General features: G+C 46.8%; 1 protein-coding gene across 2 annotated transcripts; it reads right to left on the bottom strand.

The window, feature by feature from the left end:
* Positions 1 to 21,983: 21,983 nt before the first annotated feature.
* Positions 21,984 to 117,011, bottom strand: orai2 (ORAI calcium release-activated calcium modulator 2). 2 transcript variants are annotated; one of them, XM_072469250.1, is made up of 3 exons: positions 116,696 to 117,011; positions 34,769 to 35,158; positions 21,984 to 26,687 (listed from the first exon to the last, which is right to left on the bottom strand). In XM_072469250.1, exons 1-3 carry the CDS (start codon positions 116,918 to 116,920, stop codon positions 26,580 to 26,582), a joined length of 723 nt encoding a protein of 240 aa, XP_072325351.1. In that variant the 5' UTR covers positions 116,921 to 117,011; the 3' UTR covers positions 21,984 to 26,579. The 2 variants fall into 2 exon arrangements, with proteins under 2 accessions (XP_072325351.1, XP_072325350.1); XM_072469249.1 differs by lacking the exon at positions 21,984 to 26,687 and having other exon boundaries at positions 30,458 to 35,158; positions 116,696 to 117,010.
* Positions 117,012 to 131,154: the final 14,143 nt, after the last annotated feature.

The following is a 131,154-nucleotide window of genomic DNA, read 5'->3' on the forward strand; positions in this document are numbered from 1 at the left end:
CACCTCAGATATCGCTCTCGCCGCCACCCCCAACCAAGCAGGCAGACCGGTAGCGTTCTTTTCGCGCACCCTCACCTCCTCTGAAATTCGATACTCCTCAGTTGAAAAAGAAGCCCAAGCCATCGTGGAAGCCGTGCGGCACTGGAGGCACTACCTCGCTCGTAGGAGGTTTACCCTCGTCACCGACCAACGATCGGTAGCCTTCATGTTCGACAATACGCAGCAGGGCAAAATCAAGGACGATAAGATCTTGAGGTGGAGGATCGAACTTTCCACCTATAACTACGATATAGTATATCGTCCTGGGAAGCTCAACGAGCCCCCAGATACCCTGTCCCGCGGCACATGTGCCAGCACGCAAGATGACCGACTATGGGCTATCCACGATGACCTCTGCCACCCGGAGGTCACCCGGCTCGCCCATTACATCAAGGCCCGCAACCTGCCCTACTCCACCGAGGAGGTCAGAGCTATGACCAGTGACTGCCAAATCTGTGCGGAGTGTAGACCGCACTTCTGTCGACCGGATAAGGCCCACCTGGTAAAGGCATCCTGACCCTTTGAACACCTCAGTATCGATTTCAAAGTACCCTCCCCTCCAATAACCACAATACATATTTCCTCAACATCATAGATGAGTTCTCCCGCTTCCCATTTGCAATCCCCTGCCCCGATATGACCATGTCCACTGTCATTAGAGCCCTGCATAGTGTCTTCACCCTGTTTGGTTTTCCCAGTTATGTCCACAGCGATCAGAGTTCGTCGTTCATGAGCGACGAACTGCGTCAGTACCTGCTCAGTAAGGGCATCGCCTCGAACAGGACGACCAGTTATCACCCCAGGGGAATCGGGCAGGTGGAGAGGGAGAACGCGGCGGTCTGGAAGACCTTCCTACTGACTCTGCGGTCCAGGAACCTCCCAGTTTCTCACTGGCAGGAGGTCCTCCCCGATGCGCTCCACTCTATCAGGTCCCTCCTTTGCACGGCCACAAACGAGACTCCTCATGACCGCTTGTTTGTTTTCTCTAGGGGAGCTACCTCAGGGGCCTCGCTTCTGCCCTGGCTGAAGACACTGAACAAACAAAGAACAAAGAACAAAGAAATGTACAGCACAGGAACAGGCCCTTCGGCCCTCCAAGCCCGTGCCGACCATACTGCCCGACTAAACTACAATCTTCTACACTTCCTGGGTCCGTATCCTTCTATTCCCATCCTATTCATATATTTGTCAAAATGCCCCTTAAATGTCCCTATCGTCCCTGCCTCCACTACCTCCTCCGGTAGTGAGTTCCAGGCACCCACTACCCTCTGCGTAAAAAACTTGCCTCGTACATCTACTCTAAACTTTGCCCCTCTCACCTTAAACCTATGCCCCCTAGTAATTGACCCCTCTACCCTGGGGAAAAGCCTCTGACTATCCACTCTGTCTATGCCCCTCATAATTTTGTATACCTCTATCAGGTCGCCCCTCAACCTCCTTCGTTCCAGTGAGAACAAACCGAGTTTATTCAATCGCTCCTCATAGCTTATGCCCTCCATACCAGGCAACATTCTGGTAAATCTCTTCTGCACCCTCTCTAAAGCCTCCACATCCTTCTGGTAGTGTGGCGACCAGAATTGAACACTATACTCCAAGTGTGGCCTAACTAAGGTTCTATACAGCTGCAACATGACTTGCCAATTCTTATACTCAATGCCCCGGCCAATGAAGGCAAGCATGCCGTATGCCTTCTTGACTACCTTCTCCACCTGTGTAGCCCCTTTCAGTGATCTGTGGACCTGTACTCCTAGATCTCTTTGACTTTCAATACTCTTGAGAGTTCTACCATTCACTGTATATTCCCTACCTGCATTAGCCCTTCCAAAATGCATTACCTCACATTTGTCCAGGTTAAACTCCATCTGCCATCTCTCCGCCCAAGTCTCCAGACAATCTAAATCCTGCTGTATCCTCAGACAGTCCTCATCGCTATCCGCAATTCCACCAACCTTTGTGTCGTCTGCAAACTTACTAATCAGACCAGTTACATTTTCCTCCAAATCATTTATATATACTACAAAGAGCAAAGGTCCCAGCACTGATCCCTGTGGAACACCACTGGTCACAGCCCTCCAATTAGAAAAGCATCCCTCCATTGCTACCCTCTGCCTTCTATAGCCTAGCCAGTTCTGTATCCACCTTGCCAGTTCACCCCTGATCCCGTGTGACTTCACCTTTTGTACTAGTCTACCATGAGGGACCTTGTCAAAGGCCTTACTGAAGTCCATATAGACAACATCTACTGCCCTACCTGCATCAATCATCTTAGTGACCTCCTCGAAAAACTCTATCAAGTTAGTGAGACACGACCTCCCCTTCACAAAACCGTGCTGCCTCTCACTAATACGTCCATTTGCTTCCAAATGGGAGTAGATCCTGTCTCGAAGAATTCTCTCCAGTAATTTCCCTACCACTGAAGTAAGGCTCACCGGCCTGTAGTTCCCGGGATTATCCCTGCCACCCTTCTTAAACAGAGGAACAACATTGGCTATTCTCCAGTCCTCCGGGACATCCCCTGAAGACAGCGAGGATCCAAAGATTTCTGTCAAGGCCTCAGCAATTTCCTCTCCAGCCTCCTTCAGTATTCTGGGGTAGATCCCATCCGGCCCTGGGGACTTATCTACCTTAATATTTTTTAAGACACCCAACACCTCGTCTTTTTGGATCACAATGTGACCCAGGCTATCTACACCCCCTTCTCCAGACTCAACATCTACCAATTCCTTCTCTTTGGTGAATACTGATGCAAAGTATTCATTTAGTACCTCGCCCATTTCCTCTGGCCTCTCCTCAGAAAACACGTCAGGAGCCATTAGACCGACCCTCTGGTAGAGAGGGTCCAGCTCCTACACTCCAACCCCCCAGTATGCGTATTTCGAACACCCCGATGGCCGACAAGATACTATCTCCCCCCGGGACCTGGCGCCCGCAGGCTCCACCACCACCACCGCAGCCTTCCCACTATATCCCGCCCAACCTACCATGTCCAGCGCTCCCACCCCTATATGGATCCCATGCTCCCTCCCGCCCGCCACACCGGTCCACAGGAATGAAGCTCCAGAAGAGCCGCTCCCGGAGTCCACGCCTGTGCCCGCACCGGCCCCACTTCCGCTGTCAGCACGAATGAGCCCGACACCCAGACCAGCAGCAACACCAGTGCTTCGGCGATCGCAGCGCACAATCCGTGCGCCGGACCGGCTGAACTTATGAGCCCGTCACCCCCGCCGGACTTCATTTTTTAAAACAGGGGGTGAATGTGGTGAATGTATAGTGCCAGTAATTCACCAGTGTATTAGTATCATGTTCTGCCATTGTGTTACAGCTATGTTATGTTGTTGACCTTGTGGGCTCCATCTAAGGGCCATTGTGTGGCTTCACCCACAGGGGGATATGTTGGGGCATGTACGGGCTCTGCCCATGGCTCCTCCCCTTGAAAGGAAGTATAAACAGCAGTTGACCTGTAGGGGTTCACAGTATTGTACCAGTTGCAGGCAGGCACTGTTCTAAGCTGCTTAAAATCACGGTTTACTTCTACTCATGTCTTTGAGTGAATTGATGGTCGCATCAAATAATAATCTTTATTACTGTCACAAGTAGGCTTACATTAATACTGCAATGAAGTTACTGTGAAAATCCCCGATCACCACACTACTTAGACGTAAAGACTTTAATGTTTCCTTTCTTGGCTACTCATCTATTCTTATCCACTCTTTGTCCCTCTTATAACTGTTACGATTGTCTCTTTTCTTTCTATCTTTAGCTTGGTTCTTTACTGTATTTTGCACCTTTCATTTGTTCTAATTACGATTGAGGAAGTTCTCATTTTAAAATCAAGACACAGTTACCTATTGCAGGCCAATGGCTGCAGGTATATCAGATCTTATAACCAACCACATCTCGGTTGTGAAAGGCGTTATATAAATGCAGGTTTTTCTTTCTATAAGTACACAGGTCTAACCGGTTATGCTTCCCTTCACTGTTCCTGTATTTATTCAATCTTTTTTTTAATCTGCCTGCATAATCTAATTCTAAATATTCACATAATTTCTGCCTCAACTACCAGTCCAGAAATCCACTGCCTCGACTTCCTGTGTGAAGAATTCTCTCCTGTCCCCTGGTTCTAATACTCTTACATTTAGTTTTGTACCTTCAGCCCCTCAATTACTGGGAATAGTCTGCTTTTATCTACTCTTAATCATTAAAGTCTATTGTATTGCAATCTAAATAATGTTTTCAAGTCTTGTTTGTATTACATCATATCAGGCAACATCCTAATAAACGTGCATTGTGCCCTCTCAAAAACATTAATCTTCTTTCTTCAGTATGGGGCCCAGAACTGCTGACGATACTCTCATTAAAGTCTTCGGATTTTACATGGTTTTATTACTTGTCCAGTATCTTATCAATTTACACACATTGTTGCATGCTGATTAAGATGTTGCTGCACCCCTACAGAAACCATCCGTGCGGAGGCAGAGGGTGATTCACCTTGCTAGATCAGATAGGGACATACATGATCTGACAGAGGCCACAATCTGAAAATAATCATTAAGGAGCAATAAAGCGAGGATTAATTATTCACAATGTGGATGGATTCAGCTATTAGGGAAACCGGCTTGTGATGGCATCTCCAAAATTGTTTTAACTTTGGATCAGTACAAAGTCCCCTATAACAGTGTGACCAATAAAAGGTATTTCTGGCCCATGACGTTTCAGTGTGTCCATATTTAACGCAAAACCACATTGATTCTATCAGTGAGGAAAAGCTTCCAGGTGTGTGTCATGGTCTTAATTTACTTTTTCAAGGGTCTCTCCTTAACCAACTGTTCAGAAATCATCTGCAATGACCTCCACCATTTGCAGTCCTGCTATCAGCTCATGTTTTTTTTTAAACAAAAACAAACTTTATATATAACATATTTAAAAAACAAATACCATTGAATTATCATCTTCCAGAACTATTAATTCTTTATGTGGGTATTCTGGGGTCATAGGCAGCTAGCGAATTGGCACTACGGAATACATAGCTAGTTTCATTAAGGCTGAACATGGAAGACAGAATTAGTTTGCGTCAGCGGTGGAAAATTTTGAAAGCTGAATTGATTCCAAAAAGCACCAAAAGGTGTGTGAAATGATGATTGTTCTTCGAGACATACGTGCCTAAAACCTATTGCGAACTATGGTGAAAGTGTCCTATTGAGGCCTATCCACACATAGCACAGCAGGATCAGAAGAAACTGCTTGGTTTAGGGACATGGTATTCATTAAATAACTGTCCCAGGCCCAACCATCTTCAACTGCTTCATAAATGACCCCCCATCATAAGGTCAGAAGTGAGAATGTTTACTGATGACTGCACTCTGTTCAGCAACATTCGCGACTCCTCAGATACTAAAGGAGCACATGTCCAAATGCAGCAAGACCTGGACAATGTCGAGGCTTGAGCTGATAAGTGGCAAGTAACTTGCATATAGTAGTGGGAAGATGCGCTCTAACACATCTGCGAAGACTCATCTGTGGTACACTTGCCAAACTGAATGGGGTATGCATGCACTACAACCGGAGGGAGCCCATTGATGTGGATCTCTTTCTAAAGGCCTTTCTCCCCCATAGTCTGAGGAATCAGGAAATCACTGGATGACCATGGAGAGCCCAGCTATTCAAGAGGCAGATCAGCACCCCAAGAGACCAATCAAATCATGCTTGTATCAAATGGACAAACTAAGTTCCTATTTAAGAAGGAACATCACTCATGTACTGCTCACAACCGATGCATAATGATGAAAGCACCTTTAGCGCAGTGGTTAGCATTGTTGCTTCACAGTGCCAGGGACCAGAGTTCGATTCCCGGCTTGGGCTTTGCGGAGTCCGCACGTTCTCCCCGTGCCTGCGCGGGTTTCCCCCGGGCGCTCCGGTTTCCTCCCACAAGTCCCGAAAGACGTGCTTGTTAGGTGAATTGGACATTCTGAATTCTCCTTCTGTGTACCCGAGCAGGCGCCGGAATGTGGCAACTAGGGACTTTTCACAGTAACTTCATTGCAGTGTTATGTAAGCCTGCTTGTGACAATAAAGATTATTATTATAAAGGGAAGCAGGCCCTCTGGGTTTTGGATAAAATCGGCAAGCAACAGTGTATCTCCCTATAACCAATAATAGTGTATCTCCCTAGATTATCATTTATATATGTTAGCTGTACTGCCCAAGAAATTAGTGTTGAACGGCAAAGCATGTTGCTAGCGCCACCTGTGGACAGCGGTGAAACTTCAGGTGCAGTTCTCCCACATAACCAGTAAGAGGCGTAAAAAGGCCAAACTAAACTGACCAGGCTGATGGGTGGAGTGGAGTTTAATTTTACTTTTGCTCTGAAACTATTGGCATTTTTTGAGTTGAGAGCCCCTTTTTAGTAATGCGTTTGAATAAAAATTTCACAATACCGTGAGGTTAGGTATAGTTACGGAACAATCAAACAGGATTAATATTAAAATTGGGGGGTGGGGAGGGTGGGGCGCAATTTAGCAAGTGAGTCAAAAGAGGATCTGGACCAGGTGGAACGGAATCAAAGTTTGGCAGGTAAAACTGTAAATAGGTACTGGGAGCAATAAAGGGGGTATGGTAGAGGTACAGATCTGACATAATCCCAAAAGGCAAAGGGTATCCCAAGCTAGATCTTCCTGGTGACAAAAGATAAGAGGAATTGAAGTACACCAGAAAAAGGAAGCTTATGATAAATCTCAGGCCTAATAATGCAGAAACAAACTGCTTACAAAGAGAACTAAAATAAATCTGGATTTTAAAAAAAGGTTAGAAGGATACATTAGCCGTTATCATAAAACGGAGCCCAAAATGTCTTTATAAACAGATAAACCGTAAAAGGCAAGTCAAAGGAAGTGTGGGACGAGTTAGGGAATGAAAGGGATACATTCTTGAGTCAGGGCATAGCAGAATACTAAATGTATCTGCCTTCCCTGAAGAGGAGGATGCTGCAAATATAGCTGGAGAGGAGAGGGTAGTAGTGATATTGGATGGGATAAAAATAGATAGAGGCACTTAAAAGGTTTGCAGTGCTAGAAGTATTCAGGTCAGGTCACCCAGACCGGATGGGATACATACCAGGTTACTGAGAGTAAGGGGTGGAATTGCGGAGGATGTGGCCACAATTTTCCAGTCCTCCTTGTGTATAGCTACAGTATCAGAGGGCTGGAGATTTGCAAATGTTACACCCTTGTTTATATAAGGGGAGAAGAATTTTTAAAAATTAATTTATGGGATGTGAGCATCACTGGTTGGGCCAGCATGTATTGCCCATCCGTAGTTGCTTTTGAGAAGGTGGTAGTGAGCTGCCTTCTTGAACCGCCGCAGTCCTTGTGGTGTAGGTATACCTACAGTGCTGTTAGAGAGGAACTTCCAGGATTGTGACCCAACGACAGCGAAGGAACGGCGATATATTTCCAAGTCAGGGTGATGACTAGTTTGGAGGGGAACTTCAGGTTGTGGGATTCCCAGGTATCTGCTGCACTTGTCCTTCTAGTTGGTAGTGGTCATGAGTTTGGAACATGCTGCCTAAGGAACCTTGTTAAGTTCCTGCAGTGCATCTTGTAGATAGTACACACTGTCGGTGCTGGAGGGAGTAAATGTTTATGGATGGGGTGCCAATTAAACAAGCTGCTTTGTCCTGGATGGTGCCGAGTTCGGGCTGCACTCATCCAGGCAAGTGGAAAGTGTTCCATTACACTCCTGATTTGTGCCTTGTGATGGTGGATTTTGGGGAGTCAGGGGATGAGTTACTCACCGCAGGGTTCCTAACCTCTGACCTGCTCTTGTAACTGCAGTGTTTATATGGCTAGTCCAGTTCAGTTTCTGGTCAATGGAAACCCCAAAGTTAACCCAATAACTACAGGTTAAGCAGCTGGTGGGAAAACATTTAAAGACAATAATTGGGATTGAAAGTCATTGTCACTTTGAAAAACATAGTTTAAGAAATGACAGCCAATATGGGTTTATTAAAGGTAAATTGTGTTTGACTTGATTAAGTACATCGGGAGGGAGGTGCAGTGGGGGTGGTTTGGTGTTGGTGCAGAATGTATGGAAAGAAATGAACTAAAAAGTCTTGAAAAAGAGATAATTCAGAGAGATTGACGTTGCCGTTGCTGGGGGAAGAGATATGGAGTCTGTGACAAGACTGAATTGTGGTTATACTTAGCAAATCGGAGGATTGCAGCAATTAACGTGCACTTGGGAAATATGCCAATGCAGTGGTTAGCACTGCTGCCTCACAACGCCAGGGACCCGGGTTCGATTCCGGCCTTGGATGATTGTCTGTTTGGAGTTCTCCTCGTGTCTGCATGGGTTTCATCCCACAGTCCAAAGGTGCAGGTTAGATGGATTGGCCATGCTAAATTTCCCCGTAGGTTAGGTGGGATTCCAGGATAGGGCCCAGGTAGGGTGTTTTTTTCTTTCGGAGGGTCAGTGGCCGAATGGCCTCCTTCTGCACTATGAAAACAGTTTGCAAGTCATGCCATAAAGAATGTGTGTGAAGAAATATTCCTTCATGAAAAATTAAATGGCATCATTGCTCAGGATGCACTTCCCTCTTTTTTACATCCTGCACATCCTCCCAAGAGCACATGCTTCTGTGTCCTTTTTTGCCATCCAAAACTGAGAGCATTTGTATATTGCCCAATTTAGTGATCGAGAAGCTGCAGTATAACAAACTGTAGATGATGTTGTTAAGCATATGGGAAATGTTTTTCTTAATAAATTTAGAGTAGCCAATTATTTATTTTTCAATTAAGGGGCAATTTAGCATGGCCATTCCACCTAACCTGCACATACCTACGCAGACATGGGGAGAATGTGCAACTCCACATGGACAGTGAACCGGGGCCGGGATCGAACCCGTGTCCGGGATCGAACCCGTGTCTTTGGCGCCGTGAGACAGTAGTGCTAACCACTGCACCACCGTGCTACCCTGTGTGTGGGAAATATTAACTACAATCTGTGGGACTCCCGGTTGCAGCTCTGCCTAGGTAGGTCGTGCGTTCGGCGGCTCCCGCCGGGAACGGACGTTTGGGCTCTCTGGAGGGGCCCCAATGGCAATTGTTTGACGGCTTCCAGTGTGGGAAGGTGACAGAAAGGTCCCTTCGACACCAGGAGTGGAGCAGTGAAAAAAGTGATCTTGGAGCAGCGAAAAGTGAGGGGGAGAAAAAACAAGATGGCGGCGGGTGGAGACCAAGCAGCATGGGCGCAGTGGTCGCAGGAACAGCAGGGGTTTCTTAGATGCTGCTTTGAGGAGCTGAAAACCGAAATGCTGGCGCCAATGAAGGCGCCGATTGAGAAGCTAGTGGAGACCCAGAAGGCCCAAGAGGCGGCGATCCGGGAGGTGCGGCAAAAAGCCTCGGAGAACGAGGGCGAGATCTTGGGCCTGGCGGTGAAGGTGGAGGCGCATGAGGCGCTGCACAAGAGGTGGGTGGAAAGATTTGAGGACCTGGAGAATAGATCGAGGAGGAAGAATCTTCAGATTCTCGGTCTCCCCGAAGGAGTGGAGGGGCCCGATGCCCGGGCATATATGAGCACAATGCTCAATTCACTGATGGGCGCGGGAGCCTTCCCGAGGCCTCTGGAGCTAGATGGGGCTCACCGGGTCCTAGCAAGGAGACCCAAGGCCAACGAGCCGCTAAGGGCTATAGTGGTGAGGTTTCACCACTTTATGGACAGAGAGTGTGTCCTGAGATGGGCCGGGAAAGAGCGGAGCAGCAGGTGGGGGAACACGGAAATCCGAATCTATCGGGACTGGAGTTCAGAGGTGGCTAAGAAGAGAGTGGGTTTTAATCGGGCTAAGGCGGTGCTCCATCGAAAGGGGGTGAAGTTCGGTATGCTGCAGCCAGCGCGATTGTGGGTCACGTTCCAGGATCGGCACCACTATTTCGAAACGCCCTGATGAGGCATGGAGCTTTATACGGACAGAAAAGTTGGACTCAAATTGAGGGTTTGTTGTGGGGGGATGTTTACTGTGTATATAGTGTTTATTACGTTTTGGGAATGTTCCTCTGGTTTGGGTGCTGGATGAGGATGGGTGAAGGGATTGAATGGGGAGACCGTGGGAGAGTGTGGGCGTCGGTGTTGGAGGGGCAGACCCCCACGAAGGAAGAGGGGGAGTGGAGGCCCGGGGATGGGGAATTGGGGTAAGGCCACAAAAGGAGCTGCGGCAGAGGGGGCGGGGCTGGCTCAGGAAAGCGCAGGCTTTTTCCCGCGCTAGGGAAGGACGGGGGTGGGGGCCGGGGGATGGGCGGTGCTGGAGAGGGTCGCACACTGACTGCCAGGGAGGGGGGGATTCTCACATTGGAAGGCGTAGATGGAATGGCGTGAGACAGCTGACTTACGGGAGTGTTATGGGGGGAGCAAAAGGGCTAGATGTGGATCTAGCGGGGGGAGGGGGGGGAAGAGGGGGGTGTATAGGGTTGCTGCTGCATTGGCCAAAGGAGAGCTGGAAGTAGGAGAGGTGGTCGGGTCGGGGGTCCGCCGTCTGGGGGACTGGAGGGCGCGGGCACGTGGTTGGCCTAGAAAAGGAGATGGCTAGTCGGCGGGGGTGGTGAGCAGCCCCCCAATCCGGCTGATAACATGGAATGTGAGGGTCCTGAACGGGCCGGTCAAGAGGGCCCGGGTGTTCGTGCACTTAAAGGGACTGAAGGCAGACGTGGTTATGCTCCAGGAGACACATTTGAAGGTGGCAGATCAGGTTAGGCTGAGAAAGGGATGGGTAGGACAGGTATTCCATTCGGGGTTGGATGCGAAGAACAGAGAGGTGGCAATACTGGTGGCGAAGCGGGTGTCGTTTGAGGCAATGACTATTGTAGTAGATAATGGAGGTCGATATGTGATGGTGAGCGGTAGGTTGCAGGGGGTGTGGGTGGTACTGGTGAACGTATATGCCCCGAACTGGGATGCTGCCGGATTTATGAAGCGCATGCCGGGTCGGATACCGGACCTGGAGGACCGAAGCTTGATAATGGGGGCGGATTTCAACACGGTGCTGGACCCAGCACAGGACCGTTCTAGGTCCAGGACGGGTAAGAGGCCAGCTGCGACCAAGGAGCTTCGGGGGTTTATGGACCAGATGGGGGGAGTGGATCCATGGAGGTTTGTCAGGCCCCAGGCCAGGGAATTTTCATTCATTTCCCACGTCCACAGAGCCTACTCCCGGATAGATTTCTTTATTTTGAGTAGGGCGCTAATCCCGAAAGTGGAGGGAACGGAGTATTCGGCCATAGCCATCTCAGACCACGCCCTGCAGTGGGTGGAGGTGGAGTTAGGAGAGGAGAGGGATCTAGCGCTGTGGCGTCTAGATGTGGGATTATTGGCGTATGAGGAGGTGTGCGGGCGGGTGCGGGGTGCATTGAAAGATATTTGGAGGCCAATGACAACGGGGAGGTGCAGGTGGGGGTAGTCTGGGAGGTACTGAAAGCGGTGGTCAGGGGAGAGTTAATTTCCATCAGGGCTCACAGGGAGAAGAGAGAGCAGGGAGAGGGAGAGGTAGGTGGGGGAGATCTTAAGGGCGGACAGGAGATATGTAGAGGCCCCCGAGGAGGGACTACTCAGGGAGCGGCGGAACCTCCAGACGGAGTTCGACCTGTTGACCACAGGGAAAGCAGAGGCACAGTGGAGGAAAGTGCAGGGGCGATGTATGAGTATGGGGAGAAGGCGAAGTCGGATGCTGGCACACCAGCTTCATAAGAGGGAGGCAGCGAGGGAGGTAGGTGGAGTTAAGGATGGCGGCGGGAATACGGTGCGGAGTGCGGTGAGAATAAATGAGGTATTTAGGGACTTCTATGGGGATCTGTACAGATCTAAGCCCCCAGCGGGGGAAGAGGGGATGTGACGATTTTTGGATCAGCTGAGGTTCCCGAGGGTGGAGGAGCAGGAGGTGGCTGGTTTAGGGGCGCCAATTGGGCTGGAGGAGCTGGTTAAACGATTGGGGAGCATGCAGGCGGGGAAGGCCCCGGAGCCAGATGGGTTCACGGTCGAGTTCTACAGGAAATACGTGGACCTGCTAGGCCCATTGCTAGTGAGGACTTTCAATAAGGCAAGGGAGGGGGGGACCTTGCCCCCGACAATGTCCGAGGCGCTGATCTCTCTGATCCTGAAGCGGGACAAGGACCCACTGCAGTGTGGGTCGTATAGACCGATCTCGCTCCTCAATGTGGATGCTAAGTTGCTGGCAAAAGTGCTGGCTACGAGAATTGAGGACTGTGTCCCGGGGGTGATTCATGAGGACCAGACAGGATTTATAAGGGGCAGGCAGCTAAACACTAATGTGCGGAGCCTCCTCAATGTGATTATGATGCCCTCAGTGGAGGAAGAAGCGGAGGTAGTGGCAGCTATGGACACGGAGAAGGCCTTCGACCGGGTGGAGTGGGAGTATCTTTGGGAAGTGTTGCGGAGGTTTGGGTTCAGGGAGGGGTTCATTGGCTGGGTCAGGCTGCTATATAGAGCCCCGGTGGCGAGTGTGGCTACGAATCGGCGGAGGTCGGAGTACTTTCGGCTGTACCGAGGGACGGGGCAGGGGTGCCCCCTGTCCCCCTTGCTGTTTGCATTGGCAATTGAGCCTCTGGCCATGGCACGAAGGGAGTCCAGGAAATGGAGGGGACTGGTCCGAGGGGGAGAGGAGCATCGGGTGTCGCTGTATGCCGACGACCTGTTGCTGTATGTGGCAGATCCAGTGGAGGGGATGGCGGAGGTCATGCGGATCTTAAGGGGGTTTGGGGACTTCTCGGGGTATAAGCTTAATGTAGGGAAAAGTGAGCTCTTTGTGGTGCATCGAGGGGACCAGGGAAGGGGGATAGACGACCTGCCATTGAAGAGGGCGGCAAGGAGCTTTCAGTACTTAGGGATCCAGGTGGCTGGCAGTTGGGGGACCCTGCACAAACTCAATTTGACGCGGTTGGTGGAGCAGATGGAGGAGGATTTCAAAAGATGGGATGTGCTGCCACTCTCGCTAGCGGGTAGGGTGCAGTCGGTTAAAATGATGGTCCTCCCGAAGTTTCTCTTTGTGTTCCAGTGGCTTCCCATTATGATTCCCAAGGCCTTTTTTAAACGGGTAGGTAGGATTATCATGGGTTTTGTGTGGGCAAATAAGACCCCGAGGGTAAAGAGGGTGGTTTTGGAGCGTAGTAGGGACAGGGGAGGGCTGGCTCTGCCAAATTTGTGCGGATACTATTGGGCAGCCAATGTGGTGATGTTCCATAAATGGGTAATGGAGGGAGAGGAGGCGGCGTGGAAGAGGTTAGAGATGACGTCCTGTGTGGGCACAAGCCTGAGGGCGCTGGCGACGGCACCGCTGCCGCTCTCGCCGACAAGGTACACCACGGGTCCGGTGGTGGCGGCGACGTTGAAGATCTGGGGGCAGGGAACTTCCGGTTGCGGCGATGACCAGCTGAGTCGCACGTTTCGGCACCTCCCGTTTTAACGGACTTTTGGGCTCTTATCGGGAGCCCCAACGGAAATTTTTCACGGCCAAACTCAGTGTGAGGCGATAAAGGAAGGAGTCCCCCCCGGGTGTGGATGGAAAGAAGCGATAGTAGTGGCCAGATTGCGGAGGATCCTCTGGAGCAGCGGCAGAGAAGAGAAGGGAGTAGCAAGATGGCGGCTGAGGGAGCCCAGATGGTATGGGGCCCGGAACAGCAGGAGTTCCTCCGGCGATGTGTGGAGGAGCTCAAGAAGGAGGTGCTGGCGCTGATGTTGCTGGTGATTGAGGGATTGAAGGACACGCAAAAGACCCAGGCGATGGAGCTCCGTGGAGTGAAGGCAAAGCCAGCCGAGAATGAAGACGAGATACAGGGCTTGGTGGTGAAGACGGAGACGCATGAGACACTACATAAGAGGTGCATAGAAAGGCTGGAAGCCCTGGAAAATAGCTCGAGGAGGAAGAATTTAAGGATTTGGGGTCTTCCCGAAGCCTCAGAGGGAGCGGATGTTGGGGCGTATGTGAGTACGATGCTCCATACTTTAATGGGAGCTGAGGCCCCGACGGGCCCCCTGGAAGTCGAGGGAGCATACCGGATCCTAGTGAGAAGACCGAAGGCAGGGGAAATACCGAGAGCAATAGTGGTGAGGTTCCACCGCTACCAAGACAGAGGGATGGTCCTGAGATGGGCTAAGAAGACACGGAGTAGCAGGTGGGGGAACGCGGAGATCCGCTTGTATCAGGATTGGAGTGCGGAGATGGTGAGAAGGAGGGCGAGTTTCAATCGGGCCAAGGCGGTGCTCCACAGGAAAAAAGTGAAATTTGGAATGTTGCAGCCGGCAAGACTGTGGGTTACACACCAGGGCAAACACCACTACTTTGAGACGGCGGAGGAGGCGTGGGCATTTATTCAAGAAGAGAAGTTAGACTAGATTTGAGGAATGGATGTTTGGAAAGAAGTAGCGAGGTGGTGGCAAGGAATTGTAAAGGGGGGAGAGGGGGAGGGCTTATCTGTAAAAATGTTGGACGGGAGAATTTTTTCTCCCCCACCCCCAGAGGGGGACACACGAAGAAATGTGGGCGCCGGTGGGGAAGGGGACAGGGAAGGGGAGAGGGAACTGCGCCATTGGGGGCGGGGCCGAGAGGGCAGCGCGGGCTTTTCTCCCGCGCAACGGAAATTGTGGCGGGAAACGTGGGCGCAGGAAGGAAGGGGGCCCCACACGCAGGGAGGCCAAGGGTAAACGGGGGAAGCCGAGGTCAGCCAGAGTTTGCTGACTCCCGAAAGCAATATGGGGGAGCAATCAAGCTAGAAGGGAATCTAGCGGGGGGGGGGGGGGATTAACTGGGTTGCTGCTGCTGAGGGTAAGGGGGAGCTGATATGGGATGGGATGGTCGGGACGGGACGGCGCCGTCTCGGGGACAAATGGGTGCGTGGGACCCGGGTGAGGAGCTGGTTTAAAAAAGGGGATGGCTAGTCGACGATGGGGGTGGGGTAAAGGGCCCCCCAACCCGGTTGATCACGTGGAACGTGAGAGGGTTGAACGGGCCGATTAAGAGGGCAAGGGTACTTGTGCACCTCAAGAGGCTGAAGCCGGATGTGGTTATGCTTCAAGAGACGCACCTGAAAGTGGCGGATCAGGTCAGATTAAGGAAAGGATGGGTGGGACAGGTTTTCCACTCAGGATTAGATGCGAAAAATAGGGGGGTGGCAATACTGGTGGGGAAACGGGTACTGTTTGAGGCTAAGACCATAGTGGCGGACAGTGGGGGCAGGTACGTGATGGTGAGTGGCAGATTGCAAGGTGAGGCGGTGGTGCTGGTGAACGTTTCTGCCCCGAACTGGGATGACGCGGGTTTTATGAAGCGCATGTTGGGGCGCATCCCGGACCTAGAGATGGGAAATTTGGTATTGGGGGGGGGGGGGGGGGGGGGGACTTCAACACGGTGCTGGACCCAGGGCTGGATCGGTCCAGATCTAGGCCAAGGTGCTTAAGGGGTTTATGGAGCAGATGGGAGGAGTAGATCCCTGGAGATTTGCTCTACCGAGGAGTAAGGAGTTTTCCTTCTTCTCCCATGTCCATAAAGTATACTCCCGGATATACTTTTTTGTCCTGGGAAGGGCGATGATCCCGAAAGTGGCAGGAACGGAATATTCGGCTATAGCCGTTTCAGATCACGCCCCACACTGGGTGGATCTGGATTAAGGAGAGGAGAAGGAGCAGCACCCACTTTGGAGATTAGACATGGGACTGTTGGCAGATGAGGGGGTATGTGGAAGGGTGAGGGGATGTATTGAAAGGTACCTAGAGGTCAACGATGATGGAGAGGTCCAGGTGGGAGTAGTATGGGAGGCGCTGAAAGCGGTGGTTAGGGGGGGAGCTGATTTCCATAAGAGCCCACAAGGGGAAAGAAGAGGGGAAAGAAAGGGAGAGACTGATCGGGGAGATTCTGAGGGTGGATAGGCAATATGCGGAGGCCCCGGATGAAGGGTTATACAGGGAAAGACGGAGACTACAGACGGAGTTTGACCTGCTGAACACGGGTAAGGCGGAGACGCAGTGGAGGAAGGCACAGGGAATACAATACGAGTATGGGGAAAAGGCGAGTCGACTGCTGGCCCAACAACTTAGGAAGAGGGGGGCGGCGAGAGTGATCGGAGGAATTAGGGACGGGGAGGGAAGGACGGAACAGAGGGCGGAGAGGGTGAACGGTGTGTTTAAGTCATTCTATGAGAGGCTGTATAAGTCCCAACACCCGGAGGGGAAAGAGGGAATGATGCACTTCTTGGACCAGTTGGAGTTCCCGATGGTTGAGGAGCAGGAGGTGACAGGTCTGGGAGCGCAGATTGAGGTGGAGGAGGTGGTAAAAAGAATCAGGAACATGCAGGCAGGAAAGGCCCCGGGACCAGATGGGTTCCCGGTGGAATTTTACAGGAAATATGTGGACCTACTGGCCCCACTCCTGGCGAGAACCTTCAATGAGGCTAAGGAAAGGGGGACACTATCCCCGACGATGTCGGAGGCGACGATATCGTTGATCCTGAAACGAGACAGTGCGGGTCATACAGGCCCATCTCCCTCCTAAATGTAGACGCCAAGTTACTGGCCAAGGTGATGGCGACTAGGATAGAGGACTGTGTCCCAGGGGTGGTACATGGCGACCAGACATGGTTTGCTAAAGGGAGGCAATTGAATGCTAACATACAAAGGTTGCTGGGGGTAATGATGATACCCCCACCGGAGGGGGAGGCGGAGATAGTGGTGGCGATGGATGCAGAGAAGGCATTCGATAGAGTGGAGTGGGACTATCTGTGGGAGGTACTGAAGAGATTTGGATTTGGAGAGGGATTCATCAGATGGGTTCAGCTCCTGTACGGGGCCCCGGTGGCAAGCGTGGTTACAAACAGGCAACGATCCGACTATTTCCGATTACATAGGGGCACAAGACAGGGGTGACCCTTGTTCCCGTTACTGTTCGCGTTGGCAATCGAGCCATTGGCCATAGCGCTGAGGGGCTCTAGGAAGTGGAGAGGGGTATTTAGAGGAGGAGAGGAACATCGGGTGTCACTATATGCAGATGATCTGCTGCTCTATGTGGCGGACCCAGTGGAGGGGATGCCTGAGATAATGCAGACACTCAGGGAGTTTGGAGAGTTCTCGGGATACAAATTGAACATGGGAAAGAGTGAACTATTTGTGATGCACCCCGGGGAACAGGGCAGGGGAATAGACGATCTGCCGCTGAGGAGAGTAGCAAGGGACTTTCAATATAGGACTTTAAAAGATGGGACATGGTGCCCCCGTCATTGACGGGTAGAGTACAGGCGGTCAAAATGGTGGTCCTCCCGAGGTTTCTTTTCGTGTTTCAGTGCCTCCCCATACTGATTACAAAGGCCTTCTTCAAGAATGTGGATAGGGGTATTATGAGCTTTGTGTGGGCAGGAAAGACCCCAAGGGTAAAGAGGGGGTTCCTGCAGTGTAGGAGGGACAGAGGGGGACTGGCACTGCCGAGCCTGAGTGATTACTATTGGGCCGCCAACGTGTCTATGACATGTAAGTGGATGAGGGAAGAAGAAGGAGCGGCGTGGAAAAGGCTGGAGATGGCGTCCTGTAGGGGAACAAGTTTAAATGCACTAGCGACGGCACCGTTACTGTTTTCCCTGAAAAAATACACCACAAACCCAGTGGTGGTGGCGACTTTGAAGATTTGGGGGCAGTGGAGACGACATGGTGGGTGACGGTTGCCTCGGTGTGGTCCCCGATAAGGAACAACCACAGGTTCGTCCCGGGAAGGATAGATGGGGGATTCCAACCTTGGCAACGAGCAGGAATTGTGAAATTGAAGGACTTGTTCTTGGACGGGACGTTCGCGAGTCTGGGAGCACTGGTAGAAAAATACGAGTTGCCACCTGGGAATGCCTTCAGATATATGCAAGTGAGGGCATTTGCAAGGCAACAGGTGAGGGAATTTCCGCAGCTCCCGGCGCAGGGGGTCCAGGACAGAATGATCTCGGGGGCATAGGTCGGTGATGGTAAAGTGTCCGATATATACAGGGAAATGAGAGACGAGGGGGAGACGATGGTAGAGGAGCTAAAGGGTAAATGGGAGGAGGAGCTGAGGGAAGAGATTGAGGAGGGGCTGTGGGCACATGCCCTAAGTAGGGTAAATTCCTCGTCCTCGTGTGCCAGGCTCAGCCTGATCCAATTCAAGGTTCTACACAGGGCACATATGACGGGAGCAAGGCTGAGTAGATTTTTTGGAGTGGAGGATAGGTGCGGGAGGTGCGCGGGAAGCCCGGCGAACCACACCCACATGTTTTGGTCATGTCCGGTATTGCATGGGTTCTGGGTGGGTGTGGCAAGAGTGATCTCAAAGGTGGTGGGGGTCCGGGTCGAACCAAGCTGGGAGTTGGCTATATTTGGGGTTGCAGAAGAGCCGGGAGTGCAGGAGGCGAGAGAGGCCGATGTTTTGGCCTTTGCGTCCCTAGTAGCCCGGCGAAGGATTCTACTAATGTGGAAAGAAGCTAAACCCCTGGGCGTGGAGGCCTGGATAAACAACATGGCAGGGTTTATAAAATTGGAGCGAATAAAATACGCACTAAGAGGTTCGGCTCAGGGGCTCACCAGGCGGTGGCAACCGTTCCTTGACTATCTCGCAGAGCGAAAAGGAAAGACAGCAGCAGCAACCCCGGGGGGGGGGGGGTACATGCGGATCCTTGGGGTTTTTTTTTTGTTCTTTTCCATGCTAGTTGTTTATAATTATATTTATTTTTTCAATGTTACTATTTCTTTTTCTGCACTTGTTGTTAGTTAATATATTGTTTAAATAACGGTCAATGTACATTTTGTTACAAAGTTGTAAAAATGGAAAATTATTTTTGATCGAAAAACTTTAATAAAATATATATATTTTTAAAAAGATCTGGGGGCAGTGGAGACGACACAAGGGCGATGTGGGAGCCTCGGTTTGGTCCCCGATTCGGGAGAACCATCGGTTTGTCCCGGGAAGGATGGATGGGGGATTTCGGAGCTGGTATCGGGCAGGGATTAGAAGAATGGGGGACCTGTTTATAGATGGGACGTTTGCGAGCCTGGGGGCGCTGGAGGAGAAGTTTGGGTTACCCCCGGGAAATGCTTTCAGGTATATGCAAGTGAGGGCGTTTGTGAGGCGGCAGGTGAGGGAACTCCCGCTACTCCCGGCACAGGGGGCTCAGGACAGGGTGATTTCGGGTGTATGGGTTGGAGAAGGCAGGGTTTCGGCGATCTACCAGGAGCTGAAAGAAGAGGAGGCCTCGGTAGAGGAGTTAAAGGGCAAGTGGGAGGAGGAGCTTGGGGAGGAGATAGATGAGGGTCTGTGGGCTAATGCCCTGAGTAGGGTTAATTCTTCCTCCTCTTGCGCCAGGCTCATTCTTATACAATTCAAGGTTATTCACAGAGCGCATATGACAGGGGCGAGGTTGAGTAGGTTCTTTGGGGTGGAGGATAGATGTGGGAGGTGCTCGGGAAGCCCGGCGAATCACGTCCACATGTTCTGGTCGTGCCTGGCATTGGATGGGTTTTGGAGGGGTTTCGCGAGGACTATGTCCAAGGTGGTGAAAGTCCAGGTCAAGCCGAGTTGGGGGTTGGCACTATTTGGGTAACGGACGAGCAGGGAGTGCAGGAGGTGAAAGAGGCCGGTATCCTGGCCTTTGCGTCCCTGGTAGCCCGGCGGAGGATCTTGCTATTATGGAAGGATGCAAAGCCCCCCAGTGTGGAAGCCTGGATAAATGACATGGCAGAGTTCATTAAGCTGGAGAGGATAAAGTTTGCCTTACGAGGGTCTGTGCAGGGGTTCTTCTGGCGGTGGCAACCGTTCCTAGACTCTCTCGCGGAGCGTTAGGAGGAGGTCAGCAACAGCAGCAACCCAAGGGTGGGGGGGGGTTTCTTTCGGGGGGAATTCGGGTGGGTGGGAGGGGGGGGGGGCTTCCCTACGGGTATCTTTGAATGTCATGTGGGGGGGTTACTGTATACAGGGAAACCCATTGTAAAGGTTTTGTATAATTTTTGACTGTTGTGTTTGCGTTTCTTTCTTTTTGTTATGGGGTGTGGGGGGGGGGGGGTTGTTAAAAATTGTGTTGGAAAATTTGAATAAACACATTTTTAAAAAAACTACAATCTGTGCGATATATAATCCTAAAGGTTTGGTGCCCTCTAAATGAAGTCAAAGGATTTATTTGGAAAATTATAATGGGTTGGTACCGGCAGCCAGTTTTTGTTCCTCAATTGATCAAAGTTTTATTGAAGGACGGGAGTTAACTTGTACAGATTCCAGTCCAGCAATTTAGGAGCAGTTGCTTTCTCCCACGGAGGTCAAATCTCTGGAAAGTCTCAGATTGCATTGGGTCTAGTGTTAAAATAATAAGCAGTTTAAGGAAAGACCAAGTTCTTCCCAGAGGAAAATATATCTTCAGAGAATGTAAATCAGAATTTTGGGATAAATTTCCTCCTACAATTATCATTTAATATTGTTACAAAGAACTTACTGAAAAGGCTTGTATTTACATCGTACTTTTCACGACTGTCAGTTGTCTCAAAGTGTTTTACAAATAATGAAGCAGTCCTGAAGTGTCCTTGGCCTCCTTTCATTTGTGTAAGATGATATACATGCAGAATATCAAATACAGTGGGGATGGGCTAACTCCGTGTGGTGCACTTTTACTGGCTGAAGAGACCAATCCTTGAGAGGCAGCTTCTGCCATAAGGGCCAACGAACTGGTTATCTAGTGTCGCTTGAAGCCTGTTGATTTCAGTGTTGATGCTTGTTGCCAAGATACCGTAGCTGCTGCTCATCATGGTGGCACACTGCAGCCCACAGGCGATGTCACCATTTTTCTCTGCCGTCAGCTAGTCTCTCCCAGGTGCGAGGGTCAATCTTTGAGCCTTCCATTGTCCTTATGCAGGATACAGGGTAACCAATTTGCGTACAGCAAACACCCAAATATCAATGTGACATGGAATCAGCTACTTGTGATTGTTGAGGGATAAATCTTTGTCGGGACATCGAGGGTAACACCCGTTTTTCTTCAAAATAGTGCCATGGGATCTTTTACATCCACCAAGGGGGCAGAAGGGATCTCAATTTCATCTGAAAGGCAGCTCCTGAAAGCAGTACAGCACTCCCTCTGTACCCTACTGGAGTGTCAGCCTTGATTTTTGTGCTCAAACTCTGAAGTGGGAATGAACTTGGAACTTTGTAACTTGACTTGATCCATGGCGGCTCCCTCAAACTACAAGGATTCCAGATATTGTCTTTTTATGCTGTTTTAAAGTAATGGATCAGTTTACATAACAGGTAATGTTATCACCTTTGGCATCACGGAATAAAGTCATTGTAGGCTTCACTGCCACTGTGTGAGACTGGCTGTTGAGTTATTAATGTTTAAAGTTTTTTTTTTAGAAAATATTTTATTAAGGCATTTATAATTTTAACATTTTAAACAAAGGGATCCGAGACTCCGAGTCCCTCTATACCAACAGGATCCGTCTCCGGGCCACCAGGGAGGCAAAACATCGGCCTCTCTCCCTCTTGGGCTCCCGGATCTTCCGATACTCCAAATATTGCCACCTCTGGACTCAGAGTCACCCTCCCTTCCAGGATCTGACATGACATCCGAAAATCCCTGCCAAAATCCCCTCGGCCTCGGACATGCCCAAAACATATGCACATGGTTCGCAGGACCACCCACACCTGTCCTCTACCTCCTCAAAGAACCTGCTCATCCGGGCCACAGTCAAATGGAGCCCTGTGGACCACCTTGAACTGGATCAGACTAAGCCTGGCACACGACGAGGACGCATTGACTCTCCTCAGGGCCTCCTCCCATAACCGATTTCCAGCTCCCCTCCCAACTCTTCCTTCCACTTTCTCTTCACCTGCCCTATTGGAACCCCTTCCCCTCCATCAGCTCCTTATATATTTCCGAGACCCTCCCCTCCCCAACCCGTTTTTGACATCACCTTATCCTGTAGTTGTAGTTATCCCCCTTAGTTGGAGGCGAGGGAAGTCCGGAACCTGCCTCCGGACAAAATCCCGCACTTGTAAATACCAGAACCCATTCCCCCCTGGCAACTCAAACTCCTCCTCTAGCTCCTCTAAACATGGGAAACCCTCCTCAATGAAAAAATCTCCAACTCTCTTGATCGCTGCCATCTCCTAAAGCCCCCGTACAGCCCCTCTGGAGCGAACTGGTGGTTGTCACAGATCGGTGACCACATCTACTGTCCCCACACCCTCAGGGCTGCCAATATCACTGGGCTTGTGGAGTATCGAGCCGGCGAGAATGTCAGAGGTGCCGTTAACAAAGCCTTCAGACTCGTGCCCTTACAAGATGCCGCCTCTACCCGCTCCCACACTGACCCTCCCCCACTACCGACTTCTCCCCCACTAATTAATGTGTAAAGTTAGCCATTGCCTTGTGCATCAGTGGGTGAGACTCACACCATTCTCATGGTGTAAAGCGAATCATCGGACCCTTTGTTATAATAAGCAAGGTTGATGTTTGAACCTTTTGGTGTTCCACTGTATACTCTTGTTTCTGTAAATTATTTCACTTGTTAATGAATTTGGCATATTAATTTGGAGGGATGTGTTTTCCATCTAGATTAGAGGTTGACGATCATTTCAGTAAAAGTAACAATTAAATTGATGAATTGTTCTGGAAAAAAAAAAACTTACAACCAGTTGGGAAAAAAAAATGGGACCAAATAATATGCAACAACCGAGGGTGATAAGGTCATGATGCTTCTTTATCGTCAGGATTGAGACCAGCACTGTGGGTGCACCTACCCAACATGGACTACAGTGGTTCAAGAAGGCAGCTCATCACCACCTTCTCAAAGCCAATGGCCTTGCCAGGCATGCCCATATCCAGAGAAATAAGGACATCTTCAACTTGTATCTCAATTTGCACCAAGTCCTGTTCTATTCCATCATGTCTTCACTGACAATAGCTTCCACACCAGCAACAATTTTGAAATTCATATCCATATTGATGGACACCCTCTGCTCTTCCTAATCTCCTCCAGCCCTAGAAACTGAGATCTCTGCATTCCTCCAATTCCAGCTCCTGCGCATCCCACATTTTAACCGCTTCACCATTGTCTTCTGTGTCATCAACTGGCATGACCCCAAGCTTCTGAAGTCCCTCCCTAAACCCCTCTAACTTCCTACTTCCTTCACCTCCTTTAAAGACTACCTCTTTAACCAGGCTTTTGGTCACTTGTCCGAATAGCTCCCACGGAGCTGTGTATCAAACATTGCTTGATAACGCTCCTGTGAAGCGTTTTGGAATGTTTTTCAACATTCAAGATGCAATATAAATGCAAGTCGTTATTGATTGAGAGACTGGCTAAAAGCTAAAAAAAAAAAAAAGGAACAAAATGAGATTGCAGGAAATTATGAATTGCAGAAGTGAATTGTGAAATGTTTTCATATATTCAAATTGAATAAGTAAGTCAGGGTAACAGTAGGATTTCTGATGAAATCCCGAAGAAAACAAACATGTGGCAAGGCATGGCAGAAACTTTAGTTAAATTCTTGCTATCATACTTCATGAAGGAAGCTGAAGGTTTGGTATTATTTACAGGAAAGAGGAAGTATCAAGATTGTTGAAAATAACAAAGAGGGAATTGGAAAGTGAATGGCATAAGGCTTCTGGTCTAGATGGACTGCACTCAATAGCACCAGAGAACTTAAGATAGTGTTTAAAACATAAGTCAGGTATCATGAGAGAGGAATAGTAGCAAAAACTAAACTCTGATTTTGTATTACATCAGTGAGGGGAAGCATGTAGATGAAAATAGAAGGGGGAGGGGCAAGGATGGACCCTCGAGCACACTCAAGGTGACCATATGGGAGCAAAAGAAGAGCTTTTGCAAGTGATACTCTGGTTACGATTGGATAAGAAATGGATCCAGATGGCTGCAGTCCCACCCAACGCTTTGCAGGTTAGGTGGATTGGCCATGCTAAATTGTCCCTCAGTGTCCAACGGTTAGGCAGGGTTATGAGGATAGGACAAGAGATTGGACCTAGGTAGGGTACTTTTTCAGAGGGTTGGCGCAGGCTCGATGCCGTATGGCCTCAGTCGAAGGGCACTGGAGGACGGTGTAGTCAATCATGCCAAAGTCAGCAGACAAGTCGAGAAGGATGAGGCCTGAAAGCTTGCCTTCGTCATAATCACATGTGGTGTAATTTGTAACTTTGATAAGAACCATTCCAGTTCTGTGGCAGGGGCAGGACTTCAATTGGAGGGAATCAAATATGGAGTTCTGGGAAAGATGGTCGCAGTTTTGGAAGGCATGTTCTGGGACTCGAGACAACGGAGGTTGGAGATAGGGCAGGAGCATCAGATCAAGGGTTGGTCTTCGAGAGAGGTGATGACGCAGTTTTCAAAGGAGGGAGGGGGCAACACTGATGAGAGAGAACGTTGGTGAACATGGCCTTGATCTTTAAGTCACCTTTGTCTGCAGGAATAGTGCCAGAAGACTGGAGGATAGCAAATGTTGTCCCCTTGTTCAAGAAGGGGAGTACAGATAACCCCGGTAACTATAGACCAGTGAGCCTTACTTCTGTTGTGGGAAAAATCTTGGAAAGGTTTATAAGAGATAGGATGTATAATCATCTGGAAAGGAATAATTTGATTAGAGATAGTCAACACGATTTTGTGAAGGGTAGGTCGTGCCTCACAAACCTTATAGAGTTCTTTGAGAAGGTGACCAAACAGGTGGATGAGGGTAAAGCAGTTGATGTGGTGTATATGGATTTCAGTAAAGCGTTTGATAAGGTTCCCCACAGTAGGCTACTGCAGAGAATACGGAGGCATGGGATTCAGGGTGATTTAGCAGTTTGGATCAGAAATTGGCTAGCTGGAAGAAGACAAAGGGTGGTAGTTGATGGGAAATGTTCAGACTGGAGTCCAGTTACTAGTGGTGTACCACAAGGATCTGTTTTGGGGCCACTGCTGTTTGTCATTTTTATAAATGACCTGGAGGAGGGCGTAGAAGGATGGGTGAGTAAATTTGCAGATGACACTAAAGTCGGTGGAGTTGTGGACAGTGCAGAAGGATGTTACAAGTTACAGAGGGACATAGATAAGCTGCAGAACTAGGCTGAGAGGTGGCAAATGGAGTTTAATGCAGAAAAGTGTGAGGTGATTCATTTTGGAATGAATAACAGGAAGACAGAGTACTGGGCTAATGGTAAGATTCTTGGCAGTGTGGATGAGCAGAGAGATCTCGGTGTCCATATACATAGATCCCTGAAAGTTGCCACCCAGGTTGAGACGGTTGTTAAGAAGGCGTACGGTGTGTTAGCTTTTATTGGTAGAGGGATTGCGTTTAGGAGCCATGAGGTCATGTTGCAGCTATACAACACTCTGGTGCGGCCGCATTTGGAGTATTGCGTGCAATTCTGGTGCGCATTATAGGAAGGATGTGGAAACATTGGAAAGGGTGCAGAGGAGATTTACCAGAATGTTGCCTGGTATGGAGGGAAGATCTTATGAGGAAAGGCTGAGGGACTTGAGGCTGTTTTCGTTAGAGAGAAGGCTAAGAGGTGACTTAATTGAGGCATACAAGATGATCAGAGGATTGGATAGGGTGGACAGTGAGAGCCTTTTTCCTTGGATGGTGATGTCTAGCACGAGGGGACATACCTTTAAATTGAGGGTAGATATAAGACAGATGTCAGAGGTAGGTTCTTTACTCAGAGACTAGTAAGGGCGTGGAATGCCCTGCCTGCAACAGTAGTGGACTCGCCAACACTAAGGGCATTCAAATGGTCATTGGATAGACATATGGACAATAAAGGAATAGTGTAGATGGGCTTTAGAGTGGTTTCACAGGTCGGCGCAACATCGAGGGCCGAATGGCCTGTACTGCGCTGTAATGTTCTATGTTCTATGAGGGCTAGGAAGACAAACACCACAGTGAGATTTTATGATATGTAGCTAGGGAGACAGAATGCCAGGAAAGTACAAGGACATTATGTTCCAAATCTTGAGCATACTCTGTGAGAGTGCTATTGTGATAGAAGATGGCTGTAACTCCCAATCTCACTGGTCCCAATTCTCTGACCTGCACTCCCATTTTGGATTGGATTGGATTTGTTTATTGTCACGTGTACCGAGGTACAGTGAAAAGTATTTTTCTGCAAGCAGCTCAACAGATCATTAAGTACATGGGAAGAAAAGGGAATAAAAGAAAATACATAATAGGGCAACACAACATATACAATGTAACAACAAAAGCACTGGCACAGGATGAAGCATACAGGGTGTAGTGTTAATGAAATCAGTCCATAAGAGGGTCATTTAGGAGTCTGGTGACAGTGGGGAAGAAGCTGTTTTTGAGTCTGTTCGTGCGTGTTCTCAGGCTTCTGTATCCCTCCTGTATTTGGACTCATCGTTATTAAAGAACGTTCACAGTTTGGGTTCTTACCAGTCATTCAGACAGAGAATTTAAAGAATCATAGACCGGTTGAGAAACTGCTTGTAATGTTCCACTCCAGACGTTTCCCTTCACAGTTCGGACTGCTGTCTGCCTTTTAAACAGGATTGCCTTCACGGATCCGACGAGGAGGTTTTAAAATCGCCTGGCAAAGAGAGTGAGAGCGAGCAGGGTGTCTTCCAGCTGCTTCCAGGCTGAACTCTTCCTAGAATTGAGGACAAATGGAGCTCTCCAGATGATGATGATAATGATAATAATAATAATGATAATAATAATAATGATAATAATAATAATAATAATAATAATAATAATAATAATAATAATAATCGCTTGTTGTCATAAGAAGGCTTCAATGAAGTTACTGTGAAATTACCCGCCTTTCTTACAGAAGATTCTGAATGGCTCCACCAATCGGAAGCAACAACAGGAGATAGTCCAGGATTTGAGATTCACCGATTGACTGCTTGCCAAGTCTACCAAACTGGCATCACGGGCTCTGCCACAGAACCTAAAAAGGAAGTCCTGGGCAAGTCCATTAAACCAGGGATGTTTCAAGTTTCCCTAAAGTCTGTAGTTTAAGCAAAAATCTGAGTGTTATAGCCAGTAGCAAGAAGATTGTAAATTAAAGGCAGTCAGCATGGCAGGGGTTAAGGAAGCACAGAACAGACAGGGTTGGCAACAGCATCTTAACACTTGTTCATAACTCAAAAATGAAAATCCTACATAAGAGAAGGTTGATGTGGGCTGAATTCTGCAATACATCCTTGTGACAAGGTTCAAATACAGTCCAGCCAAAGTCAACGCCGCCTACAGGTTGCAAGGGCACCTCATTAAAATCCAATCAGCTCACACTAAATTGCCACTGGTTTGGCCAACTTACCCAGAGATGGGAAATGGACAAGTCATACTGATGCAGCAGGAGGACCATTAAAGACAAAGAGGAGGCAGCGATATTATGAATCCAATGATACTGTACAAAACACTAGCTGCCCGAGATAGAATTTCTCCTGCTCCTCAGTGATAAAATTTTTTACTTGACAAGAAAAGTAAAAAATGACTTGCCAAAATCAAATTGGATTTAAGCCTTTGGAATAATGAAATAAGTAGAATCAGTATAGACAGGTTACAAATCTGAAGAAATACAGATTGTATTTATATTGTTTCATTGTAATTAACATTTACCTTCCTTCTGTATAGGGAGGAAAGTGTTAATTACAAATAGGCCAAGCTTTTAAAAACCAAAAAGAATGTCAGAACTATACAGCAAGCCCATCAGCATTTGAAATAGGAAAGCACACAAATAGAAACGTCTCTGCAGTCTATCTGGCAATTCCAACAGCTAATTTAATCAATAAGTCACTTCCTCAGATGTGGAACCAATTATCCCAGCTATCTCTGCAATTCTCTCAGGCATCCAACCAATCCCTCCCCACCCAACCCGCGAAGGTCCTTCCAATCCTTCCTTCTCCTGCAAGTGCCCTTCCTGTCATTTAATTTGTTCCCATTCGTTTTATTTTTATTATTTTGGTCCATGGACTGATAATTGGGATGTGCCTTTTAGCAGAAGATTCAAAGTTGAAGCAGCCTGTTTGCCAGGACATTGTGTTCCCAAGCTTTGTACTTTGGAGAGGAGAAACCAGACTCCTTGGCACCAAGTGGATCTTAGGAAACAGCTTTGCAGGGACTCGGTTAGACTGGTTAACTGCCAGCCGGTGGGTTGGCCAGGAACAGTGTTCTGCCTGACAACATTAAAGTGGTAGGTTTCTGCCTGCTGCTTTCTGAGAAATGAGAAGTGTTTAGACCTTGGAAGTGAAAGACACTCTCTCTCTCTCCTGCTTACTGAAGTGAAAGAATTGCTGTATTGTTCTGAAAGCAGCGAGTACCTGGCACATGCTTTGCTGTGAACCTGAAATGATGCTGCGTCTGCAGAGAAAGTAGACAACCTTCCAAAGGAAAACCATCTCAAGCCTAGAAGGAAGAAGTATCAAAATTAAAACTTGAACCGCATAAAAATGTTGATTCGGTGGGTGTCATTCCAGTTCAAAGATCCTTTATCAATTTATTGATTTTTATTTCCTTTCCACAACCCTTTCCCCTGTGTTGTTTCTGTGTGTGTGAGCGAGTATATACAGAGAGGTGGGCGAGTTAGGGGGGGGGGGGGGGGGGTTAGAGAGGAGCAGAAGAGAGTCAGTTACATTTTCTGTTGTTTAATTATAATGCTGTACATAATAAAAGGTTACTTGTGTTTTAAAGTTACAAACCTGGTGACTGCAGTTTATTTGGCTCAACCAAGGATCTCAGTATTTTAAATAAAATCCAATTTCACTAGTGTTGCGACTCCAGGTCAAGTGTGGCTGGAATTGACTGCATACCAACCCAGGGTGTCATGACATTCCTTCTAGCCAATCCTCCCCCCATCCATCAGTCCTCCTTTCTCCCCTCCCACCTCCATCCAATTTCACACCCCCACCACATATTTTTATGCACTCTGAGCTACACATTCACCATAACCATCTGAGTCAAGTCTGTGCACCTTGTCAATTTTGCGATGTAAATGCTCTTTTGGAACTGGTCTAAAATATGAACCCATTTTTGTTACCCTCAGCTGCCGAGAGCTCACTGTATATTTCCAGCATTTTGTGTTTTGATATAAAATTGCCGACATACTTACCCATTTATATTCTGGACCTGGCATAGTACAACACATTTTTCTCATTCATTAAAATACCAGATGTGGACCAATTGCCTCAGCGCCATTTCACTGAGCTGCAATACACTGCTGCCAGACTTTATCTAGCTATTGGGAAGCAAATGAGTGGGAATCAAATAAATCCATGTGAAGCAAACTGGGCTGCCAGTGTTAAATTAGAGCCATGACCTTTGCATAGCTTTCAGTTTGTTAATGAGAAAAAAAAGCACAGTTCATTCTTTTACCAAAAAAGGTATTGCCAGGATGTACAGACTGAACCGATACCGCAGCATTTAGGACACCAGTAATCAGAGACAATCTCAAATATGACAAACCTCTTCAGAAACAACTGAAGAATTTAAAGCATCAGGAATGACAAATAGTAACCTTTAGCTTTTACTTTCTGGTGGAAACAAATTTTTTTTAAAAATCTGACCGAGTCAAGCTCGTTAGCCATTGCTCTGGTGATTACAGCGTCTATGGCCATCACCTAAAATAATCCATAGAGGCATTAGTTACTGAAAGTTACCAACAACCATGTATCATGCCTTGCACAACTTTCACTTGTGAATTTTGTGTACAACCCCCCCCCCGTATAGCACTGGGGAAAGAAGCATTTTCCCTTTCAGGTTACCCATCGTCTTCATCGAGCATGTCCTGGAGAAGTGGAGCTCCTGCTATTGCACCAATCCAACACTACTCTACTTCTGACATTAGTTATGCTGTGACTGTGCTAGGATGGCCACATTAAGGAACAGCTAAAGACTTTGTCCACTGGATTGGGTTGCAAACTAATTTCACAAAGACCCTGGCGAACATTCTAGGCTTATTGCACTGCTCAGAACTTAAACTGAATCCATACGGACAGATTTTATGCCCCATCAGTATCTTCGAGACAGAGGACTATTTGGAAGGCATCAACACTTTCGGAAAGAAAGTACACTACCATTTGTTCATGTATTTCTGCCAGTGCAAGTCGTATACCTTTTGTTAGGGAAGTAGCTTTCTTCCAGGCACGAAGGCACGTTTTCTTGGCTGGAGCCAGAAATTCCACACTGGGGGAAGAATCGGCGAGGCCTCACCATTCTGTGACACGTGAGCTGGTAAATTACCTACCCTGACTAATTGCAATCATCTGAGCTGACCAATGGCAATCAATTTTTTGGGGGAAATGCGCAACATGATAGCAGAGAAAAACCTTAGGTAGAATGTGAGGTCGTGAAGCAGCGTGTTCGTGTAATATCAATGCACAAAAATTGAAGTCAAAAACCACAGTTCTCGTGCTCTGTGTTACAAAAACTATTTTGCAATACTTTATTTCAAATGTAACTTCCATTTCTCCAATAGCTACAGGACAAATCTCCATGCAGCCACCAAGGTAGCAAAATGATAAATTGCACCACATACAAGGTATGTACAAGGCTTGCAAGCAGAAAATAGTAGTCAAAGTACTAGAGAATGTTCTTTTTAAAAAAAGGCAACATTTTTTTTGTCCAGGAATTTGGTTTATAAAAATTGGAGAAAAGAAAGCAGGATGCCAACTGTTGCCCGTCTTGCAAGTTCCTGTAACTATAAGCTTCGCAATGAAGCACCTGGTACCAAACTTCACAACTACACTTCTTCAGACCCAGGTCACAGAAGCTTTTGACCTCAAAGATTAAGACAATTAAGTGCTCACTTATGAAGCACAAAAGGTTGGCATGTACTGCACATGGGAAGCTAAAGACTACACACTGCCTGGTCCAAGGAACAGTCAGGTCACAATAATGTTATTAAAAAGTAAACACCAATAATTGCATATCAAAGCAGTTGTAGGTCACTGATTTCAGTAAAAGGCCACAATTGTAGTTAAGCATGTATAAGCTGGTACAAGAAAAAGGCAAAACACCAAACATGCAACAATTGGTCTCTTTTTTGATATAAATGTGTGCAATCTTACAATGTGTACACTCAATGTGACTAATTCCCATCTCCCCCAATCCCTGACTTGGGAGCATGGATGCAGCAGCCCAATTTCGTCTCCACCGACCAATATCTCCAAGAATTCTTAGATACATTTTCTCACACACATCACTCTCCCCCCCCCCACCCCCCCCCCCCCCCACTCCTTCCAGAAACAATTGTTCATCAGGGATTAAACATTGCAATAAGATTAGGTGCTGGTTTATTCAACAGCATATTATGCACAAACTAGCCGTAAAGTCACTACGAAACACAAGGAGGCCATTCTACCCAAGTACATGTCACCTTCAATCATTAAAATCCACCAATTTTCACAATTGTCCCCTCCTATCCTCTGGTAAAGGTGGATAGGGTCCAAATGGGAAACATTTTTGTTTCTGTTCTTACGGAGATGTGGTTGATGTCAAATTTCAATTTGATCTGTAAGACTCAAATTACAGATGAAACCTATGCAACTTTTTTTTTTTAAAAAAAGGACTATTCAACTATTAAAACAAAGACACTGACTTAAAATGGCTGCAGGGGTCATCTGTCATGTCTGCAACTGCAAATTGGTCCAGTTTCTGGAAGTTTCCAAAGTGGATTACAATTAGGACATGTCCAGGCAGTCCTCTAGTAGAATTTATCAGCTAATGTCAAGGGATAGTTCAAAGATGGACTGAAATTTAAAATGACTGCCACCATTTGCATCACTATAATGGTTACATTCCATGTCCATCAGGCTAAAGACAGAGTCTACAGACACAATGGCCACATTGGAAGTGTTGACATGTTCTTCTTTGATCATTACATGGAAGAATGGGTCACTCAAGTGATGGCTAGGATATAAAAAATTAATCACCTAGGCCATAAAACAATAGTCCAGGTCTGTCTGGACAGGAGCTAGTCAATTGTCTACTGTGCAATACTCAACAGTTAGAGAGAGATGTCATGTTATTGAGATCACCATATTTTGAAATGCATTTTTAAAAATGAAACCCTGCTTTGCTTTCAAGCAGTCTGGAAAAAGTAACATCTGAAAGCAGGTGATACCAGGAGCCAAAGGTTCTCTGCCTGCTAATATACCATGGAAAGCAGAAAGAGAAATTCTGAAGACGACTTCAAAATCCAAAACATTGTTTCCAGGAGAAAACCAAATACAGCTCAAGAACTGCCGCAGCCGCAAACATGGTAAAAAAAAAATTACAATCAGTGATCTCTTTATTTACTGTCCTTTTCGTTGAATTGTAATTTTGCCAAAATTTAACCTTGGCTATTTTGTAGCTTGTATTTTTGCTTGCTTGTGTGTGCATTTCAACAAGCTGGATGTTGGTTAACCGTACCAATATTTAAATATCTTTACCCGGGTGGGTTTTTACACGTTTAAACTCAAAAAAGCCTGCTGGACTGAGTTCTTCGCAATCAGCACTGTTAGGGAAACAAAGATAGTTTTAAAGGATTTATATTTCTCATGTCTACCAATACAAATAAGGTACAGTTTTAAGTGGATTTAATTTATTGTTTCTGTGCCTGGAAGGGTAAACCCTATATTATATTCATGCTGGACAAAGGTGTTTTGTATGCGTGGTATCGGAGGGGACTTTGAGGAGAAAACCACAAACACTAATGTGGATTCAGAGCAGTGTGTGTGTATTTGACCACAAGCAATCTGTGTGCTTAAAGGGACTTTGCATTATTGAGACCACTGTAGCTCAAGATGTACTCTGCAATCGTATTAATCATAAAATCTGGGTGTATTTGTTAAGCTAAGGGAGGGTGGCAAAGTAAAGGAGTATTGTCTAATAATCCAACTTTTCATGTTTAATAAGTGTTTTTGTCTTGGTGTTAAAATTAATTAGTGGTCCTGTGACTTTGTTCCTTCACGTCTTATAAAGTAAAAGTTATGGTCTTTTGAGCGTTTCATTCTGGAATCTTCCCATCCAGCTATATCAACAGGGATTGTAACAGCACGTAAATAATTAAGAACATGAATTGAATTGGCATATTCATCGTTACAAGTTTTTAAAAAACCCTGTTACGATCAACTGAGGAGTGGGGGGAAGAAAAGAGGGAGGGAGTCCTTGCATCCCGCCTCACCTGGTCGCAGCATTATAATCATAATTGAAGTTGGCTCAATTCGAATCACTCCCAATTTACTCCAAATTCAAAACAAAAAATGTTGCATCATTTCTTGTAACTTATAATTTAAGTAGTTCCTAAAATTTAGCAAATGAGCAATTAGTGCTGTGCCAATTGGTTGCTCTGCTATTATGACTCAATCATCAAAATCCTGAAACTTTAACCGAATACAATGAAGGGCCAGGCTCCCCCCCAGTCAGGATGTACCCTGGTTAAAAAGGAGTGGGGAAGAAGTGAGCACAATATAAATCAAGTAAGCAGTGTTCAGATGGCACAAAGACATCCAAATATTTTAAAGTTACATCAGAATATATTTCTTCCTCCTTTTACATGAGCAGTACCCCTTTCTGTCTGACGCTGCCTGTTGAGATCGGAACAGTTCACGATCCTGAACAACATATAAGTCAGGATCTAGGGCGTTGTGATCAATAAGATTATCCATATTAGGGTTTAAATAGCTTATTATTTATATTATGGAGGTACAGCAGTACATTGCATTGTGCATCAGTACTTGTTGCCATGGAGTAGAGGGGCACAGGTGGAACACCCACCCCACTGAGCTCCTGATAGTATTAGCCCATAGCAGTAATGCTGCAAAGCAAAGTGGGTAGCCTCACTGGATTATAATACACCCCTTTGACCAGCTGGGAGCAGCATTGGATATCTAGTCCTGCAAGGACTCAGTGAAAGAAAGCAGGTTTTGTTTTTATAAACCTGCTTTTAAGAATTTCAGTGTAGGGTTGGGGGAGGAAGAATCCATTGTAAAAATCTGTGACATTCCAGAAACAATCCAAACCAACACCACATATCCTCAGACCGCCTGGTCAGTAGCAGCTTTTCACTGCTGCCGAACCCATCACTTTCTCAGCAAGCATGCCAGATTCCTGACTCAGGTTTACTCCTGTACTGGAAAAAACAAAATGGCGGCTTGGAGAGAAATTAGGATTGGTCTACGTCTGGTCATTCAGTTTAATCTGGAATAGGTCCTCTAGAGTTTTCGGCCCTGTAAGGAGTTACGTTTTTTTTTAAAAAAAGGCAGCATCCTTTTTGTTCAAATCAGTTGCTCAGCAGTCGGCATGACATCCGCCTAACCTGAAGCACTTTTGGATAAGCTTAGAATTCCAGTTTACACCTTCAGCTCTGTGATAAAGGGAAAGAGTTGCGTACGCCTTGATATGTTTCTTTTCGAGACAATGCCGTAAGTACTGTAACCACAAAGACAATGAAAAGCCACAGCTGTAAACCTGGATTCCTGAATAAACAGGAGAGCCCGTATGGCACTTGCAACTGAGATCATATGGGCTTCAAAAGCCCAGAATCCCAGGGTGGGCGAGTAAATCTTTTTTTTGCCATTTTCTACTTTTTCAAACCATTTGCAAGGCCCGGTCATGGCCGTCCAGCTGCACTTTCAGCTTATGCAGCTCTTCAATCTCCTGATTGTGGCGCTCGGTTTTGTGCCCTACCAGCGAACGGTAAAAGTGTATGGTGAAAATCACAAAAATAAGGCCCACTGGTACCATGATAATAGTGGATGCCAAAGCTGCGTTCCACCCAGTGTGCCCCTCTGCTTGATCAGTCTGCTCGTCATTCTTCCCAATTTTGTCCACCGGTAGGAACTTGATCCAGCATAGCAGGACCACCTCTGTGAGGAACAGGAGGATGCCGAGCGCAGTCGAGAAACCCCAAGCTAGCTCGATGTAGTAATGCATGCGCTCGTGGGGCGATTCATTGACAGAGTTGAGATTATGGATGTTGCTGACAGCTTCCACGTTAGGGAGGATGCACGTGCTGATCAGGAGGGCAAAGAGGTGGACAGCAACCAGCACGGTTGTGCAGGCACTGAAGGCGATGAGCAGGAACTTGGGATAATTGTACTCCATCTCCAGCTGTACTTCAACCATGGCAACCTGCAAGAAAAGAAAAGAAAGGAAAACCTCATTGAACATTCTGGCACTCCAATGGCAATTTCACATGGAAACCGCCACAAGATTAATAGAGGCAATGTCATACCGGTGAGATAGAAGATACATTTCTGCACTGGGCTGGCTGGGCAGTGCAGAAGGAGGTACCCTCTCTGCATTCAAGTATGCTACATCGGTTTTAGATATGTCACCGTGCGCTTCATATTGTGTGTGTGTGGGGGGGGGGCTTCCATTCCCCAACACCAGTTACATCGATTAACATAAAAATACATTAAAAAAATATGTTTTATTAGATAAAACAATTTTCCATTTCACTCAAATGGAAATTTACAATTGTGTGTGAATTGATATAAGCAGTATTGATATACACAGTAATAATGAGCAATGAATGTAGTTTATTAACTGGGTAAAAAAATACAACACAAACAAGGGAACATGATAAATAGAAGGCTTCTGTTCAGATAATGATTGCTGCAGTCCTATTGCAGAAGTCTGGAGCAGCAGGATCACGATGCCCTGTGCTCAGAGCATTGTACAGGAATCAGAATGAGACATGTGGCCTGGCACTATGTGAACCGATACGGACTGTTGAGTCTATTGAGCAACCCACAATCGCTATGCATGTTAAAACCTTCCATAAAACTGTTAGAATGACAGATATTTCAGATTGGCGTAAAGATTTGATTACACCAATCAGAAATAGCTTAGCATCATTCTAATGCTACAATATTTCACTTGGGTAATACAGGGCCTGTTTCACTGGAGTTCATTTTGTCAGCAAAATTCTGGAGCCAAACATAAAGCCTCTAATAAAACAGGTTTAATGGTCCACATGTTAGGGTCCTAACACTGGATGGATTACTGGATGGATGACTGGAGGGAGGGAGAGAGGGAGAGAGGGACGAATGGACTGTAATGCTCACTCTAGGCATTTTACAACTGAAAGTTCACCTTTCCTCCTTAAATTCATAAATCATCTAAAAAATAAATGCATAATTGAACCATTAACTTAAAAATTTTTTTTTTTCCCAATTAAGGAGCAATTTAGCATGGCCAGTCCACCTTCACTGCACATGTTTGAGTTGTGGGGGTGAGACCCATACGGGGTAATGTGAAAACTCCACATGAACAGTGTCCCAGGACCGGGATCGAACCTGGGTCCTCAGCGCCGTGAGGCAGCAGTGCTAACCACTGCACCACTGTGCTGCCCCCAAAATTGAACCATTTACAATAGTTTCTCTGGCAATGTTTGACCAATGGATAAGGCCAAAACATTTTTTTTAATTGCCAAAGGGAACAAAATGGTGAGGAATTTGACCATTCTAGAATTGGGACACTGCGCAGGATCAAGGCCCATAATGCAGAGGTTGAAAGGAAGAGGAGACATGATGAAGCAAATGATCTGATCAGGTGGTGTTAGGTTTGAGCGACTGAATTATATTAGATAATTGTTCTGCCCCATGACTCCAGTTTCTTTTTTTTCTTTATTCTTTTCATGGGAGTGTAGGTGTTGCCCATCCCAAATTGCCCTTGATCTGAGTGAGCATATCAGAGTTACGAGTCAACGCTCTGGGTCTGAAGTCACATGTAGGCCAGACTAGGCAAGGATGGCAGATTTCCTTCCCGGACCAGTTGCGTTTTCAAGACAAATCAATAATAGTGGTCATGGTCGCCATCACGGAGACTAGCTTTATATTCCAGACTTATTCATTGAATTTAAATTCAGCTGCCTTGGCAATAGCCTGGGCCTCTAGATTACTAGTCCGGTGACAATGCCACCACCACTCCAACGTATCCCTCATCTCTCTCCTCCAGACACATGAAATTAATTGCCTATTTACATTCAACATAGGAAACACATTCAATATGGTCTAATAAGCGATTTACTCAATACAAGGAAAGCTGCCTCGACCACAGCTAAAAAATACCCACACCATTTTGACTAAGAATCCTGGCTCGAGCAGGAATATCCATTCAGTGGCCATGGCATAGCGCCAATACCAATTCTCCTCATACTTTATGAAACAAGCTCCAACTGTTCAGCAAAGAGTCCCTCTCCTTTTCCCCACAGCAGCCCAACTAACCAATCCCTTGTCTGTACCACATAGCATGGATACAAAATTGGTTTGAGAAATGAGCAGAATAAATAGGTGTTTTTGGATTGGAGAACAGATGGGAAGTGATCCCTCCACCTTGCCACCAATGCAAGTCCAGTGTAGTAAGGCTCTTGATGCCTGATTGAGGAATCCTGATAGAGGAACCTGACATCAGGAAAGCAGGGCTTTTCCCACTAATATAGCAATTAATTCCTTCTGGGAAAGATGAATTTAATGGAACAGATTGGAATCCACTATAAAAAGAAAGAAATGCTCCAATATTTCCATTTAAGAGTCTACATGGATGATTGTGCAGAGAATGTGGGGTGGGTGGGAAAGAGGGTAAACAGACAGAAGTCATTGTCCACATTGGTACTAATGACATAGGCAGGAAGAGGGAAGAGGTCCTGCAAAGGCAATTCAGGGAGTTAGGTCGGGAGCCAAAAAGCAGGACCTCTAGGGTAGTAATCTTAGGATTACTCCCTGTGCCATGTGCAAGTGAGGCTTGGATCAGGGAGATAGTACATTTGAACACGTGAAGTGCTGGTGTAGGAAGGAGGGCTTTAGATATATGGATCACTGGAATGTCTTCTGGGGACCTGTACAAGAAGGACAGATTGCACCTGAACTGGAGGGGCACCAATACCCTGGGCAGGAGTTTTGCTAGTGCTGTTCGGGAGGGTTTAAACTAGTATGGTGGGGGGGTGGGAACCAGAACAGCAGGCCAGTAGGTGTAGAGACCGGGGAAAAAGTGAGACTGAGATAAACATAGTGCAGAGTAGGAGCAGGCAAAGGGAAGCCCCAGGGCTCAGCGGGACTGTCAGTCAGGAATGCCTTTGCTTCAATGCAAGAAGTATAACAGGTAAGACTGATGAACTGAGAGCCTGGAATGCTGCATGGAACTATGATGTAATTGCAATTATGGAGACATGGTTAAAGGAAGGACAGGACGGGCAGCTTTACTTTCTGGGGTATTGTTGTTTTAGACGGGACAAAGGGGAAACAAATGAGGTGGAGGAATTGCATTGCTGATTAGGGAGCAGATCACAGCTGTGTTGGGGGAGGACACACTGGAGGGATTTTGTAGAGACATTATGTGTGGAGCTCAGGAACAAGAAGAGTGAAATCACAATGTTGGGAGTGTCTTATAGACCTCCCAACAGCCCACAGGAGAGAGAGAGGAGAAGTTGTGTGGTCAGATACGCAAAAAAACAGGGTAGTTGTGATGGATGTCTTTAACTTCCCCCATATTGACTTGGAATCCCTTACAGCCTGTGGCTCGGATGGAGAGCCATCTGTTAGATGTGGCCAGGAGGGCTTCTTGATACAGTATGTTGACAATCCAACCAGCGAGGCGGCCATATTAGGCTTGGTATTGGAGAATGAGCCAGGCCAGGTGATTGATGTTTCAGTGGGGGAGCATTTTGATCTTAGCGACCATAATTCCATAAAATTTTGGAAAGTCATGAATAAGGATAAGAGTGGCCCGCAGGTGATGGTGCTTAATTGGGCGACGGCCAATTACATCCAAATGAAACAGGAACTGGGGAATGTGAATTGGGAGCGGCTATTTGAGGGCAAATCCACCTCTGACATGTGGGAAGCTTTTAAAGGCCAGTTGACTGAAGTGCAGTACAGGCATGTCCCAGTAAAAATGAAGGATGGAAATGGCAGGATTCTGGAACCATGGATGACAAGGGAAATTGTAAGCTTAGCCAAAAGGAAAAAGGAAGCATACTAAAAGGGGCCATGAAATGTCTTTAGCAAACATGGTCAAGGAGAATCCCAAAGGCTTCAATGCATATATTAGGAACAAGAGGGTAGCAAGAGTAGGCTCACTCAAGGACAATGGAGGGAAGATATGCGTGGAATGGGTGAAATCCTTAATGAGTACTTTGTATCAGTATTCACGATGTTGAGCTCAGGGATAGGTGTGTGAACGTCCTTGAGAGCGTCAATATATCAAAGGAGGAAGTGTTGAGTATCCCAAATTGCATTAAGGTAGACAAGTCCCAGGGGCCGGATGGGATCTATCCCAGGTTATGCAGGAGGCAAGGGGAGAAATAGCTGGGGCCTTAACAGATATCTTCACATCCTTTTTAACCTGGAATACCTGACTGTGAAGTGCCACCCATACTATCTTCCACGTGAGTTTACCTCAGCCATTATCACAGCGGTCTACATCCCACCCCAGGCAGAAGTGAGGAAGGCGCTGGACGAACTATACACAGTTATAAACAACTATGAAACAGAACACCCGGAGGCCTTGTTCATCGTGGCCGGAGACTTCAACAAGGCCAACCTCAAGAGTGTACTGCCAAAATTCCACCAGCACATCTAGTGTCCCACCAGGAGCGACAACACTCTTGACCATTACTACTCAAAAATCAAGGGCGCCTACCATTCCATCCCCTGACTGCACTTTGGGAAATCAGACCATAAGACGGTGCTCCTTCTCCCGGCATACAAGCAGAAACTCAAGCGGGAGAATCCAGCTAAGAAGGTCATGCAGTGCTGGTCCGAGGAAACAGAAGAGCTCTTACGTGACTGCTTAGAGACAGTGGACTTGTTCCATATTTAAGAATTCAGCGACCAACTTAAATGAGTATGCCACCACCGTCACAGACTTCATCAGCAAATGTGTGGATGGCTGCGTACCAAAGAAAGCACTACGTACGTTCCCCAACCGGAAACCTGGCTCAATCGCGAGATTGACACCCTACTGAAGGACAGGTTTGAGGCGTTCAAGTCAGGCGACCCTGACCTATACAAGAAATCCAGGTACAACCTCCGCAAAGCCATCCGAGATGGAAGAGAGAATATCAAACCAAGCTAGAGTCACAGACTCTCGGCGGTTGTGGCAAGGATTAAACAACATAACGGACTATAAAGCGAAGCCGAGCAGTATCTCCGGCGGCAGCGCACCCCTCCCCGATGAACTCAATGCATTCTATGCTCGGTTCGAGCAGGTAAACAACAATCCGTTGTCGAGTGCCCCAGCAGCCCATAACTCACCCATACCCACCAACACAGCTTCTGAAGTCAGACTGGCCTTCCTGAAAGTGAACCCTCGGAAGGCGACGGGCCTGGACGGGATCCCTGTTCGTGCACCCAGAGCCTGCGCGGACCAGCTGGCAGAGGTGTTCGCGGACATCTTTAACCTGTCCCTACTCCACGCCGAGGTCCCCAGCTGCTTCAAGAAGACCACCATCATACCGGTACCAAAGAAGAAGCAGGCAACATGCCTCAACGACTACCGTCCGGTGGCCCCGACTTCAGTCGTAATGAAGTGCTTCGAGAGCTTGGTCATGAAGCACATCACCTCCATACCCCCAGAATGCCTTGATCCACTGCAATTCGCATACCACTGCAATCGGTCCACAGCAGGCGCCATTTCCCTGGCCCTACACTCATCCCTAGAGCATCTCAACAACAAGACCACCTACGTCAGACTCCTATTTATTGACTACAGCTCCGCCTTCAACACCATAATCCCAGCCAAGCTCATATCAAATCTCCAAAACCTAGGACTTGGCTCCCCACTCTGCAACTGGATCCTCGACTTTCTGACCCACAGACCACAATCAGTAAGAATGAACAACGACACCTCCTCCACAATAGTCCTCAATACCGGGGCGCCGCAAGGCTGTGTACTTAGCCCCCTACTCTACTCCCTGTACACAAACGACTGCGTGGCAAAATTTGATTCCAACTCCATCTACAAGTTTGCTGACGATACGACCATAGTGGGCAGGATCTCAAATAACGACGAGTCAGAATACAGGAGGGAGACAGAGAACCTAGTGGAGTGGTGCAGCGACAACAATCTCTCCCTCAATGCCAGCAAAAGTAAAGAGCTAGTCATTGACTTCTGGAAGCAAAGTACTGTACACACCCCTGTCAGCATCAATGGGGCCGAGGTGGAGATGGTTAGCAGTTTCAAATTCCTAGGGGTGCACATCTCCAAAAATCTGTCCTGGTCCACCCACGTCGACGTTACCACCAAGAAAGCACAACAGCGCCTATACTTCCTCAGGAAACTAAGGAAATTCGGCATGTCCACATTAACTCTTACCAACTTTTACAGATGCACCATAGAAAGTATCCTATCGGGCTGCATCACAGCCTGGTATGGCAACTGCTCGGCCCAGGACCGCAAGAAACTTCAGAGAGTCGTGAACACAGCCCAGTCCATCACACAAACCTGCCTCCCATCCATTGACTCCATCTACACCTCCCGCTGCCTGGGGGAAAGCGGGCAGCATAATCAAAGACGCCTCCCACCCGGCTTACTCACTCTTCCAACCTCTTCCATCGGGCAGGAGAGACAAAAGTCTGAGAACATGCACGAACAGACTCAAAAACAGCCCTTCGCCGCTGTTACCAGACTCCGAAATGACCCTCTTATGGACTGACCTCATTAACACTACACTCTGTATGCTTCATCCGATGCAGGTGCTTATGTAGCTACATTGTATACCTCGTGTTGCCCTATTATGTATTTTCTTTTCTTCCCTTTTCTTCCCATGTACTTAATGATCTGTTGAGTTGCTCGCAGAAAAATACTTTTCACTGTATCTCGATACGCGTGACAATAAACAAATCCAATCCAATCCAAAGGCGAGGTTCCAGAGCACTGGAGAATAGCCAATGTTGTTCCCTTGTTTAAGAAAGGAAGCAGGGATAATCCAGCAAATTACAGGCTGGTGAGCCTGACATCAGTGGTGGAGAAACTTTTGGAAAAGATACTGAGGGACAGGACACATGCACATTTGGAAGAAAATGGACAAGTTAGTGACAGGCAGCATGGTTTGTGTAGGAAAGTCATGTCTCACCAACTTGATTGAGTTTTTTGAAGCGGTGACAAACAAAATTGATGAGGGAAGGGCTGTGGATGTAGTTTATATGGACTTTAGGAAGGCATTTGACAAGGCCCCACATGACAGACTGGTACAAAAACTAAAATCACATGGGATTCGAGATGGATACAGAACTGGCTTAGTTATAGAAGATAGAGAGTAGCGGTAGAAGGGCGTTTTTCAGAATGAATCCCGGCCCTGGGTCACTGTCCGTGTGGAGTTTGCACATTCTCCCTGTGTCTGCGTCAGTTTCACCCCCACAACCCAAAAGATGTGCAGGATAGGTGGATCGGCCACGCTAAATTGCCCCTTAATTGGAAAAAATAATTGGGTACTCTAAACTTAAAAAAAAAAAGAAAAGGTTGCATCTAAACTGGAGGGGCACCAAAATCCTGGCTGGGAGGTTTGCTTGAGTCACTGGGCAGGATTTAAACTAGTATGGCAGGGGGGGTGGGAATCAGAGTGGTAGCTTAGAAGATATAATAACTGAAGGGGAAACAGATAATAAAAATAAGAGAACAACATCACCCTCAGGCAGAGCAAAAAAAGGTGACAAGTGTGAGAAGGGAGGTGGTCAATGCAGGACTGAGAGTGTTGTACCTAAATGCGCGCAGTGTACGGAACAAGGGAAATGAGCTTGTTACGCACATTGAAATTGGCCGCTACGATGTTGTGGGCATCACAGAGACCTCTGCAAGGGATCAGGGCTGGGATCTAAATGTACAAGGATATGTGTCCTATCGAAAGGACAGGCAGATGGGCAAAGGGGGCGGGGTTGCATTGTTAGTAAGGAGTGAAGTTAAATCGATAGCAAGGAGCGATATAGGATCAGAAGGCATAGAATCTCTGTGGGTAGAGTTGAGGAATCACAAAGGTAAAAAGACCCTAATGGGAGTTATACAGGCCCCCTAGCAGTATTCAGGATGTGGGCAGAAAATAAATCAGGAGATAGAAAAGGCATTTAAAAAAGGCAATATTACAATAATCATGGGTGACTTCAACATGCAGGTGGACTGTGAAAATCGGGTTGGTAGTTTATCCCAAGAAAAGGAATTTGTGGAATGTCGAATTTGTGGAGCAGCTTGTGACAGAGCCCACTAGGGAACAGGCAATTCTGGATTTGGTGATGTGTAATGAGGCAGATTTGATTAGGGAAATTAAGGTGAAGGAACCCTTAGGGAGCAGTGACCACAATATGATAGAATGTTCCCTGCAGTTTGAGAGGGAGAAGCTGGAATCAGATGTAACGGTATTACAATTAAATAAGGGTAACTACAAAGACACGAGGGAGGAGCTGGCCAGAGTTGATTGGAAAAAGAACCCAGCAGGGAAGACAACAGACCAGCAATGGCAGGGGTTTTGGGGGCTATTCGGGAGGCACAATTGAAATTTATCCCAAGGAGGAGGAAACATGCTAAGGGGAGGACGAGGCATCCATGGCTGAAGAGGGAAGTCAACGACAGCATAAAAGCTAAAGAAAAAGCATACAAAGTGGCGAGAATTAGTGGGAAGCCAGATGATTGGGAAGACTTTAAAAGCGAGCAGAGAACAAATAAAAAAGCAATAAAGGGGTAGAAGATATGAATGCAAGCTAGCTAGTAATATAAAAGAAGATGGGAAAAGTTTTTCAATATATAAAAGGTAAGAGAGAGCAAAAATAGACATTGGACCCCTGGAAAATATGGTTGAAGTAATAATAGGAAACAAAAAAATGGCAGAGGAACTGAATAGTTACTTTGCATCAGTCTTCATGGTGGAAGACAGCCTGTGACTAGTGGTGTGCCTCAGGGGTCGGTGGTGGGACCACAACGTTTCACAATATACATTAATGATCTGGAAGAAGGAACTGAAGGCATTGTTGCTACGTTTGCAGATGATAAAGATCTGTAGAGAGACAGGTAGTACTGAAGAAGCAGGGGGGCTGCAGAAGGACATGGACAGGCTAGGAGAATGGGCAAAGAAGTGGCAGATGGAATACAATGTGGAAAAGTGAGGTTAAGCACTTTGGAAGGAGGAATGGAGGCATAGACAATTTTCTAAATAGAGAAATGCTGAAGCAATTAGGAGCACAAAGAGACTTGGGAGTCCTTGTTCAAGATTCTCTTAAGGTTAACGTACAGGTTCAGTCGGCAATTGGGAAGGCAAATGCAATGTTAGCATTCATAGAACATAGAAAAATACAGCACAGATCAGGCCCTTCGGCCCACAATGTTGTGCTGAACCTTTGTCCGAGATTAATCATAGATTATCATAGAATCTACAGTGCAGGAGGTAATTCGGCCCATGGAGTCTGCACCAGCTCTTGGAAAGAGCACCCTACCCAAGGTCAACACCTCCACCCTATCCCCATAACCCAGTAACCCCACCCAACACTAAGGGCAATTTTGGACACTAAGGGCAATTTATCATGGCCAATCCACCTAACCTGCACATCTTCGGACTGTGGGAGGAAACCGGAGCACCCGGAGGAAACCCACGCACACACGGGGAGGATGCGCAGACCCCACACAGACAGCGACTCAAGCTGGAATCAAACCTGGGACCCTGGAGCTGTGAAGCCTTCTACACTATATCATTCTACCATGATCCATGTACCTATCCAATAGCTGCTTGAAGGTCCCTAATGTTTCCGACTCAACTACTTCCACAGGCAGTGCATTCCATGCCCCCACTACTCTCTGGGTAAAGAACCTACCTCTGACATCCCCCCTATATCTTCCACCATCCACCTTAAATTTATGTCCCCTTGTAATGGTTTGTTCCACCCGAGGAAAAAGTCTCTGACTGTCTACTCTATCTATTCCCCTGATCATCTTATAAACCTCTATCAAGTCGCCCCTCATCCTTCTCCGTTCTAATGAGAAAAGGCCTAGCACCCTCAACCTTTCCTCGTAAGACCTACTCTCCATTCCAGGCAACATCCTGGTAAATCTCCTTTGCACATTTTCCAAAGCTTCCACATCCTTCCTAAAATGAGGCGACCAGAACTGTACACAGTACTCCAAATGTGGCCTTACCAAGGTTTTGTACAGCTGCATCATCACCTCACGGCTCTTAAATTCAATCCCTCTGTTAATGAATGCTAGCACACCATAGGCCTTCTTCACAGCTCCATCCACTTGAGTGGCAACTTTCAAAGATGTATGAACATCGACCTCATCGCTCTGCTCCTCCACATTGCCAAGGACCCTACCGTTAACCCTGTATTCCGCATTCATATTTGTCCTTCCAAAATGGACAACCTAACACTTTTCAGGGTTGAACTCTATCTCTGCCACTTCTCAGCCCAGCTCTGCATCCTAGCTATGTCTCTTTGCAGCCGACAACAGCCCTCCTCACTATCCACAACTCCACCAATCTTCGTATCGTCTGCAAATTTACTGACCCACCCTTCAACTCCCTCATCCAAGTCATGAATGAAAATCACAAACAGCAGAGGACCCAGAACTGATCCCTGTGGTACGCCACTGGTAACTGGGATACAGGCTGAATATTTGCCATCCACCACCACTCTCTGACTTCTATTGGTTAGCCAGTTCGTTATCCAATTGGCCAAATTTCCCACTATCCCATGCCTCCTTACTTTCTGCGTAAGCCTACCATGGGGAACCTTATCAAATGCTTTACTAAAATCCATGTACACTACATCCACTGCTTTACTTTCATCCACATGCTTGGTCACCTCCTCAAAGAATTCAATAAGATTTGTAAGGCAAGACCTACCCCTCACAAATCCGTGCTGACTATCCCTAATCAAGCAGTGTCTTTCCAGATGCTCAGAAATCTTATCCCTCAGTACCCTTTCCATTACTTTGCCTACCACCGAAGTAAGACTAACTGGCCGGTAATTCCCAGGGTTATCCCTATTCCCTTTTTTGAACAGGGGCACGACATTCGCCACTCTCCAATCCCCTGGTACCACCCCTGTTGACAGTGAGGACGAAAAGATCATTGCCAACGGCTCTGCAATTTCATCTCTTGCTTCCCATAGAATCCTTGGATATATCCCGTCAGGCCCGGGGGACTTGTCTATCCTCAAGTTTTTCAAAATGCCCAACACATCTTCCTTCCTAACAAGTATTTCCTCGTGCTTACCAGTCTGTTTCACACTGTCCTCTCCAACAAAATGGCCCCTCTCATTTGTAAATACTGAAGAAAAGTACTCGTTCAAGACCTCTCCTATCTCTTCAGACTCAATACACAATCTCCCGCTACTGTCCTTGATTGGATCTACCCTCGCTCTAGTCATTCTCATATTTCTCACATATGTGTAAAAGGCCTTGGGGTTTTCCTTGATCCTACCCGCCAAAGATTTTTCATGCCCTCTCTTAGCTCTCCTAATCCCTTTCTTCAGTTCCCTCCTGGCTATCTTGTATCCCTCCATTGCCCTGTCTGAACCTTGTTTCCTCAGCCTTACATACGTCTCCTTCTTTCTCTTAACAAGTCATTCAACCTCTCTTGTCAACCATGGTTCCCTCACTCGACCATCTCGTCCCTGCCTGACAGGGACATACATATCAAGGACACGTAGTACGTGTTCCTTGAACAAGTTCCACATTTCACTTGTGTCCTTCCCTGACACAACTTATGCACTTCAATTCTTGTCTGACAACATCGTATTTACCCTTCCCCCAATTGTAAACCTTGCCTTGTTGCACGCACCTATCCCTCTCAATTACTAAAGTGAAAGTCACAGACTTGTGGTCACTATCTGCAAAATGCTCCCCCACTAACAAATCTATCACTTGCCCTGGTTCATTACCAAGTACCAAATCCAATATGGCCTCCCCTCTGGTCGGACAATCTACATACTGTGTTAGAAAAGCTTCCTGGACACACTGCACAAACACCACCCCATCCAAACTATTTGATCTAAAGAGTTTCCACTCAATGTTTGGGAAGTTGAAGTCACCCATGACTACTACCCTGTGACTTCTGCACCTTTCCAAAATCTGTTTCCCAATCTGTTCCGCCACATCTCTGCTACTATTGGGGGGGCCTATAGAAAACTCCCATCAAGGTGACTGCTCCTTTCCTATTTCTGACTTCAACCCATACTACCTCAGTAGGCAGATACTCCTCGAACTGCCTTTCTACAGCTGTTATACTATCTCTAATTAAAAATGCCACCCCCCACCTCTTTTACCACCCTCCCTAATCTTATTGAAACATCTATAACCAGGAACCTCCAACAACCATTTCTGCCCCTCTTCTATCCAAGTTTCCGTGATGGCCACCACATCGTAGTCCCAAGTACCGATCCATGTCTTAAATTCACCCACCTTATTCCTGATGCTTCTTGCGTTGAAGTATACACACTTCAACCCATCTCCGTGCCTGCAAATACTCTCCTTTATCAGTGTTCCCTTCCCCACTGCTTCACTACACGCTTTGGCGTCCTGAATATCGGCTACCTTAGTTGCTGGACTACAAATCCTGTTCCCATTCCCCAGCCAAATTAGTTTAAACCCTCCCGAAGAGTACTAGAAAACCTCCCTCCCAGGATATTGGTGCCCCTCTGGATCAGCTGCAACCCATCCTGCTTGTACAGGTCTCACCTTCCCCAGAATGCGCTCCAATTATCCAAATACCTGAAGCCCTCCCTCCTACACCATTCCTGCAGCCACGAGTTCTCTCCCTATTCCTAGCCTCGCTATCACGTGGCACCGGCAACAAACCAGAGATGACAACTCTGTCTGTCCTGGCTTTTAACTTCCAGCCTAACTCCCTGAACTCATTTATTACCTCCACACCCCTTTTCCTACCTATGTCGTTGGTATCAATGTGCACCACGACTTCTGGCTGCTCCCCCTCCCCTTAAGGACCCTGAAGACACGATCCGAGACATCCTTGACCCTGGCACCCGGGAGGCAACATACCTTCCGGGAGTCTCGCTCGCGACCACAGAATCTCCTATCTATTCTCCTAGCCATTGAATCTCCTATTACTATTGCTTTTCTATTCTACCCCCTTCCTTCTGAGCCCCAGAGCCAGACTCAGTGCCAGAGACCTGGCCGCTAGGGCCTTTCCCCGGTAGGTCATCCCCTCCAACAGCACCCAAAACGGTATACTTGTTTTGAAGGGGAACGGCCACGAGGGATCCCTGCACTGTCTGCGTGTTTACTTTCTTTACCCTGACTGTAACCCAGCTACTCTTGTCCTGTACCTTGGGCATGGTTACCTCCCTGTAACTCTTCTCTATAACCCCCTCTGCCTCCCGGATGATCCGAAGTTCATCCAGCTCCAGCTCCAGTTCCAGTTCCCTAACACGGTCTGAGGAGCTGGAGTTGGGTGCACTTCCTGCAGGTATAGTCAGCGGGGACACAGGTGGTATCCCTCACCACCCACATCCTACAGGAGGAGCATGCAACTGGCCTAGCCTCCATCCCCTCTTACCTTACAGAATATAGCTGCCCTGTGGACCATCTGGACCTCCGCCCTCCGACTCTGCTCCCAGTCAGTTGCACTCTCTATAAACCCCTGGCTCCCTTCTCGCTCTTTGCGGAAATGTAGGAAACAAAATGAAAGGAGCACCGTACTCCCTCCTCACCTAACTCCCTCAGTCAGCAAACTCTCACTATAGCACTCAAATGCACCAAATTCAGCACTCCCTCAGTCACCAAACTCTCACTATTGCACTCAAATGCACCAAATTCAGCACTCCCTCAGTCACCAAACTCTCACTATAGCACTCAAATTCAGCACTCAGTGCAAACAAAGTCTGCACTGTAGGTGGATCACTTTTATAGTGAATCTAGCCTCTGAAAACTGGCCTAATCCAATTAACTAATTAACAAGCTCCAGCTGCAAGTACCTACAAGTAGAACCTTTGTTTAAAGCTGATTGAAAATTCACCTTCTTCTAAACCAAACAGCAACTTTTAAGTTAATTAACTAAATAAAAGAAAGACTAGACTAGACTTTAGATAAAAATGAACCCTTATACTCCCTCAGTCACCAAACTCTCACTATAGCACTCAAATGCACCACATTCAGCACTCAGTGCAAACATGTTGAGAGGACTAGAATACAAGACCAGGGATGTACTTCTGAGGCTGTATAAGGCTCTGGTCAGACTCCGTTTGGAGTATTGTGAGCAGTTTTGGGCCCCGTATCTAAGGAAGGATGTGCTGGCCTTGGAAAGGGTCCAGAGGAGGTTCACAAGAATGATCCCTGGAATTAAGAGCTTGCTGTATGAGGAACGGTTGAGGACACTGGATCTGTACTCATTGGAATTTAGAAGGGTGAGGGGGGATCTTATTGAAACTTACAGGATACAAGGCCTGGATAGAGCGGATGTGGAGAGGATGTTTCCACTTGTAGGAAAAACTAGAGGACACAATCTCAGACTAAAGGGACGAAACTTTAAAACAGAGATGAGGAGGATTTTCTTCAGCCAGAGGGCGGTGAATCTGTGGAACTCTTTATCACAGAAGGCTGTGGAGACCAAGTCAGTGAGTGTCTTTAAGACAGAGGTAGATAGGTTCTAGATTAATAAGAGGATCAGGGGTTATGGAGAGATGGCAGGAGAATGGGGATGAGAAAAATATCAGCCATGATTGAATGGCGGAGCCGATTTGATGGGCCGAGTGGCCTAATTCTGCTCCTATATCTTCTGGTCTTATGGAGGAAAATGTGGGTGATCTAATTAGTAAGTTTGTGGATGACACGAGATTGGCTGAGTTGCTGATAGTGCCGAGGACTGTCAGAGGATTTAACAGGATATAGATAGATTGGCGACTTGGACACAGAAATGGCAAATGGAGTTTAATCCGGACAAATGCGACGTGATGCATTTTTGAGGATCGAATCTAGGTATGAATTATACGGTAAATGGCGGAATCCTTAGGAACATACAGAGGGATCTGGGTGTGCAGGATCAGGTCTACAGTTCTCTAAAAATGGCAACACAGGTGGCCAAGGTGATTACGAAGGCATATGGCATACGTGCCTTCATCAGCCGGAGCACTGAGTACAGGAGTTGGGAAATCATGGTGCAGATATTCAAAACTTTGGTGAAGCCGCATTTGGAGTATTGCGTGCAGTTCTGGTCACTACATTATCAGAGGACGTGGAAGCTTTGGAGAGAATGCAAAGAAGGTTCACTAGGATGTTGCCTGGTCTCGAAGGTGTTTGCTATGAGGAGAGGTTGAATAAACTAGGATTGCTTTCACTGGAAAGATGGAGGCTGATGGGAGACTTGACAGAGATCTACAAGTTATGAGAGGCATAGATGGCTAGTGTCATGCGAGAGTGCCTTTAAGAAATGGATGTTTAAGCAATGTACCTTTAAGAAGGGAGCTGATCATATTACTGAAGTGTGTCAGAGGGTGGGGGAAGCTGAGCAGAGCTCACTTCTGCTTTTGATTTTCAGTTTAAAAACGCAGCTTGGGTGTGTCTGTGTGCTTCCAGAGAGCTGCAGGAAGAAAAGCAAGGTGGTGGAGCTGAAGTCAACCAAGCTGATATATCTCTGCCATCAAACAGAAAATATATATATTCTGTGACCTGGGGTATTACTGTTTTGAAGGTTTGAAGGAACATTTTGAGGGATTATTTAGTGTTGTATTATTTTCGGGGTTATCTTTGAAGTAAGGGGTGTTAAGAGATCCAATATTTATTTAATAGGTTAATTTGAGTTCATTGAATAAACATTGTTTTGTTTTAAAACCCACGTGCCAATAATTGTAATATCACACCTGGGGAACAAGCCGTGTGCTTCAAAAGCAGCAATCCATTAAAGGGGGAGGTTGGTTGAACTCCATGATACATTTTAGGGTTCTGAAAACACCTTGGCCCATAACACTAGTCAGAGGCTTTTTCCAAGGATGGAAGTGTCAATTTCAAAGAGGCACAGGTTCGAGGTGAGAGGGGGAAAATTTAAGGGAGATGTGCGGGGCAAGGCTTTCGCGCAGAGAGTGGTGGGTGCCTGGAACGTGCTGCCAGAGAATGTGGTGGAAGCAGGCACATTAGCAACATTTATGAGGCATCTGGATGGGTACATGAATAGGGAAGAAATAGAGGGATACAGACGGAGTAAGGGCAGAGGTTTTATTTTAGTTAGGGCATCATGCTTGGAGGGCCAAAGGGCCTGTTCCTGGGCTGTACCTTTGTTCTTGTACTGGTGCCCACTTAAGTTGGTAATACCTCCTTCTGTTGGTAATACACCATCACTTAAATCTTTCTTTAAAGGAGAGAGTTAACTGCCCACACTGTTGCTGTTGAAATGTAGAGGACAAACATCCAAACTTGCTGCCCCAATACTCTATGAGTCACTTTCAGGAAGTCTGATCACAGCCCTGCCACAAACATACATGTTAGTATTGGCTGTTTCAAAATGGCATCCACTGTCAGTGAAACAAATTCACTTGCAAGAGTACAGGAGTGTACAAAATCTCTGGTTAAATATGGTTTTGGATACGTGATAACACTATGAGATAATTAGTAGTACAGGGCTATCTTCATGTTTTTTCAAATAGTTTAAACCGATCAACCAGAGCCATCCCTCAGCAAATTGGAAGTGCCACAAGAAAGAAAATAGTCTACGTGTCTGTCACCCCTGCTACTATTTATCAAGGTCATATATGCAGAGTCACCCTTGGCTCACAGGTTATCTTCTTGCCCAAATAGGATTGTCATGGTTTCAAATTTTACTCCGGAGGCTTCATTACATCATCCTGGCTTAGAATTCAGTGCAGCCATGAAAGAATGTTGTTTCTGCCTTTTAGATAAGGTCTTGTCTGTCTTCAGAGGAATTCTTCTGTTGTCCTGGCCAATATTTCTGTTAACTGTTCACTTGTCCATTTGCTCCTTGCACAAATAGTCTGCTGTGTTTCCTAGTTTGCAACAGTGACTGCTTTTTTGAAGTGCCTCATTAGCTGTGCAAAGCTCTGGGCAATTATTTCAGCATTGGTGCTAGCAGGTTATAAATAATTGAATTCAGCACAACAACATGGGTACATTAACAATTAGCAATCCATTTAAAAATTGTTTTACCAGCTTCAACTCGTGTTATAAATTTAGAAATAGCATAAAAGCCAATTTTTTAAATATAAATTTAGAGTACCCAATTCATTTTTTTTTACAATTAAGGGGCAATTTAGTGTGGCCAATTCACCTACCCTGCACATCTTTGGGTTATGGAGGCGAAACCCACGCAAACACGGCATAAAAGCCAATTTGATAGTGCAGCTAATTACAAAGGACCTCAGCAGCTTCTTGTTTCTACCAGATTATCCTTTCGTTACATTTCCCATTAACAGCGTTCTGACAAAGTGTCATCACCCTGAAGTGTCAACTGCTTTGCTCTCTGCAGAGTATTTTCAGCATTTACTGCTTTTATTTCAGCTTTGCAGCATTGGTCGTACTTTTGCTTTTGCCTAAGGTGGACTTGGCTCATGGCTTTTGCTGAGTTTGTGATCTGAGAGAGTCCAAAAAGGGAAAAGGGTTATAACTAGAGAGTGGGAACAGCAGCCCGGATTCCAGGCTGATCTTTATCCTGCTGGACGTTGTGCATTGCATGTCAACACTGGAGAACAGGGCCAGGCTCTGTGGGTCAGTAATCTGTTGCTTAACCACACTTGGAGCGGGGGCTGAAGAAAGGCGAGCTCTCGAATTAGTTGCTAGATGTCAACTGGAGATTGTGCAATTTGTGCCCTAGCGAGCGTAAGCAAGAGGGGAGAGGAAATCAAAAAGGTGAAAAATATTCTCATTGCACTTTCTGATCAGATATTAATTTCTTTCTTTGCATTTGGAACCTGTGTGCTTTTTTTAAAATCCCAATTTCCGAAATGGCCACCCGTGATGTAAGATGTCGCAGCGCTAACGATCATCACCATTTCTTGGGATCTCACCGGTCATCCGCCACCATTCTGAAAATTATTCTCTATCTCGTCAAAAACTCCTAGAAAATCCTGGGGATCTACAGATCTCAGATGGGCTACCCTCCTTCAAGCTCAATGCAGCGGACTTTGAATTTATAACCGGCTGAAAATCCAAAATATGCAGTGTCAGCAGCAACACTGCTAAGTATCCTTCAGTTTCTTGCGAGAGAGATTTATGCATTTGTTAAACTTTTATGACTTGTACTAAAATGACAAATAGAGAACTTACACAGTGGACTTTACTGTATTCCAGGAATATTGTCAGTTTTATGATAGACCTGCTTACTCCGTTCTGCTCTCCGGAGAGTCGGAGGAGGGAACGTTTTAGATTTGTTATCAGTATGTAAGCACTGAAAATGGAAATGACCCACTGATCCCCTTCAAATCTACAATTCAGGAAAAAGACATTAAAAACATTCCCCCTCCCCACCGCTATCAGGGATCCATTTACCCTTTATTACAGTAAATGCTGAGACAAACAGATTTTAGTGCGGAAAAAAATAAATGGAAGAGCAAACAAGGCATCAGTACAGTTAAAGTAAAGGCAAATCTGGGGCAGCAAGTAGCTGCTATGAAAGCGGAGCTTTAAAAACTGGTAGACTGCAAGAGAAAGAGAGTAGGAGTTGGAGTAGGTAGAATCTGGAGTTCAATGAGATTGCAGGGAGAATAAAAAAACATGGCCGATTTGGAGCCTACAAGGGACAAAAGCTTGAAAGTACAAATAGCATGGTGATAGCAGTAGCATAGCGACAAGAAAGACTGCATCGGAGAGGAGGAGCTGGAGATTCAAAATGAGATTTTCTGGGGGGTTTTTGTTGCTTTAGTGTACCCAATTCATTTTTTCCAATTAAGGGGCAATTTAGCGTGGCAAATCCACCCACCCTGCACATCTTTGGGTTGTGGGGACGAAACCCACGCAGACACGGGGAGAATGTGCAAACTCCACACGGTCAGTGACCCAGGGTCGGGATAGAACCTGGGACCTCGGTGCCGTGAGGCAACAGTGCTAACCACACTGCCCTGAGATTTTCTTTTTACATGAGGTGACATCAGTCAATGGGATCCCAAGCCCCTCCAGCAACGTATAACATGGGTGTTAGTGGAACCTCCCTCTTCAGATCAAAAACTGCACGTTTCTAGCGAAAGTGTCCCAAATATGCACAAAAAAAATAACTACCATCTGTCGATCTTGTTCAATGCAAGGACTGAAAATCTCTTCAGTTACAGCTAAAATAAAAACAGGAAAAGCTGGGAACACGAAGCAGCTCGGGCAGCGTTTATGGATAGAAAACACAGGGCTAATCTTGAGGTACATGATCTTTCATGTTTCCAGCACTTCCTGCTTTCATTTCAGAATACCAGCATCTGTTGGATTTTAATTTTGTTATATTACAGACAATCTGTACTGGGTAAAGAGAGCATTTTAGGTGGATGGTGAACCCTTTTAAAGGCTTTAGATCTGACAGCAAGGTCCACCCATTTCCATCTGTAAATTGCTCCACATTGGGACGTTTGATTAAGGCACCATATAAATACAAGTTGTTGTTCATGGTCTATATAGTAAGCCAAAGATGGGTGATTCTCTTTCTCTTGTACTCAAAGATCATGCAGATTAGTGGAGGTGATGATGGCCTTTCCATGCTTGATAAAATCATCACGAGAGCTCTATTTAAAGAACACTTCCCCCGACCATGGAACTCTCTCAGGCATCAGTGCTTAAGTATCTACCTCTTGACAGGAGTTTGCTACAGTTAGCCTTCCCTGGGAAAGCTATGGAAAATCACTGTTCCCTGGCAGCGGAGGATGCAAACAATGGAAAGCCCCGTTGACAGCAGTGGGACCAGCGGGCCGCCTCTGCCACAAACCACGCTGCGGGGGTGGGAGATGGAAAATCCTGTTATCAGAGAATTAGCCGTACGAGAGTATTACACAGCAGAGGACGCCAATGAGCCCATTACACCCGGGCCAGTTCTATGAAAGAGCTAAACAATTAGCCCCACTCGGGCAGACGGCATGGTGGCACAGTGGTTAGCACTGCTGCTTCATAGCGTCAGGGACCAGGGTTCAATTCTGGCCTTGGGTTACTGTCTGTGTGGAGTTTGCACTTCCTCCCAATGTCTCTGTGGGTTTCCTCCGGGTGCTCCGCTTTCCTCCCACAGTTCAAAGTTTAAAAAATATATATATTTTTATTCTCCTTTTTCGCATTTTCTCCCAAATTTCAACCAACAACAATAAAAAATAATCAATAACGAATATGTCAATCCCCATATCAATAACAATGATCCCATCCTCCCACCAAACCCCAAACATTAGCCCGCATGTTAACATAAATAAGTGACAAAAAGGAATCCGGAATCACCCATTGTCACCGTTAACACACACAGTCCCCCTCCCCAACCACCCTTCCCAACTAATGTTTGATGTTATCCAGTTCTTGAAAGTGCAGAATGAATAATGCCCATGAATTGTAGAACTCCTTCATCCTTCCCCTCAGTTCAAACTTAACCTTCTCAAGAGTCAAGAATTCCAACAGGTCCCCCCGCCATGCCAGGGCACCGGTTGGAGAGGTTGCTCTCTATCCCATCAGGATCCACCTTTGGGCAATCAACGAGGCGAAGGCTATAACATCGGCCTTCACACCCGTTTCCAACCCCGGCTGGTCTGACACCCCAAATATGGCCTCCTGAGTTCCCGGGTCCAGTTTCATATGCACCACTTTAGAGATTACCCTAAAAAAACTCCTACCAGTAATCCTCCAGCTTTGGACAGGACCAAAACATATGAATGCGATTTGTGGGGCCCCCCTCAATGTTCACACACATCTTCTACCCCTTCAAAGAATCGGCTCATCTCGCCCTTGTGAGGTGTGCTCTATATACCACGTTCAGCTGTTATCAGCCCCAACCTCGCGCACGAGGTGGAGGCTTCACTTTCCGGAGGACCTCACACCAGAACCTCTCCTCCATATCCTTTCCCAACTCTTCCTCCCACTTTGCTTTGATCCCTTCTAGTGGTGCCTTCTCCTCTTCCAAAATAGCTCCGTAAACCACCGATACTACCCCCTTCTCCAGTCCCCGTTGTCAGCACCTCCTGCAGCAATGTGGAGGCCAGCTCCACCTGGAAGCTCTGTATCTTCTTCCTGGCAAAATCTCGAACCTGCATGTATCTAAACATTTCCCCTGGTCCAGCCCATACTTGCTTCCAGCTCTTTTAATCCTGCAAACCGACCCCCAAGAAACAAATCTTTTTGTGTCTTAATCCCCTTCTCCTCCCATTTCTGAAAATTTCCATCCCACTTCCCTGGCTCAAATCTGTAGTTCCCCTGAATCGGCCTTTCCCTTGACCCTGCTCCCAACCTAAAGTGTTGCCGAAACTGCCTCCAAATTCTCAATTAAGCTATTATTACCGGACTCCCTGAGTATTTCCCCGGGGCCATCGGGAGCAGCGCTGTTGCCAGCGCCTTCAATCCCGACCCCCCGCACAAACTCTCCTCCATTCTGACCCACTGGGAATCAACCCCTCTGACCCAGCTCCGTACCTTCTCCACATTCGCCGCTCAGTAATAATACATCACGTTCGGAAGACCCAAACCCCCTGCCTGCCTTCCCCTCTGTAGCAGCACCTTTCCTCTGGCCACTTTCCCTCCCCATATGAACGAGGTAATCATTCCTTTAATCTCTCTGAAAAATGCCTTTGGCAGGAAAATCCCACAGTTCAAAATTGTGCAAGTTAGGTGGATTGGCCATGCTAAATTGCCCTCGAGTGTCCAAGTATGTGCGGGTTGGGTGGGGTTGCGGGGATACGGCGGGGGAGTGGGCTTCTGTCGGGTGCTAGTTTTTAGAGGGTCGGTACAGACTCGATAGGCCGAATGACCTCCATCTTTACTGTATGTATTCTATGTTCTCCCTGTCCTGTCTCATTCACCCTGCTTTTTCCCCTTTGTGAAGCATATATCCAATTCTCTTTCGAAAATGATTATTGTATCTGGTTCCATCAGCCCCTCCGGCAGTGCATTCCAGATCATAACTTGCTGCTCTTTTGCCAATAAAGCATGTGTTTTTTATTTACAGCGCGCCTGGAGAGGATTTCCTTTTCTTTTCACAGTTCAGACAGCTCCTCATCATATTGGGTGAATCATTCAATTTACTGTTGCTCACAGGGAAGGAACCAAAACCTTGAAGTGATTCCCTCCCCCTAAACTCCTCGAGTTTATATCAAAATGTATTTTGAACCATAGAAAGAGAAGCTGCATCCAAGCCAGGTCCAATAAAACTGCTCAAAAAGCAGCCTAGATGTGACGGGAGAGTGGAGACATCCACATTAATTTGCTACTGCAAATTTTACTTGAGTAGCCGCCAGCATCCATTCTAGCAAGAGGTTCTGCCAAAAAGGTTGGCTTTGATGATTCTGTTCATCCTAAACTTGCTATATCCATGATAATCAGTTGGATAATGACCGGATATTATGTCTTTCCAGCAACGCAATTACTGCTTGCCACTATGTGAAAGATATCCTTGAGCTCCCGATAGCAGTTAATGACAAATGGCACATTTAAACAGTAATTAGAGGGGACTATATAAGAGTTAACTAAAGCATCAGCTTGTAATTGACCACTGGTACTTCCTCATCAGACTGCAGGTAGCCTAGACACACAAAACAATAACTATAATACAAATGTATCTCAAAATCGATTTACAAAGCGAGAGCTCTCCTGACTGCAGGGAGTGGGCCTAAAGCTCTTTTTGTGTCTCTAACTTTGATATCAATGTGCTGCATACGAAGGAATTATTTATACTTGCGTACCAGCCATGGTGTAACACAGAACACCAAGCAGGAAGTGACTGATAGCGTGGCTGAAGATGGAAGTTTCAGGAGGACCAAGGTTGATAAAGAATCTGCCAATCAACTCACACAGACAACAGGATCACGGAAGAAGAATTGTCCACTGCAGTTACTTACATGTCGGTTATCATCTACCTCTGACTAGAATGGGCTTGTTGCAAGTGGGACAGGAACAAAGGGGAAAGGATTAAAATAGGGAGGAGATGCAAGTTTGCTGGTAATAACTGTGCAGCTACAGAATTTCAAATGAGTTGGACAGTTGTAACAAAATTGGAAAGTTGGATGCGTCAATTCTTGAGACAGTGAAAGCTTTAATTCTGTTTTTTAAACCATTATAAGGGAGGTTGGGGCCTAAGTGGGTAATGCTCCAGAACAGAATGGAGGTAAATCTTGCCAACAAGCTTAAAGCACAGCACGACCAGACATGGCGTGTAAGGCTGTGCTTGGTATTGAAAAGGATGCCAAGATCACAGGTGACCAGATTAAGCCTGATGCAGCAAATGGGATACCAATCAGCTTGAATTGGATAGGAGATGTCACATTTGTTAAGGTTTCTCACAAAGACCAATACAGCACAGGAACAGGCCCTTCAGCCCTCCAAGCCTGTACTGGTCATGATACTAACCCTGGCCAAAACCCTCAGCACCGCATCCCTCTATACCCATCCTATCCATGTATTTGTCAAGATGCCTTTTAAACGCCATTAATGATCCGCATATACTTCATCGCTGTTAAGATCTACAGTTTATCTTCAGTTACTAATGGAGTTGAGCCAGAATTCTCAAACCTAATCAAGCTGCAAATCTAGATTTTCCTATAATGTTCATTTTTACAGGATGAGGCGCAGCAACAAAGGAAAAACTGCACAGGCCTAACTCGTTGCTTAACCTTGTTTTTCTCAAGAACTTTATCAGTGTTTAATGAATTTCTAAACCCAAAGCTACTCTGTGCATCCCCAGAATTTACTTGCACAAACACAAGACTATCATCACATCTGACTTTTTAAAAAATATGGTCATCTAATTAACTTTGCAAGAATAAATAAGGGTCTTCCCTCTCCACAACAGCCCTATTTCTGTTCAACCAGATTGAAAGTTTAGTGACAGGAGGATTTCTTGCTCAGACTTCCTGTAGAATACATTTGACTTTACCTGACTGACAGCATGAGTACAAGATAATCTACTGTGCCATTCAATGATAAGATCACACCAAGCTGCACAGAAAATCTTAATCTCACCTCTTGCACTTGCTTCCCTGCAAAAAGGGGTGCATTTTGGACTGTGAAACACTAAATGAATTGGAGAGGGGGAAAAAGGTATTACCAATTTTGAGGTCCTACTTTTATAAACATGTATTTCCTTTGAACTTCAAGCTACCTGAAGCTTTCGGAGAACCCAAAGCTTCAAACCTTGGTTGCAGATAAATAGAATCATATCGAACAAACAAGCATATGGACAGGCCATTCGGCCCAACTGGTCTGTAACAGCATTTTATACTCCATTCTATCCTCTTCCCAACCTTCCTTATCCAAATCAAGATATTACATCCACTCATCATCAAATCAGCAACCTCTCATGTCAAAACCCCTCCTTGCAGATGGCTGGGTTTATGAGAGATATCAGTGTTGGCTGTAGTTTTGCAAATGGCTTATGAAATCTATCTTGCTTAGGCTTACTGGCTCTCCCACAGCGAAGGACATTAAGACCATAAGAAACAGGAACAGGAGGAGGCCATGCAGCCTTTCATGCCTGCTCTGCCATACAATATAATGGCTGATCTAACACTCACTCAGTTCACTTTCCTCCTTATCTCCGTACCCTTAATTCCCCAACAGGTTCTCAGCCTGAAAATGTTCAAGGACTCGGCTTCCACAGTTTTGTGGGGCAAAGAATTCCAAAGATTCACCACTCTTTGAGAGAAGAAATTCTTCCTTAAATGAGCACCTTCTTATTTTGTGACCATACTGTGTGGCCCTGCATTCTCCCATGAGTGGAAACATCCTGCCAACATTTACCCTATCTAACACCCTAAGAATCTTATATGTTTCAATCATATTACCTCATTCTTCTGAACTCCAAGGAGTACAGCCCCAACCTGTTTAATCTTTCCTCATATGGCAGTCCCTCCATACCCGGGATCATCCCAGCAAACTTCCTCTGTTGTACTGCCTCCAATTATACATCTTTCCTTCAATAAAGGGGACCAAAACTGCCTCACTAATAGCTTGTACAGTTGTAGCAACACCTCTTTGTTTTTAAGGTTCAGCTCCCTTGACATGAAAGCCATCATTCCATTTGCCTTCCCTATTAGCTTCTGCACGCATATGTCACATTTCTGAGTTTCACGAACAAGGAACCGCCCAAGTCCCCTCGCCAAGTCCCTTTGCGCTACAGCTTTCTGCAGTTTCTCTCCATTTAAATAGTAATCAGCCATCTCATTCTTTGTATCAAAATGAACAACAGCACATTTTCCCACCTTGAATTAAATTTTTCAATTTTCTGCCCACTCATTTAACCTGTCAATATCCCTCTGTAAGCTTTTTATATCCTCCTTACAACCTGTCTTGCCTCCCACCTTTGTATCATCCCCAAATTTGGTCACAGTGCACTCTGTTCTTTCCTCCAAATCATTCAATTATATCGTGAAGAGCTGCGGCCGCAGCACTGATCTCTGTGGCACTTCACTGGTTACTGTCCTTCAACCTGAGGAAGGCCTCCTTATTAATACTCACTCCTTCCTGTTAGTTAGCCAATCCTCTATACATACCAGAATATTACCTCCAACACCATGAGCTCCTCCTATATTGCGTAGTAGCCTTTTGTACAGCACCTTATCAAATGCCTTTTGAAAATCCCAATATACAACAATGACCGGTTCTCCTCTATCTACTCTGGCTGATAGCTCCTCAAAGAACTCTAGTACATTTGTCAGACATGATTTCCCCTTAATGAAACCATGCTGACTCAGCTTGATCAGGTTATAACTTTCAAAATGCACTGCTATTCTCTTCTTCATAATCAAATCTAATATTTTTTCAATAACTAAAGTTAGACTAACTGGCCTGTAGTTTCCTGCATTTTGCCTCCTTCCTTTTTTGATCAAGGATACCACCTTGGCAGTTTTCCAATCAGAATCTAAAGATTCTTGGAAAATGACTACCAATGCATCCTTGAGCTTTATAGCTACCTCCTTTAAGATCCTAGGATGCAAACCATCAGGTCCAGGGGACTTGTCAGCCTTTAACTCCATTAGCTTGCCTAAAACAAATTCTCTGGTGATGGTCACTATTTAATTCCGCCCCCACACCCCGTATTTTTTATTATTTCTGGGACACTTGTACCATGCTCTACAGTAAACACCAATACAAAATATCTATTTAACTCCTCTGCCATTTCCTTGTTCTCCATAATTACTTCTCGCGTTTCATTCTCTAAGGGGTCAATGCTTTCTTTTGCTTCTCTCTTCCTTTTAATGCAGTTTTTAAAAAAAGCTCTTATTGTCTGTTTTTATGTTTTTGCTAGCTTGTCCTCAGTTTATTTTCTCCTTCCTGATTAGTCCATTTTTGCTGCATTCTAAATCTATCCCACTCTTCTGGCTTACCACTAACCTTTGCCAGCTTATATGTTTCCGGATTCATTTTAATACCCTCCTTAACTTCCTCAGTTATCCATGGTAGGTTCTTCCTGCCCTTAAGATTCTTTCCTCCTCATTGGGGTGTATTTTGCTGGGAGTCATGAATTATCTCACTAAATGTCAACCACTGATCATCTATGGCCTTACCTGCTAATCTCTATGACCAGTTCATTTTGATCATTCCATCCTCACATCTTCATAATTACCCTTCTTTAAGTTTAACACTGTTTCAGTTCCAATTTTCTCTCACTCAAGCGGAATGCTAAATTTTATCATACTGTGATCACTACTTCCTTGAGGATCCTTAACCTTAAGATCATTTACTAAACTTCGTATTACACATGACTAAATCCAAAAGGATGGCATGGTAGCACAGTGGTTAGCACAGTTGCTTCACAGCTCCAGGGTTCCAGGTTCGACTCCTGGCTTGGGTCACTGTCTGTGCGGAGTCCACACATTCTCCCCTTGTCTGCGTGGGTTTCCTCCGGGTGCTCCGGTTTCCTCCCACAATCCAAAGATGTGCAGGTTAGGAAGATTGGCCATGCAAAATTGCCCTCAGTGTTCAAATAGGTTGGGTTTGGTTACGGGGATAAGGTGGAGGTGTGGGCTTGAGTAGGGTGCTGCTTCCAAAGGCTAGTGCAGACTCGATGGGCCGAATGGCCTTCTTCTGCACTGTAAATTCTATGATTCTATGAAAATAGCCTGATCCCTAGCTGGCTCCCCAACATATTGTTCAAAGAAACCATCCTGAATACACTCTTCGATTTCATTCTATTGGTTGCTATTTCCAATTTGATAAGCTCAATTTATATGAAAACTAAAGTCACCCATGATTAATGCAGTGTTCCTTTTGCATGCATTTGTTTTTCTTGATTTAAATCTTTTCCTGCAATGTGACTATTTTTCGGAGGTCTACGATACTCCAATCACCCTAACTTTGGTATTTACCACTTTCGCCCAAATCAATTCCATGTCCTGAGCCTAGATTGTCTCTCTGTACTTTTTCCTCTCTTATTAGCTGAGCAACCCCACTAACCTTTTCCTTCACACTTGTCTTTCCTAAAAATCAAATAATCCTGAATATTGATTTCCCAACTTCGATCTCCCTGCAACCATGCCTCAGTAATAGCCATCAGACCACACCCATTTAACTCTATTGAGCGGTCTGGTCATTTGTCTTGTTTTTTATGCTACGTGCATTAAGATACAGAACTTCTTTCAACCACTTTTCCTTACATTAAGCCCATCGCTAGGGTCAGCAGAACCACTAATGGAACTAAAGAGTGACAAAACCCCAGGGTGTGGCTTTTTCCATCCGAGGGGGTTAAAGAAAGTAGGGTCAGTAGAACCACTAATGGAACTAAAGAGTGACAAAACTTTGCGCAGGTCAAAGAGACAAGCCTGAGTGAGAAACATCCAGAGTGGGAATTTGGAATTTGGTAATTTGGTGCAGTGAGGTAATCAGGAAAGGTAAGTGGTCAGTCTAATTCTGCTGTTTTTCAGTCAAAAGTGCAGTGTGTAGATTAGTGTCTGATTGGCTGAAGCTGCCCCCACCCTAATTGCTGAGAGGCAGTTATCTGCGTGGGTTTCCTTCGGGTGCTCCGGTTTCCTCCCACAATCCAAAGATGTGCAGGTTAGGTGGATTGGCCATGATAAATTGCCCTTAGTGTCCAAAATTGCCCTTAGTGTTGGGTGGAGGTGTTGACTTTGGGTAGGGTGCTCTTTCCAAGAGCCGGTGCAGACTCAATGGGCCGAATGGCCTCCTTCTGCACTGTAAATTCAATGATAATCTATGATTAATCTAGGACAAAGGTTCGGCACAACACCGTTGGCCGAAGCGCCTGTTCTGTGCTGTATTTTTCTATGTTCTATCAGTCACCTGAGGCCGGTTTAGGGGCACAAAGGTGCACATTGTATTCTTCTCTTTGAAATTTAAGTAGAGTGAGTCACCCTGGTCAGCTGAAGTCTGTATAAAAGACAGACAGAAAGCGCACTCAGTAAGCTTTGCACAGGTCAAAGAGACACATCCGGAGTGGGGTGGGGTGGGGGGTGGGGGTGGGGGTGGGGGGGGGGGGGGAGGCGGGGGGAGAGAGAGAGACTGAATTGACATCACAGAAAAGCTGTGACCCGATAGGCTGGTTGGGAATCTACACTAAATTAAGCATTGTTAAACTAATTAAACATAATTACTCAATTATAATTTAGAGGGGTATCTAAGCCAGAGATCGGAGAGTACTGTATTTAGCTTTCACATTTATAGTAGAAATCCAGTGCTAGGAAACATATAGTTAACAGTAACATTTTTTTTTTTACTTTTAAATTTAATTTACTAATTAATTGACGCAATGTCAATTAGAGGGGTGCAGTGCTCTGATTTTGAGATGTGGCAGGTCCGGGAGGCTTCCAGCGTCCCGGATGGCTTCATCCGCAGAAAGTGCACCCAACTGGAGCTCCTCACTAACAGCATGGTTCGGTTGGAGCAGCAGTTGGATGCACTTAGGAACATTCAGGTGGTGGAAAGCGTCATAGGTAGCAGTTATTTAAATGTGGTCACATCCAAGGTGCAGGCAGAGAAATGGGTGACCACCAGAAAGGGCAGGTAGTCAGTGCAGGAATCCCCTGTGGTTGTCACCCTCTCGAACAGGTATACTCCTTTGGATACTGTCGCGGGAGATAGCCTATCAGGGGAAAACAGCAGCAGCCAGAGCAGTGGCACCACGGCTGGCTCTGATGTTCAGAAGGGAGGATCAAAGCGCAGAAGAGCAATAGTCATAGGGGACTCTATAGTCAGGGGCACAGATAGGCGCTTCTGTGGACGTGAAAGAGACTCCAGGATGGTATGTTGCCTCCCTGGTGCCAGGGTCCAGGATGTCTCTGAACGGGTAGAGGGCATCCTGAAGGAGGTGGGCAAACAGGCAGAGGTCGTTGTACATATTGGTACTAACGACATAGGCAGGAAGGGGCATGAGGTCCTGCAGCAGGAGTTCAGGGAGCTAGGCAAAAAGTTAAAAGACAGGACCGCTAGGGTTGTAATCCCAGGATTACTCCCTGTGCCACGTGCCAGTGAGGCTAGAAATAGGAAGATAGAGCAGCTAAACACATGGCTAAACAGCTGGTGTAGGAGGGAGGATTTCCGTTATCTGGACCACTGGGAGCTCTTCCGGGGCAGGTGTGACCTATATAAGGACGGGTTGCATCTAAACTGGAGAGGTATAAATATCCTGGCCGCGAGGTTTGCTAGTGTCACACGGCAGGGTTTAGTATGGCAGGGGGGTGGGCACGGGAGCAATAAGTCAGAAGGTGAGAGCATTGAGGGAGAACTAGGGAATAGGGCCAGTGTGGCTCTGAGACAGAGCAGGCAGGGAGAAGTTGCTGAACACAGTGGGTCTGGTGGCCTGAAGTGCATATGTTTTAATTCAAGAAGTATTACGGGTATGGCAGATGAATTTAGAGCTTGGATTAGTACTTGGAACTATGATGTTGTTGCCATTACAGAGACCTGGTTGAGGGAAGGGCAGGATTGGCAGCTAAACGTTCCAGGATTTAGATGTTTCTGGCGGGATAGAGGGGGATGTAAAACGGGTGGCGGAGTTGCGCTACTGGTTAGGGAGAATATCACAGCTGTACTACAGGAAGACACCACCTCATAGGGCAGTGAGGCTATATGGGTAGAGATCAGGAATAAGAAGTGTGCAGTCACAATGTTGGGGGTTTACTACAGGCCTCCCAACAGCCAGCGGGAGATAGAGGAGCAGATAGGTAGACAGATTTTGGAAAAGAGTAAAAACGACAGGGTTGTTGCGATGGGAGACTTCAACTTCCCCAATATTGACTGGGACTCACTTAGTGCCAGGGGCTTAGACGGGGCAGAGTTTGTAAGGAGCATCCAGGAGGGCTTCTTAAAACAATATGTAGACAGTCCAACTAGGGAAGGGGCTGTACTGGACCTGGTATTGGGGAATGAGCCCGGCCAGGTGGTAGAAGTTTCAGTAGGGGAGCAGTTTGGGAACAGTGACCACAATTCAGTAAGTTTTAAAGTGCTGGTGGACAAGGATAAGAGTGGTCCTAGGATGAATGTGCTAAATTGGGGGAAGGCTAATTATAACAATATTAGGCAGGAATTGAAGAACCTAGATTGGGGGCGGATGTTTGAGGGTAAATCAACATCTGACATGTAGGAGGCTTTCAAGTGTCAATTGAAAGGAATTCAGGACCGGCATGTTCCTGTAAGGAAGAAGGATAAATTCGGCAATTTTCGGGAACCTTGGATAATGAGAGATATTGTAGGCCTCGTCAAAAAGAAAAAGGAGGCATTTGTCAGGGCTAAAAGGCTGGAAACAGACAAAGCCTGTGTGGAATATAAGGAAAGTAGGAAGGAACTTAAGCAAAGAGTCAGGAGGGCTAGAAGGGGTCACGAAAAATCATTGGCAAATAGGGTTAAGGAAAATCCCAAGGCTTTTTACACGTACATAAAAAGCAAGAGGGCAGCCAGGGAAAGGGCTGGCCCACTGAAGGATAGGCAAGGGAATCTATGTGTGGAGCCAGAGGAAATGGGCGAGGTACTTTGCATCAGTATTCACCAAAGAGAAGGAATTGGTGGATGTTGAGTCTGGAGAAGGGTGTGCAGATAGCCTGGGTCACATTGAACATATATAGAACATTACAGCGCAGTACAGGCCCTTCGGTCCTCGATGTTGCGCCGACCTGTGAAACCACTCCAAAGCCCATCTACACTATTCCCTTATCGTCCATATGTTTATCCAATGACCATTTGATCTAAAAAGACGAGGTATTGGGCGTCTTGAAAAATATGAAGGTAGATAAGTCCCCAGGGCCTGATGGGATCTACCCCAGAATACTGAAGGAGGCAAGAGAGGAAATTGCTGAGGCCTTGACAGAAATCTTTGGATCCTCACTGTCTTCAGGTGATGTCCCGGAGGACTGGATAATAGCCAATGTTGTTCCTCTGTTTAAGAAGGGTAGCAAGGATAATCCAGGGAACTACAGGCCGGTGAGCCTTACGTCAGTGGTAGGGGAATTACTGGAGAGAATTCTTCGAGACAGGATCTACTCCCATTTGGAAGCAAATGGACGTATTAGTGAGAGGCAGCATGGTTTTGTGAAGGGGAGGTCGTGTCACACTAACTTGATAAGAGTTTTTCGAAGAGGTCACAAAGATGATTGATGCAGGTAGGGCAGTGGATGTTATCTATATGGACTTCAGTAAGGCCTTTGACAAGGTCCCTCATGGTAGACTAGTACAAAAGGTGAAGTCACACGGGATCAGGGGTGAGCTGGCAAGGTGGATTCAGAACTGGCTAGGTCATATAAGGCAGAGAGTAGCAATAGAAGGATGCTTTTCTAATTGGAGGGCTGTGACTAGTGGTGTTCCGTAGGGATCAGTGCTGGGACCTTTGCTGTTTGTAGTATATATAAATGATTTGGAGGAAAATATAACTGGTCTGAGTAGTAAGTTTACAGACGACACAAAGGTTGGTGGAATTGCGGATAGCGATGAGGACTGTCAGAGGATACAGCAGGATTTAGATTGTTTGGAGACTTGGGCGGAGAGATGGCAGATGGAGTTTAATCCGGACAAATGTGAGGTAATGCATTTTGGAAGGTCTAATGCAGGTAGGGAATATACAGTGAATGGTAGAACCCTCAAGAGTATTGAAAGTCAGAGAGATCTAGGTGTACAGGTCCACAGATCACTGAAAGGGGCAACACAGGTGGAGAAGGGAGTCAAGAAGGCATACGGCATGCTTGCCTTTATTGGCCGGAGCATTGAGTATAAGAATTGGCAAGTCATGTTGCAGCTGTCTAGAAACTTAGTTAGGCCACACTTGGAGTATAGTGTTCAATTCTGGTCACCACACTACCAGAAGGATGTGGAGGCTTTAGAGAGGGTGCAGAAGAGATTTACCAAAATGTTGCCTGGTATGGAGGGCATTAGCTATGAGGAGCGGTTGAATAAACTCGGTTTGTTCTCACTGGAACGACGGAGGTTGAGGGGCGACCTGATAGAGGTCTACAAAATTATGAGGGGCATAGACAGAGTGGATAGTCAGAGGCTTTTCCCCAGGCTAGAGGGGTCAATTACTAAGGGGCATAGGTTTAAAGTGCGAGGGGCAAGGTTTAGAGTAGATGTACGAGGCAAGTTTTTTTTTATACACAGAGGGTAGTGGTTGCCTGGAACTCGCTGACGGAGGAGGTGGTGGAAGCAGGGACGATAGTGACATTTAAGGGGCATCTTGACAAATACAAGAATAGGATGGGAATAGAGGGATATGGACCCAGGAAGTGTAGAAGCTTGTAGTTTAGTCAGGCAGCATGGTCAGCACGGGCTTGGAGGGCAGAAGGGCCTGTTCCTGTGCTGTACTTTTCTTTGTTCTTTGTTCTTTGTTCTTGTTCTAAAACCCCAGGGCGTGGCTTTTTCCACCCGAGGGGGTTAAAGTAGGGGAGCACATTGTAGGTGACCTAACTATAATTCTTCTGAGTTCCCTAGGATTCAGGAGTAGTTCCTCTGGATTAGAAAATTACACATGTCACTCCACTTTTTAAGAAGGGTGAAAGGGGGATCCCAAGGAATACAGACCAGTTACCTAACATCTGTGGTGTGGAAACTGCTGGAGGCTATAATCAGGAATGGGGTAACTGAACACATCAAAACATTTTGGTATATCAGGGAGAGTCAGCATGGTATCGTGAAAGGGAGGTCATGCCTGACAAATCTTATTGAATTTTTTGAAGAAGTGACTACGGTAGTGGACAGGGGAATGTCTATGTATATTATTTAGATGGATTTCCAGAAGGCGTTTGATGAAGTCCCACAGAAGAGACTGTTAACGAAGGTTGAAGTCCACAGAGTTGAGGACAAATTATTGACATGGTTAGGAAATTGGTTGAGTAGCAGGCAACAGAGAGTGGGGATAATGGTTAAGTACTCTAATCGGCAGGATGTGACTAGTGGTGTACCACAGGGATCTGTGTTGGGACCTCAATTATTCACATTATTCATTAACGACTTGGATGATGGCATAGAAAGTCATATATCCAAATTTGCTAATGATACAAAGTTAGGCGGCATTGTAGACAGTCTAGATGATAGCATAAAATTGTAAGGAGATATTGACACACGAGTTGACTTGGCAAAATTATAGCAGATGGAATTCAATATAAGCAAGTATGAGGTTATCTATTTTGGACCAAAAAAGGATATAGCAGGGTACTTTCTAAATGGGAAGAGGTTAAATACAGTGGACATCAAAAGAGACTTGGAGGGTTCAAGTGCATAGATCTTTAAAATGAATAAATACAGAAAATAACCAACAAGGCTAATGAAATGCGAGCATTTATATCTAGAGGATTGAAGTATAAAGACACAGAAGTTATTTAAAAATAAAATTTAGAGAACCCAATTTTTTTTCCCCCCCCAATTAAGGGGCTATTTAGCATGGCCAATCCACCTACTCTGCACATCTTTGGGCTGTGGGGGTGAGACCCATGCAGGCATGGGGAGAATATGCAAACTCCACACGGACCGTCAGCCGGGATCGAACCCGGTTCCTCAGCGTCGTGAGACAGCAGTGCTAACCACTGCACCACCGTCCTGCCCCAAAGACGCAAGTTATGCTACAGCTCTACAAAACCCTGGTTAGACCCAACGGAGTACTATGAGCAGTTCTCGGCACCACACCTTAGGAAAGATATATTGGCCTTGGATGCAGTGCAATCAATACAGGTTAACAAAATTAATACCTGAACTACAGGGGTTAGGTTGCAAGGAGCCATTACACAAATTAGGCTTATTTACATTAGAATTTAGCAGGTTATGGGGTGATCTGACCAAAATTTTCAAGATATAAAACAGGAAAAGACAGGGTGGATAAAGGTAACCTATTTCTACTAGTTGGAGATTCTAAAACTAGGGATATAGTCTAAAAATTAGGGCCAAACAGTGAGATGTTAGAAAGCTCTTACCCATCCCCTGCCATACCAGTTTAAAGTCTCCCCAACAGCACTACCAAACATCCCTGCAAGGATATTGGTCCCTGTCAATTTGGGCGTACCCAATCCTGCTCGTATAGGTTCCACCTTTCCCAGAACCTGTCCCAATGCCCCAGTCAGGAATCTGAAACCCATCCCCCTAGACCACCCCCTAGCCACGCAGTCATCCTATCTATCCTCCTATTTCTGCTCTCACTACCATGTGGCACTGTGAGTAAATCTGAGATCACTGCTGAAGAGGTCCTGCTTTTTACCTTATCACCCAACACCCTGCATTCAGGACCTCATCCCTTTTTGTTACCTATGTCATTGGTACCAATGTGTAACACGACCTTTGGCGCCACCATCCTCCTCTAAAATGTTCTGCCTCTGCTGTGTTACATCCTGGACCCGAGCAGCAGGGAGGCAACATACCATCCTGGAATCACATTTGTGGCCACAGAAACACCCATCTGTTCCCTTTACAATTGAATCTCCTATCACTATAGCCCCACATCTCTCTTTCCTCCCCGTTTGCACAGTTGAGTCACCCGTGATGTCTCAGACTTGGCTTTCACTGCATTCCCCATTAACCCCCCCCAACAGTATCCAAAGCAGCATATCTGTTTGAGAGGGTATGGTCCCAGAGGGCTCCTGCCTACGTCCACTCGGTCTGGAAGTCACGCATACTTGCATCGCAACAGCCCCCGTGGTTTTGGTACACCCACAGTTCTGTTTGGGAGAGGGTTCCAGGGTTTTGACCCAGTGACAGTGAAGGGACGGCGATATAGTTCCAAGTCGGGATGGTGTGTGGCTTGGAGGGGAACTTCCAGGTGATGGCATTCTCAGGTGCTTGCGGTCCTTGTAGATGATAGCGGTCGTGGGGTTTGGATGGTAGCTGCTCTTATTGAATGGATGGCCCTCATTGTTGATGATGAACTCATAGATTATGATAGAATTTACAGTGCAGAAGGAGGCCCTTCGGCCCATCGAGTCTACACCGGCTCTTGGAAAGAGCACCCTACCCAAGGTCAACACCTCCACCCTATCCCCATAACTCAGTAACCCCACCCAACACTAAGGGCAATTTTGGACACTAAGGGCAATTTATCATGGCCAATCCAACTAACCTGCACATCTTTGGACTGTGGGAGGAAACCGGAGCACCCGGAGGAAACCCACGCACACACGGGGAGGATGTACAGACTCCGCACAGACAGTGACTAAAGCCGGAATCGAACCTGGGACCCTGGAGCAGTGAAGCAATTGTGCTATCCACAATGCTACCGTGCTGACTCATTTTGGTTGCAATTAGGAATCTGGTTTCCATGTGTTGATGTTAGTGGGGCAAAGTTTCATGGAGGCTTTGAGATTGTATTCAAACATTTTCTTTGGCCCCCATGTGAACAGGCCCGCTGGTGTAGTTGGGGTGAGTGTTACAATCCCAGCTAATGTTACTACCAGACAAGTCAGATCCCAGGGTGGAACCTGACTTCATAGATCCTAACTTTTTTTTAAATTTTGAAACGTGGAGGGCAACTACTGAACAGAATTACAGAGACCAATGTGCTTTTAACAAAATAAAATATTTATTAAAATGAAAAGATGAAAATATATTACACTATCCCTTCACTAACTATGCCTTTACAAATATATACAGATTTGTAAGGATAATACAAGTTACAAAATCCACCTTGTACTCTTATTTTTTAAAAAAATAATCTTTATTAGTGTCACAAGTAGGCTTACATTAACACTGCAATGAAGTTACTGTGAAAAGCCTATAGTCGCCACATTCCGGCACCTGTTCGGGTACAGAGGGAGAATTCAGAATGTCCAAATTACCTAACAGCGCATCTTTCAGGAGTTGTGACAGGAAACCGGAGCACCCGGAGGAAACCCACGCAGACCCAGAGAGAGTGTGCAGACTCCACACATACAGTGACCCAAGTCGGGAATCAAACCTGGGACCCTGGCGCTGTGAAGCAACTGTGCTAGCCACTGTGCTACCATGCCACCCCGTATATTTAAAATATACAGTCCATGTAAACCAATAGGCAAACGGTGGTCAGACACCCCACACTCTGAAACCAAAGTGACAGATGCCACCCAAAACAATTTCTATGGATTACTCATCAAATCTTCCCTGCCCCCGGGCAGCACAGTGGGTTAGCCCTGTTGCCTCACGGCGCCGAGGTCCCAGGTTTGATCCCGGCTCTGGGTCACTGTCTGTGTGGAGTTTGCACAATCTCCCCATGTTTGCGTGGGTTTCACCCCCACAACCTAAAGATGTGCAGGCTAGGTGGATTGGCCACGCTAAATTGCACCCTAATTGGGGGAAAAAAATGAATTGGGTACTCTAAATTTATTTTTTTTAAAAGAAAAAAAAATCTTCCCCGCCCTCTCACAGGTGCCTGCCACATTGTAAGCCATCTGGTCTAATTGGAACTCTGACTTTCAACAAGAGTTTCCAAACTCCGCTGTCGAAGAGCATGCTTGGAATCTTCTCCCAACCAATCTGTTCCCCCTGATCCCTTCATCAAGGATCCACTTCCAGGGTTTTAATCTCTCTTTCTGATGTTCCTCTGTCTTGGATCTTCACATGTATTCAAGCTTTGCCTTCCACACAATCGCTCAGTTACCCAGCCGTCACGACAGAACACCACTGCTTCATTGGCCCTTGCAAGGAGTCATTTGGCTTCTCACAAGCCTACATTACCCCAGGTCGGCACGTTGCAGCCCCGTCTTTTAACTTGGGAGTGTCTGCTCCTCACTCTGAACTGTATTCAACAGGATCTTTTCCACATTTCTGTTCTTTCCCTTTGACTTCTGTCCCTCGCCTTGGCTTTAGGTCCTTTCTGTTCATTAGTTTGGGGCCTGCTCTCTGCAGTCTCCCTTCATGTCCTACTACAGAGAGATTTTAACTTCTCCCTTTACCTCAAGAGCATAATCACCAATGAGCTGAACTGAGGGAAAGGGTAGTGCCAAACCCACTTTACAGCACCCTATGACATGGCGGGCAAGGGTTGCCATTCAACAAATCCTTTCGCACAACAAAATCTCTCAACGGTGGTTTGGCAGAAAGTTGTCAAAGAGGACAAAGTTGCATCACTGAGGTTGCTTTCAGTTATAGACGCTTGCCTGATCTTTGCCGTCAGACAATGCAACGCCAACTGTGGGACTTATTGTGCCATAGGCGTCCTATTACAAAAGACACCACGCAGAAGCCCTTCTGTGGGTGGTAAATTACATCTACTACATTACCCTTGTCTCGAGGCCTATTTCAATGAAGTTGGTCGTGCAAGACTTTACATTTTGAAATCAATGTGGATTATTCATTATCGTATTTCTGGTTTAATGTCATAGAATCCTATAGAATACCTAGAGTGCAGGAAGCCATTCGGCCCATAGTCTACACCAACCCTCAAAGTGCACTCTACCTAGGCCCATAGTCGCACCCTATCTCCATTATCCCACATCTTTGGACACTAAGGGGCAATTTAGCGTGGCCAATGCACCCAACCCTCACATCGTTAGACTGAGGGATGAAATTGGAGCACCTGGAGGAAACCCACACAGACATGGGGAGAAAGTGCAAACTCCACACAGACAGTCATCCAAGGCCGGAATTGAACCCGGGCCCCGGTCACTGTGAGGCAGCAATGCCACCGGTTTCTCGACACTTGCCTATTTTCTCCTTCAGTCAGTCAGAATTCCTTTTCTTTGCTACTACTGATTTTTAGCTGAGTTAGTCTACAGTCCCCTCTTGCATGGATAATAGCTTGTAACATACACTGTTCCTATAATAACAGACTTCTCACTTCGACAGTTAACGGTCGGACATCATACATTAAGTCCTGTGTCGACCATTAACATTTCAATCAACTACTTCCTTCTTCACAAACCTTGTGGTGCAGCAGGAAATCCTGTCCACTTCATGCAAATTTAGTGCTGCTACTAAGATTATAACGGCGAGAAACGATCAGCCTCAGTTTTAAATCGTTGAAATTCTGCACTGTATAAAAAGGGAAAATTCCTATTTTGTGAGATGTAACATTTTTATAAATGTTCCACATTGTATTTCATATTGGTGCAATTTCAATCAGTTGGATGATTATTTGTAAATTGAATGTCTCACATTTTCACGTAGCAGACTATAATTGTCAATCAATCATTCTCACTTAATGAATATTGAGTTATCTGGTTAAGGGAATCAAGATATATGGAACTACGGCAATTCTGTCCGTTACTAGGTGGTGCTTTTAATGAACTTGCATTTATATAATGCCTTTCATTGCCTCAGGACTCCCCTCCAATAGTGCAGCACTTCCTCAATGCTACACTGAAATTACAAATGAGGATAATTGTTCAAGTCTTGAGAGTTTGACTGGAACCCACAATCTTCTGAATCAGGTAACCACTGAGCAAATGCTGATTGGTACCTTATAGCATTAGCATTTCTAATTCTTTTTATACAACTATCTGTTCATCCTTCCCACTATTTGTATAAAAGTTATTTAGTCCTCATGAACAAGTCATTGTCAAATTAAGATAAACCAGGACTATTGACTTTTTAAATGAGCGCCTATTTTGCATGCTGCACAGTATCCACGCTATGTTGATATGCGTCTGACAATTTAATAATAATAATCTTTATTAGTGTCACAAGTAGGCTTTACATTAACACTGCAATGAAGTTACTGTGAAAATCCCCTTCTTTGAAGTAAATATGGACACAGGTTTCTCTCATAAAAAGTGACCTAATGTCAACAAAAATGGCAAAAGGTATCCAGACACATTTTCCTGGTAAACAACTTTATCCTGATCAGGGTTAATCATTAGACATTGACAGCACTAACCTCAATATAAGATCTGGCTTTACAGAAATTCTCAACGGGACGTGAAAAAAAGTGTTGAAGATTGCCTGAACAGTAAACATTTCACACAAAAGGTGTATTTAATTATAAAATGTGTTTTTAGTCCAGAGGGGGCCATTCAGCCCATCAGGTCTATTATCTACCTCTATGAAGATCGATCTTTTTTACTTTCACATCCCCTCTTTTAACCCTATTCTACAGCACTGACAGACATTTAGTTAAAACTTTTTCAAGGAATCTTCATGGTCAGGTCGTTGTTTTCTGTCTGTTTAAGTCAGTCAAATAAAAGAAAGGCTTGTATGGTGCCGTTCCCAAAATGCTTCACAGCCAATTAAGTAATTAAAGTGGACATGCAGTCACTATTGTAATGTGGGAAATGCAGCGGTCAATTGATGCTCAGCAAACTCTGACAAAAAGCAATGCGATAATAGCCAGATAATCTGTTTTTGTGATGTTGATTAAAGGATAAATAAGACCATAAAAAGACATAGGAGCAGAAGTGGGCCCTTCGAGTCTGCTCCGCCAGTCAATGAGCTCATGACTGATCAGATGTGATAATCCTCAACTCCACTTTCCCATATGATCCCCATAACTTTGATTCCCTCACTGATTAAACATCTATCTATCTCAGCTGTGGACATGTTTAACAACCCAGCCTCTACAGCCCTCTGCGGTAAAGAATTCCATAGATTCACTATCTTTAGAAAAGAAATTCCTCCTCACCTTGCCCACAAATATTGACCGTATGACAACCAGGGATAACTGACTCCCCGCTTTGTGAAATGCCCAGTGGCAATATTCTGTCCATCTGAGGGAGTAAACAGTGTCTTAATTTACCAGACATGTTGCCTCTAACAACACGGCACTCCCTTCCACTGGAGTATCAGGTCTTGGGATGGTACTTAAACCCACAAGCTTCTAATCAAAACATAAGAAATAGGAGAAGTGGGTCACTCAGCCCATCAAACTGGCTTCATCAAAAAGAACACGACTGATTTGATTGTTAATTGCACAAGTTACAGTTAAGTAGGTGAAACATACACAAATAAAGGAGATACTTATTGACACTGGTGAGAGGTTGTAGAGTTAGGAGCTATGCACTCGTAATGTCTCACTTTGGGAATAAATCCAAAACTCAGTAAAGATTGACTTCTGGTCTCCTCTTTCACAAACTAGCTGGAAGTTATTTTGGCCCTTACTCCACTTTTCTATCTGCAATCCTTGTCACCCTTGACTCCTTTGCAGATCAAAAATCTGTCTTGAATGTAAACAAAGATCTAGCCTCCACAGCTCGCTGTAGAAAAGAATTCCAAGATTAACAACCTTCAGAGAAGAAATTGCTTTTCATCTCTATCTTTAGCAGAAAACCCCTTACTTTGAAACAGTACCACCCTTCCCCCTCCGGTCTAGGTGTCCCCAAAAAGGCAAACATTTTCTCAATATCTACTCTGTTAAGCTCCCTCGGGATCCTATATGTTTCAATAAATTCATCTTTCATTCTTCTAAACTCCAATGAGTATAGGCCCAACCTGCTCAAACTTGCTCTTAAGAAAACCCCTTCACCCCAAGAATCAGTCTAGTGAACGTTATCTGAACTGCCTCCAATGCAAATGCTTCACTCCTTAAGCAAGGATGTAGCAAGACTTCCCTACTTTTATACTACATCCTCCTTCAATAAAGGCCAACATTCCATTTGCCTTCTTTCTTATTTGCTGTACCTGCATGATGACCTTTTGTGGTTCAGGTACAAGGACACCAAGGTCCCTCTGACATACTAGACTTCCAGAAGGCATTTGACAAGGTGCCACATAAAAGACTGATCCAGAAGGCGAGATCGCAGGGGATTGGGGGTAGAGTACTAGATTGGATTGAGGATTGGCTGACTGACAGAAAGCAGAGGGGCAGAATAAATGAGACCTTCACTGGCTGGCGAACTGTAACTAGTGGGCTGCTGCAGGGTCAGTCCTCGCACCTCAACTGTTTACAATCTATATAATCAATCTGCAAGCAGGGACAGAGTGAAACATAGCAAAATTTGCAGATGATACTAAAATAGGTGCGAAAGCAGGCAGTGAAGAGGAGATAGAAATCACAGATGGATAGAATTCACAGCTGGATATGGGTAGGCAAGGAGAATGGACCAAAATTTGAAAGATGGAGTTTAACGTGGATAAGCATGAGGTTATCCATTTTGGTTAAAAAAATAGACAAGGTAAATTATCTAAATGAAAGCGTATTCAAAATGCGTCGGAACATAGAATATAGAACATAGAACATTACAGCGCGGTACAGGCCCTTCGGTCCTCGATGTTGCGCCGACCTGTGAAACCACTCTAAAGCCCATCTACACTATTCCCTTATCGTCCATATGTCTATCCAATGACCATTTGAATGCCCTTAGTGTTGGCGAGTCCACTACTGTTGCAGGCAGGGCATTCCACGCCCTTACTACTCTCTGAGTAAAGAACCTACCTCTGACATCTGTCTTATATCTATCTCCCCTCAATTTAAAGCCATGTCCCCTCGTGCTAGACATCACCATCCGAGGAAAAAGGCTCTCACTGTCCACCCTATCCAATCCTCTGATCATCTTGTATGCCTCAGTTAAGTCACCTCTTAACCTTCTTCTCTCTAATGAAAACAGCCTCAAGTCCCTCAGCCTTTCCTCATAAGATCTTCCCTCCATACCAGGCAACATTCTGGTAAATCTCCTCTGCACCCTTTCCAATGCTTCCACATCCTTCCTATAATGCGGCGACCAGTATTGCACGCAATACTCCAAATGCGGCCGCACCAGAGTTTTGTACAGCTGCAACATGACCTCATGCCTCCGAAACTCAATCCCTCTACCAATAAAAACTAACACACCGTACGCCTTCTTAACAACCCTCTCAACCGGAGTGGCAACTTTCAGGGATCTATGTACATGGACACCAAGATCGCTCTGCTCATCCACACTGCCAAGAATCTTACCATTAGCCCAGTACTCTGTCTTCCTGTTATTCCTTCCAAAATGAATCACCTCACACTTCTGCATTAAACTCCATTTGCCACATCTCAGCCCAGTTCTGCAGCTTATCTATGTCCCTCTGTAACTTGTAACATCCTTCTGCACTGTCCACAACTCCACCGACTTTAGTGTCATCTGCAAATTTACTCACCCATCCTTCTACGCCCTCCTCCAGGTCATTTATAAAAATGACAAACAGCAGTGGCCCCAAAACAGATCTTTGTGGTACACCACTAGTAACTGGACTCCAGTCTGAACATTTCCCATCAACCACCACCCTATGTCTTCGTCCAGCTAGCCACTTTCTGATCCAAACTGCTAAATGACTCTGAATCCCATGCCTCCGTATTTTCTGCAGTAGCCTACCGTGGGGGACCTTATCAAACGCTTTACTGAAATCTATATACACCACACAACTGCTTTACCCTCATCCACTTGTTTGGTCACCTTCTCAAAGAACTCAATAAAGTTTGTGGGGCACGACCTACCCTTCACAAAACCATGTTGACTATCTCTAATCAAATTATTCCTTTCCAGATGATTATACATCCTATCTCTTATAAACCTTTCCAAGATTTTGCCCACAACAGAAGTAAGGCTCACTGGTCTGTAGTTACCGGGGCTGTCTCTACTCCCCTTCTTGAACAAGGGGACAACATTTGCTATCCTCCAGTCTTCTGGCACGATTCCTGTAGACAAAGATGACTTAAAGATCAAAGCCAAAGGCTCAGCAATTTCCTCCCTAGCTTCCCAGAGAATCCTAGGATAAATCCCATCCGTCCCAGGGAACTTATCTATTTTGACACTTTCCAGAATTGCTAACACCTCCTCCTTATGAACCTCAAGCCCTCTGGGCAGAGGGATCAGGGTGTCTTTGTTCATGTTCATGATTCGCAAAAACTCGGTATGCAAGTACAATATGTAATAAAAAAGGCAACTAGAATTTTAGCATTTATTGTAAAAGAACTGGAGCTTAGAAGTAGAGAAGTGTTGTTGCAATTGTATAGGATGTTGGTGAGATCACATCTGGAGTAGTGTGTCCAGATTTGGTCTCCTTATTTGAGGAAGAATATGGTGGCATTGGAGGCAGTTCAGAGGAGGTTCACCAAATTGATTCAGGAGATGCAGGAGTTGACATATGAAGTGAGATTGAATAGTTTGGGCTTATACTTGCTGGAGTTTAGAAGAATGGGAGGGGATCTGATCGAGGTATGTAAAATACTAAGAGGGATTGATAAAGCAAACATAGACCAAACTTTCCCCTTTGTGGGGCAATCTAGAACGAGAGGTCATAGAGAGGCGGTAGATTTAAAGTTGAGATGAGGAGGAGCTATTTCTCGCAGAGGGTGGTGAATTTGTGGAACTCGCTGCACCATAATGGGGTGGAGTCGGAATCACTAAATGGTTTCAAGAAGGAGATATAGATATATTTCTGATTTTAAAAAATGGGTTAAAAGGTTGTGGGGAACAGGCAGGGAGGTGGATTTGAGACCAGGAAGAGATCAACCATGATCTGATTGAGTGGCGGAGGAGGTTCGAAGGGCTGAATTGCCTACGTCTGCTCCTAGTACCCGTGTACCTCTGTACTACCAACTGAGTTACTGGGGCAAATACACGTAATGACTTCTGTAATTTACTAATGGCTGCTCAAAAATTATAAACTCAATTCTGTTCATTTTCTTACCTTACAGTCATTGAAGTTGCCGAGGGAGCCCCATTTTCATTTCCCCATTCAGGGAATGTGGGCATCGCTGGCTGGGCCAGCATTTATTGCCCATCCCTAATTGCCCTTAAACTGAGTGTCTTGTTCGGTTGTTTCAGAGGGCATTTGAGAGTCAATCACATTGCTGCGGATTTGTAGGAAGATTTCATTTCCAAAAGGACATTAGCGAATCAGATGAATTTTAAAAAAATTGACAATAGTTCCATGGTCATCTTGAGACTTTTAATTCCAGATTTTATTTTTTACTGAATTCAAATTTCGGCATCTGCTGTGCTGGGAGGTCCCCACAGCATTACCATGGGTCTCTGGATAACTAGTCCAGTAACAATACCACCACACCACTGCCTCCCTCACTGGATAACTGGCACTGGCCCAGACACAAAAAAAGGCTACTTATCAAATTACCAACGGGCAGCTGGTGCCAATAGAACCGTAACGCCCAAACAACCACCTCCAATATGGATGGGGAGAAACCAGAACTCAAGCGTCTGACTTTACTACATCTGTTCAAGTTTGACCAGTTGGAGGGGAGGAATGTAGGAAGTTAATGTGACTTTACTTTTAAGCATGAATTGTACAATACAAATGACAACTGTGACTGAATCATAGAATTTACAGTGCAGAAGGAGGCCATTCGGCCCATCGAGTCTGCACCGGCTCTTGGAAACAGCACCCCACCCAGGCCCACACCTCTAAACCCCCCTTGGACACTAAGGGCCATTTTAGCATGGCCAATCCACCTAACCTGCACACCTTTGGACTGTGGGAGGAAACCGGAGTACCCGGAGGAAACCCACGCAGACACGGTGAAAACGTGCAGACTCCGCACAGACAGTGACCCAAGCCGAGAATCGAACCTGGGACCCTGGAGCTGTGAAGCAATTGTGCTAACCACTATGCTACCGTGCTGGTACAGTAGAAATCTGAATCTCTTCCAGTTTCAGAGAGAGTTGTTCATTGAACATATTCATGCATTGCGTACTCACTGCAAACATACTTCAATAACAATACAGAAAACTACACGTATAGCAAAATCACCATAACTTAGCAGCAGCTTCAATTGATGTTCCTTTTTGAGCCAGCTAGCTGTGCCTTGAAGACTAGCAGTGTTTACTCTCACTTCTTCATACTATTACTTTAAAAGATCCACATAAATGTCTAGTTTCCACCTTAAAATCTTGGCACTTGATAATTGTAATGTACTGTAACAAATGCCCTCCCTTATAGCCTGTCACGTGATGACGTGGTGACATTATCAGAGGTACTTGGGGGATTTTCCCTCTCTTCCACCTTAGACTCTGGGAAAGCAACCCCTCTGTAAATAAACTCTTGACAACTGGCTAAGTAACCTACGGTGTGGCAACCTGGTTATTCTTTATATCTACTGTGAAGTTTTACATAACAGACAAAACTGGTGACTAGGATATTTTTCCAGAATTAGCTAGGAAGAGGTAAAGGGGCAGGTGTTACACCTTCTGCGATTGCATGGGAAGGTGCCATGGGTGATGGAAAACCGCCCCGAACTTGTAAACCAAAAAACTGCGGCCGTTTAAAAAGAAAAGCGGCCACACTACACGTTTTGCACAAGCGCGCCGATGATCTGGCATGCATGCGCAGTGCTGCCTCATTTTTTTTTACATGTTCGCAGCCATTTTGAAGGCTGCTTGCAGCCGGCGTTATTAACAGCCAACTGCTGCAGCTGTTGCGCGCGGATTTGCGTGATCAGGAGCGCTGCGACGGACGGCTCCGCGACTCTCGGACACCCATCGCGAGTTTGAGAATACCTGCCATAACTCATTCATATGGACTTCACTACCTTACCTACAATGCAACAACTCATTCAGTTCCTTAGGTTTCAAAAAAGTGTAGCTTTTGTCATGACAGTTATAAGCCCTTTCACCTGATCTAGAAATGAAGATTAAAATATAAACAGCGAGTCACAACCACACCGCAGTCCCCCGCCCCCCGTAAGGAAAGTCGCGTGTCATACAATGCGATATGCAAGACTGAACCTGTGTACCACAACCCCTCCCTTCAATATACACAAGAGTTCTAGTCACGTCAGGAGAGATATAGCAACAGACGCTGTGATGAAGGAAGAAGCCTGGGACAAAAGGACTGACTGAAGGAAAATAACTAAATCCACTCTTATGCACCTGATTGCCAGTTTCAGAATGCAGTAAACTGGATGCTCCTTCGTCTACTGAATCATGTGGCCTACAGACCTGTGGGTTAATCACACATTGGGTAGAGCATTTTAATTATTCAAAAACAAGAAGCTAGATCCCAGATGGCCCATGAAAAAAACATAATGTGAAGGTTGTGGTTAGGAGTTCAGGCGGGGGGGGGGGGGGGGGGGGGGGGGGGGGGGGGGGGGCAGCACGGTGATGCAATGGTGAGCACTGCTGCCTACAGCACTGAGGACCCGGGTTCGATCCCAGCCCAGGTCACTGTCTGTGTGGAGTTTGCACATTCTCCCCGTGTCTGCGTGGGCTTCACCCCCACAACCCAAAGACGTGCAGGCTAGGTGGATTGGTCCCCTTAATTGGAAAAAAATAATTGGATACGCTAAATTTATTTCTTTAAAAGCTCACATGGAACATTGCAAATGGCGCCTATGCTTTTGGGATTTAAGGGGAAGAATATTGTCAGGACCTCAGCTCTCGATCATAGTCATTAGTGGAGGTCATGAATGAGCTTGGCCATAATGCCCAATTGCAGCTGAATAACTCTCGCACTCACTCATAGCCAGAGGTGCCAAAGCTTTCGAGCTCTAAATGAATTATTTTTGCCTGGTGTTAGAATTATAGAATTTACAGTGCAGAAGCAGGCCATTCGACCCATCGAGTCTGCATCGGCTCTTGGAAAAAGCACCCTACCCAAGCCCACACCCACGGCTCCACCCCATCCCCATAATCCAGTAAACTCACCTAACCTTTTGGACACTAAGGACATCATGGCCAATCCACTTAATGTGCACACCTTTGGACTGTAGGAGGAAACCTATGCAGACATGGGTAGAAGAAAGTGCAAACAGAGTCACCCGAGGCCGGAATTGAATCCTGGAGCTGTGAGACAGCAGTGCTAACCACTATGCCACCATGCCGCTTAGCAGCTGCTACTTTGAAACAATTCTGCAAAGAATGACGAATGGCCTTGACCCCTTTAAGTTAAAGCAGAGTTGTCCAATACTTTAGCAACATGTGGATGATTGGCAATCCAAATATGGTTAATTGCATTTCTGATTAGTACATAACATCTGAGTAATAGGCCCTATAGTTAGGTGCAATCTCAATATTTATATTCACATGGTGTATGTACACTTTAACATGTTTTCTGTGTTTCTTGGTAACACAAGATGAAAAACTGTGCGCAAATGTTTTTGATCATTTAGAGTGCTTTACTTGTGGTTGCTGAACGGTTAAGAAAATAAACGTGAAGTACATTTACCCATGCTGTGCGTAAAAAGCATTTTCTAGTGAAATTAGTCTATCCAGTGTTGCTAATTGTGTTTTTCTTTATTTGGCGCTGAAAATGGCGGTCAATATGGCCGCCTTCCTTAATTCTAATTACATTTTGCTCTAGAGTCGCCAGGTATCTTTCGATACCGCCACAAGGTTCAAACCGAATACTGATCAAAGACTCGATACACCAGATAGTTAGTTCAAAGTCAAATACTTATTTATTTACACACACAGTTAAATATAATCATGCACAAATACTACAAGCTAAACTATCACTACTGCTAAAGCCTATACTTAGCTTCGGGCGCCCACTCAGTCAGAGGAACAATGGCCGTTGTTTGGTTCTGAGGCTGCTGGGGTGGAACTAGTACAGGATAACAGCTAAGGTCATCTGTCTGGCAGCGTGCGTTGACCTTGGACTTACTTGTTCTGGTGCAGCTTTTGGGCAGGTCTCTCCTCGGTGAGAGCCGGAGCCAAGAGAGCGATTCTCTCTTGGGGGATCCTTCTTATACCCAAAAGGGGCTTCCTGCGCTTTTGGGCGGGCCTTCAACAATTAATTGGGCCGTTTCTCAATCATTCCTATCGATTTCCTCCAATAAAGGGGTGGGTGCCCTGATGGCTGGGCGTGTCCTAGGTGGCCGTTGGCCTGCTTTGTTCTGGTCTCCTCTGGCGCCAGGGTGTCTGCATTAGTATGGTTTACTTAAATGTTACTATTTTGTCCCTGGAGATGGCCCATTAGTATGCTAATGGGTTTGCAGTTTTGGTCTTGTCTGGGAGCTGCGGCTCTAATCAACAGACAAACCCTGAACCTGCTTGTTTTCTCAGTATTGTCCATTTTCCCTGCAATCTTTGCAAAGTGTCCATTTTGTAATCGGGAAGTGGCCATCCCAGATGGCTACACCAGCTAACACAGCTTCACAATAGCCCGCACTTTCTGTTGAGCATCACACAAGTTAAAGGAACAATTAAAGAACATTGTGCCTGTCAGACATCGAGAGATCTCAGAAGAAAGCATTTGAAAGTTTAAATTATGGGCTTTGCAAAATAAATGCAGTCTATATTTATAGTAGAACTGAATAGATTGGTTATTTGACTTTATCTCCTTGAATTATACAATGCACACTGTTATTGTTGTTAGGTTACTCACTTATTTAGCCTTAAATTAGTATATTGTTTCATATTTTGTACTTCAACTTTAGCTTATCCCACTCTTGAATCCTGCAAGGGAAAATCATCATGCAACTCAGATCAATACTGGAGTAACTGGGTAAAGAGAAACTGGTTAGTCTGGGGTTTTATTACTCACAGCAGAGAAGCTAAGGGGGGAAACTTTACAAAATTATGAGGGAAGGGATAGGAAGAAACTTTTCCCTTCAATAGCGGAGTCAATAACCAGGAGGCAGAGTTAAACTAAGGGGCAGATTTAGAGAAGATTTGAGGAAAAACCTCATCACCCAGAGCGTGGTGGGAATCTGGAACTCACTGCCTGAAAGGATGATAGAGGCAGGAACCCTCACAACATTTAAGAAGCATTTAGATGAGCACTAGAAATGCCATAGCGTACAAAGCTACGGACCTGCCATAGCGTACAAAGCTACGGACCAAGTGATGGCCGGCGCAGACGCGATGGACCAAAGGACCTCTTCTTTCTATGCTGTAAAGGTCCATGTTTCTATGATTCTAATTTTTACAGATTAGCATTGCCATCACAAAGCTTCTTGTACTGAAAACATGTCTCTTCTCTTTAGGGTGAACAGTGACTGACCTACGTATTTCCAGCATGATCTGTTTGTAACAAGACGCTATTGAGAGAGAAAAAGAAAGGTTTATTACAAAGAAAAATCAAGTCTGGAATTGTTTTCTTCAGTAAAGAAGGAAACATGGTCAAATTGGTCCTTCACTTGGATTAGTAGAATTGAGTGACAGGCCACCATGGAAGGCTATTGAGGTGAGCAGGACAAATTCGGAGAGCTGACGCAGACACAACGGGCCAAAAGTTCTCCTCCTACACTGCAACATTTCTGTCATTCTGAGTTTCAGAGGCAATTTGATGCAAAGACAAGGGATTAAAGATTTGGCAAGAAAGTGAGTTGTAGAGCTATCAAAAGGTGCCTGGTTTGCAGAAACTTTTGACATGAAAAAATCTTCCACACTTATAAAAACTCTTTAGAGAAATATGGATATAAAATGCCAAGAGTGTGTCAGAACCCACAATAGCTCATGGGATTTGTGTGCATTTGTTTTTAATGGATGTGGCTTGGCAAAGAGTTCCATTGCATACTGTACAATATCACAGCGAGTAGGACAGAAGATGAGGCAAATCAGACTAAATAGCGATTAAGTAGCAAAACTTGCATTCTAGAAACCTGTAGATTGTAGGATGAAGAGTGGAGAAGGGGCGCTGTTTTGCACCTTCAAAGAAAGCCGGAGTGGGAAAGTCTCCATTGCAACACAAGGGAGGAAGGTGGCAGTAGAACGTGCAGAGTTGTGGGGGTTTTTTGGAGTTACATTCCACTTCGTGGATCGTGAAAATGGATTCATAAAATGAGAAAGAAAAACTGAATGTGTTTCCCATCTGGGATACTCCTGATAAGTTATTAGTCTTTTCTTTATCAAGCTTGAATTATCCAATAAACAAATGTAAATAACACAGAACAGGGGAAATTAGAGCCAAAAGTTTGAAACATTAGACTATTCAAATTGGTTTTGAATTAGATACAGGTTGCAGTAGTTTTTATTTGTGCTATTAGGTATTAGCATAATGCTGATGTTACTGATATAAAATTAGCTTTTATATTCACTGCTAGGAGCTATTTATAAAGTGAATACTCATTCTTAAGCAGTGGTCATAGAATCATTTGGCACAGAAGAGGCCCTCTGGCCCATCAAGCCTGCACTGACAGAAAAAAAGCGACTCTAATTTACACTAATCCCACTTCTAATCACTTGGCCCATAGCTTTGGATGTTATGATATTTCAAGTGTTCATCTAAGTACCTTTTAATGATTGTGAGGTATCTTGCCTCAGCTACCCTCCCAGGCAGTGCATTTCAGACTCCCATCACCCTCTGTTGGAAAAATCTTTTGCTCAAATTCCCTCTGAACCTCCTGCCTTTCACATTAAGATTTGCCCCCTTGTTATTGACCCTTCAACTAAGGGGAACAGCTGCTTTCTATCTACCCTGTCCGTGCCCCTCAATCTTTAGCTCCCCTCTCAGCCTTCTCTGTTCCAAAGAAAACAACCCGAGCTCATCCAGCCTCTCCTCATAGCTAAAATGCTCCATCCCAGGCAACATCCTGGTGAATCTCCTCTGCACCCTCTCCAGTGCAATCTCATCCATTCTATTGTGCAGTGACCAGAACTGAACAGAGTACTCCAGCTGTGGCCTAACCAAGGTACTGTACAGCTCCAAAATAACCTCCCTGTTCTTATAATCTATGTCACGACTGATAAAGTGCCCCGTATGCCTTAACTACCTTATTCATCTGTCCTGCCCCCTTCAGGGATCTGTGGACATGCACCCCAAGATCCCTCTGTTCCTCTGAGCTTCCTAGAGTTCTGCCATTCATTGAGTACTCCTTGTTGTGTTACTCCTTCTAAAGTGCATCACCTCATAGTTTCACTGGTGTTGGTGTTCTATTGCAGTGTTTTTCAAACTTATTTTCCTGGGATCCACTTTTACCAACCATTGGACTTTGGGACCCACGCTTACGACCCATTCTGGCTGACCTTAACCACCCACGCCAGCCGAACTTCGCGACACACCATTATTGGTTAACTTTAATGCGGCAGGTGAGCCTGCTTGGTCCTCACAATCTCACTTGCTTCAACATTCAGTGTTACATTTCTGCTGAGGACTTCAGCTGATGATTTAAGTTCTCACTGCATCCTTTGAAACAAATGAAGAGGTTTGTCCTCTAACTCGCCATGCGTAGTCTTCAAATGCCTTTGAATATCTGAGGTTTTTAAACTTCAATTTGCCAGTACTTCGCTACATATAACACACATGGGCTTTGCATTCTGATTTGCATTAGCACAATTAAAGCCATACCTCAAGAAATCATCTTTACACTGCTTTGTTCCTAATTTCAGTTTCCTCTTAATTGTTTGTTCACCAGAGGTGCTGGAACTCTGGATACTGCTCACACTAACACTGCTTTGTCCTGCTGTGGACTCTCCTGTGAAGCTCTCTCCAGCAGATTCAATTGTGAGATCCTGGCCTGTTTGTGTCTCTGGCCCTATTTTCCTTATTACAAAATAATCCATCTTCAGTTCTTCACACAGTCCTGTTGCTTGCTTGCAGCTACAAAATGGAGGAATCTCTCCTCCATGATTTTGCGCCCAAAGCACGGATGTACAGGGCACCTGGCGTCAGTGTACAGGCTGGGTGCGTGACTTTCTGTCTGCCGCTGCCTCTGGCAGAAAGACTCCATCATTCATATTTGAAGGCTGGTTGCGGCTGGCATTTTTTTTTTTTGCTTTGAAACTTTATTTCTAATACCTGATTTTTCTAAGTATATGACTTTTTACTACTGAAAATTAAAACAATTTCAGTTGATTATTCACATCCTTACATTTACACACAAACTTTGTTTTAAATATATTCCCATGTCTTTAGAAATTTAAAAGAGTATAGAAAAAATTACAACCTTGTTTTTACTTTACAAACTATGAATTTAGAGAAGTAACTTGTCAAACTATGAATTTAGAGAAGTAACTTGTCAAACTATGAATTTAGAGAAGTAACTTGTCAAACTATGAATTTAAAGAAGTAACTTGTCAAACACATACAGTGTATCAATACTCCTTATGGGTTCCACTGCATTGCACTATCCTAACATCCAAGTCATCTCGTGCTCCATTCTCACTAAACACTTACCTCTTAGTTTCCAGGGTGGCGACACAAAGTGACGACTGTGTAGGTTTCTTCACTGTTGGCATGTGTCAGCCATTGTGACTGGCCTCGTTTGATTGGTATTCTTCGCCGACAAGCCTGGCCTAGGTTCCCTTTCCTATCCAGTAGCTGCATCCACCCCAGTCACAGACTGCTGGCCACTTCTCGACCAGTACTTCATGTCGTGGGCGTGCAAGTGGACGTTCTGCCGGCCATTGAACAGTTTAACCACGGAGCCTCCGGTTGCATATCGCCGATCGGTGGCGGGTGACGAACTGCGCAGCGCACAGAGGACGAGCACAAGAACGGAGCTCCAAGTTAGGGCCACCATTATTAGCATCGCACGTCCACATGGATGCCTGGCAGCCCCTGTTCCCCCGCCCCCAGCGCACGCACGGTGACCAGCACAAAGCCAAGCCTCGTGCTGCCCTCCCCCTCAAACGCCACAACCAATCGAGGACTGCCCGCGGCTGGCAATCTTAAAAGCCGGTATGCAGCCATTGGTGTCTTCTTCCCGCAATCGGAAAGCCACAACCGATCGCCCCGAAACCCACCCGGGAGCCACCCACGGGTCGCAACCCTGAATTTGAAAAACCCTGCCCTATTGCACTCTGCATGTAGTACCTTCAGATGTCCTGTTACTGAACTGTAATGAATCAGGAACCCAAGTGTGAATAAGGTGATTTTATTAAAGGAAAAATAAATCTGCTCCTATGCTTACAAAGCAACACATTCTCCAAATGACTGCAAGCTCACCAACATCAATTACATTTCTGTGTTTCTAAGAACATATCATATGATTGTAAAATGCCTCCTGCGTTTTCTCCACAGCTAACATTGGAGGTTCACTCCAAAGATCATTTCCACAAACAATTTAGCATTTATTTAAATACATCTCTCAGAAACATGGGTGTATCCTTCACAATCAATTACCTCGAGGGCAACTCCTCTTGCTATACTGTACATGCAAATGTAGCACAGCTGCAAATGTAGCACAGCTACAGGATGTGTGCACAATTTCATCCTGTAAACTGCCTCACATGATCAGCTAATGTTTTTTTTCAAAGGATATTTTATTCCAAATGCATTCCAAAATAACACAAGCTTAACATCCAATCAAAGTATACAGCTTGGACATTTTTCCCCTTTTAATCCCCCCCTCGCGACAAACAGCTCCTCAAATTTAGCCATGAATGACCACCACCGTACCTCAAAGCCCTCCTCTGACCCCCTTAAGGCAAATTTGATTTCCTATCAGCTCAGAAATTCGTACAGATCCCCCAGCCATGCCCCGACTCCTGTTGGCATAGCCAACCTCCAACTCCAAAGTATCCGTCGTCAGGCGACCAGATACGCGAAGACCATATCTTCTTGGCAGCACGTTCATCTTCACCACCTGCACCCTCCCCGCCAATGTCAGGTGCAGAGTACCGACCTTTTAAGGTCCCCCTTGATCTCTTCCACCAGCCCCGTCAGGTTCCACCTATGCATTGTGGCCCACTCATTGTGGATCCCCAGGTACCGAAACCACTCCCTTGCCACTTTAAATGGCAGAGCCCCCAGGTTAATTTCTCGCCCTGCAGTATTCATAAGAAACACAAAGTTTTTCCCTACATTCAATTTATATCCCGAAAAAGTCCCAAATCTCTCCTGTAACCCCATGATTCTTCCCTTTCTAACGGGTACAACACAAACAGTAACAAGTCATCGGCGTACGACACCAAACACTCCCTACCCCCTCACCCCCCCCTCATAATCCCCCACCACTCAACCAAGGCCTGAAGTTCCATCGCCAATGGCTCAATCATTAACGCAAACTATAGCGAGCACCCCTGTCTCATTCCCTATACAACCCAAAATACCCCGGCTTTGTCTCATTCATTTGCACACTTGGAACGCATACAACAACCAAACCCATGCCACAGACCTTAGTCCAAACCCAAACCTTGCCAGAATCTCAGATACCCAATCAAAGGCCTTCTCTGCGTCCGTGGACTCTGTGCCCCCCCCCCCCCCCCCCCCCAAACCGGACGGGGTCATAATTACATTTCAGCAACGTCCTAATGTTATTAGAGAGCTGCCTCCCATTCACAAAGTCCACTTGGTCATCCAAAACAACCTCCGGCACACCCCCCCTCCAACCTTCTCGCCAATACCTTTGCCAGTACTTTCACTTTCGTATTTAACAGCGGGATGGGCCTATAGGCCCCGCACTCCAATGGATCCTTCCCCTTTTTGGGGATCAGCGAAATCGACGCCTGCGCAAATGTAGCCGGCTTCTCCACCTTTTCCACCACCTCACTAAACATGCCCAAAGGGTGAAGGGCCAATTTGGTTGTGGACCACCCCCAACCCAACTTTTCCCATTCAGCAAACAGAAACAGATAACAAATCTTTGCAGAGATAACACTTCCACCCAAGATCTCCCTTTAGCTTAAGTTCCTTATTAGTCATTCGCCTCCCCCGGCGTCCAAAGTAATATTTTGGGCCCTCAAAATTTACCCATAGTCTGTCCGGGTACAGCACCCAACCCGAATCTAGCGCCGATACAACACTGACTTTGCTTTGTTGAACCCCGCACAGCTCCTAGCCACTCTAATGTCTTAGTAGATCTAGATTTGATTTCCTTCCCACTCACAATCCCACCACGTCCTGGTCCACCTCATGAAGCTTGTGCATATGCACAATCACCACACGTGGAGGCTCCCCCACTCTTGGCCTCTGCCTCAGGGACCTATGTGCCTGACCCACCTCCAGGGCTTTGTCCAGCATCTTCACTTCCACCAACCTGGCCAGCATCCTTGCAACTCAGTCCATTACACTCCACTCCCTCCGAAAGGCCCACAACCCACAGATTTTGCTACTTGGACCTATTTTCCTGGTCCTCCCCCTTTGCTCTCAGCGTCTTGCACATGATCACCATCTCTGCCTCCAAAGACACATCCAATCACTCTGGTCAGACACCACCTTCTCCACCTCCTGGATTGTCGCCCCTTGCACCTCGATTAGCTTCTCCACCCTTTACAAGGTCCTGCGAAGAGGTGCCAATGCCCCCTCAATCGCCTTTGACCAGTCATTCTGCATTTCCTTACCCTGCTGCCAAATTTCTTCCTTAATGAAGCTACTCCATTTGCAAATTTCCAGTCGGCGACGACCCTTCCCCCTCTGCCATTTTTATAATTGATGCTGTGTCACAAGTCTCCGCCAACTCTTTAGCCAGGGTTCTCACTGACTTTAGTTTGGTGACCCCGAGACATGCCCATCCTGTAGAGATCTCATCCTCCTCCACTCTCCGCACAAACTTTTCGCCAAAATTCCCCAAAGTTCGAGTAAAAGGGGCCAAAACCAACGCCTTCAAGCAGGAGCCACCTTTGTGCAATTACTCGTTCCATGGCCGCTACCGGAAGAACATCTAATCTGTGTTTGGCGACACTGATCGAGGGGGGAACTTTGGCCGAAGAGAACTACTGTTATTTGGTTTGTGCTACTGACCTTTAAACATCCACTGATTCTATGGAGCAGGCAAAGCAAAATCTTAGCTTCACATCACATTTAGAGAATAGCACACTCAACAATGAAATACCTCCTCAATACTGTACTGAAGTGTCAGCCCTGCTCAAATACTGCAAAGAAAGCTTGAATTTACTGATGCAAAGATGGAAATAATACCAACTCAAACGAACGCAGCTGCTATTCCTTTTTTTAAACTTAGTGGATTTTCACCACAATCCAGCAGTATTCAAGGTCATTTTCTGGTGCCCGCAAGTTATTAATTGAACGTTATTCTCAATTTTCCATGAATAGGATTTGAACTCGCAATATCCGATTTAAAAAGGGTTAAGGGATTTGAGGTCACAATATCTGATTAAAGAAGGATTAAAGGGATATGGGGAACAATTTGAAAGTGTATTTGAGACCAGGAAAAGATCAACCATGATCTCATTGAATGGCGGAGCAGGCTCAAAGGGCTGAATTGCCTACTTTGTTCCTAATTCCTATGCTCCTAGGTTTTTGTGCAGTACCATAGACTAAAGAAATGGTTCATAAATGCTGCAGCATTTACAGGACTAATATTGGATTAATGACCCAGAGGCAAGCTCAAATGCCACAACAGCAGCAATGGAATTTAAATTTAATTAAATAAAATCTGTGATAAAATGGTTAAATGAGCAATGGTTACCATGAAGACAGCAGGTTGTCGTAAAAGCCAATTGTGGTTTGTTAATGTCCTTTAAGGACAGAAATCTATTGTCCCTACCTGATCTGACACCCTCTGATTTGACCTAGCAAGCTGCTCTGTTGTAAAAGCAATGGCCCACCACCAGCTTCTCGAGGGGATTTGGGATGGGCAATAAAGCAGCAATACCCACGTCCCAAGAATGAATTGCATTTATATAGTGCTGCTCACATTCTTAAGACATTCCAAACTGTTTTAAAGCCAGAGTTATTTTTGAAATATAGCCATTATTGGTTTGCAGATGATTGAAGAAGCCAATTTGTAAAAAAACAAGGTCCCAAAAACAGCAGTAGAACAAATCACTGGTTAATTCCTCACTGGCAGTGTTGAGAGGCATTAGGACATAGAGGAAAATGTCCCTGCTTTTCTTTGAATAGTGCAGTAATATCTCGTAAGCACACCAGAAAGGCATTGAGCTTTCTGGTACCACGCCTCATCTGAAAGAAAATATATCTGACAATGAAGCACTCTGACAGCACTACACTGAAGTATTAGCCTGGATTAGGTGCTCAAATCTGGAGGTGGGTTTTGAATCACAACTTTCAAACTCAGGCAAAGAGTGATGCCACTAAGACAAAGCAGATACTTACTTCTAAGGACTACAATGGCTGTGGATGTGCCATTAGGATAGTGAATCACCCAATATCGGTGGAGAACAGGGAGTTGAGCGGATTGAACACAGTATGGTGCGCTGCATTCACCCTAAGAGCGCAAGGATAGAGTTAGGACAATTGCATTATCCAGCAGACAGATTTCAATGGAATGCAGACAGGAAATCCAATTTGAATTTGGAACCACTTTGTTTATGAAGAAAAGCGGAGATATGGGGCTAAATCGAACAGTTCTTTCAAAAAGCTGGCACAGGCTTGATGGGCTGAATGGCCTCCCCTGTTGCAAGGTCCTTTGGATCTATGGGAGTTTGAAAATTCTGATGAAAGACTTGCTCACTTTGCAACAACCGTGATAAATCTGCTTCACAAAACAGACCAATTAACAAATCGTAGTAAAATGTCCCATGGCATTTTCCGCTTGGTGGAAATGGAATAGGGTCCGCAGAATCCTAGACTTCCCAATTGGCCAAATCAAATTTAATTTAAATGCTGGTAAAAGTGGGTTACTATGGCCATTAAAACAAAGGCACTTGGAAAATCCATATTTCCAACTGCCAACTCATAATGGAGAGATGCTCGATTTATATCCCATGTGTGGGATATATTTAACAAGTCCTACATAAAATATCACGTATGCATTCCACAGAAAGGGATACCGTTCCAGGGTATTTGCAAACACTATGCAACCCAACACTGAATGACAAACAGCAGTTGAAGAAATGCAAAGCATTACAAATTGATGCTGAAAGAAAGACAGTGAAAGAATGAAGGGGTAGATATCATTGAAAACAAGAAAAGATTTGCAAGCTGTAGCTCACCAATGGCTCAAACTGTTGGCAAAGGGTGAACCCGCAAAATATCATTACACATCTCAGGGGCTGCTCCCACATTATTCATTTAACTTTGATTCAGGCAGCTTTGGATCCGACCTACAAAGGTTTGCATTGACGCAAACGGGGCGGCATGGTAGCACAGTGATTAGCATTGTTGCTTCACAGCGCCAGGGTCCCAGGTTCGATTCCTGGCTTGGGTCACTGTCTGTGCGGAGTCTGCACATTCTCCCCATGTCTGCGTGGGTTTCCCCGGGTGCTCTGGTTTCCTCCCACAAGTCCCGAAAGATGTGCTGTTAGGTCATTTGGACATTCTGAACTCTCCCTCAGTGACCCGAACATGCGCCGGAATGTGGCGACGAGGGGCTTTTCACAGTAACTTCATTGCAGTGTTAATGTAAACCTACTTGTAACAATAAAAAATGTTTTTAATTTAAAATGAGAAAACCGAAACTGCTCCACGTGACCCACTATTTTCACTCGGCCCATTGCCTAAAACATGCTCTCCATACTCAAGCCAGCTGATTGCCTTTCTAAAGATTATAATTTCTCCAGTGATTGTCATTATTTCTCACTCGACTGAAATAAGACCATAATACATAGGAGCAGAATTAGGCCACTCAGCCCATCAAGTCTGCTCGCCATTCAATCATGGCTGATATTTTCTCATCCCCATTCTCCTGCCTCCTCTCCATAACCCCTGATATCCTTATTGATCAAAAACCTATCCATCTCTGCCTTAAAGACACTCAGTGATTTGGCCTCCACAGCCTTCTGCGGCAAAGCGTTCCACAGATTCACCACCCTCTGGCTGAAGAAATTCCTCATCTCTGTTTTTAAAGGATCATCCCTTTAGTCTGAGATTGTGTCCTCTGCTTCTAGTTTTTCCTAGAAGTGGAAATATTCTCCCCACGACCACTCTATCCAGGCCACGCAGTATCCTGCAAGTTTCAATAAGATCCCCCCCTCATCCTTCTAAACTCCAACGAGTACAGACCCAGAGTCCTCAACCGTTCCTCGTATGGCAAGCTGTTCATTCCAAGATCATTCTTGTGAACCTCCTCTAGACCATTTCCAAAGCCAGCACATCCTTCCTTAGATACGAAGCCCAAAACTGCTGACAATACCCCAAATGGGGTCTGACCAGAGCCTTACATAGCCTCAGATATACTCCATGTGTTGCTTACAGCTCTCTTTTGCTCCCCTGTTTTTCTCAAATACCGAGCTTTTGGCTTGGAGATTACTTCAGCAAATGCCGCAACTGAGTCTCCTCCCAGCATGTCCCTGGAGGAGAATAAATCAGTGCAGAAACTCAGCAGCTCTTGTGTTTGAGATCCAACTGGAATGGGCCAAGTGTAGGGTAACAACGAAAAGACAGACACTGTCATTCAATCACCATTACATTTTATCATCCACGATATAAATACTTTTGAGTACATTAGAAATTGAGGATTTGATTGCTCAGAGGACACAGGAAATCATCTTGGTCACAGATCACATTTCTTTCCCGAAGGGACAGTTTCCTCCCCCAAGTGTTGAACCCAATAGTATCACATAAGAACATAACCATCAGAGGGCGAGTCAGCCGGTTTCCCACTCAGTCCTTCCATCTGCTGCTGCTTGTAGATTACCCCTGCTGGGAGGTGGTCGGCCAAAGTGTATCACGCTTGCCTGTCTTGTGAAACTCTCACGCCTCCCCTGCAGCTTACCTACAACCACTCTGTGAGGTCCATCATCCACCTACTCCTAGGGCATCCCCACTTTCTGCTGCCCTCCACCTTGATCTCTAGAAGAGATCTCCAGCTTTTCATGTCTGATCAAATTGCCACAATATTAACATTTTCTTATTGGACGTCACTTTTTAAAGAATTTTCTTTTTGCTCTTGCAATTACAGGCACCTCTTCATTTGTCTTATGGTCTGCAGGTGGCATTTTTAGCTCGAGCCTTGACGTCTATATTTCAAAGGCCTCGGTTTTCTTCCCCAGATCTTTGTTTATTGTCCATGTTTCTGAGGCAGATATGAACGTGGATCAAATGTAGCGTCTGATGTGCTTCTGCCTTGTTACAAGCTGGAGTTTTCTTGTTGTGAAGACATCCTTCATAGGGGCGGCACGTGGCACAGTGGTTAGCACTGCTGCCTACGGAACTGATGATCCGGGTTTGAATCCCAGCCCCGGGTCACTGTCCGTGTGGAGTTTGCATATTCTCCCAGTGTCTGCGTGGGTTTCACCCCCACAACCCAAAGATGTGCAGGTTAGGTGGATAGGCCACGCTAAATTCCCCTTAATTGGAGAAAAAAAACAATTGGGTACTCTAAATTTATTTTTAAAAAGACATCCTTCATCGTTGCAATATTTATATGAGACTTTCGCCCCAGACCTCAACTGCGTTTAAAGCTGGGAACAGCGCATCAAGATTAGATACAAGGAAATTACTTAAATGCCGAGGCAGCCAAGTGGATTAAAAATCAGCACCAGGCATCTGGAGAGGTCACCAATTAAATACTGCAGAAGAGCAGAGCACATTAGCAGATTCAGGAAGACATTGGTTGGAATTTGAAGAAATGGAGAATATATCTGGGAACTCCAGCTAGCACAAGGTGAATATTAGGTGAATATTAGGTGAATCAAAGCTTTGTCTATTTCTCCCTTCTCATCGGAAACTGATTGCACGTTTTTAAAGTTTTGTGGCTGGAACGTGGAAGAGCCAAGTGTCACTTTAGGTGATTTGTTTCTGGCAATTTGTTATAGCTTTATGGTAGCTTTCATGGTTCTATGCGCAAGTAGTTTATTAGCCCCCCCCCCCCATCAAAGGTGTTTGCACTTATCAAATGATTCCAAAACACAAACATCAATTGCTGCTCCAAGATAGAGGAGACCTTCATCCCATGTAGACAAACTAACGGATGAGATGTTAAACCTGTCTGCGCACTCAGGTGTATATATAAGGTTGGAAACATCCATCCATCCATCTATCCCCCCCCCCCCCCCCCCCCCTCCCCTCCCCACCCAAGTATCAGCACCAACACAGAGCAGGTGTCTGTTTCTCACTGCTGTTTGTAGGGCCTTACTGAGCCGTAGCCATCTGGGACGACCACGCCCTGATTACAAAATGGACACCGCAAGGAATGCAGGGAAAATTGGACAATGCTAAGAAACAAGCAGGTGCAAGCTCGGTCTGTTGATTAGAACCGTAAACGCTCAGACGGACAGAAACTACCAAACGATCTACATACTAATGAGCCATCTCCGGGGACAAAAGGGAAACATTTAGATACACAGACTCCCCGGTGCCAGAAGAAGCTAAGACAAAGCTGACTGACAGTCACCAGCCCAGCGATCAGGGAACCACCCCTCTATTGGAGGAAAATTGATACAACTGATTGAGAAAGACCCAATTAGCTGAGGCCAAGTTCAAGGCCCGCCCAAAAGAGCGCAAAGCCCTTTTCAGTATAAGAGGTATCACCCAAGGGAGAATCTTCCTGCTTTGGCTCTCACTGAATAGAGAGACCTGCCTAGCAGCTGCATCAGACCAAGTAAGTCCCAAGTCAATGCACGGTACGAGATAGACGCTCCTAGTTGCTACCCTGTAAACAGCTCAACCCAGCAGCCTCAGAACCGAGCAGCGACCATTGTTCCTCTGACTGAGTGGGCGCCCGAAGCTAAGTATAGGCTTTAGTAATAGTGGTAGTTTAGTTTGTAGAATTTATGCATGAGTAGATTTGACTGAGTGTAAATAAATGAGCATTGCTTTTGAACTTACTAACTGGTGTATTGAGTCATTGATCAGTATTCGGTTCTGAACCTTGTGGCGGTGTCGAAAGATACCTGGCGACTCTTGAGCAAACGTGATTAAATAGAGCCAAATTAAGAACCAACCAAAAGTTAGCAACATTTACTGGCGACATCTGACGGGGCTCGACTTAGAAGTAGCCTAACCACTCCGAGAGAACCCAAAATTTGAATCGAGAATCCCATTGGGAACAGAAAAACCACAAACGTCAATACAGTACTGATCAAGCCTCTGAGATTCGAAGTGTGTTAATGCATGCGCACTAACAGGGATGTAAGGTAAACCTGAGAGATTTTGTTGCGAAAATCTGTCGGGAGTTTTGTAGGCCGGAAATTAGCGTAAGCCGCACCCGTGTTTACATCACCGCTTTATCACCCTCTGTTCCAAATTCAGTAGAGATCCTAGTAGTGAAAATGGCAATGAAGGCAATGGAATGCCTTATGAACACCCAGGAATTCGAGGTCGCAGCGACCAGTAGAGTAGGACAGTGTCCAGTTTGGGAAGAAGAGATCAGGAAATATCTCAAAGGGAAAGGATGGCCCCCTTTGGAGTGAATTCTGTGATAATGAGGAAACAGGACCCGGGGGTATAGGACATACTTTGTGGGAGAACCTGTCAGAGATCCACAAGAAGAGTTTAGGGAAAGCTCGCAAGCCGATGGCAATCGTGTCCTGTTTGGCACAATTGCGAGGCACAGAGGAGGTCGTTAGGACGCTCCACAGAGAGATAGAGGAGAGAGACAGAACCAGTGAGGTAGACGTGAGTGAGGTAGAGAAAGAGAATCGAGATCTGAAAGAGCAGTTAGCAGCAAGGGATAGAGAGGTGGATGATGCCAAGAAGGCACATCAGTCTTGTCTCGCGCATTTGAACAGTTTTCAGACACAATACGATAAGGCCTACCGGGACACGCAATGTGCGGTCTTGGTAAGATAAGAAACAGAACAGCAAGTTGAGAAATTGCAAAAACAGTGCAACGATTTAAAAGCAGCCCCACGAACACTCCATACTTCCACAATGGAACAAAGGCAGAGCTCAGTAGACCATGCAAAGTGCCGGAAGCAAATTGCAGAATTGCAATCTCTGCTGTCCGTGCAAAATGGATTTTGGAGTACATTCAGACCCCAATTAGATCAAGAAAACGGCCCCGATTGGCAGGAATTGAATGAGACGGCCCATAGATACGTACATGGGACATGTACGCAGGAAAAACCCCAGAAAAGGAAAGCACCCCAACTCCCAACCGAACAGGCAGAACACCCCCCCATAAATCCTGTGACCACACACCGCAGGGCCGCAGGAGAAGAAGAAGCAGATTTCCTTTACACAACCCCGTTAACCGTGATCCAATTACGGGACGCATGTGGAAAAATTACACCGTTCCTTCCCACTTCAGACCCCCACCAATTTTTCGCGAAAGTCAGACAACAGGCAACTATGTACGGCCTGGACGAAAAGGAGCAAGTGAAGCTCACAGTTTTAAGCTTCAACCCTTCAGTCGTAGCAGCCCTTCCCGACCCACAGAATGTAGCAGGAGGCACACTCCAAGAGATGCACACAGCGATCCTGGATGCAATCGGCTTTAACAGAGGAGACCCAGTAGAAGGCCTAAATAAGTGAGGCAAAAGAAGACCGAGCACTCCACAGCGTTTGCTGGATGTTTGTGGAGTTCGCCCGTGCCCTTTTGTCCCCAGATAATATGGCCAAATGGACCCGAATTCTAGTCTCCCACGCCACAGAAGCAGGACGAAAAGCTTGCGCAAATTATGACCCCTCAGGTGAGGCCCACAATGGTAAATGGGTTTTGAGGAAATTGCCCCACGCTTGGGAGCAATCAATTGCAGGCAAAACCGCATTTATAACACCCGATGAAGAGCAGGCAGAAATGAACCCAGTTAAAGCACACCAGAACCCCGCATGGGTAAATGAGGGCAGGAACAGCCAACCCCAGCCAAAACCTCAAGAATGTTATAATTGTGGACAGCTAGGACACTTTGCACGAGAGTGCAACGCGCCGCAGAAGTAGCAGAGAAACCAACAGACAGGCACCCTAAACAAGAATAGGGCAAAGCCGATCCATAGCGTTAGCTCCCATTCAGAGAGTACAGACATGAACGGCACCGACTGACGGTGTTCGGGCTCCCCAACTTGGGTCTGCGACACCCTTTGGGACAAGTCCGGTAATAGCAGGCAAAGTTCGGGGACAACCCGTGGAATTTCTTTGGGACACAGGAGGGTCCCTCACCACACTCAATTCCTCCACGATGTTCCAGCGAGACACGTGGCCCACAACAGACACCATTACACTCAGCGGCTTTACAGGCCATTTACAACAGGGACACATCACAGCCCCTATAGCAATACAGATAGGGAACATCGCAACCAAGCACCCCGTAGTTTTAGTTGATCTGCCCCAGACAACAGAACACATCCTTGGGATCGATTTCATGAGCTCCCATAATCTTTCTTTTGACCCAGTTAACAAGTGTGTATGGAAAATGGCAAAGGCAGCACGAGCCCCCGCCACACTCACAGTAGGAGAATACGTAAATAGGATTAGCTCAGTAGGAGACTTTTGGTTCGACCCTCGAGCCATTAGTGCAGACAAACAGGTTAGGGCAGTCCTGAAGGAACAGAAAGCAGCATTTGCACAGCACAAGCACGACTGTGGCAGTTTGACTGGCTTTGTGAACATTACAGGTCCCGACCCGAAACCCCAGAAGCAGTACGGATTTCCCCAGGAAGCAGAGGGAGAAATCTCCAAAGTAATAGAGAGTTTGTTGGATCAAGGCGTACTCAGATCAGTAGCCTCCACAAACAACGCACCGATTTGGCCCGTCAGGAAACCAGATGGATCATGGCGACTGACCATTGATTACCGGGAACTGAACAAAGTAACCCCAGCAGCAGCCCCCACCGTAGCCACGGGTCCCGAGACCATGCTCAAACAGGGACTCCAGTCAAAAATGTTTTCGGTTTTGGACATTAGTAATGGCTTCTGGTCCATTTCATTGGCTAAAGCGTGCCTGTACAAATTCGCCTTTACATTCCAAGGGCAACAATACACGTGGACGTGCCTTCCACAACTCCCCCTCCATTTTCCACCGACAGCTGGCAAATGGTTTAGCAAAATTTTCCCTCCCCGATTGTCTGGTCCAGTATGTAGACAACTTGTTACTGCAGACAAGACACAAAGGGAGAGCACATTTCGCTTCTCGCTGAACTCCTAGCACTCCTAAAAGATATTAGTTGTAAAGTCAACCCCAAGAAGGCCCAGATTCTGAAAGAAAAAGTGATTTACTTGGGAACAGTGATCACTCATGGTAAACGCGAGATCGAGCACAAGAGAATTGACTCGATCGTCAAATTGTCCCTTCCCCACAATGTCTCAGCCCTCCGGTCATTTTTAGGACTGGTTGGCAACTGCCGAATCCATATTGACGGTTTAGTCACAAAAGCAGCGCCCCTTTCCGAACTTCTCAAGAAGCAGGCACCTTGGGAATGGCTTCCACAGCATACAGATGCTGTGGATGCTTTAAAAAGAGCACTCAGCACAGCCCCCGCAGTACAGGTCCCAGATCCACATTCCCCGTACGCTATCGAGGTAGCAAGCACCGACCGAACCCTTTCGGCCGTGCTCCTCCAGGAACGCCACGACCAGGATACGCCTCACGCGTGTTAGACCCCGTAGAGCAAGGATTTTCTGCCTGTGAAAGGCACATGCTCGCAGTTTTTTGGGCAGTTCAATACTTTGCCTACATTACAGGACTCAACCCCATCACCATCCTCACAGAACACACACCGACACAGCTATCGTTAGACGGCCGACTTAAAGATGGCACAGTCAGCCAAATCCACGCAGCCCGTTGGACCCTTCTTTTACAGGGACGGGACATCACGGTAAAGAGAACCAAAACCCACACATTCCTTGCCGATAATTTGCAATATGCAGGCACCTATCACGAATGTGAGATCATCACCACTAAACAGAACACAGGCCCATTTATTCCCAAAACACTCCCCAGGAAAACAGGTAGTACACCCCAGAGACCCCAGCCCACAGACACGTGCGCATCCCTGAAGATTTATGTGGATGGCTCCTCCACAGTGTTAAATGGAAAGGGAATTGCCGGTTGAGGTATATATGTAGAGGACGCGCCCTAGATGAAATTTCCTTAAAGTTGCCAGGACACTTAGGCTCGCAGGCCGCAGAGCTGGCAGCGATTGCATATATTGTAGACCACCCAGACTCATTCAAGACCCCAGCAGACATCTACTCAGACAGCTTGTATGTTTGTAATAGTTTGACAGAGTTCCTCCCACTCTGGGAAACAAGAGGATTTGTTTCTGCGGACGGTAAACCCCTACCCTCAGCCCCGTTACTCCGCCATATCTTAGAGACAGCGAAGGATAGGAAATACGGAATAATTAAGGTTCGCAGTCATCACCGTTCTTCCCTTCTTCCCCCCCTGGTAACGTTAAAGCAGACGCCCGAGCAAAGGCAGGCTCCAGGCATGGTTATTTTTGGAACCCCCCTGAAAGCACCCCAGCACACGCAGTTCAGGTCTCACAGACCAACATTCAGGATTTAGCGAAGGCCCAGAAAGAGGACGAGAAACTCAGGGAAGTTTTAAAGGGTACCTTCCCAGCCCTGTATGATAAGTTTAAAAACGCAATCACCACACACGACGGTGTGATTTTAAAGGATGGCACTTATATAGTTCCCAGCCAGGACAGGAACCAGATCATTTGTCAGTTCCATGACAATCATGGACACCAAGGAATTGAACCCACCCTAGCCCACCTCAGACCGCTTTGTTGGTGGCCTGATTTAAAAATCGATGTCACACTACGTAGAGAATTGCTTAATCTGTGCCCAGAACAATCTGGACGGATATGCGAAAAAGGCTCAACTTAGCCATACCCGCCCCGTTAATGGACCCTGGACAAATCTCCAGATTGATTATAGGATCCCTACCCCCGTGCAGAAATGGTTACAAGTATGTGTTGGTGGTCATAGACACCTTCACAAAATGGGTGGAAGCATTTCCATCACAAACTAATACGGCCAAGACAACGGCTAAAATATTAACACACCACATCTTTACAAGATGGGGCCTCCCACGCAGTATAGAGTCCGACCAAGGCTCCCATTTCACCGGACGTGTAATGAAAAACGTCCTCAAGATTTTCGGAATTAGACTGAAGTTGCATATTGCATACCACCCCCAGTCAAGTGGTATAGTAGAACGAATGAATAGGGCATTGAAAGCCTCTCTCAGGAAAATGGTACAGCAAAATAATAGCACCTGGGATCCAGTACTCCCATTTGCTTTGATGTTTTTAAGAAACACAGTATCTACATCCACAGGTTACACCCCCACATCCTCATGAACCGGACGCCCCATGAAAGGCACTGAGTATTTACTAGGACTGGATTTTGGCCAGCAGTTACAGCCCTCACGCATGAAAACGTGGTCACACAACTAGTTCAGAACATAAAGGCAGCCCAACTCGCCGCAGCAGTGAGACATGGAACCAGGAAGAAACAGAGCAAGGCCTGTTTCTACAAAACAGTACACGCCACTGAGTTTACAGTAGGGCAACAAGTTATGCTTTCCCTTTACAACCCCAGTTCATTCCTCTCCCCAAAGTTTTCCGGACCGTACTCAATTTTGGACAGTCAGCCCCTCAGTATACAAAATAACCTATCCCAATAGTAAGTCTGCGTGGTTTCATATAAACCAGCTCCATGCTTACGGCTCACAGAATAACCACACACACTACATCCTGCTCGCAGCAGCAGACGAGCACACCCCGCCCACAGATGACGTATTCCTACCCTCCCCCAACCACTCCAGCCTGTCCTCAGACACGACTTCAACTCCGTCCCCAGAGGCACGACTCCGCCTCTCCCTTCCCTCAACCAGCAGCGACAGCAATAGCGATGACAGCCACAGCACACCACGTTACGACTGCACCCCTGCACCAGGCCCCACTCCCAGCGATTCCGAGCATGATTCTGCCGACCCATTTGAGATCACTTATATCAAAGCCCCTGACCCAGACCCACCACCCGACAATTACGGATTGAAGCATAGTAGCTCCAACCTCGACACACGATTCTGGCACCAAGACAATTCGTTCAGGCCCCAATTCGCCCCAAGCAGCTTTAGCACGGTTACTACAGACAAGAGTTTGGCAGCCGGAAGAAGATGATGACTTAGAGTCTGACTCCCACCAAACGAATCCCTTTGCGACCCTGTTCGCTATTGAGCAGTGAGGTGTCCAGATGATGGAGAAAAAAGGAACCGATGGAGAGATACGCTGTCCTTTCTGATGGAACCTGCACCATGTTTGTTGAATGTTTGTTCATTAATGATATCGTTAAGTGTTGTGTGTAAACTCGGAAAATTTTTCACGGCCCCACGTCACCACACCTTTAACGCCCCCGGCTGTTAATGAAACAAGTTTGTCCCAGACAATAGTTCAGAGGAACTAGTTTGTCTACAGAACATGACTCATGGTTGCTCTCCTAATTCGAGAGGCAGCCCCCCACGACGACCACATTCTTACCCGTTCTTGCTGGTTGCTCAGGCAGTGGAGAAACGGCATTGGTCCCCACCCTGCCTGAGGACCCCCTCTGGTCAGCTATGCTCGGGTAGAGCAAATACGGCATTGATCAGTCCTACTCGGGGCTTCCACCCATTTCTTACCCGCCACAGCCCATACGCACCCATTTTGGCTCATTACGTTCGAAATTCTTTTGTTTGATTTTGGCAACCCTTTGGTTGCTTCCCTATGCTATTTACATCCTTAAACACTGGGATGGTAAATCACACAGGCTGCGAGACGGCTCGCAGTACGGCAGTATTTTTCTTAGATGTCTAGTTCAAATATTCGTTTTTTTTTTAAATGAGGGAGTCACAGATGGTGACCAATTATAAAGGGAAATTGGCAGTAAAGGACAGACAGACAGACATACGAGATCTTAAGCAAGATAATAACAGAAATTATGCTTGTGTTCACAGAACTCCAGAAACCCAGGAACCCCAGAGGAAGACAAAGAAGAAGTCCGACAAAGATGAAGACAGCCTTCGTGTTCACATGGATCTTAGCGGGATCCCTTCAGTTGCGCTCGGACGCTACCCCCCCCTGACCCCTACCACACAAACCGTAAATACACGGAACCCCGAGATAACTAGCCCAGCGACAGCTAGCAATACTCCAACCTGGTGTGATAAGTTTATCACCTGGTACTCACCTGGTACTCACTCTCATATGTAGTCAAAGCACTCTGAGTGCTGGCGATACTTTGCAGTGTCGTGCAAACGTTTAGAGTCAGGAAATGACGAAACAGAGCATATCGCTCTCGCACCCCGGCACAGATTTAGGCCCCCCATTTTCGGATTTCCCCAGACCCCCAAACCCATTGGGACGGATTAAAGAGTATCCATTTTGTTTAATGTATTCTATGGAATAAAGAGACGTAAACCTCTGTGTCTGACTGCCAGGTCAGAGAAATGTGTGTGCTGCTATTTTGTACAGTTTAAGATGTATAGATTATATTTGGATTGTTTGTATTTTTGGATTGTTTGAATGAGGATAGTTTACTGAGAATAGTTGGAGGTTCCAGTTTTTTTTATTTTTCTGTAATGCATGTATTAATGTCATAGCGCCCCGCAGAATTTTATGATAATGAATGTATTTAAAATGGTTTAGGTAAAATTGTGTTGCATAGGATAGGACAGTGTAGAGCCTAAGCATGGGTGTCCCGGGATCAGAAGATGAAGACGCGATAGTAATGTGATCCTTCACGCTTCGTGTTGAGGATCACAAGGAGGGCATGTAGCCATCTTGGATGGCCACTTCCCGATTACAAAATGGACACCCGCAAAGAATGCAGGGAAAATTGTGACAATGCTAAGAAACAAGCAGGTGCAAGCTCTGTCTGTTGATTAGAACCTTAAACGCTCAGACAGGACAGAAACTACCAAACGATCTACATACTAATGAGCCATCTCCGGGGACAAAAGGGAAACATTTAGATACACAATGTTAGGACAGACTCCCCGGCGCCAGAAGAAGCGAAGACAAAGCAGACTGACAGTCACCAGGACACGCCCAGTGATCAGGGAACCATCCCTCTATTGGAGGAAAATCGATACAACTGATTGAGAAAGACCCAATTAGTTGAGGCCAAGTTCAAGGCCCGCCCAAAAGAGCACGAAGCCCTTTTCAGTATAAGAGGTATCACCCAAGGGAGAATCTTCCTCCTTTGGCTTTGGCTCTCACCGAAGAGAGGGACCTGCCTAGCATCTGCATCAGACCAAGTAAGTCCCAAGTCAACGCTCGCTATGAGATAGACACTTAGTTGCTACCCTGTAAAAAGCTCAACCCAGCAGCCTCAGAACCGAGCAACGGCCATTGTTCCTCTGACTGAGTGGGTGCCCGAAGCTAAGTATAGGCTTTAGTAATAGTAGTAGTTTAGTTTGTAGAGTTTATGCATGAGTAGATTTGACTGAGTGTAAATAAACGAGCATTGATTTTGAACTTACTAATTGGTGTATCGAGTCATTGATCAGTATTCGGTTCGGAACCTTGTGGCGGTGTCGAAAGATACCTGGCGACTCTTGAGCAAACGTGATTAAATAGAGCCAAATTAAGAACCAACCAAAAGTTCGCAACAGAGCTTAAATCAGCCGCTGTCTTCATCAACAGGTTAGGGTTAGCATTTCCGAAGTGATCAACTGACTAGGTGTACAGAGGGTGTGAAAGGATCTTGATAAATGCAAGTTTGGGTGTTCTTATATTCACATCCAATATTTTGTAGAATGATCACTATCTAGTTTTTTTCCGGCACTTTAACATTTTGACAATTGTATTACAAGCCAGAAGCTTGTTGTGACCAGCAGGCCACCTGAATAGATGAATAATCACTGCTGGATGTCAAAGGTGGTCCCTAATGTTCATATTGCAGAAAAATACTTGACAAATTTTGGAAAATTAAGTGGACTAAGTCTCCATGTACTTGAAGCAGACATATTTAAAAACCAGACTACAGCAGATGAAGGATACATTTCAATGAAATTATTCTCAGCTCATAAATCTTGCAAGTGATAGGTGGTTTGCGGATTGGATGACACAGCCCGGCTGCCTACAGGATCGTAAAGATATCAATGTTTCCGGCAACGAAAGCGATGATGCAGCATGAATGTTGAAAAATGATCAGTCACCAAAATTATTCACTGGCTGAAGACAGACCAATCATTACTCAATTAGGGGGCTGTAGAAACCAACATGGCTCAGCTAAGGTCTGAACCCATATGCTCACAGGAAGAGATTGAAAATGCTCTTATACTGAGACTAATTTGATTATAGGGTGGAAGTGCTGTCAGCTACTGACATGGAGGCTTGCGGACAACCTCGGAGCACAAAAGAAAGCCATTAGGAAGAGCCCTTTAGTTCTTAAAACCAGGTCTGTTGGCAATTCAACCCTGATGGTGCCAGCACCTGCAACAGGGCCAGTTTAGCTCAGTGGGATGGACAGCTGGTTTGTAATGCAGAACAAGGCCAGCAGCGCGGGTTCAATTCCCATACTGGCTCACCCGAACAGGCACCAGAATGTGGTGACTAGTGACCTTTCACAGTACACCACCCACCCCCATGTACATCTTCTTCCACCCCCGAAACCCCATGTACATCATCTCCCTCCCCCCAACCCCCATGTACATCATCTCCCACACCCCCAACCCCCACGTACATCTCCCACCCCCATATACATCAACCCACCCACCGCCCATATAGATCATCTCTCATCTCCTCACATCCCTCACCCCCACATACATCATCTCCCTCACCCCCCCCATATACATCATCTCCCACCTCCCTTACCCTCCGTATGCATCATCTCCCACCTCCCGCACCTCTCGTATACATCATCTTTCAACTCCCATATACATCATCTCCCACTTCCCTCACCCCCCGTATACATCGTCTCCCACCTCCCTCACCCCCCGTATCCATCATCTCCCACCTCCCTCATCCCCGTATACATCATCACCCACCTCCCTCACCCCCGTATACATCATCTCCCACCTACCTCATCCCGCATGTATATCTTCTCCCCCCCCCCATATGCATCATCACCCACCTCCCTCACCCCCGTATACATCATCTCCCACCCCTCAAACCCCCACCATGGACATCTCCCACCTCCCTCACCCCCACTTCCCAGATACATCTCCCCCCCCCGTCATATACATCATCTCCCACCTCCCTCACCCCCATATACATCATCTCCCACCTCGCTCACCTCCCTGTATGCATCATCTCCCACCTCCCTCACCCTGCGTATACATCATCTCCCATACCTCCCCGTATGCATCATCTCCCACCTCCCTCACCCCCGTATACATCTCCCACCTCCCTCACCCCCCCCCTCCCGTATACATCATCTCCCATCTCCCTCACCCACCGTATATATCATCTCCCACCTCCCTCACCCCACCATATACATCTCCCACCTCCCTCACCCCCACTTCCAAAATACATCTCCCAACCCCTGCCATATACATCATCTCCCTCAACCCACATACACATCATCCCCACCTCCCTCAGTATACCCGAAAAGGCGGTGGAGTGTGTAACTTCATTGCAATGTTCATGTAACCCTACTTGTGACACTGATAAAGATTATCATCACATCTCCCATACTCCCATGTACATCATCTCCCACCCAACCCCCACCCCCCATGTACATCATCTCCCACCCAACCCCCACCCCCCATGTACATCATCTCCCACCCCCATATACATAATCTCCCACCAACCCCATCCCCATGTACACCACCCACCCCCATGTACATCTTCTTCCACCCCCGAAACCCCATGTACATCATCTCCTACCCCCCATATACATAATCGCCCACCCCCATGTACATAATCTCCCACACCCCCAACCCCCACGTACATCTCCCACCCCACATATAGATCAACCCACCCACCGCTCATATCAATCATCTCTCATCCCCTCACATACATCAGCTCCCTCACCCCCACACATACATCAGCTCCCTCACCCCCACACATACATCAGCTCCCTCACCCCCCCATATACATCATCTCCCACCTCCCTTACCCTCCGTAGGCATCATCTCCCACCTCCCTCACCTCTCGTATACATCATCTTTCACCTCCCGTATACATCATCTCCCACTTCCCTCACCCCCGTATACATCGTCTCCCACCTCCCTCATCCTCCGCATGCATCGTCTCTCACCTCCCTCATCCCGCATACGTTATCACCCACCTTCCTCACCCCCGTATACATCATCACCCACCTCCCTCACCCCCGTATACATCATCACCCACCTCCCTCACCCCCGTATACATCATCACCCACCTCCCTCACCCCCGTATACATCATCACCCACCTCCCTCACCCCCGTATACATCATCACCCACCTCCCTCACCCCCTTATGCATCATCTCCCACCAACCCCAGCCCCATGTACATCATCTCCCACCCCCAAACCCCCACCATGGCTATCTCCCACCTCCCTCACCCCCACTTCCCAGATACATCTCCCCCCGTCATGTACATCATCTCCCACCTCCCTCAACTCCCCCGTATGCATCATCTCCCACCTCCTCCGTATACATCATCTCCCACCTCCCTCACCTCCCCCGTATGCATCATCTCCCACTTCCCTCACCCCCGTATACATCATCTCCCACCTCCCTCAGCCCCCGTACACATCTCCCACCTTCCTCACCCCCATATACATCTCCCACCCCGTATACATCATCTCCCATCTCCCTCACCCCCGTATGCATCTCCCACCTCCCACACCCGTCCGTATACATCTCCCACCTCCCCACCCCCCCGTATACATCATCTCCCATCTCCCATCTCCCTCACCCACCGTATATCATCTCGCACCTCCCTCACCCCCACCATATACATCTCCCACCTCCCTCACCCCACTTCCAATATACATCTCCCAACCCCTGCCATAAACATCATCTCCCTCAACCCCCATATACTTCATCTCCCACCTCCCTCACCCCCATATACATCACCCACCTCCCTCACCCCGTATACATCTCCCACCTCCCTCACCCTCCGTATGCATCATCTCCCACCTTCCTCACCCCCCTTATACATCATCTCCCACCTCACTCACCCCTGTATACATCACCTCCCTCACCCCCACTTCCAATATACATCTCCCAACCCCTGCCATATACATCATCTCCCACCTCCCTCAACCCCCATATACATTATCTCCCACCAACACCAAACCCCATCTACATCATCTCCCACCTCCCTCACCCCTGTATACATCATCTCCCACCTCCCTCACATCCCCGTATGCATCATCTCCCACCTCCCTCACCTCCCCGTACACATCATCTCCCACCTCCCTCACCCCCTATACATCTCCCACCTCCCTCACCCCCATATACATCTCCCACCTCCCTCACACCCCGTATACATTATCTCCCACCTCCCCCAACCCCCATCTACATCATCTCCCACCTCCCTCACCCCCGTATACATCATCTCCCACCTCCCTCACCCCCTATACATCTCCCACCTCCCTCACCCCCTATACATCTCCCACCTCCCTCACCCCCATATACATCTCCCACCTCCCTCACACCTCGTATACATCATCTCCCATCTCCCTCACCCCCGTATACATCTCCCACCTCCGTCCGTACACATCTCCCACCTCCCTCACCCCCTATACATCTCCCACCACCCTCACCCCCATATACATCGCCCATCTCCCTCACCCACCGTATATCATCTCGCACCTCCCACACCCCCACCATACACATCTCCCACCTCCCTCACCCCACTTCCAATATACATCTCCCAACCGCTGCCATAAACATCATCTCCCTCAACCCCCATATACATCATCTCCCACCTCCCTCACCCCCGTATACATCTCCCACCTCCCTCACCCCCGTATACATCTCCCACCTCCCTCACCCTCCGTATGAATCATCTCCCACCTTCCTCACCCCCCTTATACATCATCTCCCACCTCCCTCACTCCCGTATACATCTCCCACCTCCCTCACCCCCGTATACATCTCCCACCTCCCTTACCCTCCGTATGCATCATCTCCCACCTTTCTCACCCCCCTTATACATCATCTCCCACCTCACTCACCCCCGTATACATCACCTCCCACCCTCTCCCACCTCCCTCACCCCCACTTCCTATATACATCTCCCAACCCCTGCCATATACATCATCTCCCACCTCCCTCAACCCCCATATACATCATCTCCCACCTCCCTCAACCCCCATATACATCATCTCCCACCTCCCTCACATCCCCGTATGCATCATCTCCCACCTCCCCCATATACATTCATCTCCCACCTCCCTCAACCCCCATATACATCATCTCCCACCTCCCTCACATCCCCGTATGCATCATCTCCCACCTTCCTCACCCCCCTTATACATCATCTCCCACCCCACTCACCCCAGTATACATCACCTCCCACCCTCTCCCACCTCCCTCACCCCCACTTCCAATATACATCTCCCAACCCCTGCCATATACATCATCTCCCACCTCCCTCAACCCCCATATACATCATCTCCCACCTCCCCCAACCCCCATCTACATCATCTCCCACCTCCCTCACCCCCGTATACATCATCTCCCACCTCCCTCACATCCCCGTATACATCATCTCCCACCTCCCCCAACCCCCATCTACATCATCTCCCACCTCCCTCACCCCCGTATACATCATCTCCCACCTCCCTCACCTCCCCCGTATACATCATCTCCCACCTCCCTCACCCCCTATACATCTCCCACCTCCCTCACCCCCATATACATCTCCCACCTCCCTCACACACCGCATACATCATCTCCCATCTCCCTCACCCACCGTATATCATCTCGCACCTCCCTCACCCCCACCATATACATCTCCCACCTCCCTCACCCCACTTCCAATATACATCTCCCAACCCCTGCCATAAACATCATCTCCCTCAACCCCCATATACATCATCTCCCACCTCCCTCACCCCCGTATACATCTCCCACCTCCCTCACCCCCGTGTACATCTCCCACCTCACTCACCCCCGTATACATCACCTCCCACCCTCTCCCACCTCCCTCACCCCCACTTCCAATATACATCTCCCAACCCCTGCCATATACATCATCTCCCACCTCCCTCAACCCCCATATACATCATCTCCCACCTCCCTCACCCCCGTATACATCATCTCCCACCTCCCTCACCCTCCATATGCATCATCTCCCACCTTCCTCACCCCCCTTATACATCATCTCCCACCTCACTCACCCCCGTATACATCTCCCACCTCCCTCACCCCCGTATACATCTCCCACCTCCCTCACCCTCCGTATGCATCATCTCCCACCTTCCTCACCCCCTTATACATCATCTCCCACCTCACTCACCCCCGTATACATCACCTCCCACCCTCTCCCACCTCCCTCACCCCCACTTCCAATATACATCTCCCAACCCCTGCCATATACATCATCTCCCACCTCCCTCAACCCCCATATACATCATCTCCCACCTCCCTCAACCCCCATATACATCATCTCCCACCTCCCTCACATCCCCGTATGCATCATCTCCCACCTCCCTCACCTCCCCCGTATACATCATCTCCCACCTCCCTCACCCCCTATACATCTCCCACCTCCCTCACCCCCATATACATCTCCCACCTCCCTCACACCCCGTATACATCATCTCCCTCACCCCCGTATACATCTCCCACCTCCCACACCCGTCCGTATACATCTCCCACCTCCCTCACCCCCCCGTATACATCATCTCCCATCTCCCTCACCCACAGTATATCATCTCGCACCTCCCTCACCCCCACCATATACATCTCCCACCTCCCTCACCCCACTTCCAATATACATCTCCCAACCCCTGCAATAAACGTCATCTCCCTCAACACCGATATACATCATCTCCCACCTCCCTCACCCCCGTATACATCTCCCACCTCCCTCACCCCCGTATACATCTCCCACCTCCCTCACCCTCCGTATGCATCATCTCCCATCTCCCTCACCCACAGTATATCATCTCGCACCTCCCTCACCCCCACCATATACATCTCCCACCTCCCTCACCCCACTTCCAATATACATCTCCCAACCCCTGCCATAAACATCATCTCCCTCAACACCCATATACATCATCTCCCACCTCCCTCACCCCCGTATACATCTCCCACCTCCCTCACCCCCGTATACATCTCCCACCTCCCTCACCCTCCGTATGCATCATCTCCCACCTTCCTCACCCCCCTTATACATCATCTCCCACCTCCCTCACCCCCGTATACATCTCCCACCTCCCTCACCCTCACCCTCCGTATGCATCATCTCCCACCTTCCTCACCCCCCTTATACATCATCTCCCACCTCACTCACCCCCGTATACATCACCTCCCACCCTCTCCCACCTCCCTCACCCCCACTTCCAATATACATCTCCCAACCTCTGCCATATACATCATCTCCCATCTCCCTCAACCCCCATATATATCATCTCCCACCTCCCTCAACCCCCATATACATCATCTCCCACCTCCCTCAACCCCCATATACATCATCTCCCACCTCCCTCAACCCCCATATACATCATCTCCCACCTCCCTCAACCCCCATATACATCATCTCCCACCTCCTTCACCCCCGTATACATCATCTCCCACCTCCTTCACCCCCGTATACATCATCTCCCACCTCCCTCACCCCCGTATACATCATCTCCCACCTCCCTCACCCCAGTATACTTCATCTGCCACCTCCCTCAACCCCCATATACATCATCTTCCACCTCCCTCAACCCCCATATACATCATCTCCCACCTCCCTCAACCCCCATATACATCATCTCCCACCTCCCTCAACCCCCATATACATAATCTCCCACGTCCTTCACCCCCGTATACTTCATCTGCCACCTCCCTTACCCCCGTATACATCATCTCCCACCTCCCTCACCCCCGTATACATCATCTCCCACCTCACTCACCCCCGTATACATCACCTCCCACCTCCCTCACCCCCACTTCCAATATACATCTCCCAACCCCTGCCATATACATCATCTCCCACCTCCCTCAACCCCCATATACATCATCTCCCACCTCCCTCAACCCCCATATACATCATCTCCCACCTCCCTCACATCCCCGTATGCATCATCTCCCCCCTCCCTCACCTCCCCGTATACATCATCTCCCATCTCCCTCACCCCCTATACATCTCCCACCTCCCTCACCCCCATATACATCTCCCACCTCCCTCACACCCCGTATACATCATCTCCCACCTCCCCCAACCCCCATCTACATCATCTCCCCCCTCCCTCACCCCTGTATACATCATCTCCCACCTCCCTCACCTCCCCCGTATACATCATCTCCCACCTCCCTCACCCCCTATACATCTCCCACCTCCCTCACCCCCATATACATCTTCCACCTCCCTCACACCCCGTATACATCATCTCCCTCACCCCCGTATACATCTCCCACCTCCCACACCCGTCCGTATACATCTCCCACCTCCCTCGCCCCCCCCGTATACATCATCTCCCTCACCCACAGTATATCATCTCGCACCTCCCTCACCCCCACCATATACATCTCCCACCTCCCTCACCCCACTTCCAATATACATCTCCCAACCCCTGCCATAAACATCATCTCCCTCAACTCCCATATACATCATCTCCCACCTCCCTCACCCCCGTATACATCTCCCACCTCCCTCACCCTCCGTATGCATCATCTCCCACCTTCCTCACCCCCCTTATACATCATCTCCCACCTCCCTCACCCCCGTATACATCTCCCACCTCCCTCACCCCCGTATACATCATCTCCCACCACCCTCAACCCCCGTATACATCATCTCCCACCTCCCTCACCTCCGTATACATCATCTCCCACCTCACTCACCCCCGTATACATCACCTCCCACCCTCTCCCACCTCCCTCACCCCCACTTCCAATATACATCTCCCAACCTCTGCCATATACATCATCTCCCATCTCCCTCAACCCCCATATATATCATCTCCCACCTCCCTCAACCCCCATATACATCATCTCCCACCTCCCTCAACCCCCATATACATCATCTCCCACCTCCCTCAACCCCCATATACATCATCTCCCACCTCCCTCAACCCCCATATACATCATCTCCCACCTCCTTCACCCCCGTATACATCATCTCCCACCTCCCTCACCCCCGTATACATCATCTCCCACCTCCCTCACCCCAGTATACTTCATCTGCCACCTCCCTCAACCCCCATATACATCATCTCCCACCTCCCTCAACCCCCATATACATCATCTCCCACCTCCCTCAACCCCCATATACATCATCTCCCACCTCCCTCAACCCCCATATACATCATCTCCCACGTCCTTCACCCCCGTATACTTCATCTGCCACCTCCCTTACCCCCGTATACATCATCTCCCACCTCCCTCACCCCCGTATACATCATCTCCCACCTCCCTCACCCCCGTATACATCATCTCCCACCTCCCTCACCCCCGTATACATCATCTCCCACCTCCCTCACCCTCCATATGCATCATCTCCCACCTTCCTCACCCCCCTTATACATCATCTCCCACCTCACTCACCCCCGTATACATCTCCCACCTCCCTCACCCCCGTATACATCTCCCACCTCCCTCACCCTCCGTAGGCATCATCTCCCACCTTCCTCACCCTCCGTATGCATCATCTCCCACCTTCCTCACCCACTTATACATCATCTCCCACCTCACTCACCCCCGTATACATCACCTCCCACCTCCCTCACCCCCACTTCCAATATACATCTCCCAACCCCTGCCATATACATCATCTCCCACCTCCCTCAACCCCCATATACATCATCTCCCACCTCCCTCAACCCCCATATACATCATCTCCCACCTCCCTCACATCCCCGTATGCATCATCTCCCCCCTCCCTCACCTCACCGTATACATCATCTCCCATCTCCCTCACCCCCTATACATCTCCCACCTCCCTCACCCCCATATACATCTCCCACCTCCCTCACACCCCGTATACATCATCTCCCACCTCCCCCAACCCCCATCTACATCATCTCCCCCCTCCCTCACCCCTGTATACATCATCTCCCACCTCCCTCACCTCCCCCGTATACATCATCTCCCACCTCCCTCACCCCCTATACATCTCCCACCTCCCTCACCCCCATATACATCTTCCACCTCCCTCACACCCCGTATACATCATCTCCCTCACCCCCGTATACATCTCCCACCTCCCACACCCGTCCGTATACATCTCCCACCTCCCTCGCCCCCCCCGTATACATCATCTCCCTCACCCACAGTATATCATCTCGCACCTCCCTCACCCCCACCATATACATCTCCCACCTCCCTCACCCCACTTCCAATATACATCTCCCAACCCCTGCCATAAACATCATCTCCCTCAACTCCCATATACATCATCTCCCACCTCCCTCACCCCCGTATACATCTCCCACCTCCCTCACCCTCCGTATGCATCATCTCCCACCTTCCTCACCCCCCTTATACATCATCTCCCACCTCCCTCACCCCCGTATACATCTCCCACCTCCCTCACCCCCGTATACATCATCTCCCACCACCCTCAACCCCCGTATACATCATCTCCCACCTCCCTCACCTCCGTATACATCATCTCCCACCTCCCTCAACCCCCGTATACATCATCTCCCACCTCCCTCACCTCCGTATACATCATCTCCCACCTCCCTCAACCCCCGTATACATCATCTCCCACCTTACTCACCCCCGTATACATCACCTCCCACCCTCTCCCATCTCCCTCACCCCCACTTCCAATATACATCTCCCAACCCCTGCCATATACATCATCTCCCACCTCCCTCAACCCCCATATACATCATCTCCCACCTCCTTCACCCCCGTATACATCATCTCCCACCTCCCTCACCCCCGTATACATCATCTCCCACCTCCCTCACCCCCGTATGCATCATCTCCCACCTCCCTCAACCCCCGAAGACATCATCTCCCACCTCCCTCACCCCCGTATACATCATCTCCCACCTCCCTCACCTCCGTATACATCATCTCCCACCTCCCTCACCCCCGTATACATCATCACACACCTCCCTCACCTCCGTATACATCATCTCCCACCTCCCTCAACCCCCGTATACATCATCTCCCACCTCCCTCACCCCCGTATACATCATCTCCCACCTCCCTCACCCCCATATACATCATCTCCCACCTCCCTCACCCCCATATACATCATCTCCCACCTCCCTCAACCCCCGTATACTTCATCTCCCACCTCCCTCACCCCCATATACATCATCTCCCACCTCCCTCAACCCCCGTATACTTCATCTCCCACCTCCCTCACCCCCATATACATCATCTCCCACCTCCCTCAACCCCCGTATACTTCATCTCCCACCTCCCTCACCCCCGTATACATCTCCCCCTCCCCTGCATCCAGCCAGACAGCTCCCCCACTTCACCGAGCCTGAATTGCCCCCTGAGCTTTATTGATTGTCCAATGTCAGGAGGATTAGTTTTCTTGGTGTTAAGACAGTGAGCGAAAGGTTATTAATGATCACTCATAAAGCAGACCATGCAGAGTTGAGAGAGTTGACAGGGATGTGTAGTCCCGGGCCGGCCGGGCTGACTCACCATGGCGAAGCCGGACAATAGAGCTGATGTGCGGCTCGACGCTTTGAGTTTGGCCCGGCTGAGGTAGAGTTTCCTCCAGGAGAGAGCCTGCACCGAGTGGTGGTTGGAGGAGACCAGCTCCAGGTAACTGCGCCTCACCCAGTCCCGGTAATCGGCCGCCCCTGCGTCCGGCTCCGAGCACGGGGGAGCGGGGGAACCGGCCAGCGCCGAGCGCTCCGAGCTCATGGCGAGGCTGCAACTGGGACCAGGAGCCGCCGCCGGAGCTCCGAACACCGCGCTCGGGACCGCCCCCTCCCCGCCGGCGCCCCACTGCGGAGCTCCGCGAACAGCGCTCGGGACCGCCTCCCGCGGGCGCGCACCAACAATAGGAATGCGCGCCCCCGCCGCCAGGTGGCGTCAGCCCTTCCCCAGGTCACCGCCGCCGACGCGCATGCTCATGAATACCACCATGGGGCTCCTGCTGTCATGCAACCCTATTCATGGTCAATGCAGGTGTGCAATGGGTAGATACTGATATTCATGGTCAGTACTGGTGTGTACAATGGGAAGACATGGTCAGTGCTGGTGTGTACAATGGGAAGACATGGACAGTGCTGGTGTGTACAATGGGAAGACATGGACAGCACTGGAGTGTACAATGGGAAGACATGGTCAGTGCTGGTGTGTACAATGGGAAGACATGGACAGCACTGGAGTGTACAATGGGAAGACATGGTCAGTGCTGGTGTGTACAATGGGAAGACATGGACAGCACTGGTGTGTACAATGGGAAGACATGGTCAGTACTGGTGTGTACAATGGGAAGACATGGACAGCACTGGAGTGTACAATGGGAAGACATGGACAGCACTGGTGTGTACAATGGGAAGACATGGACAGCGCTGGAGTGTACAATGGGAAGACATGGACAGCACTGGTGTGTACAATGGGAAGACATGGGCAGTACTGGTGTGTACAGTAGGCAGGTACAAATCAGAGGCTGGTTTAGCACAGTGGGCTAAATAGCTTGCTTGCAATGCCAGCAGCCTTGGTTCAATTCCCGTACCAGCCTCCCCGAACAGGTGCCGGAATGTGGCGACTAAGGGCTTTTCACAGTAACTTCATTGAAGCAGACTTGTGACAATAAGCGATTATTATTAGTAGTATTCTGTTCACATTTCCAGAATTTACTACTTTTGGGCAGCACAGTAGCATGGTGGTTAGCACAATTGCTTCACAGCTCCAGGGTCCCAGGTTCGATTCCCGGCTTGGGTCACTGTCTGTGTAGAGTCTGCACATTCTCCCCGTGTCTGCGTGGGTTTCCTCCGGGTGCTCCGGTTTCCTCCCACAGTCCAAAGATGTGCAGGTTAGGTGAATTGGCCATGCTAAAGTTCCCTTTGTGTCTAAAATTGCCCTCAGTGTTGGATGGGGTTACTGGGTTATGGGGATAGGGTGGAGGTGTGGGTTTGGGTAGGGTGCACTTTCCAAGAGCCAGTGCAGACTCGATGGGTCAAATGGCCTCCTTCTGCACTGTAATATTCTCTGAAAATATTAATTGTGGGTACTGGTGTGTGCAATGGGCAGATAACCTCTGCCCATTATACACAGCTGTACCTTAATTTACCTGTTTTATGTGCTATTCCCAAGAGCAATGCATTTACATTAATATAATTATTGTTTGTATTAGAATACAGTACAGCCTCATGATAACATAGTGGCTTTTACCCAGCCAAAGACCACTTCCAAATGAAAGCTGTGTTTCATTCAGTTTGCTACAGCAGGTTGGAAATATCCTTCCTGTTACTCAGAGGGAACAAACCTATCAAGGGAAGAATCACTATTTATCACATCCCCAGCAACTGTTAGCTAATCATAATTTGAAAGGGACTTCTTTTCAGCACTATCGTGACAGAAGATAAAATGTTATTTAGGGAAAGTTCTTAAATATGAAGCCACGTGTTTCCTACATCACACACCACAAATTGACAGTATGATCTGGTTTCTGCTGGGTCTAATGCAGTGTTTGCATTTCGGGGGACCTGGTAAGCACAGATTAGGGACTTCAATATCTGGAGAGACTGGAGAAACTTGTATTGATCTCCAAAGAGCAGACAAGATTAGGGATAAATTCAACAATAATGTAACACAGTGGTTAGCACTGTTGCATCACAGCTCCAGGGTCCCAGGTTCGATTTCTGGTTTGGGTCACTGTCTGTGAAGCGTCTGCATGTTCTCCCTGAGTCTGCGTGTTTCCTCCCACAAGTCCCGAAAGACGTGCTGTTGGGTAATTTGGCCATTCTGAATTCTCCCTCTGTGTACCCGAACAGGTGCCGGAATGTGGCGACTAGTGGCTTTTCACAGTAACTTCATTGCAGTGTTAATGAAACCTACTTGTAACAATAAAGATTATTATTGTAAAGAATCATTAAATTACAATCATTTTGCAGTGCGGAGTTTATTGAAACTGCACTGATGTAGGACATTGCTCACTCCTACATGCCTGGCAGTGGATACTAAATGGTGTTAATCTACCCTCCTAAACTCAGATTTGCTGAGGTCAATTGTAATGCTCCTGCCATTGCCGCACAGAGACCAGCCAAAAGTACACATTGGAGATTGGGGAATACCCAAGATTCATTTCAATGAATTGAATACTTGACAACTTTACAGCCTAGTTATTAGGAGAACGGATTACTTTTCACAGTGTTACATAATACATGATTACAATATTTACAGCAGAGATGCAGGTCATTTAAGGTAACAGGTCTGTATTGATTCACATGCCTTACTTCTTCTCACCCTATCAACTTGCACTCCAATTCATTTCTCCCTCATATGCTTACCTACCTTTCCCTTAAATTCATCTATACCAATCAGCTCAAGTCATTTGTGTGAAGAAAAGTTAAAAATTCTCACCACTCTTTGGGTTAAAGAAGTTTTTCCTGAATTCCTTGCTGGATTTATTCATGACTATCTTCTATTTATGGATCCTAGTTTTGGCAATTTAATCCCCTTCATAATTCTACCTGGATACCTCTTAACCTTCTCTTCACAACAATAACAGCAATTTGCATTCATACAGCACTGTTCCAAGGGGCTTCACAAGTGTGTTATTAAACCACATTCAACACTGAGACATAAGGAGATATTAGGGCAGGCAGATGAATACGAACTTGATCAAATATGTAAGTTTTAGGGAGTGTCCTAAAGATGGACAGTGGGTGGTTGGGGGGGGTAGGCTTAGGAAGGGATCCCCATAGAATATGACCTCAGTAACTGAGTGCTCTTCATCTTTTATGTCTGTCTCCCCTCTGATCCAGATTTTAGGAATATCAAAGTCACAATGAACACCAGAAGATATAAACCTATAACGAGGACTCGGGAAAGATCGAGCAGGCAAAGAAAAAGGATATGATGTGTCCTTCCTTATATGTTGGCAATATCCAGGAAGGTAAACAAGTTGATTGTAATGGAAAATTACACAATAAACCGCACTGGTTGCAGATCTTTAATGTGAAACAAGCAAAATGAATATGAGGAATATACACAGGGGTAGAAAAGGAACATTGACTCCAATAAAAGATAAGGAAGAAAAATGTAAACAGGAGCTTATTTTAATATAGAACTTCAACCAACCAAATATCAAGTGGAAATACCCAAGTGGTTCAGAGATTAGTAAAACATTTGAGTGCTATGTGATCTAAGACATCAAAATAATAAATGCACATCTTGAATTATAGTAAGAAGCACAGGTGCCAAATAGTAAATAGAAGTTAAAAGCAGATTACTGCGGATGCTGGAATCTGAAACCAAAAGAGAAACAGCTGGAAAATCTCAGCAGGTCTGGCAGCATCTGTTGGGAGAGAAAAGAGCTAATGTTTCGAGTCCAGATGACCCTTTGTCAAAGTAAATAGAAGTTGTGGCACTCTTGAGACACAAAGCAATTCTAACATGAGCTGGATTCTGAGTATTAGAACATAGAACATAACAGTGCAGTACAGGCCCTTCGGCCCTCGATGTTGCGCCAACCTGTGAAACCACTCTAAAGCCCATCTACACTATTCCCTTATCGTCCATATGTCTATCCAATGACCATTTGAATGCCCTTAGTGTTTGCGAGTCCACTACTGTTGCAGGCAGGGCGTTCCACGCCCTTACTACTCTCTGAGTAAAGAAACTACCTCTGACATCTGTCCTATATCTATCTCCCCTCAATTTAAAGCTATGTCCCCTCATGCTAGACATCACCATCCGAGGAAAAAGGCTCTCACTGTCCACCCTATCCAATCCTCTGATCATGTTGTATGCCTCAATTAAGTCACCTCTTAAACTTCTTCTCTCTAACGAAAACAGCCTCAAGTCCCTCAGCCTTTCCTCATAAGATCTTCCCTCCATACCAGGCAACATTCTGGTAAATCTCCTCTGCACCCTTTCCAATGCTTCCACATCCTTCCTATAATGCGGCGACCAGAATTGCACGCAATACTCCAAAGGCGGACGTACCAGAGTTTTGTACAGCTGCAACATGACCTCATGGCTCCGAAACTCAATCCCTCTACCAATAAAAGCTAACACACCGTACGCCTTCTTAACAACCCTCTCAACCTGGGTGACAACGTTCAGGGATCTATGTACATGGACACCGAGATCTCCCTGCTCATCCACACTGCCAAGAATCTTACCATTAGCCCAGTACTCTGTCTTCCTGTTATTCCTTCCAAAATGAATCACCTCACACTTTTCTGCATTAAACTCCATTCGCCACCCCTAAGCCCAGCGCTGCAGCTTAGCTATGTCCCTCTGTAACTTGTAACATCCTTCTGCACTGTCCACAACTCCACCGACTTTAGTGTCATCTGCAAATTTACTCACCCATCCTTCTACGCCCTCCTCCAGGTCATTTATAAAAATGACAAACAGAAGTGGCCCCAAAACAGATCCTTGTGGTACACCATTAGTAACTGGACTCCAGTCTGAACATTTCCCATCAACCACCACCCGATGTCTTCTTCCAGCTATCCAATTTCTGATCCAAACTGCTAAATCACCCTGAATCCCATGCCTCCGTATTTTCTGCAGTAGCATACTGTGGGGAACCTTATCAAACGCTTTACTGAAATCCATATACACCACATCAACTGCTTTACCCTCATCCACCTTTGGTCACCTTCTCAAAGAACTCAATAAGGTTTGTGAGGCACAACCTACCCTTCACAAAACCATGTTGACTATCTCTAATCAAATTATTCCTTTCCAGATGATTATACATCCTATCTCTTATAAACCTTTCCAAGATTTTGCCCACAACAGAAGTAAGGCTCACTGGTCTGTAGTTACCGGGGTAGTATCTACTTCCCTTCTTGAACAAGGGGACAACATTTGCTATCCTCCAGTCTTCTGGCACTATTCCTGTAGACAAAGATGACTTAAAGATCAAAGCCAAAGGCTCAGCAATCACCTCCCTAGCTTCCCAGAGAATCCTAGGATAAATCCCATCCGGCCCAGGGGACTTATCTATTTTCACACTTTCCAGAATTGCTAACACTTCCTCCTTATGAAACTCAAGCCCTTCTAGTCTATCATAGATTATCATAGAATTTACAGTGCAGAAGGAGGCCATTCAGCCCATCGGGTCTGCACCGGCTCTTGGAAAGAGCACCCTACCCAAGGTCAACACCTCCACCCTATCCCCATAACCCAGTAACCCCACCCAACACTAAGGGCAATTTTGGACACGAAGGGCAATTTATCATGGCCAATCCACCTAACCTGCACATCTGTGGACTGTGGGAGAAAACCGGAACACCCAGAGGAAACCCACGCACACACGGGGAGGATATGCAGACTCCGCACAGACAGTGGCCCAAGCTGGAATCGAACCTGGGACCCTGGAGCTGTGAAGCAATTGTGCTATCCACAATGCTACCGTGGTGCCATGCACCAGTGCAGTCTATTACACATTGGTGGGTCCTTATCAACAATTATTCTGTTTAACCTGGAAACTCAAATTCACAACCGAGCAGAGTCCTTGACAGAGGACAGAGCCTTCTCCAAGCTCTCACTGGGAACAGATACTGAAGCCCAGAAACCAGTGATGAAAAGGATGATCATTGAGGAAGCTGCAAAACACCTATGGAGTACTGACTGACCTTCCATGAAGATCTTCCACAATAATAATAATCTTTAATAGTGTCACAAGTAGGCTTACATTAACACTGCAATGAAGTTACTGTGAAAATCCCCTAGTCGCCACACTACGGCGCCTGTTCGGGTACCCTCACTCTTGTGTGGGAAAAAAAACTGGGTACATGTGTATTCATGAAGGAAGTTTGTGAATAAACTATGCTAAATAAACTGGCTCTAGATTCTTTCTTTACTTAATGAATGAACAGTGAATTACAGCTTTTCTTTTTAAAATTCCAATTAAGGGGGAATTTAGTGTGCCAAACCACCTATCCTGCACATCTTTTGGGTTGTGGTGGTGAGACCCACACAGACACGGGAAGAATGTGCAAACTCCACGCAGTCAGTGACCAGGGGCCGAGTTTGAACCCGGGACCTTGGCGGCGTGAGGCAGCAGTGCTAACCACTGCATCACCGTGCCACCCGAAGAACAGTGAATTATAACACGTTGCACTAAACCCCATGCTATAGTGTTGAGATTGAAGCAGTGGAGAATCACGGTAATATTTATATATCAGAATCCTGTTAAAAACGGGGGCCTCGGTTGCCAACTGGAGAGCAAACAAGAGCCCCAGGTTGCCTCCTTTTGGGAAGGCCCTCCACACCTTGTTCCACTCTGGCACTTGACAGGACAACAGAGGGCCTTCTCCCAGGATCAAGGACCCCAGAGGCAGAATTTCCACCTGCCGAGAGCTACCAGCCAATGACAGCCCACTGACAAAATAATTTACCACTGACCAAAACACATGAGGGTTGAGTCAAAAGATTATGGATTTTGGATCAATGCCAGGTCTTGAGTGCATTATTTAGACTCATGCTTTGGTGCAATGTTTGGTGCAGTGCTGAGAGAGTGCTGCATTATTAGAGGGGCATGGCTTCCTTTGGGATGAGACGATAATTCATCTGCCTATTCTTGTGGGTGTAAAGGATTTTGCAGCACTTTTTCATAAGAAAGTCTGCCTGGTGACTTGATCGGCATTGATCCCTCAACCCACATCACGAAAGCAGATCATCCAGTCATTTATTTCATTGAAGTTTGTGAAATCTTGCTGTGCACATAATGTCTGTTACAGTTGCCTATGGACCAGCAGCAACAATTCCATTTGAAAATAAGTTAATTGGTTTTGAATAAATTTGAGGTTGTGATAGGTGTTACATGAATGTGAGCTCATTTATTTCTTTGCAGGGAAGCCAGGCTGACTTCACACACTTGACAAACAATGCGTTTGGCACTGTAAATCCAACTTGGGAGTACATGTCTGACCATAAGACATAGGAGCAGAATTAGGCTACTCGGCCCATCGAGTCTGCTCCTCCATTCAATCATGGCTGATATTTTTCTCATCCCCATTCTCCTGCCATCTCTCCATACCCCCTGATCCCGTTATTAATCAAGAACCTATCTATCTCTGTCTTGAAGACACTCAGTGATTTGGCCTTCACAGGCTTCTGCGGCAAAGAGTTCCACAGATTCACCATCCTCTGGCTGAAGAAATTCCTCCCCATCTCTGTTTTAAAGGATCGTCCTTTTAGTCTGAGATTGTGTCCTCTGGCTCTAGTTTTTCCTACAAGTGGGAACATCCTCTCCACGTCCACTCTATCCAGGCCTCGCAGTATCCTGTAAGTTTCAATAAAGTGCCCTCTCATCCTTCTAAACTCCTGACCCCTGACCTGAGACAGTCACTCCTAGGTACCTAATTGTTTATTGGCCCTGTTGCTCTATTTATTTATCTCGGTGAACCACAAGCCTTTCCCTTATATTGATCAAATGACCACACAACCAGTTAGTTAGTTCAAAAGCTGGTTTATTTACATACACAAGAGTTATCTCAACAAGCAAACACAATATCTACTACGAGTTAAACTACACCTATTAGCTATAATAACCTATGCTTAACTTCAGGGCGACCGGCACTGTGCAAATGGATAAAGGCCTTTATCTGGATTTCACTTGGCTGGCTCAAAGAAAGTGGCTCTGTCTCTGCTGGGCTCATCCGTCAGGTAGCGATCGTTGGTCTTGAACTTAACTGGCTGTTCCTGCTGCAATTGGGTGGCACAGGCCGGATCCATGAGAGACAGAACACATGACTGTGCTCGCTTTCATCCCTCTGGGATTTTGCGCTCTTAACCTTGGACCCAATAGTTCGACAGGGCTCTGATCACTCTCTTCGATTTCGGCCAATAAAGGGGCGAGTGCCTTGGTAGCTGGGTGGGTCCTTAGCGGTTATTGACCTTGGCAGTTGTGCTTTCTGAGTAAGGGAAGTGGCGCCGATCAGTCTGTGGCTGTACCGGTTGCTTGATTGGAGTCCTATTGTCCTGGGAAAATAGGCCATTGAAATGTAAACAAGTGGGGGTTTCGGTCAGGTCTGGTTACCTGTGTTTTAGATACATATAGGCTGTGTATCTGTCTGAGTCCTGGGTTGGCCATAATTCCCATGGTCCTTTGCAGGTGTCCATCTTAGATGGCTACATCCCTACCCAACTTGCAAAACTCTTGCTGAAACCTCTAATGAATCACGTGACCACTAGATGGCTGGTCTCACCAATGCTTTACATAGTTGTCATTATTACTGCTTCCGACTTATATTCTGTGGATCTAATTACAGTACACGCCCCAGCACATCGTGCAGCTTTGCAACTACAGTTGTGGTGCAACTACACCACAATTGGTGTACAATGTGAATATTTCTTATTTCACTTTCAATCTTTGAATAAACTGCAAAGAATGTTGATGATGGAACAATGTAGATAGCACAGAAATGTTGCTTTAAGTGCCTTTGTGAACTGTTGGATTTTTAAATGCAAAACAGATTTATTGGGACCTCTTCTCTCCAGATAGCCCTCGGAGAAATGTTTTGAAACACGTTCTTCCGAATTTCTACCTCCCCCACGTCTTGTCTTAGATTGGGCAGTGGCTGTTTCATTGAGGCGATGCTATTTAGATTTTGCTTAAGAGAGCTTCAGCTAACATAATTCTTTCTTTTTAAATATTTTTATTGAGAACATTTTCCATTATAACACAGTAAAACCACAACACATAAATACAACTCCAAACTTAACCACCCTCCCACCTCCAATCCCCCAAAAACAAACAAAACCTAACCAGAACCTCACCCTCTCCCCCCCAACATCTGATGGTGACCAACTCACTGAAGTAGGAAATTAAAGGCCGCCATCCCGCGTAGAACCCTTCTACCGACCCCCTCATGAAGTACCTGACACGTTCCCCCCATCAAAAAGCAGACCCAGCTCCCTCTTCCATTTCCTTTTTACCTCCTCAACGGAGCTTGCTCCATCAACAGGATCCAGCCACAAATATCCAATATATTCCCCTCCCCCCAACTCAGCCAGCGAAAGGACCCTATTCAACAGAGAGGGTGACGGTGCCAAGGGAAAGGAAAGAATCTCTTTGCGCAAAATGTCGCAGACATGAACAGACCTAAATAATTTAGTCTTAACCAACTACTCCTCAAACCTCCCCTTGATAAACATGTCCCCAAACCTCTCAAGCCCCTCCCTCCCCCATGACCCAAATGACGAGTCCAAACCCGCCGGTACAAAGAGATGATTTCTGCAGATTGGGGCTAACATTGACATGGCGCCCAGCTTAAAATGTTGCCTGAACTGTCTCCAAATCCTCAGAGTGGCTACCACTGCTGGGCTTAAAGTAAATCTTGCGGGGGTAAACAAACTCACAGCAGTAACCAAGGCCCTCAAACTAGTACCTCTACAAGCGGTCGCTTCCATCCACCCCATATGGAACCTGGATCATTAAACCACCCCCACCTCCCCATTCTCGTACTTTTTCAATGTTCGCAGTCCAATAATAAAATAACAAATTAGGCAGCGCTAAGCCCCTCGACTGCCTCTCCCTCTGCAGAAATACCCTACGAATCTGTGGGATCTTACCACAGGAAGATATCATTTTATTGATCTGAACAAAGAAAGACTTGGGAAGAAAAATGGTGAGACACTGAAACAAAACTAAAAACCTCGGGAGGGCATTCATTTTTATCAACTAGACCCCATCCACCAAAGACAGAGGGAGGTTATCCCACTTCTTTAAGTCAGACTCAAACCCATTCACTAAGCCAGCAAAATTGAGTCTATTAAGTGAGGCCGAGTCGTGGGCCACCTAGATTCTCAGATAACGAAAGCTCGACCTGGTCAAGCGAAAAGGCAACGTCCCCAAGTCGGCTCCCGTCCCCGGGGAATTCACCAGAAAATATTTGCTTTTATCTAGATTCACCCCACACCCGTGAAGGAACCAAAACTCCTAAGTAGCTTCATTATCTCCTCTACATTGGAGAGTAGATTCTTTATATACAACAGCAGATCATCTGCATACAGGGACACCCCGTGCTCCCTCCCTCCCCTCTCTATCCTCCTGCACCCCGTTGTTGACCGCAGATGCTCAATTGCTAAGGCAAACAATGGCGGGGACAATGGACAATCCTGCCCCGCACTCCTATTCAACTGGAAATATCCTGAACTCAGGGCATTCGTATGAACATTCGCGAAAAGAGGACCCTGTATAGAAGACGGATCCAATATATAAACATAGATCCAAGAACAAACCTTCCAAGGATCTCAAACAGATACCCCACTCTACCCTATCAAACACTTTTTCAGTGTCCATTGAAATGATCACCTCTGGCTCAGGGACTTGAGAGGGGGACAAGATAATATTAAGTAGTCGACAAATGTTGGCAGATAGCTGCCTGCCCTTGACAAAACCGGTCTGTTCCTCCGAGATCAGCTCTGGGAGGCAAGGCTCCAAGTGCATTGCCAGAATCGGCAACAGCTTAACATTGGCCTTCAGTAACGAAATAGGATGACTGACACTGTTGGATCTTTACCCTTCTTCAAAATCAAGAAGATCGGTGCCTGCGCCAGTGTGACCGACAATACCCCCCAGGACATGGAATTGTTAAACATATCCAACACCAATGGAACCAGCTGGCCCACAGATTTCTTACAAAATTCAATTGGGAATTCATCCACACTCAGAGCTTGGACTGCATTAAACCTATATATGTCATGATCTCCTCCGTGCTCAATGGGGACTTCAACTCCTCTCTTCTCTCCCGCTCCACAACTAGGATCGCCAAGCCATCCAAAACTTCCATCATGAGCCATCACTCCTCCGGGGCCTCCAACTGATAGAGGCTTCATTAAGAGGTCTCAAAAGCATCATTGACTTTCCCTGGGGCAGAGACCAACCTGCCACTCTAGTCCCTCACTTTCACTATCTCCCAGGAGGCAGACTTCCCCCCTCAGCTAGTGCGCTGACAGGCGACTGGCTTTCATAAAATGCCCTCTACCAGTGTCGCAGCTGGTGGACCGACTTGCCTGTCAAGAGCAGCTCAAATTCCATCTGCAACTCCTTCCTATTCGCCAACAACTCCGGTGTCAGGGTAAGTGAGTACTGACGGTCCACCTCAAGGATAGACCCCACCAACCTCTGCCTGTCTTTCAATCTTCTCCTTATGTACCTTCCAGGAGATTATTTGCTCCCAATGATCGCCTTCAGGGCCTCCCACAACATGGAAACTCAATGTACTCCCCAATGGCGGAGAACACTCACAGAATCCTTTGTCCACCAGCAACGCTGTATGCTGTGGGGGCACGGCCTCCGCCAAAACTTTAGCCGCCAAAAAAGATACCTTTTATTAACCAAAACTGCAGTCCTATTATCAAATCCAGAATGGAATACCTACTCCACCCAGTCCTTCCGTAACCTCGTCTGCTCCTTGATCTGTAAAAGGGTCTCCTGCAAAAACACCATCAGCATTCAAACTAGTAAGGTGTGCAAACACCCTAGATCTTTGCACTGGGCTGTTCAATCCCCAATCATTCCAAGTGACCACCGAAAAGGGGATCGTCTACCGCCAGCCCCCCTGATCCAGAGTCAACCATTCCCACCATGTGGGGTAATCCAGCAACTACTCAGAATGCCAACACCAGGACCACCCAAGATGGCCACTGATGTGTTGGGTATGCCGGGTCTGCGAGGACTGCGTTTACTGCAGCAGTGAGAGAGACAGGCTTCCAATACTTGAAGAAATGCAACTCGATTTTATTGAACTCTGAACTATCATACATACTTTAACTGTGGGTTGACACTATGCTGAGTTGACTGGAGACCTGAGGCTAACCTGACCAGACTATCTTACTACGACATGGTGTATGTTCTAGTTGCTGCTCACGGGCTCTGACTGTCTCAGAGGCTGTATCACAAGAGAGCGGGAAAAATAGTGCCCTCTAGCTTTATAGTGGTCGTGTCCTGTCTGGTGATTGGATGCTGTGTACTGTGTGTTCACTGGTCATCCTGTGTGTCAATCACTGCCTGTCTGTGCACCATCATATACCTGTGTGTATATTATGACATCTCCTCCCCCTTTTTAAAAAAATGTGTGTAGGTCAATAAATAGTGAGTGTGTGTGTGTACAGGAGCCTGGCTATATACAAAGTATGTTAACATATTTACATGGGAAGGTGTCTAGTGCAGATAGAGGGCAGATAACAAATTAGGAAGAAACAATATGTACAGATGTGTAAACGGATCACAAGGTAATGCAACATTCAGTCTATAAATTCAGTCTCTGTGGCGGGCGACGGGTTCTGGTTGACCACCTCAAGGGTGGGTCAGGGGCCGCCTGCACTTGAACAGGCGGAACTGCCTCCAATGTAGAGGTCGGTAAAAGAACTGGCATATCGGTGGCCTAATGGAAGGGCGCGTCCTGAGGAACCAGCATGCGAGGCGGGACATCATGTTCAGGTGGTGGGCATGGAAGTAGCCACAGTGCCCGCCTATTACGCCAAAGAAAGGAGCCGTCATGCAGGCGAACGAGGAACGATCTCGGGGCCACTTGCTTAACCACCACAGCCGTGGAAGACCAGCCACCGTCAGGTAGCTGAACACAAACTCGGTCAGCAGGAGCCAGAGCAGGGAGATCTGTGGCATCGGCGTCGTACGCCGACTTGCATTGAGCCCGAGACATTGTTGCATCCTCTGCAGGACCGGAAAATCGTCAAGGTCCGGGATGTGGATAGCCGGCACCGTCGTCCGTAGTGTGCGGTTCATTAGCAGCTGTGCTGGGGACAGGCCAGCGGACAAAGGAGTCGCCCTGTAGGCTAACAGCGCCAGGTTAAAATCCGAACCCGAGTCTGCAGCTTTGCACAACAGTCTTTTAACAATGTGGACCCCCTTTTCAGCCTTCCCATTCGACTGGGGGTAGTGGGGACTTAAAGTGACATGCGTAAAATTGTACAGCCGGGCAAAATCCGTCCACTCCTGGCTGAAGAAACAAGGTCCATTATCAGTCATAACTGTAAGTGGAATGCCATGACGGGCAAAAATCTCTTTGCATGCCTTGATGACTGTTGCTGATGTGAGGTCAGTCAGTCTGACCACCTTGGGGTAGTTGGAAAGGTAGTCCACGAGGAGGACATAGTCTCAGCCCTTTGCATGAAAGAGGTCAATACCAACTTTGGACCATGGGGAGGACACCAGTTCATGCGGCTGTAGAGTCTCTTTGGGCTGAGCCGGCTGGAACCTTTGACACGTTGGGCAATTGAGGACCGTGTTGGCGATATCCTGACTGATGCCTGGCCAATATACTGCCTCTCGGGCTTGACGGCGACATTTTTCGACCCCCAGGTGACCCTCATGGATTTGGCCGAGGACCAGCTTTCGCATGCTCTGTGGGATTACTATCTTGTCCAGCTTCATTAATATGCCGTCCACTACCGCTAGATCGTCCTTTACATTATAAAACTGGGGGCACTGCCCTTTTTGCCAACCGTCCGTGAGATGTCGCATTACCCGCTGGAGTAAAGGACACCTGGCCGTCTCCTGATGAATTTGCACGACCCTTTCATCAGTGGACGGAAAGTTGGATGCACAAAACTTCACCTGAGCATCTATCTGACAGACAAAGTCCGACTGCCCACACGGCGTGGTGATGGATCTAGAGAGTGCGTCGGCCACAATGAGCTCTTTGCCCGGGGTGTAGACCAGGTCGAAATCGTAGCGGCGGAGTTTGAGGAGGATATGTTGTAGCTGTGGCGTCATATCATTGAGGTCTTTTTGGATGATGTGAACCAATGGCCTGTGGTCTGTCTCGACCGTGAATTTGGGGAGTCCATATATGTAATCATGGAATTTGTCAATCCCCGTGAGGAGGCCCAGGCACTGAGCGTATCTGAGCGTATCGCTGCTCAGTAGGTGTCATGGCTCTAGAGGCATATGCGACTGGGGCCCAGGAGGAGGATTCGTCCCGCTGGAGGAGTAC

The sequence above is a fragment of the Scyliorhinus torazame genome, chromosome 12 (genome assembly GCF_047496885.1).
Source record: "Scyliorhinus torazame isolate Kashiwa2021f chromosome 12, sScyTor2.1, whole genome shotgun sequence".
Lineage (NCBI taxonomy): Eukaryota > Metazoa > Chordata > Chondrichthyes > Carcharhiniformes > Scyliorhinidae > Scyliorhinus > Scyliorhinus torazame.

Excerpts from the sequence above, each read along its gene's own strand:
- orai2 (XM_072469249.1), bottom strand. The coding sequence starts at position 116,920 with ATGAGCTCGGAGCGCTCGGCGCTGGCCGGTTCCCCCGCTCCCCCGTGC. Across the intron at positions 35,159-116,695 it reads TATTGTCCGGCTTCGCCATG|GTTGCCATGGTTGAAGTACA; the intron begins GTGAGTCAGCCC and ends CTTTTCTTGCAG.